Genomic DNA, 144,179 nt, shown 5'->3' with positions numbered 1-144,179 from the left:
TAATCCATCCAGCTCCTTCTTCCTCTCTCCCTCATCCTTTCTTCTTCCTTCTCTGTCTCTTGCCTTGGCAGCTGCCTGGACACAGAGAAGAGGGTCTGTAGAGAATTAAGTTGGTAGGTATCGTGGTGAAGGGCTGAGGGTTGGGCCTGGCCCCTCCCAAGGGTGGCAGTTCTGGAATGACACTAGTGCATCTGTTGTCATGTGTTCCACATGTGCAGGAGAGTAGCTGGTTGAGAGCAAGCCATCAAATCCTTAGTAAATCCAGAGGGAGCCTTTGGAACACATCCTCTCTACCCTAAAAATGACATGGAAAGCAACTTACAGACTCAAGGAGTAGGAGAGACATCTTGACAGATCCTAAGACAGCAACTACAACCAGCCAGCACAGGCATCCCTTCGTAGTGCAGAGGCTGTGTCTTCAGCACAAGCTGCTCACAGACATTCCCTCACCCCAATAGTGGAATCAACTCATTCATTTCTGACTCTCTTTCCTTCCAGGATGAGCAGGCAAAGTAAACACTTGGCAGCATAGTCTTAACTTCTGACACAGGAAAATGATAGCTGTGGAAAGCTTAATGGTTGGTTATGAACTCCTGACACATAAAGTCACCATAGAGGTGTTTGGAGATGCAGGAAAACTGCCCATGCTTGATATCCAGCTGGTAGGTGGCTTCTGACATGTCAAAGAGCTGCCTATGAGTCTCAGAAATACCTCATGTGACTTTAGGTGGCTCACAGGTGAAGCTACATTTCCCCCTTCTGCTTTGGGGTATGTTCTCCTAAGAGCATGACTTATCTTCTGGTGGCTCATGTCGAGCGGATCAATGTCAGGAAAAAACAGTTTGTTTCCTTTGTATTTTAATATTTCCTATTGTTGGCATCCTTCCGTGAGGGTGGCTTTATCTCAGGACAGAAGCCAGGAAGTCAATTGTGTTGGCTGGAACATCCTCCTAGACCACGTTTGGTGAGAGCTGCAGACAGTTCAGCTGTATCTCAGTTCTTTTTGATCTGTTTGCCCAAGACCAGCACAGGCTTTTCCCAAAAGCCCATATTTGGGGACCCCAGATGTTCACAAGTTTTCCATGATTGTTGTAAAATATAATATGTCTTCTTCAGATGAGAAGACTGACCTTTATCTTATCCCATATTCTTTAATCCATCTGTATTTCTGCAGCTCTATTAGCCAGAACTGGGTGAATTCTAGCGTTTGTGTCCCTCAAGCAAACAAGATCTTTTGTTTTGTTACTAACAATAAAACAAGCGACATTGTGATTGTCTGGGGGAATCTCTGTGGCATTTATAGCAGTGGGTGGATGGGTGACGGGTGTAACTAACATGGCCATTTGGCCATTTTACTTTATTCTCCAGCTTCAGTCACCAGCTTTTACTCTTACTAAAATAGCTCAAAAAGATTGCTTTCATTTCTTATTTGGCTTCTCTATAAAATGTGATTATTTCTCCTCAAAAAAAGCAGTTCCTTCGATGAAAAATTTTGCCCATTGGAATGTTATTTTACATATAGTTCAAACTTTTTTAAGTTATAAAAATAAAGACTACGCAACATGTTAGAACACATATTTTCGTCATCCAGAATTATTCACATGATTTTTAGTATATTCTAGCCTTTTTTCTTTAGTTTCCACTTTTTTAGTAAACCATCACACTTGTAGCTTAAATTTACTTCCGCCACCATCCCTGGTTCCACCATCATTTGTACTATGAGTCTGATGGGTTTTGGGTGTATAATTTAAGTGCATTATCATATTTCACATGTAATATATGTTCATAATGTTTAGAGTACATTTAATGTATGTTTTGTTTTTTACAGAATCGAAATGTGTGTGAAGTATATACATCACAAGTTACAGCTCAGTAAACTTCTATGCAGTAAGCATATCAATGTACCCATCACTCAGATTGAAAAAAAAACAGAGTATTACCAACAGCTCACCTTCATATTGTAATATTCTATCATTAATTTTGATTGGTTTTCAATTCTAGGTAGTGAAATATTTTGCATCTGTCTTCTTTTACTCAGTACAAGTAAAATTAATATTTGCCTTTGTATCTACATGTAGTTCATTCATTTCCATTGTTGTGTAGTATTCAAATCTGTGAATGTAGTGTAATTTGTTTATCCAGTGAGCACTTAAGTTGTTACTATGAGCAGTTCACTTAACAATATTTTTGTGCTCAGTTTTTGGTATGCACATAGACATTTCTACTAAGTGTATAATAAGGATTGGAACTGCTGTTTCATATAATATGATTATAAATATTAGTAAACATTTCCAAACTGTTTACAAAATACTAAAACCAGTCTACATTTCCATCAATATGTGAAACTTTTAAAATTTCCTGGGATATTATACAACAGTTAAAATATGAAACAGTATCATATATAGTTCTGCTTCTTATTTTCTTCCCATTTTTAGTGAATAATTCATACCGACATAATCTTCTGTAACTGTGAACTACTATGACTGTCCTATTGTATATAAATGTTACATTTTATTAAATAATTTACCTATTGCTGTATGTTAGTTTCCTTCCACCATTAAATTTTTTCTAAGAATGCTGCATTTAGCTTCATTCTACAAGTTTAAAGCCCATTCTTTAGGAGCTAAAAATTCAGCTCAGTAGAATGCTTGTTTGCCAAGTTGGAAGCAGTGGGTTTGGTCATCAGCACCAAAACAACAACAACAACAACAACAAACAAACAAAGCCCCCACAAAAGCCATTCTTTATATCAGCCTTTTCCAAATGTGCCTACTAATGAGAATCACCTTATTAAATATAAGGTCCTTATTAAATATCCAGATTCCCAACTTTTCCAGAATGATTTGGAATCAGCAGGTCAGGGATGGTTGCTTTAACAAAATATAGTAGCTGTTACTGGGTAGTTTATAAAGAAAACAAGTGTATGTAAGTTCACAGTTTCGGAGGTCTAAGAGGATGGAACTGGCCTTGGTTTCTGGTGAAGGCCTCATGGCAGTATCACATGGCAGAAGTATACATAGTAATCAGGTCACAAGCTACTCTCCCACTGGTCCTGTGAGATCTGACCCACCCCTGTGAGATAGGCATTGATTCCTTCCCAGGGTGATGCCCCCAATGACCTAACCATCTCCCGCTAGGCCCCACCACCTAAGAGTTCCACAACCCTTCCATCTGTTACACTGGGGAACAGGACTCCCTCAGCACATGAACCTTTGGGAGATAAACTAGATCCAAACTACAGCAGTCATACTGTAGGCATCTGTGTGCTTAACTACATTCTAGGGACCCTTGTGGTCAAGGGAGTTTGGAAAGTGCTGCCTGAGATTCTCTACTCAGAAATGGAATTGTTTATTCAACTGTACTAGATTTTCAGTTTTACTAGATACTTCCTTGCTTCTTTCTGAAAGGACTGTTTTACTGAATTTTCACATCAGTATTGTATAATAGATACTATTTTCTCCACACCCTTAAGCTTTGCTATCATCTGACTTCAATGTTTTTACCAATGTGATAGTTGAAAAGTGGCATTTTAATTTTAAGTTATATTTCTCTGATTACTACTGATAATTGTATTGGCTAGTACTTTCTGTGACACCCATGTAGTTCCCTTATATGATCTCATTTTATGCTCCTAATCTGAGTGGGTAAGGAGATATTTTACTTATTAATGACCCCCAAATTTCAGTGCACCAAATCACCTTGAAGGTATGTTACCTCTAGAGTGCCTGACTCAGTTCATCTAGGGTGGGGACCCATGATTTGCATTTCTCACAAGTCTCCAAGTGATGCTGTTACTTTTTTGATGAGAAAGGGTTACCAGGAATTGAACTCAGGACCTCATGCTTACCAGGCAGGCATCACACCACTGAGCTAAATCTGTTACTTTTCAGGGTGAGAAGCAGGTGGGTGGGACAGGCCATATTCGAGAATAGCTCATCTGTATTAATTGGTTAATTGGTGTTGGGTACTACTGTAGTAATTTAATTATGAGATATAATCTTGTTTCATTGGAAAGTTTGATTCAATTTTTAAACTGCTTTCTACATGAATTCTCCCTTGAGAAGGGTGAAAAGTCTCAATATGTTGTCTGTGCTGGCCTTGAACTCACAACAATCCTCTTGGCTCAGCCTTCCAAGTATTAGGGTTATGAGCATCTTCATTCCCTTATTCAGCAATGGCTTTTCACTTACTCTCATTAAAACAGGTAACATCTGAAGATAAGTGGAACAGTCATGGTCCTTTAAACACTGAGAAACTTCAGTTGAGAACCATGGACCTATTTTTAAAAGTTCTTAGCTCTTAAAACAGGAAGTTAAGCTTGGGACAAAAATAAGAAACTTTAAGTAGAAAATGTTTAATATCAATTCAAGAAAATGACTTTGATAAATGTTCCGCAGGCTTACACATTGGGCTGTCTTTCTGAATTCTGCTCCTTAGACTGTAAGGAGGGCAACTCATGAACTCAAGTCAGTCAGATGGAACCCTGGTTGAAAGCAAGAAAATATGTAAAGCCCTGTGTTTGAGCTTTAAATAAAATTGTTAACTCAAATATACTTTATGTAAAGAAAATTTGGATGTATTACTTGGCTTTTTTCCAATATCCATGTACATCAAAGCAATTTATTTAGTAATCTAAGGATACATTTTACAACCAGTTTATGCTGGGAGATTAAGTTAGAAACAGTATTGCTCAAAATTAGATTTCTATGAACTCTACATACGTAAGTGTGTGTGTGTGTGCTCACACCCATGTTTCTGTTCTATACACTATTAGTAGTTACTGTGTTTTATATAACAGCTATGTTTTCTGCTAGTGTTTTCCAAGTGTGTTCTGTAGACCACAGGAATTAACACCACCTCTTAATTTCTAAAAACATGTATTTCTACATCTTATCTTACACTTCCTAAACCAGAATCTCTGCAACTGGGCCTCAGAATCTGCCCTTTTTTAACAAACTACTCCAGGTAACTCTTGTATAGTTAAGTTCTAGAACCCATATTCTAGGTTAAAAACAAGACTTAGGGAAATCTTGGGCAGAGTCATAGATGTTGCAGACAGCTGTAGATATGATCTTAGCACAAGTAACAGTGTGGCCTCATTCACCTTAATTGCCTGATTTGACACCAGGAAATGTCTAGCTGGTCTCCAAAGTCAAAATGATCATCAATTTAGGAGCTGAAGCAGCTGTGACAGCGTGACTAAAGACACTGACGAAAGAGGACTTCCAGAGCTACTTCAGAAAGGCTCTTCAGCTTCCAATTATTTTTCTTAATTTCCTTAAGAACATGCCAAATATATTCTTTCTCTCCTACTTGGTCAACCTTCAGGGAACAGGGACTTGTTCTTAACTATGAACATGGAAAACCTATCTTCCTCTTTTCCTTTTTGCTTTACTGACAGGGGAGCTTAACCTCAAAGTCAGGGTCTACTGGGGGCAAATACTCTGGCATTTATGGAAAATTTTTGTGTTTCAACTTTCCTCTTGTCTTCATTTTTTTCCCCCAAAGTTGTTTGCTCTTTTCTTTTTTTAAAATTTTATTTTAAAGAGGATAAAACAGAATAAAACCAATCAAAACAAACCAGTATAAGTGATATAGGACTTCAAAACCTTACGAAATCAACAATAGTTAGCATAATGCTTCTTGATGTCTTCAAACTAGTTGCAGATAACTATAGACACAGAAAAAAATCAAACATAACAGAATAGAAACAAAACAAAACAATGAATGCAATAAATGACTTCAAAACAAGCCTATAGTAAGTCCAAAATTGTTATCATATTATATCTTGCTACCTTTGAAATAGCTGCTCCTGCCATCAAATTTAACATAACAAAACAAAGGAGAATAAAACCCAACCCAACAAAACAATGGAAACAATATACAACTTCAAAACAAGACCATAGGGAATCAACAATGGCTGCAACCTTCAGAAGGAGGGCCCCCTTAGATGCCACACTGTGTACCACTGTCCTCGGAACCTATGACCAGACCACTGGCCCTGGTCAGTGACACACCAAAGCACCTCAAGCATCCAATTGCATTTCACCTTGATAGCTATCATCACATCATCATAGCCTGTGTTTCTCCAGATAAGCAAGTTACTTCCTAGGGTGAGGTGGGGGGCAGGGAATTGGTACCTCTTATTTGTCAGCCTGTGCAGCAGAAGGGGTTGGGGTGTGGCTGTTCCCATCCTGGGGTTGCCTGCGCATGGCACTGATTCCCAGACTGGGCTTGCTTTCTGGTGTGACCTTCTTCTCTCTTCCCCCAGTCTGGTGCTGACTCATGGGGAGAGGCTTGGGTCTGTTTGCTCTTTTCTGTAAGCTACCTCACAAACTTTATTTTTGTGATGTTAAGGGATCGAACCCAGGGCCTTATGCTAGGCTGGTGCTCTACCAGTCAGCTATACTTTCAGCCATTTTTGTTTTATTTTGAGACAGAGTCTTGGTAAGTTGCCCAGAACAGCCTCATACTTGCCATCTTCCTGTCTTAGATTCCTGAGTACCTGGTATTACAGAGGTGCACAACCACTATTGACTTCCTCATCTCAAATACTTCCATTTGGAGAGAGGTAAAATAAACAATTAAAAATTAATATTTATATGGTTTTCACGCAGATACTACTTAACAAAATGAGCCTTACTTATTTCTGTCAAAAGAGTAAGAGCTGACATTAAAGCCAAGGAAGGAAATATCTGTGAGAGTAGGATCTGTATCCCTCTAACACATTCACTTTTATCATCTGGGGACTAAGATAAAAATATCAGCTGTATCAGGATTCCAAGCACTGAGGTTACTCTTAATCCAGGTGGAGTTTTTTGAGTATGTTTAATCCATAGTTATTAGATATGATCAAAATATATGGTAAATGTTCAAATTTTACAAATGTATTACATTAAAAGTCACATTGCTGGGAATCCCCCTTAGGGAACTCCCACTTTCTCCAAACATGCTTATCCCATTTGAACATCCCACATCCCACTTTGCTTCAAAGCAGTTCTGGAAGTCCTCTTTCATGAATGTCTCTAGGTGCACCGTTGTGGCTTCCTCAGTCTCCTGAGTTGATTAAAAATACTTACCTTTTTATGATCATTTTGATTTTGGGAAAGAGACAGAAATTAGAGTTTCAGATCTGGTGAATAAAGTGGATGAGGGAATCACAGGGATTATAGGGGTTTTCATTATGAGCTTTCCCATTGGATGGTCATTGGCCGCAGCATTCTCTAATTCTCTAATTTTCATCACAGTGTATAAAAACACTCCTGAAAGGGGACTTTCAGAACTGCTTCAGAAAGTGACAAGGGCAATGGGATAAGTGCGTTTGAAGTGAGGGGCAGTATTTTCAGGGAGATTAATGGTAAAGTGTCTTTTTAGGTAATACAGTTTATGAACACACTTAAGCGATCACTGTATTTTCCTATTGTGCCTCACATAGGTATGAATTGGATGCTTGTGTCCCTCTGAATTCTTATACCAAAGTGCTATCATCTATGTAACTATATTTTGCGATACAGATTTTACAAAAGTCCTTAAGATTAAATACATTTGTAAGGGTGGAAGCCTGCTTGGCTAGAGTCAGCATCCTTATAAGACATACTTGCTGTCTCTGTGCCTTGTATGGACAATCTGAGGTAGTTCACCTACAAGCCAGGAAGGAGGCCCTCACTTGAACATGACTCTGTGACACCTGGATTGTGAGTGTTCAGCCTCCAGAACTGCGATAAAATAAATCTGTAGTATTTAAGCCACCTAGCTTGTGATGTGTCACTATGGAAAATAAGCAGACTAATACACACTTTAAAAACTAGACAAAGAAGTATGAAAGAAAAATAATGTCAGGTCCTGATTACTGAATTTCACCATCTTTCTTCAAACAACTTATGCACTTACTGAAAGAAAATAAAACTGGGAGGAGAAAATGTGTTATTTTCAAAAATTCCTAGGAGTTTTGGATCAAAGTGCATGGAACCGCACTATTCCTTCCATATCCAGGAAATAGAAACACAAGAAACTTGGGGTTTCTGTTCAGCAATTTGCAGTCCTAACTTAGCCTCCTGCTTTAGTTCAAGAAGTCCTGCCTTTGGCTTTTCCAAATCTGCTTACATATCTGTTTACCCTTAGATGTCAAAAAGTCAAATGCATATAGAGAGAGGACTGTCTATAGTTGATTTTATCCCTGTTTGTTTGTTTCTGTATTGTTGGGAGTGGAACTCAGAGCCCTGCATGTGCTAGGCAAGTGCTCTGAGCTGCAGTCCCTTCCTGAATTTTCTGTTTTCTTTTTGTACTGAGAATGGAACCCAAGACCTTGTGCCCAAGGCAGGTGCTTATGCCACTGAACTATACTTGCAGCTCAAATTTTTCTATTTTTTATATAATATGGGGTCCAGAATGAGAAAGTGAATCTTGTATTGACTCATCAATGATGACAGAATGTCATCCTGGGAATGCTGGCTTCTCAGGTCATTGCCAATGCAGCTGTCCAGCTAGGGCAACCAGTCACTTGTGTGCGGCAGTCCCAGGTTTAAAGCACTTATCTGCATTCACAGTTGCACTGAGATCTGTGGGAAAGCCACTTCTTTGGCCCCTAGTATACCAAGACACTGAAATCCTTTTTAACAAAGACACAGGGTGCCATGTAAACTGACAGAGAAATTTCTTCCAGGAGCCACCTGCATTAGATGGCCTAGGATTCTTGTTTCTAATTCATGGTTAGCTGAATTTCTTTCTCTGTATGGCAATTGCCTTTAATTCCTCTACTCACCTCCCAGATCACTTGTTGTAGAGAGGTATAACACATGTCACCACCACCATCACCATGTGAGTTGGAGAAGTGGCTATGTGGCTGGAGAGCTCTGCCCTTGATCTTAGCCAGAAGGCCGAGAAGTGATGGCTGGAGAGCTCTGGCTTTGGAAGTCTGTGCCTCACATCCCATGCTTTGGAGGTCCTGTGACACTAGTAGAGGCTGAAGAATCCTGGGAAGGAAAGAACTGACAAATAAGGTCTACTGATGGTGTAGCAAAGGACACTGTATTCAATAGGGACCCAGCTTTCCACCTGTGTTAACACCATCTCTACAACAGGTTCCTATTGTGGCCTGGTTCCCTCACTGTAATATCATTAATAAATGTAGGGATCAGTTCTTAATTACTAACTTTGCTGCTTAGTCAGACCTTCTATTTGTGATCTATCTTACTTCATCTCAGTTTTAACATCTGCTTCAGCAGCTTGTCACTGGGATCTCTTTCAAACTTCCTGCTGCTTTCAGATGCCAAGACCTTAAGCTCCACTCCTTTGCACCACATCAATTAGCATGACAAGGGCAGACACTGTACCAAGCCTTTTACTTGTGTGGTTTCACATGCTCTTCACAATAAATACATGAAAACTACCATAATTTTTGAAGTTTTATGAACAAGGCAAGTTCATAAACTTAGAGTGTGATTTGAAGCCCTAGAATGAGGCAGACTTTGACTCTGCCATGGCCTCCACCATGACAGAAAGGCTGCTTTTTTCTGGGTTCTGGGCTGTCCATCTTAGCCTCTCATCTACTGCTCATCCTTCCTTGAGAAGTCGCGGATAGGAGATATTTCTCTTCCTGTCTAAATCAAACCTGTACCTTTTGCCTTGATTCCACGTTACCATTTTACAAGAATTCCTCCTGTTTCCTTTTTGGTGCTCTTAGTCTTTCATTCTCCACTCTTTTCTTTTAATTCAAAAGCTTTTGTCCACTTACCCTTTGTGCAAAATAATACAGTGATACATTCATTCATGAACTTAGTTCTTTACATGATTCTGGTTGAAAGATGAATTGAAGAACTGAATCAAATTTCCCCATAAGGCCAACAGTAAACCTAACCATTGAATTTGACTCATTTCTTGTCCAGTTTAGTTTGCAACCAGAATCATGGAAAGAATAAAGTCATGAACAGAGGTACCACTGTGCTGGAGTTGGCCAGGCAGTCCCTTCCAGTGACAGACAGGGAAGACAGTTGACTTCACAAAGCACAGATACTGAGGAGGGAGTTGAGATTGGAGTAGGTTTTGCAGGAATGTGGGAGATGTAACTGGTGCAAAAAGAGTTCAGGTAGAGAGCAGGGATCCCTCACTGGAGAGTCTGAGCCAGGAAGGTAAGTCTGGGAGAATTTCTGCTGGCAGGAATTGGAAAAGAGCACCAGGTTTGAGGAGCAAGATCAGAAAAAATGCAGAGAAAAGGAAGTCTAAAGTACTTGCCCATTTGAGTGGGCACATGGAACGTTTGGGAAGCGGTGGAAGATAAGACAATCTTGTGGAGAACTGTGAACCCCATATGAGGGTAATATCTTGAGAGTAAGGTACAGGAAAGTGACAGCGTGAGAATGTAAGTTAGAGATTGTTTTGGGACCCAGTTCAGGATGGATTTAGACTGTGATTACAGGAAGATAGGAAGGCCAAGTAAGAGGCTACTGCAATTGTCTGAGTCAGAACTGCTGGTCTCCTGTCCTGATCTTGAATGATATCAGTAGAGATGGAACAAGCCAAGTGTTTCAGAGACATTTGGGAAGTGAAGGTCACTAGGTGAAGAAGAGGGGAACATTAAGTGTATATTTGCACCAGAGCTCTGATAATAATAATAAAAAAATGGTGTGTTTAACAGAAATGGGAAACCATAAAGAAGAGTAAATTTAGATGATGTGATGGTTTTGATTAAAAAATAAGCAAACAAACAAACCAATCACCTAAATGGAACATGTGTTTAGTGAGGGGCTTTCAAAAGATGATTAGATTGTGGCCTTGCTTTCCTCATACATGGGTTAATTCATTGATGAATTCTTAGCTGGAGGTGGGACCTGGTTGGAGGAAGTAGAACACTGTGGATGTGACTAGGAATAGTATATTCTTGTACCTGGCTCCTTTGTTTTTCTCTGGCTCTTTCCCTCTCATTCTGCTTCCTGTTGGCCATGAGACAAGCAGCTCACCTCCACCATACCCTTCCGCCATGCTGTTTCTGCTTGATACACGACTAAAAGCAGTAGAATTAGCTAACTGTAGGCTGAAATCTCTGAAATTGTGAGCCAAAATAAGCCTATCCTCCTTTGGGTTATATGTAGCAGATATTTGTCCCAGCAATAAAAAGGCAGTTAACACCGAGGGGTAGTTCATGAGTTCAATTCCAGATACATTGAAGTTTAGGTGTCAGTGGGACTTTCATGAAGAGACTGGATTCAGAAGGCATGTTGGAATCTGGCTTGGTCAGCTGGAAATACACAATTGGGTGGATTTTGTGTTTAGGTGAAGCTCTTAAAAAGCATAGAGCTCAGAGAGTGAGGGCAATGAAATTGGTCATAAACAATGTTATAGAATTCCTTTAACCAAAATCTATTTTGGCTTGCGGTGGATGCTCAGGAATAGTAAGGCAGTGAATGAAGGATGGGATGTTCAGCGCTACAGTTTTGGTATGGTCCTTGTGCTATAGGCTTGTTTCCTAGGGTGGCCATGTTGAAGGGGTAGAACCAAAAAGATTTGGGCCCAGTGAGAGGTACATAGGTCTTGGGGTACTATCCTCATGAGTGCCTACTGTGGTCTTATGGGAGCAAGTAAGATATGGTAGGAGTGGATTCGTTCTCAGGAGTGGAGTAATGTTATAGTTTGTGTCTGGATGTCCTCCCAAAGCCTCATGTAGTCATGGGGTAAGGCTTTTCAGAGGCTACTAAATCTAGAGTTGTGATTGATTTGTGATCCAGTGCTAGGATCAAAGGTGTGAGCACTGCCCCGGCCCTAGAGTGGGTAGTCTGCATACAATATAGGGAACTGAAAGAGACCTGTTCTTCCTTCCTCTATTGGTGCTCCTGGTGTCTTGATCCACTCTGAATGGTTGCCCCTCTGCTAACCACCCTGCCTTAAAGCCAGCTGATTATGGACTAAAACCTCTACAAACCATGAACTAAATAAACCTTTTCCCTTTTAACTTTGGATGATAAGTATTTTGTCTTAACAAGGATAGAAAAGTAATTAAGAAAGGTGGTTAGAAGGTGAGCCTACCCCATATGCCATGCTTCTTTTGCTTGCGGCTGTTTCTCTTCCCTCTTCTTCATCATTTTATGATGCAGCCAGAGAGCTTTTTAAAAAAATTTTACTTTAAAGAGGGTAAAATTAAACCTAACAAAACAGATCATAAGAAAACAATGTAAGAGACAGATTTCAAAGCAAGACAACCAGAGATCTTCACTGTCTATCATATTGTCTCTTGTTTTCTTCCAAATAGTTGTCCATATCTTCACATACAGTGAATTCATACAAAACAAAATATTGTGAAACTGATCACAACAGGATGATGAAGGCATTTTAGGTCTTCAAAACCAGACAATAGGGCAGTCAACAAGGGCTGCCACAATGTCTCTCATTCTGTTCAGAATAGCTGTTCATACCTTCATGTAAGTTGAAATTAAACAATGCAAAACAGACTAAAATCACTCTGAACAATGAATATTAGTATTGCTGGATTTCACATTATGATGCTATGGGATCAGCACTAGGTATCTTAGTGTCTCTTTTTCTTCCAAGTAGCTATTCATTTCATCGTGCATTATATAATCTATTCTCATAAACTGTTTAGGAGAAGTTCTAAGCATGCATGAATCTCTACATGTACACCTATCCTTTCTGTATCAGAGGGAAAAGCAATACAAAACAAGCCAAAACAAAACAAATTCCTATAAAAACATGAAACGAAAAAGTCTTATAAACAACAATAGCAAAGAGCCCAGAACACTGACAATACAAGCCTTCAAAACAAGGTGGAATGAGCATAACTAGGGTTGTTATTTTACATAATGATCTCCAAGAGTTCCTCAGATCACCAGACACTAATATGCACAATTGTTCCAATTCTTTGAATGTTAACTGTTTTGTTCCAAGAACTTACAGAATTTGTAGCACAATCATCTTAGCTATCTTGTGTGTTATATAATTTTAGATATTTTTTCTTCCTTTTTTTTTCTTCATTTTCCCTGAGATGTTTTTCCCTCTTTAAGCAGATTCTTATCCTTTCACTGTGTTTATTGAGTTTTTTTGTATCTTATGTACCCTTACCATTTTTTTCACTAGGGAGACTGTACAGTATTTACACATGTGAGCTTGATTTTTTTTTTTTTTTTTTTTGGTGCCAGGGATCAAACTTACGATCTTGTGTTTGCCAAGCAGGCACTTATGCTGCTGAGCTCAATCCCAGCCAGCCAGAGAGCTTTTGAAAGAAGCCCTTGCTATGTTTTCTGGTCTCTCCTGATGTCAGAATCATAAGCCAAATCAACTGTTTTTCTCTATAAGTTACTTAGCTTCAGACATTTTGATATAGTCACTGAAAATGGGCTAAACTTCTCATTTATGTTGCTGACTTAATGAAAGAAGAAAATTTTTTAAAATGATGGAATTGGCGAATTTGTGAAACTCTGGGCAGGTGAGTGAAAAGAGAGTCAAGACGGGAGTACACCACTGGGAGCATAACATAGTTCTACAAAAGTTCATCAAGAATTTGAAGACATCTTTGATAGAAAAAGGGGCTGTACTCTGAGCAGGCCTACTTACTCAGAGAGAGTAGCCAGTATCCCTTCCACCGCCCCATGGGGATTTCTGGGACATTGCAGTCTTCTGGCTTATGAACCCCTGTTTCCTGGCTGCAGTTGGGTTCTGGGCCATCTTTTGTTTCATTCAGTTTCCAGCAAGAAGATCCTCTCGGATGCTGGCTCTCGGCTGGGAAATGGAAACTATTTGTGTTGCCATGAAGGAAGCTTTCTGTATCTGGCAGGGTCTCTGGGCTGGAACCAGCATAAAGAGAATATTAGGAAATAATCAAGCAGGCTGTGGTCTTGATGTGTTTCATTGTTAGTATTCCAGTTACTGGAAGGATGTCTAAACCTCTTCCTGGTTTATTGCCTTAGAAATTAAAGGGAAAAAAATTATACAACACTTCGTGTAGCTCAAATTTATCAGCGTGAGCACTCCTGCAAGAGGGTCTGTGTACGAATCAGAGAATAGTGCAAGATGGTGATAAACATGGTGTGCAAGGACATTTCCCATTTGCTCGCTTCTCTGCTGGCGCAGGCTTGCAGCAACAGACAAAGCCTGTTTTGTGCTTCCCAAAGCACCCTGGCTGCTATTTCAAGGGTTTTCTTTTCCCTAGAAGCCTGCTGTAGGAATTTTTAGCCTTTTTCCTTCAAGAAAATAAAGAAATGGTCATTCTTTTGCTGGTATTGCATATAGTGAAGGGCCATATCTATTTGATGACTTAAAATGTTTGCATCTCAGTGGAGGAATACAGATATCCATGTGGCCTGCTCTAGGGATAGAGAGTACTCCTTCAGCTCCAAAACTCAAGGGCTAGAGTCTCTGAAATCCTGCCTGGGTAAAATCTGAGGTTGTTACTTCATTCCTCCTCCTCCTCCTCTGCTCCTTCTCTGTTCCCTCCAGTGCACAGTGATCTGACATGCATTAAAAACCTCCACGACAAGATGTGACCTCCAGGCAGATTGCTGCATGTACAAACACCACCCATTATTTTAGAAAGTTCCAACTCATACTGAATTAAAATCCACTTCCCTGAACTACATTTAATACTTCTTCCACACCGTCCTTTAAATATTTGGAGAGAACTAGTGTGTCTCCATTTGCCAAACTAAATATCTTCAGATGTTTCTCATTGGTCATGATTACCAGCGCAGATTAAAGCGAGTATGATTCCTCCCTCTCTATCTTACTCCCACTCACTCCTTTTTTTCTCTTATAAATATTTCTGAATCTATGTTCCAGAAACTGTGCTAGACACCCTTTCCTTCTAGTATACAATTTGAGCACTTGTATATTAAAGAAAAATATAGAATGTACATACTGACTGTGAAAGGCCATGAAAGAGCATAGACTTGGGAGTTATTACATTCAATTTAGCTGGGATCTTCTCATTATCTTAATCATGATGAACATTGATTTCTTTGTTCATAATGTAGAGTCAATCCATCTCTTGCAGGAACAGAGATCATTTATGCAAATTCCCCAGAACATCACTTTGGCTGAGTAAAAAACTCAACCACTGAACAGTTTTACTTATGCCATGCTATAGGTTAGAAAAGCGCATAAGATAATCTTGATCATCAAAACATATCAGCTATAAACCCACCATCTGTGAGCTTGTTTGGCATGTCTTCTGTGTTTTCTTTCAAGTTAGTGATGAAAGTGTTGATCAGGATATGGCCTAGGAAAGAGCTCTTTGACCTTTTCTGAAGATGTCATGTTCTCATGCCCTCATTTTGTTAATTGCATTATTTTTGGTCAGGAATATCGAACAGGTTATACATAGAACTGTCCTCTTTCCTAGTCCATGTTTCTCCATCTCTTGCAGAAGGATATTTTGAAACTTTTGTCAGTTGCCATACTGAAATCCATACAGCCTGTGTCTATACTATTCCTCTGATCCAGTAATCAGAAGAGCCTCTGTTTATCTCCCATGCACTCTCTTCTGGAAGGTAAGCCCTCCCGGGAGGACAGATGTGTTGTACTGACACTAAAGTATCAGTGGGTCTAGCAGATCCCTTTCTGCTGGATTCAGGTGGGAGTGGGAAGGCTGTTTGATCATGGAAGAAGTGAAGGAAGGGCATGAGTAAATATGGGAAAAAGCGGGCAGCCGTAGCAGTGGAGAATGAAAACATGTTTTATAGACTTAGCAGATGAACCCAGAAGTAGACCAACACATGGAGGCATATTTTACACTGAGAAATAAAATGTGCACATTCACAGAGATGCTCTTATTTCCTCTTCTGTTCTGAGATGCACCAAACCCAATAAAATGCCCAATGCACCTTACATTCCTTTCTCCAGTCCCAGTAGGTAGTGGGACAGGTGGTAGGTCCTTACTAAGGCAGCCATTCAAGTTCATGCCAAACCTGACATTCCCATTAATGGTAAAATAGCAGCTGACATTCATAGAGCACCTATAATATGCTGGCTGCTATGCATTACCTCATAATCTAACAGCAACACTAAGAAGGCAGAACCATTATCATTCCTACTTTTCGGTAGGGAAACTGAGGCTCAGAGAGGTTAGGCAACTTGCTTAAATTCATATGGCAATGCAGGGAACAAAATGACTGTTTGAGTTCCATTTAACGCTACAGTTTTTAATCTTTAGGCAAATGATGCTTTCTAGTCTTGTTGTAAAGATTTGTTATTTGACAGTCATGACTATTCTCATAGGAATTATATGCTCTTGGGTCCCTTTAGCTTTGTTCTACCTGCTCTGTGGAGGTGGTAACCTTCATGGAATTGTGTGCTACTATATGTCCTCTTAGATGGCCTCTCCAAAGTGCCCATAACATGTTAATCTGTAGTGGACACTCCCAGTTCAACTTGAGGCTTATACTCAAGGAGACATCTGCTCTCTGGAATTCATACTGCTAGGAAAGCTGCCCTCAAAATTGTTTTGGAAATAGGCGGTGGTGTCTTGGAACAGCTTGAGTTGGGACTGAATCTCATTACTGACAGAATTGTGACCTTTCAGCAGAATATGGAAAATGTCGTTGATATAATATTCAAAAATGATGTCAGTGCTATGATATGGGAGGGAGAGATGGCCCATGTAGGATGTTTACTTTAATGATATCACCACCATTTGTTATGTGGTTTGAATTAAATAGAAGTCTTTCTAAACTCTACCAAGGGTCTCTCAAAAACATTCTCTTGTTTTGTCTGCTATTATTTAGCACTCAATCTGCTGCATTTCCTGGCTGAATAGAGCCCTTGATTTGATTTCTTTGTTCTGATGTCTAAACCTTAGAAATAAAGGGACCTCTACCCCATATTGACCTAAAATACAAGCATTCTACAGTGAGAGGAGGAGGAACTGTGGTGGTTTAAATTAAGGAGACAGGCAAGATGAAGCCCAAATTACACAACAACTTGTTTCGCTTAGAGTTGGAACACATACTCCCCTTCCCCTCTTTTTTCTCACCACCCCAATCCTTCTACCTTCCCCTTACTTGAGTGAGTTGAATGGTATTTAATTCTTCTCAGCCTTTCTTTGGTCTTGGGCACTTTTTTGACCACTACATTTTTAATGAAATTATGTCCTTTTTAAAGAAGTTTAAAATCATACCTGTGATCTCAGGCTTTCTGTTAGGTCCCATGTCACCTTTATGTGTTCCTTCTGTCCCTACCCTTCTCATTGGAGTACCATCAAGTGTCTATCTCTTGCTCTCCTCTTTTTCCTTATATTTTTTCCAAGACCCTCCTTTATTAGACAGTTCCATCTAAATCATCATCTTATTGTTAATTTACTATGTCCTATGACCAATTTGACTGAACCCTGTACAGTTGGAGTACCATCTTATGTGGCCAGCTGCCCATGAGATTTCTCTGATTGTTCATCATGATAGCACTATAGATTGCAAATGTCGATGCTTAGCATCTTCCTCCAAAAGCCTGTTGGTACCCTCTCCACCATTCTCACTCTTGTACACACCAAAATTGGAATGAAAATGTATAGTGTCAGATAATCAAAATACAGACATATTTACATGACTGTTTGACAGGTTTCCAAAGTGTGACTGCCACATTAAGGCAAGGAGCTCTTAAAATCTACGAAGTGACTGATTTAATAGATAATTTTTGTGGCTCCCAGCTGCCCTTCTACTCAAGCTATATCACTCCAGAAGGTTTGATAATAGTCTTCACCGTAAAATGAAAACAGTAGTCCAAAGCCCTACTTCTCATTTACTGTGCATTTGAATGCTCTTACACAGACTACCGCATTTGAACTTTTCAACAGTGGTTGGTATGGAGACCATTATTGTTCTCATGTAACTTATGATGACACAAACCCACAGGGAGGGCATCTTTCCTGCAGACACACATTAGTTAGTGAGAATGTGGGAAGAAGCTTGGATCTTGGTGAGGCTGATAGGCTGAAGCTGCTCCTGGTTTGCTGACCCCTCCCCAGCAGGATAAAGGTAAGATGATCACATTCTCCCCAGAATCAGGACTGGGCTCAGGTGCTCTGCACAGTGACATCATGGACAGTCTCACTTGCTGTTCCCACTCTAAAAGCCAGCAATGTGCTGCCGTGTGAGTTAGCAAACATTCTGGGCAGAGGTGAGTGCAAAACAATCAGGTGAGAAGAGGGTAGAGATGAAGCATTGTGTTATGTTGGCAGGGCTGCACTAACAAGGTACCACTGCCTGGGAGCTTATTTCCTCACAGTTCTGGGAGCTGGAATTCAAGATCAAGGCCTTGGCAGCACTGGTTTCCCTTGAGATCTCCTCCTTGGGCTGTAGATGGCTGTCTTCTCCTGTCTTCACAAAGTCTTCCTTCTATGTGTGTCTGTGTACAAATCTCTGTTTTAAAAGGTCTTGTGCATATTAGATTCAGGTCTACATTACTGACCTCATTTTCACTTATCTCTTTGGAGAACCTATCTCTAAATACGGTCCTACTCTGAGATACCGGGGGTTTAGGGCTTAAATATACACATTTTGAGAGAACACAATTCAGTACATAGCAAGTAAGATAGTGTAAAAGAGAAGCAGAAGGCAGATCATTCATTCCACAGTCATCAAGTGCCTGCTCCATGCCCAGCCACGTTCTCAGCCAATGTTCTGCCATACCACAGGACATCTCTGGGAACTCTGAAACATTTGCAAGCCCCAGCAGACTACCCCCAAGGCTAATTCCACTGAGCTGTGAGAAAACCTACTTCCTATTTTGTGTGTGTGTGTGTAAAAATCATTTGGAAATCTTGTGAAAGAGCTCATTCCAGAGAGTCTTGTTTTGGGTGTGCCCAAGAATGTGCATTTCCAGCCACCTCTCAGTTTCTCCACATCCCTGGATCTGAAATTGAGTAGCACTGGCATAAAACTCAGAATCTGCCATCCTTAAATCTGGATCCACTTCTCTTATTTAGCAGTCTCTGAATTCTAAATATAGAGCTGCTTTTTCTGGGTTAGGCCAAGAGTGCAAATCATGATGCCACTGTTCGTTTTAAACTTGCGTGTTGTGGTTGTATACCGAGTATATCTAGCCTATTCTCAATTCTCTAGAAATGTTTTGTACAGAAGACTAGAAGAAGAAAAGCAATTGTGTACAGGAACATGTGGCCCACCAGGTTTCACTGCTCACCATTTGCTTCCATGCTTACTCTTCTATACATGTGGGATAAGGAGGCAGTCAACAGCCTGATGAAGGAGAGCTCAGGATGCCAGCAGTACAGGCTTCCTGCATGCTTAGTCTTGAGTATTTGGAGCCAAAAGAAGGGTCTCTGTTCTGAAATTTCATTTAAAAGCAGGTCATTTTGTGTGCAGAGCACCTTTTCCAAAGAAACAGGCATTTCACAAAAGCCCGTTAGCTTGTAACGGTGACTGAAATATTTATATCATGCCTAACCACTGAGTCTCAGAGGCAAATGCATGCTGAGATCTAGAACACCCAAATCTGAGAATTCCTACAATGATTCAGATGGGGGAGGGAAAACAATGAACAAGTAGAGCTGAGATGACAGAGAGGCCACCATCTGTGAGAATGCAGGAGCAACTTGCAAAGTGGAAGTTGGGACTCTGACCATCAGAACTAAATATGCTTGACCTTGTTCACTTGATGGAGCTATATATTGTAGGTTGTTTATCCCCTAGCAGATACAAATGTCTTTACTTGGTAGTCTCTAATTCATGTGTCTTAATTTTGTCCCCTCAATTAGATGATAAATCATTCAGATTTTGTACTACGTATGCTATCTCTATTGTGTTTCAAAGTGGCATCTTGAAAACCTATACTTTACACTCTGTTATGTCTGCTAGGTCCCAGCAGGCTCAACAGCCCAGCTCTAAGGAGTTGTGAAGTCAAATTATAAGACTGATCAAAGTTCACCAGGTTGGGGCCAGTGATAGGGCTAAGAGATAGAGAATGTGAGGTGCTGGCAATGGCAGGACAGACCAAAGTATCATTGGTCATGTTCTCCTAGAAGGTTAGCTCCTTGAGAAAATGGGAAAGAAAAAAGTTCTTTCCTTTGATCTCACAGGATCTTGGACTAAAAGAGGTATCTAGAAGAATTTTATTCATCAGCAACTGCTCTTATGGTGCCAGGATAAATTGACATAGGATTGTGGAGAAAGCTCAGAAATTGCTAGAGATTCTCACATTGAATAGAAACAGCACCCATGCAGCGAGCTTCCTGGAGGGATGGTGTACCTGGATGTCTTGGTGGAATGAGCTGGCTCACCATAGAGGTATTCCTGGTTTTGGCCTGGTGATGGTAGCCTTGTTAATGGCACAGTCAGCAAGTTACTTGAAATGAGATACTTTGAATTTTAAGTATTGTTAACTTCAGGAAATAAAAACAAATCATTTCAGTTGTCTTCCTTCTTTGGAAAGATTTTATGATATGGGAAAGAGCACTGAGTTCAGTGTCAGACTGTGTCTTAATTCCTATATTTGCTCTCATTGTGTGACAGTAAGGAATTCAATTTCCTCTTGATGTCTCAACTACTAATCAAGGCATTATCCAGCTCTCCTATTGTGTAACTCTATTATTAGAACATAGTATTAACCAGGGAAATAGTATTATGGAAAGAAACAATTATGTTCATTGTTATCACTTCTACTTAACATTATATTGTAGCTTAAGGGAAAGTAAAGAAATGAAATGCTCAACTATTGAAAAAGAGGAAATAGATCCAACTATTTCCTTTGTGGGTATCTTACAAGAAGAATTTAAAAACATCATACTACAGTGATATATGTGCACCCATGTTTATAGCAGCACAGTTTGTAATAGATACATTTGGAAAACAACCTAACTGCCTGTCAACCAAGGAATGGATATAAAGATGTGTTTTTGATCCTTACAATAGAGTACTACTCAGCAATGAAAAGGACAAATATGAAACATTTCTAAGTAAGAGAATGCACCTTAAGACCATACTTTTAAGTGAAACAAATGGGATATGTGTAAATGTCCCATTGTCTCTCTTGTGTGAGAAACTGAAAGAGTAAATGAACACCAAAATGTACAATGGATATGGTGAAATAGGCAGAAATTATTCAAAAGGAAAGAGGAACTAGGGAGAAGAAAAGGGAAAGAAAGGAATGGAACAGAGAAAAATGATAAAAAAGGATAAAATGGAAATGAAGGGGTTTTTTTTGTCTTTTTCATTTTTATTGGTACCAGGGATCGAACTCATGACTGCCTGCTTACAAGGCAGGTGCTTATGCCACTGAGCTAAATCCCTAGCCCCTGGAAATGAAGTTTTATAAATAAGTGGGAAGAAGGGTTGAAGGGAGGGAAGGGGATTGGAAAAAAAGAGGAATCAAAATATATCATACAGAAGTACAAATTCCCTATAATAAATACGATGATTGTATATATCTAAACTATACCAAAAATTTAATAAAAAAGAAAAAGATAAAATAAAACTAATGACATACTTATTTATAGATATCTATAAAAACTTTATGCAACAAATATTAGAACTAATAAAGTGAATTTAGGATGAGGTGGACCTTGTAGTGAGAAACTATAAGCCAATTTTTTTCTATATAACAGCAATAAACAAAAAGTGCAATTTAAAAAACTATATTTATTTTTTTGTTTTATGAAAAGCTTTTATCCCAGTTCTTTTGGGTTGACCAATCTGACTAATCATTAGAAAGTTCAACATTTTCCATTTTTGGCTATTTCGTCACTCTTTAATTTTAGTAAATCTACTGGAAATTCCCCATATCACAGCATGCACAGCCTTGGGCAACCATCTCAGAAGACAGAGAAATGATCTAACAAGTTTAAAATTCTTTCTCTCCTCACAAAGAAACAAAATCCTTGTGTAAAATCCGGTGTCTTACACATTGGCCCTCTGTTGATCTGGAAGAGCAGGGCTCCATGACAGTGCTTCCATCATGCAGAGTGAATTGTGATGGGAAAATAAAGTAGACAGATGTCCTGTTGAAAGTATTTTTCTTGTTTGAGGTTCTTTTAAGATTCTGATTTTCTTTTAAATTTATAATTACCAATCACAGGATTGGGAACACTGCTTCCGAGGCTCATACTCTGATGAGAAAGTTCAGTTCCAACTAGGGCCATTTACCTGAGTTCCAGCCTTTTCTGTCTAACATTATACCAATTACCTAGAAAAATAAATCAGGCCTTAAGTACCCATCCTGGATCAAAGGAAAAGTTAGTTCATAAAAAATGAAGCTATGTAATGTAGAATGTCAGAACACAGATGGTGCTATGTAGGACATTTTTCTTAGAAGAAAGGTTTCATTATGTCCAAAGTTGTGGCACATAGTACAGTGGTGTTCATCACATCTTCAGAATGGAACCACTTATGCCTCTTTTCGTCCAGTCTTCAACAAAAGGGAAGCAAAGTCTTGTGTGCTGTAATAAGACTCCACACAAGGATGAAAAGTACAGTAGCTGCTCATCTCATAGTGAACAGGGTGAACAGGAAGTGAATGGGGTTCCATCGCTGGGCTCAGAGTTGTTTCCTTTACCACTCTTGCAACCAAGTGAAAACATGCATTTGTAGAGGTAGCTGCTGCTCATGCTGGTCCTTCCTTAGAAGAATGAAAAAAAATTTTTTTAAAAATATCAAATTTCTAAGCATTTCTGGAAAAGAAGTCAATGTCTTTCTTTGCCAGGAGAAAAAGAACCTCTTGTCCAAAAACATGGGTTTATATATGTAAAAATGTGTGCCTTCACAGAAATGGATGGTTTACTCATGTGCGAAATCAACTTTAATATTTTATCTTTATGCTTCTTTATAAGATCAAAGGTTTAATTGCAAAAAGCAGATTTATGTTGTCCAGCAAATATATGTCAGGATTTCAAGATATATGTGACATTTTAACATCTCTTTCATTTCAAACTAAAGTGACTATTTGGAAGGAATCCTGTAGTCTCAACTGTACTTACAACAGTAATCAAAACTGGAAGGCTTTTTAAGAACCCTGAAGTCATTCTTGCCGTTTATGGGCTCTGCTTGTTTGGATCAATAGCGAAGGAATTCACATATATCATGTCCTAATCACCTGTTTGAAACTAAATCTATGCCTTCAGCTTGCAAAAAAGATTTTTTTAATTGTTAATCAAACTGCAGCATGTCACCTGCTTTTTTTCTTTCTGGAGAAGTCAGGGGATAACTGCATCCTAAGAGTTTCCATGTGTTGAATCTGAGAGGTTAAACAACATAAAGCAATGTATTTCATTCAAATATGGAGGTAATGTGTAGAAAGATATCTACATTTCAAGAACAGAAAAAATAGGTAAAGAATAACTGCTCTAGAAGATAACACAAAAGTCTGTGAAATTCTGAGTTCAGAATTATTTTGAGGTGAATCTAAAATCACTTAAAGGTCAGGAAAATCTTCTTCCTGTGTGATAAGCATCCTTTATTAGTACAACAGACGCACTCAGCCTCCCAGGACCAGGCTGCCCAGCCCTAAAGCCACATGGCCACTGTGTCCCTCACTCTGCTATCTTCGTGCCTCCAATGTTATATTTAAAGTGCATCAAAAATATAAAAGGTTTAGGGATCGCTCTCACAAAATATACGAGACTTCTTTGAACATAAAGAGAGCAGTGAGATAAATTAAACCTAAATAAATGCAAGTATACTATGTTCATGGATTATCCAAATTGTAAAGTCATTAGTGTCCCCCCCCCCAGTTTTATATATATTCAATGCAATTCCAAAGTCAGCTTAAAAATCCCAAAAATTTTATGAAGAAGAAAACATGTGGAAAAATTTGCTTTTATCAGGACTTATTATAAAAGTGTGGTACTGGCACAAATATAGTCACACAGATCATGCAACAGAAATAGAGGCTCAGAACAGACACACACCTGTGTTTATGGGAACAGTGACACAACTCAGCAGTGGGTGAAAGATGGTCTTTCATTAAACCACGCTGTGTCAATGGAATCTTTATAGAGGAAAAATAAAATTTTCCCTTTTCTTTCACCATACTGAAGACAGAAGTTCTGGTAGCATTTAGATTTAAATGTGAAACATAAAACAATAACACTGACATTATTTAGAATTAGATCTTTGTGCAATCAAAGTAAAGAAAAGTTTCTTAGATCACTGAAAGCAACAAGTACAAAGAAAATACCGACAGAAAAAGAAGAGAAACCAAAGCAGAGCACCAAATGAACCCAAATTACAGGCAAAAGAAATGCATGGGTAATTTTAACTGGGAAAAAATGACTAGGAAGGGTCTGGAGGAAAATTAAAGAAGTGTGGAGTATGAGAGGCTGAGGGAAGAGGCTGCTGGGACGAAGCTGTGTCTGATGCTGCCAAGAATCCCAACATTAGAAGGACTGTGAAGTGTTGCTGGATTTCATGAGAAGGACTGGGTGCTGGGGAGGGCAACGGGACTGGGGCAGACTGCAGAGGTTCGGAGTGTCAGAAAGAGTGGGAGTAGCTGAGCAGACATGCTTTCAGGCATTTTGCTTTGGCAGACATGGTGAGAGACAATAATCATCAAAGCGGGGAGGAGGTAAGAGAGGTTAGCGGTGTTTATTATGAGACAGTGTGTTTCATGTGACTGAGTGAAGCTGCAGTGAAGATGTGACTTGATGAAACTGGAGGTATAAGAGGAAAAGAAGGCGAGTGACAAGAGAAGGATGTCCCTGGGAAGCAGGGGGTTGTGGGATGGGGCTGAAACACAGTGTGGGGATTTGGGCTTAGACAAACTAGGAGATGCTCTCTGTGGATAAGAGGAGGATGGAGGAATGGATATAAGCAAATGTGAGGTAGTTTGTAGCTTTCAGGAGTGAGATGATTAACATAGTTTGCTTTTCTAAAATATTGCCAGTAACAATCATTAACACTTGCTAAGTACTACATGATTCTAAGGATTTTATCTGTATTGGCTAATTTTACCCCCTGAACAGCCATATGAGGGGCCATTAGGTTATTTCAATCTTAAAGCTTAGGAAAAGCAAACATGGAGATATGTTAGCAAATTTGACCATGGTTATATGTAAATGAGATTCAATCCAGCTAAGCCTAGAGCCCACTCTTAACCACTACCTCACCCAAGCTTTGTCTTTACCGTCTTTAATGGAGATGGTTAGATAATGGAGGATATGTGAAAAATGCCCCCTAAGAAAAAGAGTGCTTTCTAGGTGGGGCTGGAGGCTCCAGGGAGGCTGGGGACCAGAACAACTGAAAACAGTCAAGTCAGGAACAATCAAACACTGGACTGTTCAAACCACAGAAGCTACTCAGTGCCATTTTGGTAATTATGTTGCTATGAGTTCGTTTTCTGCTTGTTTTGTTTTGTTTGTATTGCAGTAGTCTAGTGTGCATCCAGGGACACTCCACCACTGAGTTACCTGCCCAGCCTTTTTGTTTTGAGACAAGATCTTGCTGACGCTAAACTTTGAGTCCTCACTCAGCTTCCCAACTCTCTGATATAAAGGTATATGCCACTATGCCTGGCTTCTATTTGTTTGTTTGTTTTAGAAAATGTGTCCTTTGGAAGAATTATCCTTGGGGAAAAGTTTAGGGGGGAAGTTGCAGGTCCCAAATTGCTTTTGAAATGGGTAAGTAGTGGACAAACAGGGTCTAACAGGCCTATGAACAGAAGAGGTGAGGCTAAGCCACAAGGGAGAGGAGGGATGAGATTGTGCACCTACTGACTGAATTATGCGACGTTAATTTTATAGGAACACCTTGTCTGGGGAACTGCAGAGCTGTCAATGTTATTTATATCCCTCTTCAGACACTCAGGGGCCCTGTGTGAGTCAAAAACCGTGACTCACACTTCCAGCCTCCACGAACAGGGCAGAGGTACATGTCGTCCTGATCTCCACAGCCCCTTGCCCCTAATGTTTATGCTCAGCAAACTCAAGTTGTTTGACTGGTTGACCAAAGGACTGAAATCTTTCCCACGCCCAGTCTAGCTTTTAAAAGACAACACAAGTTTGGAACAACCTCAGAAATTATCATAAAAGAGAAGAGGGTCTCTGAATTTTCAGTGTTCAGGTCACGCTTATGAGGTCAAATATGGATCAGATGTCAATGAACCAGAGTGTTCACCAGGAACACAGAGTGATAATTTACATTTGGTTAAGTATAAATGTATTTATGCATAAGAAGTGGACTAAACTCTCATAAATTACCAAGGCTAAAATAATTGTCATTATCTAAGAAACGGTTTAGGATTCATTTATATATAACGTTCAACGCTTTGATTAGCTAAAATGGGAAAAGTCAGCCAGATTATAAACATTACTAGGAAGAATGTCAAAAAAACAAGACTTTACCCTTATACTTCATTTCTTACACACTTAAAGTTCTATACTAAATAAGCACTACTCATTACTTCTAGAAAATAAGTATATAAGTATGATGTGTGGACTACTTTTTCAGAAAGAGCAATAATATACCTGAGAGAGTAAAGTCTAAAGTCAATAGCTTAAACTTGCCTTTTCTCGGCTGCTAGGATGGAAAATCACAATCTGTTGAAAGGATACAAGATAAAGGGTAGAGAGATTTTGCAGAGGAAATGGAAACAGAAAATTCAGTCAAGTTAGAGGATGAAAGACGTTAGGATGATGTGGGAGGAGAAGATTGCTCTGAATGAAAGTAATGGACTCCAGCTCTCTTGTATGATACAGATGTGGTGGCTGAAAGGACATTACTAAGCCTCTTTTTTTAAATGATAATTTCTCAGGTTGTTCCAAACTTTTTTTGTCTTTTAAAAGCTAGACTGGCATTTGGTCAGGTAGTGTTTGTAGAGAAGGTTAGGGCCATCTTGGATTATTAAGGAAGATAGGTATTTTCAGGTTATAATGTCAGTGTTTGAAAATGGTGAACTGTTTTTCTATAATGTGTAATTTGTAGCCTTTTCAGACACCAAGCCCCAGATTAAACAAGGCTTTATGCATGTTTGGAAACTATCAGGGGAACCCAAAACATGAATTCCTGAAACCTAAGATGCACCCTTACTAAGACATAGACAGAAAAAAAAGCTCAGAAATTGCAAATGATTCAGGGCTGCAATTGTTTAGTTTTGTCACACTAAGGCCTCTTTCACAGGAGAGAAAAAGAGAAAGACTGAAAATCACTTTTTCTTCAGATGATCACATGCTTTTGCCATCTCACATGAAGAGAGAAGTTTTTTTCTACTTTAGTGGAGAGTTGTGCAATTTTTCCATCTGTTCATCGTATGAATTCCATGAAAATGGTCAGCTGATCCCTACAGTCCCTTCCCCATTCCCCAGACATCCTCAGCTAGAGAGGCTGCTGGGTTGTGATTGCAGTATCAGGATTTCTTATTTTTGTGTATGTCTGCTAACCACGATAATCATAAAAAGATGTGACAGTTCATTTACAATCATGTGTCATATGGAATAACTCCCACATTTTATGGTCTTAAATGTTTGGCAAAGGGTTCTGCCCTTATGATTAGTTTTTATACACATTTCTCTTTGTAAACATTTGCCATTATATGGGAGCAATCCTGTACTTTTAAAGGTTTTCCTGTTTTGTTTTTGTCTCTCAATTGTATCTGGAAGCCCGGGAACTCTACTGCCTCTTTGTTTTGGAATAGCAGCTATATAAAAATTATATTTTACGTGTTGCTCAATAGAGTAGGGGGGAATATTTGATGATTTTCTTTGTCAGTCTTGAGAATTAAACCTAGGTGAGCTATACCCCCGCTATTTTTTATTTTGAGGTAGGGTCTCACTTAAGGGGCTAAATTGTCCAGGCCAGGCATGAACTTCTTATTCTCCTTCCTCAGCCTCCCAGAGTGTTGGTTTCTTATTTTTATGGAAAGAAGCATCTTTCTTTTTGAGAACACTATTAGTGTTCTCAAGATGAACATGACTTACCTTGGAATGCATATCTGTTCTTCAAATCTGAGGGCTATCAGGCCTTACAGCATGCATAGCTGCTTTTAAAAATTATTTTTCATTTTGAGCACTACAATGAGTGGAAATCAGAATAGAGGGGAAAGAAAATGATTAGATATGCTTTGCAGTGCGAGACCACCAGTGTAGAACTGGGAATCAGAATAACTTTCTGAACTTAGTAAAGAGAGGTTTTCGTTTTTTGCTCTTTGAAATATATATATATATGGAAAAAAAGGCCGAGCATCTCCTTTTGCGTGGAATAGGAACTTGAGAGCTGTTCTGAGCCCAAATGTCCTGTGATCCTTGAGAGAGGGAAGGCAAATGCCCTGTGAGCTTCTATTTACAGTGTGACTTCTTTTTTAATTTTATTGTTTTTTATTGGTACATATTTGCAACACATAATGATTATTTTCCTTGTGGGATATTGGTATCTATACACAAAACTTGTATTTTTGTCTCCTTCCTCCTCCTCTCTCCTCTCTGTCCCTTCCCTCCAACTTGTGGTCCACAAGGAATTCTTGAGGAATAAATACATGCACACTCTTTGGGGCCAGGATGGTAGGGAAGGAGAGGACACAGGCACTGATTTCACACAGGCAGTGGTGCTTTTTGTGTTAGATTAGTATGTTTGGGTTCCAGCACCACTTAGGGAGCCCCTGCATTGGGTCACAGACATCTCGCCTTCATGTTTATGTTGCTGTTAGCTACCAAGGTGAAATCTCTTTGGAGAATGGAAGCTGCTTAACTGAATGTCCCTTTCCTTCCTGTGGCAAAGAAAATGCATGGGGCCTGAGGTTCACTTTCTGGGAGTAGAGAAGAGAAATATCAGTACTCTCTGAGAAAAGTGAAGAATTAGGGAGTGAAGCACATGTGTGTACCAGAATGTTAGAGGCCAGCACAGCAAACATTGGCCCAGGGAAGTGGAGGCAAGATTTACAACTAAAGCCTGAACTGAAATTGTGACTAGAGAAATAAATAAAAAGAGAGCACTGTGGTTCCAGGGGCTAAATTTTAGGAGGGCAGGTTTTTGGGAGACACAAACTAGTTTCTTTGATCCTACTATGAGAGACATAGAGCCACACTGGGATCTTTGTTTTAAATTTTTTTTATTTTAAAGAGATTAAAAGAGGACATAATAAAGCATATAAGAACAGAATAATTTAAGCAACACAGTATTTCACCACAAGACAACCCGATATATCAGTAGCTACCATAATGTCTCTTTCTTTAAAATGGTTGAGTATATCTTCATACACAATAGAATCAAATATAACAAAATACTATAAAACAATTAAGAGTGAAAGTATTACAAGTTATTCAGAACCAAATAACAGAAAATGAAAAATGGTTACTATATTATTTCACTGTCCATAAAAGATTTGTTTGTACTATCACACATAATAAAAGCCAATAATATACAACATGATAGAACCAAAGGAAACACAAGAACAAAAGCATGGTAGGACTTCAAAACAAGATGATATTAAATCAGCACTGGCTATTATAATGTCTTGTTTTCTTCAGAATATCTGCTCATACCATCACAGATATTAAAATCAAACAACCCGGGATAAAACCATTCCAACTAATGAATGGAAACATTATAAGGCTTCAAAGCAATGTAATGGGGAATCATGATTACCATAAAATCTTATGTACTCTTACCATTTCTTACACTAGGGACACTACAATATTTGTACATGTGAGTTTGATTTATTTTGCTTATGAGTATGGTCTCAGGTTGTGCCCATTTATTTATAAATATCTCAATGTGATCATTCTTTATAGCTGAGTAGTACTCCATTGTATAAAAATACTAAAAGTTTTTTTTATCCATTCCTCAGTTGATGGAAACTTAGGTTGTTTCCAAGACCTGGCTATTACAAATTGTGCTGCTATAAACACAGGTGCACATGTATCACTGTGGTATGATGCTTTCAATTCTTCTGGGAATATGCCTAGAAGTGAAATAGCTGGGTCAAATGGAATCTCCAATCCCAGCGTTTTGAGAAATCTCCAGACTGACCTCCAACGATGGCTGCACCAGTCTACACTCCCACCAAAAGTGCAGGAGAGATCCTTTTTCCCCCACAGCCTCTCCAGCATTTGTTGTTGGTAGTTTTCTTGATCCTGGCCATTCTTTCTGGAGTGAGATGGAACCTCAGTAGGGTTTTAATTTGCATTTCTCTAATGACTAATGATGATGAACATTTTTTCATGTATTTCGTTGCCATTTGTATTTCTTCATTTGAGAACTGTGTATTCATCTCAGATGCCCATTTTTGGATTAGGTCTTTGAATTTTGGGGGTCTGATTTTTAAAAATTCTTTATGTTTTAGACAGAAGTCCTTTGTCTGAGGGGCAGTTCACTAAGATTTTTTTTCCCAGTTTGTGGGTTTTCTTTTTACTATGCTGGAGATTTCTTTTGACGTGCAGAACGTTTTTAATAAGACATGATCCCAGTTATTGATTCTGGGAAGTATTTCCCATGCAATTTGATTCCTGTTCATGTATTCTCTACCTACCCCTATGTCTTCAAGATTTTTACCCAATTTGTCTTCCAACAGATTTAGTATTTCTGTTTTAATATTTGTATCTTGGATCCATTTAGATTTTGTTTTAGTACATGGTGATAGGCATGGGTCTAGTTTTAGTTTTTGGCATATGGAGAGCCAGTTTTTCTATTTATTTCCATTTATTAAAGAGACTGTCATTCTTCCATGAACGTGTTTGGCCCCTTTATCAAAGATAAAGTGGTTGAGTGTGTTTGTAGTTGTGGCTATATCTTCTAATCTATTCCATTGATCTTCAGATCTGTTTTTATTCCAATACCATGTTGATGCTCTTACATTTGCTTTGTAGTATAACTTCCAGTCAGGGATTGTGATGCCTCCTGCCTGGCCTTTGCTGATTAGAATTGTCTTTGCTATTCTATGTCTCTTCTGGTTCCAGATGAATTGTAGGAGTAATTTCTGTAGATCTATGAGATATGATGATGGTATTTTCATTTGGATTGCATTGAATCTATATAACAATTTTGGGAGAATGTCCATTTTCACAATATTTATTCTTCCTATCCATGAACAAGGGATGTCTTTCCATTTTCAGAGATCCTCTTCAATTTCTTTTTTCAGGGCACTATAATTTTCCCTATATAGATCTTTTACGTCTTTCATGAGATTAATTTCTAATTTCATTTTTTTGGATGCTAATGTGAAAGATGTAGCTCTTATTTCTCTCTCAGTGATTTTGATGTTCGTGTATAGGAATGCTATGGATTTTTGAGTATTGACTTTGTATCCAGCTACATTGCTGAATTTATTTATTATATCAATGGACACTTTCAATGGAGTTTTGGGGATCTTTTATGTAGAGTATCATGTCATCTGCAAGTAATGATAATTTAACTTCCTCATTTCCTATCTTTACTCCATTTATTTCTCTCTCTTGTCTAATTGCTCTGGCTAGTATTTCCAGTACTATGTTGAATAGGAGTGGTAATAAGGGACATCCTTGTCTTGTGCCTGATTTTAAGGTAAAGACATCAAGTTTTGGCTATTTAATATGATGCTGGCTGTTGGTTTGTCATAGATAGCCTTTATCATATTGAGGTAAAGATCATCTATTCCAGTTCTATAAGGTTCTTATCATGAATGAATGTTGGATCTTATCAAAAGCTTTTTCTACATCTATAGAAATGATCATATGATTCTTACTTTTGGCTTTATTGATATGGTGGATTACATTTATTGATTTATGTATGTTGAACCATCCCTGCATGCCTGGGATGAATCCCACTTGGTCATGGTATATAATCTCTTGATGATTTGCTGCATCCTATTTGCTAATATTTTATTGAGGATTTTTGCATCTGTGTTCATTAGGGCGATTGGCCTGCAGTTCTCTTTTTTAGTTAGGTCTTTCTCAGGTTTTGGTACTAGAGTAATATTTGCTTCCAGGAATGACTTAGGAAGAATTACTTCCCTTTCGATTTCATTAAAGAGTTTGAAGAGTGTTGACATTGAGTCTTCTTTGTATTTCTTGTAGAATTTTGCAGTGAATCCGTCTGGGCTTGAGCTCTTCTTTGTAGGTAAGGACTTAATTAGGTTTTCAATTTCATTAATAGAAAATGGGTTATTCAGCAGTTTTACATCTTCTTGACCCAGCTTTGGTACTTCATATGTTTCTAGGAATCTGTCCATTTCTTCTGTGCTATTGAACCTATGAGAGTAGAGGTTTTTGAAATAGGTGTTGATGATCTTCTGTATTTCCACAGAGTCTGTAGTGATTTTGCCTTTTTCATTTCTTATTGCATGAATTTGAGCTTTTTCTTTCCTTTTTTAAATAAGGTTGGCTAGGGGCTTATCGATTTTATTTATTCTTTCAAAGAACCAACTCTTTGATTCATTGATTCTTTGGATTTTCTTAGTCTCCATTACATTAATTGGTGCTCTGAATTTATAATTTTTCCCTTCTTTTGGCTTTGGGCTTGACTTGCTCTTCTTTTTCTAGATGTTTGAGGTGTAGCATCAGGTTGTTTACTTGTATTTGTTCTGTTTTCCTGATGTGGGAACTCAGTGCAGTATATTTTCCTCTGAGGACTGCTTTCATTGCATCCCACAGATTCCAGTAATTTGTATCTGTATTTTTGTTTGCTTGTAGGTATTGTTTAATTTCTTCTTTAATTTCCCCTGTGACCCATTGATTCTTCATGAGTATATTATTCAATTTCCATGTGTTTCTGGGGTTTTTGCAGTTTCTTTTATCATTAATTTCTAGTTTTATGGCGCTATGATCTGATAACATGCATGGGATAATTTCAATTCTTTTGCATTTATTTAAATATATTCTGTGTGCTAGTATATGGTCTATTTTAGAGAATGTCCCATGTACTGCTGAGAAGAATGTATATTCTGATATTGTTGGATGAAACACTTCGTATATGTCTGTCAAGCCCATTTGCTCACAGGTGTGATTCAGTTTTGTTATTTTTTGTTGAATTTTTGCCCGTCTCTTGGTGTCATGGTGTGTTAAGGTCTCCTTTTATAATCGTGTTATTGCTTATTTGATTTTTAATTTCTATGAATACTTGCTTTGTATAACTGAGTGCTCTGGAATTTGGTGCCTATATATTTAAGACTGTAATCTCTTCCTCTTGAAGTTTTCCTCTAATTAGTATGTAGTGACCTTTTTTGTCTCTTAGGATCATTCTTGGTTTTAAGTTCACATTATCTGCAAACAGAATAGCTACCCTTGCTTTTTTTGGGGTTCCTGTTGCATGAAGTATTGTTTTCCATCCTTTGACTTTCATTCTGTGAGTTTTCTTTTGGGTTAGATAGGTTTCTTGTAGACAGCATATGGTCTGATATTGTTTCATGATCCATTTTGCCAATTGTTTCTTTTAATTGTTGAATTGAGACTATTTACATTAATGGTTATAACTGTTATGTATTAGTTTATTGTTGACATGTTATCTTTTTGCTGTTGCATCTTTATCTTTCCATTCTGTTTAATTGTCTTCATTGTTTAGTGGTTTTTTCCTAAGTGTATGTAAACTGTCTTTCAGTATACTTTGCAGGGTTGGCTTGGTGATCATGAAGTTCTTCAGCTGTTCTTTGTCATGGAACTATCTTATTTCTCCATCTAGTTTGAAGGACAGTTTGCAGGGTACATCAGTCTCAGCTGGAAATCATTTTCTTTAGGATCTGAAATATTTCACTCCATGCTCTTCTTGACTTCATTGTTTGTGCTGAGAAGTCTGCTGTAATTCTGATAGGTTTTCCTTTATAGGTGATCTGTCTTTTCTCTCTGGCAGCTTTTAATATTCTATTCTTATGTTGGATTTCTGGGATGGTGATTATTATCTTTCTTGGTGTAGTTTTAATTTGTTATGGCTGTTTGGAGTTCTACATGCTTCACTAATCCTAATGTCAGTTTCCATTCTCATATTTGGGAAATTTTCAACTATTACTTTTGTAAATAGCCTCTTGATATCATTTTGTTTTGACCCCTTCTTTTTCATTTATCCCTATCAATCTTATGTTGTTTTTCTTTGAATCATCTTGCAGCTATTGAATTGTCATTTCCTGATTTCTTGTTATTTTTAAAAGATCTTTCCTTCCTGTTCACTGGCTGCAATCTTGTCTTTGTGGTCTGAAATTCTATTCACTTTCATTGAGGTGGTTTTGACAACTTTCAATGGAATTTTTTGTTTCCTGTGTATCTCTTTGAAACTGCTTCATGTATTCTGTTTGTTTTTTATGTTGTTAATACAGGGATTCTTTATTTTTGTCTTGTTCCTCTAGTTTTTAAAATTGTGTCTTCTTTAGATGTGTTCAGCATCTCTTTTATTACTTTTATCATTTCTTCTTTTACCTGGGAGATTATTTCTAGTTTGAATTCCTTTAAATCGTCCCAGAGTTGCTTCTTTATTTCAGCTGCTATTACTTCAGGTGTATGGCATGTATTTTCTTCTATGTACATGGCTCCTAGGCTTTCTTGGGATGGGCTAGACGTTTGAGATTGCATTTTGGTCTTTCATTTTGTCATTTTCTATATTTCCATGTTTCAAGAGATGTCACAAGACTTCCCCTGGGCATGTTGGAAATTTTCTCCCATGTCCTGGGCTCCTGGGACTGAATAGAGGTTGCTGAGCATGGTCCAGTCAGGCCCATAGGACCTCCTGTGCCACCTCCAGTGTTCCAGGAAGCTGGGTGGGCATCTAACCTCTGTGGATGAAGGTCCAAAGCTCTCCCTGGGCTAGGACCAATGCGCTGGAACTCACTTCATGTGCCCTCAACTCCCCTGATTGAAGAAGGTGGCTGGGTATAATCTAGTTGGGCTGTAAACCCTCCCAATCCTAGTGTAGTGTGGCTGGAAGCTGGGTGGGTCCTTAACCACTGGGAGCGATGATCTTAAACTTTCCTGGGACTTGGGATGGTGTGCAGGAACTCTCCCCCTCTGGGAGCCCAGGTTCCTGGATTGAAAGAAGGTCTGTGGGTGTGGCCCAGGCAGGCTGGAAACCTTCAGAGCCCAGTCTAGTGTGGCTGCAGGCTGGGCGGGTCCTTCACCATCGGAAGCCATGAGCTTAAACTCTCCCGGGGCTGGGGATGGTGTGCAGGAACTCACCTCTTCACATGGGCAGCAGTGCAGTTCTCTCCTCTGGGGCAGTGCAGTTCCCCGAATTCCACAGTGGGATCTTAGAACACAGACCTGAGGGTATGTTTGATGACTCCATTTTCTGGCTAAGACTTGCCAGGTTGTCTTTCTGAAGCCCATCTCCCTGAGATATTCAGGTTGTTTAGCCACTCAAGGTGGTTCAGAAGGCCAAAAAACTCCTGGCCAAACAGATGAGCCTCTTTCTAGGCACAAGTCTAGATGATTTTCCCATGAGTGAGATATGATATTTTGAAATCAAAACAAAACTTTGTTAAAACAACAAATATAAAGTTGGAAAAGGTTTAGAATTATTTATTTAGCTAGATAATTCATGGGCAGAAAAATTTTTAAGAATCATCCATCATGGAATGTGGAGTAGCGAAAGGTGAAGCCAACCCCTTCCTGTGAGCTGACCCGTGCACAGGCTGGGAGACAAGAAGAGGTCTCCCACTCACCACATACTGTAAATAACTGGCTGATCCAGAGGAACACAGGCTGGGATGATTAGCTACTGAGGTAGGGAAAAAAACCTTAATGCTTGTAGTGTTTAGTATTTGATTGACTTTGCAGGCCTAAGGCTGGTGGTCTAAACATCTATTTGGAGGATAACAAATACAATATAGCAAGTATGGGGGATTTCCTTCTAAAGGTGGTAGCTATTGTTAATTATCTATTAACTTGTTTAGAAGTTCTGGATCATTTTCATTGCTTGGTTTGGTTTTATTTTGTTTGATTTTATTATAATGGATGGTTTGGGCATCTATTTCAAAGATAACAAGATTTATTATGGTAGCCATTGTTGATTTCCTGTTATGTTGTTTTGAAGTCCCGTTTTTCTTGTTTCATTTTGATTGATTTTATTCTGTTCTATTTTGTTGGATTGTACTATGCCTAGATGTGGGCAGCTAATTTTGAAGATCATAAGAGGCATTATGGTAGCCATGGCTGATTTCCTATTATCCTGTATCACTTTCACTGTTTTGTTTTGATTGCCTTTATTCTACTTTATTTTGTTTAGTTTTATTCTTTTTAAAATGAAATGAAAGAATCACCTGTCAAAGAGAAGTTACAATTTAACTTTCTAATTTTCTGCTGTTCCCAATTACTGTCCAACATAACTACTCATGTTTACCGAGCCCCAGAATGCTCTGTGATTTGTTCCTAGCTCTTGAATTTATGGGGCCTCTGTAAGTTTTTTTCCTTAAAGCATTCACAAAAGCTCTCTGTACATGGATTAGGAAAGACCATGTAAATGAACTTGACAAGGAAGGACTTCATCTACTCTCACTGCTTTTTCTTCCATCTTCTTTAATCTAACAAAAAGAGAAGGGAGAATTCCAGCCTCAAGAGAAACTTCTTTTGTTTTGTTGTCATTTTTGCTTAAAATATTTATCTCTTCATTCCTCATGGCCTCCTCCAGCCAAACATTGTGCATGTCCTTAACACTACCTCACAACATAGAGAATCGGTCAGAGGAACCTGATTGATAGTGAGGTTTTACAGTGTTTATTTTTAAAATGATGACTCTTGACAAATACACTCGTATTGAGGTATGGGTCATTTCCTCTATCCCAGGATGTCCTATTAGCTCCCTTTTGATCATGTCACAGTGCCCAGAAAAGTAGTGCTTTCCATTTCTGTAATTAGTTTTGCTTTATCTCGAATTTCCATATCTATAAAATCATGGGATATTTACTGTGTTGTGTTCAATATACTGTGTTTCTGATTTAACTGTGTCATATTTATAGTTTGTTCCTTTTATGGTCTTTGATGTATATAAGGGGAAAAGAGTTGGTTTAAGTAGTTGTGCAACTTATTATGAAGATTTTAATAATCATCTGACTTATCTTTGAGTGCACTCTGGCATATTCTCTTAAATCAGACTAAAATCCTATGGCATCTATGGCTGAAGCAAGTTGAGATTTCTAAATGACTTAAATTACATTGAAAAGTGAAATAAAGCACTGGCTTAGAATAAAATGCATGTGCTGGACTGTAAGGCACTGACTGATTTTAGAACTTACTGTTGTCGTCAGTTAAAGTTATGTATGACTTGACTCACATTAAATTACTCAACCAGAACTAACTACTGAATGCTATAATTTGTGGATTAGATCTCATGATCTGTATCATCGATTCCTTAGGCTTCATGTTTATAGTGTCTAGCCATAAGATTTATGCCAATGATTCTAAAAATCCTTGTGATTTCTGATCAGTTATAAGAATTCCTAAAGAAATTTTAATTTTAATTATGAGGAAAAGGATTAGGAAAAAATGTTATTGGTCCTTTGTTTGAAATAGACAAGCTTGCCATGACTCCTCTCCCCGTCAATTGGTTAATCCAGAAGGAATAAGAGACATGTCCAGAAAGCACTAGAATGGGGAGTAATAGCAACTTCTTGGGGGCTCCCCAGGGAGAAGAGTAGGGCTTTTAATGGATGAAAAATCGAGGTTATTCTAGGAAGGACAGAGCTGAGCATATGTCAAAACTATTCTACCCACACTGCACATCAACTCTCAGTCCTCACAGAAACTCTAGTTGTTCATTTCTTTGTTTTTATAGACAAGAACACTGTATAATTTTACCCAAGTCTAACAACATTGAAGCAGTGGACTTGGCATTTGAGTCCATGTTTGTTAAACACCCAATCCTTAACTAGATGGCTATTCTGCTGAACTCGCCCATCCCTCATGGCTTACATGTCTCCTTGGTGGCTTCCATGAACATCCTTCCATGAATATCCTGGTTGCTCCTCATCTTCCCAGAGGACTTTGGCTTCCATGGTGGCTTCCATGAATGTCCTTCCATGAATATCCTGGTTGCTCCTCATCTTCCCAGAGGACTTTGGCACAATGGCTACAGCTTGCTTCTCTGTCTTATATCCTGCTCCAAATTCTTGGGTCTCTACAATGTGAACAACAAACCGTTTAAGTCCTTACATACTTATTTCTGGTGTTTTCGTCTTTCCATTTCTGGTACCCAATTGCACCTCAACATCTCAGATCTTGTCATCAGAATCATAAGCTTTCACAGAACTGTCTAGACTCTTCCTCATAAACCAGGCCTGCCCCCACTGCTAGTAGATCCTTGAGAGGAGTGTAGTGGAAAGAGATGGAAAATTATAGTTAGACCTGTGGTTAGACTCCAGCTGGCACTTGATAGGACTCCATTAATGTACTGTGTTTACTATTTAGATAAAATTAGTAACTACGCATAGGAGTCAAGAAGACAGAATCCAAAGTACGAGATTTACTACTGAAAAACAAATTTGAAAGACACCACTAGGTATATGTGTGTTTGTGTGTACATCACAATGGTCTTTCTTATTCCAATCTCCAAAACTAGAGGCATTTGTGCACACAATTGTAGGTTTCACTGCACCCTGGAATTCCCCACACCAACCAGGGCCAAGACTTCCTCAACAATTATGGCACGTAGGGGAATGGGTGGTATGTTCCCTGCAGGATAGCAGATCACAAATAGAGAGAAACTGAGCAAAATAGGTCCAATTCTAGGAGATGGAGAGAAACCAGGGTATTATCCTAAGCCATCTACTGGGAAAGAAATCTCAGAGAGTTTTGCTATCTGATCACCTTGTTGAAACTCAATACTCATCTCTAAAAATGGAGTTACCTGTATTTACTTCTCGGGACAGTTATGAGGAAGAAATGAGAAACCCCTATTTTCTCTAGGCATAGAGAAAGCTCTAGATAGCTGATCGCACTGCAGCCTGGAGACCATCCCATCATGCCCATTCACCCTGGCATGAATTCAACATGTAACCACAGTAGTTTCTTGTGCCATATCCCTCATCCCATGCCACTATTTATACAGATATCTTTCTCCCTCATCATTTCTTACTCATCACTGCTTGACATGGGCATTTATGATGAACAGGAAATGACTGTGGGAGGAGGTAATGAAGACTTGGAACCAAGTCATATATTCAGTAAAATTGATTGAACACTGACAATGTGCCCAGAGCCTTCTGGGCCTTGGGGCTGAGAGACAATGCTCTGCCTGCTGGCCTCAAAATGCCTTTCGAGGCCTATTGCCTCCAATATCCTGAGTCTCATTTCCTTCTCTGGTGCCCCAGCTCCTGAACTGCCACACAATAACATGTGTCAGGAGATTCTCAGTCATGGTCTTGTCCAGTAGGCTAAGAGCAGAGGGAACCAGAAGGTAGAAACCCCACCCACAAGATACTAAAAATGAGCACATGGTAAGAAGTACTAAAATAAATTGGCAGTGGGAAGAGAAGAGGGGAGGGATTTCAAGAGACACACAAGAAGGGACAGAGAGAAAGAGGGACAGCTGAGGAGAGGTCAAAAGCAACAACAGACTTACCTGTGATTGGAAAGCCTGGGTAGGACCTGCTTTGAGCAGTGGTCAAGGATGGGGATAGAGGATTTGGTTTTGGATGACTGAATTTTCACAGACAGCTGAAGAATTTCAAGCATTCTGAAAACTAGCTCTCAAAAAAAGGGTGGGGGGTGTGTGTGTGACTGGGCCTATGTGAAGTCAGAATTAATCGATAATCTATTACTATATGAACTGAAGTCTCAGTCTGCTTAGGGGACCATGGCAGGATATCACATGCTGAGTGGCTTCAACAATGGGAATTTGCTTCTCACAGTTCTGGAGACTAGAAGCCTAAGACTGAGGTGCTGCAGGTTTGGTTTCTCCTGTAGCCTCTCTCCATGGCTTGTCTATGCCCTTTCCTCTGTGCCACACATCCCTATCATTTCTTTCTTTTCCTTAAAGGACACATGTCCAATTGGATTGCAGTCTGCCCATCAGGCCTCATTTTAACTTAATCATTTTTTCAAAGGCAATGCCATCAAATGCACTCAAAAAGCCAGGCATAGTGGTACATACCCGTGATTCTAGCACTCAGGAGGCTGAGGCAAGAGGATCACTGCAAGTGTGAGGCCATCCTGTGCTACAAAGTGAGTTCAACGCCAATTTGAACTAATAATCAGACCCTGTCTCAAAAACACACACACACACACATGGATTAGGAACCAAACATGTGACCTTGTCTTTAACCTTACATCTTTAAAGGATTTCTCTCCAAATATAGTTATATTGAAGGTTAGGGCTTCAAAATGTGAATTTGGTTTTTTGGGGGTGGGACATAATTTAGTGCATAACAAATTGTGTTTAATGAATATCTTCAGTGTAAATGTAAATTGAGTATCCCTGAATATTCTTCAGCCTTTGGAAATCTTTTCTTTAATTTCCAGTAAAATGCCACTCAAACTCCTCAGCAGGAAGTTCATGTGTCCTAGTATTTCCCTCCCTAAATTTCCAGAGACCCCTCTAGCAATGCCTATGCATTCCCATCAACTACCAGTCACCATGGTAGTTTCTTGTTCTGATCCCCCCTGTAGACTCCTCTGTCTTCAGATCTTGTGATTCTTTCTCACTTCTTACCCTTCACTTACTTACCCAAATGGTGGACATAGTTACTACCTCAGTTCCCCCAAACTCAGCTCTAAATAAACTTGATTGTTCATCAAAATATTAACAAAGGCTAGATTTTAACAAAATGTAAGAAAGACACACTGTATCTGTGTGGCCTTAAGCAAGTCCCTTAAACTTTTTGTGCCTCAGTTTTTTCATCTATAAAATGAGTGTGATAAGAGTACTTTCCCCATATGGTGGGTTAAATATGTTGATTTATCCTGTAATTGTTTTAAACAGTGCTTCAATGTGTTAGCTCTTAGTATTACTATTGTTTAAAGTGATTACTAGTTTTTTAATATATCTGATGACACAGGACAACTTAAGTCCAAACCAGGTGTCACTGCCATAATTCACAAGTTGGGCTTCAAATGTCTCCCACTGGATGTCCTTCTGTACTTGTTCCCACAGTGAGTGTCCTAAAATTGTCAAGATTTCTGGGTTCCCCAGTATAAGTTACTGCCCTGCCCTGCCCTGCCTGAGTCTCTGACCCTGCCAGAGTCCAGTCAGAAGAGGAAAGACACTCTCTGCATTCTCAGAGGCTGTAGACATCTGGTTCCACCCACCTGCCAATATTCACTGTCTGAAGCACCAGCCTCTGGATGGCTTCCCTGCTCCAGACCCTTCCTTACATCTCTCTGACACTGATCCAACTCCCTCACCCCAAGATCAAGGAAACATAGATTTCCTTCCACTTCAAAAGGAGGGGAGATGGTAGACCTCCAACTCAAAATGCAGAATCACTTATAATCTCCTAAATAGTGATTTTTTCCAACTTGAACAATTTTAAGATACTTAGCAAACAAAATGGAGCTTTGCCATGTGCAATGAGCTTTTCCACAACTGGTGTTTTTCCCTGCACTCAGGTCCCAGAGGGCAAGGCAGAGCCTCTCACCCAACCCAACACAGAGTCATACACGTTTACCCCCAGTGTTCACATGTGGTCTGGAGTTTCCACAGCCAAAAACTAATTGGACACTCTTTCAGGAATATTCATCTCCCTCTTGTATAACAGAGTTCTCCAGTCATCTGTTTGCCCCATCCCATGCCTCAGAGCTGAGTAGCACAGTTGTCCTCAGACATTAATGTCATACAGATGTGCTGCTGCTATATTCCAGTGAAGACTGTGAGCTAAGATGACTTTAATACACTTCTCAATGCTAATAGCATTCTGCATGCACCGAGGGTTTGTTGTGGGTTAAAGCAGATGCTACGCTGTGAACATGTCTAATCTCTGACAGTAAAAGGCATTTTTATCCTTAATTTATGGATGAAGAGCTGCAGAGAAGTTGAGATTGCCTAAAGCCACAGGACTGGTAAAGAATGAACCAAGAAGTCACACTGATGGTTCTTTGATAGGACACCTTCCCCTTTCCTGCTATGTAACATCATTTTGATCTGCAGAAAAAAATCATCAGGAAGAATAAATTCCTAAATTATCCGTCATAAATCACAGTGAAACCAGCTCCAAACGCAACTGAACAAACCGCAACTCTCAAGGTGTAGAAGTTAGAGGCAAAGGCTTAGAAGGCACATTCCTTTATAGATTTTTTTCTTACAAATGTAATTGGTTTTTAACCCATCTCAGCATTTGCTTTCCTTGTCTCCTTCAGGCTGGGAGACTCTATATCCTCACTTCTTTCTGTATGTAATTACTCTACTCATTGCTAGACAAAATCCCTGACACCCAAGGTTAAAGAGGGAAGGATTTATTTAGCTCAGTTTGTAGAGGTTTCAGTCCATCCTTGGCTCCAAGGCAGGGTGGCACATGGTAGAGCTGCAACAGTTCATGGTGGCAGAAGATGGAAAAAACAACAAAAGTGGAGGCAAGAGAAAGCCTCTTCCAGTACCTTGTATTGGAGGCTACTTGTCCTCGGTTGAGTTGAGTGCTAACTCAAACCCCCAATCCCAGGACTGGACAATAAGCCAGTCACAAATTCTAGATTAAGCTGTCTCTGAAAAACTCACCCCCCGCCCCATGACCACATGAGGCTTTGGGAGGACATCCAGACAAACCATAATACTTACTGGAAGTTGGAAGAAAGCTTTTCCTCCTCTTGCATGGTTTGCATGGGATAAACTCATCAATCCAGTTCACACCAAGCATGCCAGAAGGAAACACAGGTTGAGAGTTGCAGGTTTCAGTTCCATCACTAGACTGAGGAGACACAAATGTTTCTCTTTACTTAAGGTTTCTCTTCTAAACTCTAGAATCATAACCAATGGTGATTCAATATTTACAGTTAGATATTTCACACTATCTCAGTGCAACTTCAATATTTCTCCTCCTTCTGTAAACATAAACCTCTCATTTTTCCTCATTTGAGCAAGTGACATCTCCATATACCAAGGAGACAAGGAAGAATTTTTATTAGAGAATGAGACAGCCAGACATCTATCTCCAGGCAGACCATCCCAGTAACAATCTCAGGTTATAGTTTCTGTATCTGAGAGAAAAGAATTGATTTGCTGGCTACTAAGATTAATTGAAAAAGCTTCCTGCCTGATTAGATCCCTTTTTTATACTAACAAAATAAAATCATAAAATAATAGAATCTATTTATAGAAATTTCTACTAGGTTTATCTCTTCAAAATGGGAATTTGTAGGTCAAGGACTGCAAGAGTGGGAATTTTATGATTCATTTAATGTTATGGCCTAATAGACATTATTATCAAGAGCATAAAAATACTTACTTTGATAAAACAGAAAAACAAAATCATATTCTACTCACATAAGTTCAAATTGCAGAAAATTTTCTTGTAGGTAATTGCATCTAAAGTCTTAAAATAGCAAAAAAATTTCAATATTTTCTTCAGACAGTAAGAAAATTCCAATATAAAAGGTGGTGGTATTTATAAGTGGAAAAAAATAGAATTTACACAAATCTAAAAGAAACTCCAAATAAACTAAGAGTAATCTATTTCATGAGATAGCACACAGCTATAAACACGATGACATAGAATTAAATTTAATGTCATGAAAAGACACAACATATTAGGAAGCAAAAGGGCAAGATATATAACAATATGATTATAGGACTCTGTATCTAATTATTACGATATGCAGAAAAAATTATCAGGAAAAAAATAAAATCTTAACTAAGGTTTATATCTGGGGGGGTGGGATTTCAGAAGCTCTCTACCTATATATGTGTATATACAGTAGTATCGTGATGTATGAACTTAATTCATTCCTTGATTCTGGAAAAGATGGCCATGTTCATGTTTATGTGGGAAAGATGGTCACAGTTGTGTTCATCATTAATGCAGAGTACAATAAAAAAAAATTTGCTAAATGCTTCTATTTGTGAACCAAACTGTTTGCAAACAAAACCATTCCTGAACCAAGGTACCACTGTATGTAGACATATATGTATGTGTATATAGAGAGATATGCATCTGTATACACATATGTATTTTATCTGTCTATATATTTTAAAAATTTTTTTATTTTAAAGAGAATAAAACCAAAAAAATAAAAGAGTAAAACCAATCAGAACAAAAAATAAAAGTAATTCAGGGCTTCAAAACAAGGTAATAAGAAATCAACAATGGCTACTACCACATCTTGTTATCTTCAAAATAACTACCTATGCCATCAGGAACAATAGAATCAAACAAAATAAAACAAAAACAAACAAAACAAAATAATGAACATGATGCAGGACTTCAAAACAAGTTAATAGGAAATTAGCAGTGCTCACCATCTTCCCTTTTTGGATGTTTCCTTCCCTTTCACATTCACAGTATCTGTTGTGAATCGCACTAACTCCTTCAGTTTTTTATACTAAGGAGACAACATGATATTCACGCATGTGAGTCTGAACCGTTTCACCCATGAGCGTGATCTCAAGTTGCATCTACTTACCTACAAGAGCTTTGAGGTTGTCCTTCTTTATAGCTAAGCAACTTTTCATTGTATAAAAATATCATACCTTTCTTATCCATTCTGCAGTCAATGGGCAAGCTACCTCTGCTTTTTTCTGGGTCTCCACTGCATGAGCATTGTCTTGTCTATTAGGACTTTCAGTCCATGAATTTCTTTCAAGTCAAATGTATTTCTTATACACAGCATATTGATTGATCTTGTCTCCTGATTCACTCTGCCATGTTTCTTTTTATTGGTGAATTGAGGCCATCTACATTAATGGTTACGATCAACACACACTGGCTCATCTCTGCCATGGTATCTTTCTGCCATTCGTCTCCTGCTTTTTCCCTTTATTCAACTGCCTGTTCTGCTTGACAGTCCCCCTCTGCTACTATTCCTGGAACCATCCATAATTATCTTTCTCTCTCTCTAGAATGTCCTTTGGCACTCTTTGTAGGGTTAGTTTGGTGGTTATGAATTCCCTCGGTTGTTCCCTATCATGGAAGTATCTTATTTCTCCATTAATTTTGAAAGATAGTTTTTCAGGGTATATCAATCTGGGTTGGAAGTTGGTTTTTTTATTTTTTTATTTTTGGTACTGGGGATTGAACTCAGGACCTCATGCATGCCAGGCTGGCGCTTATGCTGCTGAGCTAAATCCCCAGCCCTCCGAACTCTTCTTGACTGGATAGTTTGTATTGAGAAGTCTGTCATGCTTCTGATTGGTTTCCCTTTGTAGTTGGTCTGTTTCTTTTCTCTAACAGCCTTTAATATTCTGTTCTTGTGTGGAATTTCTAGAATCTTGATTACTGTATGTCTGCGTGTAGATTTATTTTGAGTATGGCTAGTTAGAGTTATGTATGCCTCACTATCTCTGTGTCAGGTCTTTTCCCCATGCTTGGGAAGTTTTCTGCTATTACTTCTGTATATTGTCTTTTTATGTCATTCATGTTGATGCCTGCCGTTGTGCTGACACCTATTATTATTAATTTTTTTTCTTTATGTCATCTTGCCACTGTTGAATTGTTATTTTCTGGTTCCTTTTTATTATTAAGAGATCTTTCCTTTAACATTCACTAGCTGGACTCCTGTCTTCAAGGTCTGAAAGTTTATCTTCAGTTTCTTTCAAGCAGTTTTGCCAGCTTTCAGTGGTGTTTTTAATTTCCTGGATATCTCTTTGAATGTATTTCATGCATTGTATTTCTTTCTTATATTGTTCATTCAAGGTTTTCATTATTTTCCTATGCCCCTATTTTTTAAACTATGTCTTCTTTAGATATGCTCAGCACTTCTTTCATTATGTTTATCATTTTTTTACCTGAGATATTTTTTATGATCTGATTACATTTTAGTCTCATGAAGGTATTTATTTACTTCCATTGCTATCTTCTCAGAAATTTTCGGTGTGTCACTTCCAATTTATTCAATGTCTATATTTCTTAGACTTGTTCTGTGTGGGCTGGAGGTCTGAGATTGCCTTTTACTCCTTCATCTTGACATTTTCTGAACAAGCCAGTTGTGGGGTCCCAGGCTTCCCATGTTGGCTGCCCATCCACAGTGAGGGGAATAGGTAAGGAACCTGGGTTTTTCCTAAACAAGGTTCCTGGGGAGGTGGTAGGTACAGGGCGGGCTTCTCCAGACATGTGTGGCTACACTGAGGCTCCCTCGATGGCAGCAGGCACATGGGAGCTTGGCTGGCTGGTTCTCCCAGCCAGAGCTGGCTTCCAGTTCCTGATGGCAGCTGGAGGGCTGGTGGGGAATCTATGTTGGGTTTCTTCTGATGTTTACAGTTCTGTGATAATGTCTGTGTTATAACCTAGTGATGTGTTGGGCATGGAGCTGATCTTGGCCTTTGGATGTGGGTGCTGGGACTGGTTTTCTGTCAGTGGAGTTCTCCAGTGTCCAGCTGCTGCCGCCTTGCTGCTGCTTCAAAACTTCCACGTTACTGGCCTTGCTGATTACTTCACCCTCCAGAGGTGTGTGTGCGTCTGTGTGCTTGATGTTGTCCTGAGTCTTGGAGTTACTGTAGGTCTTACACTCTTTCAGCTGGATTGCATTCCCTTAGGGATGCAACAGAGGAGGTCTAGATTGCAGAGGTCTTCCAGTCCTCCCTCGCTTCAGGATGTAATGGAGGGGCATAGAGAGCAGATTCACTCTTCCAGCCAGGCTACCCTCCTGGATGTAATCCTGTTTATATACTTTTAAGTATTTTTTTTAACAATTTGAGTAAGTTTTTATTATTTTTATAATCAAAGTCACATTCTGTAGGAGATAATTTGAGCGACTCTACTTGAATATAGAATAATTGCTACAATATTAGTCTTATTTTCATATACTGATATGTACAAAGGGGGCTATAGTATTCCCTTCTTCATTCAATTGGCTCTAAGCAATACAAATAAGGCCGTGAAGTACTGAAGCGTAATCTTTGAGGCCATTCTGACAGTCTCCTCTTTCCTCACATGGTGCTCTCTGTGAAAGATCCAAGCACAGTCAGCTCTAGGAATGTCAACTGGTTATTAGCCTCGAAATAAAGAGGCTATGAGTCCCAGGGCACGAAAGTTTGCATAAGAGAAACTGAAGCAACAGACTCCTAAAACAATTCAAATGCTACTTTAATTGAATTATGCAAATTGATCCTTCTGCATGTCATTCTCCCTGCATTTTGCAAAGATGCTTTTCTCCCCACTTGGCTAGCCAGCTCACGTTACTCACCATCCTCACTGTCAGTAATCCTTGCACCACCCTCTTCTTCACATAAACTCTGGGAAAGGCCTTGGATCAAAGCCTTTGTCCACATATCCTCACTTGGATTGGGTTCAGGACCCCTTGGTTGCCTTTAACTTTGAATATGTCTTGATGTCTTACTCTCACTGTGGATTGCATTGCAAGTGGTAGATTGGAATTAGCTTGTTAAGATTCCAATAATGTCTCAATGAGATTACAAATATAACCTTTTAGATTGTGAGGAATAGTAGAAAAGGGATTACAATACTTGGATTACAATATTCATTATTTGGGATTACAATAACATTCAATAAAAATTAATTCACTAAAAAGCTTCAAAAATATTTAAATACTAATAGTAGTGACTATTTCTTAAAGAAAATCCTAGTGATTAGATGAAACTCCCTACTCCTTGACATCAGTGATGAAACCTTCTGACATTGCTCATGATCCAACACTTCAACACTAAAAGCAGAAGAGCGGTTCCCCAGAAGACATTCCCTATGTGGACAATGGGATGTGCATAAGTTTGCAGAGACACACAAAATCTGATGGTCTCCAAGATACCATTCACTATTTTGATTTTTCCATAGATACTCATTGCTCTGTGGGTTGAGTGATAAACTGTCAAGGCTAATACCATGGCCCATGCACCCTAAATTTTGAAGAAAATGCAGCTCTGTCATCAAATGTTTCAGTTTTATAACCTCCTCATTTCCTGATTCCTATTCTTGAAGTATGTGACCCCTTATGCTATCATGCGGGATAAGGAGATCTGGAGCATGGATGTCAGATTTTTGTTTCAAATATTCTTATACTTTTATATGACCAACATTTTCTTGCCTGATGTCCACTGTCCTTTCTGTTGGCGAGTTGGTATACAAGGGGTGATTGACAAATATGGCAAATGTTTAAATAAAATTTTATTAGAGTAAATAACTCAGTGCCATTAATTGCCATCCAAATACTTCCCCTTGCTTTGGACACACTTATCCCGTTGTTCTGGTCACTTCTGATGCTATTCTGGAAGTGCTCTTTCACATGTGTCTTTATGATGATAATCAAAAATAGAGTGAATGCTGCTCCCTAGTTCCATCCAGTGGAAAGGCAGGCTCAAAAAAACATGTATTTTCATCTACCTTATTCATAGGATCTGGCGCTGTGCAAATTCTAGCTTTTCCCAAAAGTCAAAAATGATCATTAAGGTAAAAATTTTGAATCAGTTTGGGACATTGAGGAAGCCTTGACAGCTCAACTAATGACATTCACAAAAGAGGACTTCCACAGCTGTTTCAGAAAGTGTAAAGAATCATGAGATAAGAATGTACAAAGGCAGGAGAAGTATTTTGAGGGAAATTAATGGCAATTTATCTTTTCCTGTAAAATTTACACATTATATTTTTTGATCATACCTTGGGTGTGTTAATGTGGGGTTTAGTTTCCAAGTTCATGTTGTACAATGGAAACTTAAGAGCCTCATATGGAATACATGTTTTCCAAGGAGCAATGTCTAAAAATTAAAAAGAAATGTATGAAATTAATTTTAATAATTTTTTTATACAATATATCCTAATGTTAACATTTCAATGTGTAATCAAGATTTAAAAAAACTAACCTATGTTCTTTGTTTTTTGTTTTATCTTGATATTATTTTTGTAAAGATATGAAAGTATTTACAATCATTGGTTTTCTTCCTTTTCTTAGGTAAATGGTTACATAGTAATGGATTATTTTGCACCTGGCCTTTTAACTTTATATATGTGGAGATCAGTTCATTGCAACATAAAGATATTTTATTCATATGTATAGATTCATAGTACTTTACTGTATAGATATTCCATTTTAACCAGCTTATTGTTCATAGGGCATGTGTAGTTTTTAATCCTTTATTGTTAGGTGGTTTTCCAGTGAATAGCCTTATGTAAATGTCATTTAAATTTTGTCAGGATGCTATAAAAATGAATTTACAAATTTCAAGATTCTAGGTCTACTATATACAGGATTCTAGGCTTACTGTATGAGGAATAGAAAACAAATTCAAGATGTAACCTTGAGTCTCGAGCACTTCATTGACACACGGAGTGAAGCGGTGGACGTTAATGCTTGTATGTTGTAAGAGCTCTTTTCTTTGTCACCTTTCAGAAGCGGTCCTAACAGGCTGACGTCTTTTCTGATCAAACTGTGGGAGGACCAGTTCTGGACAGCCCTTTACCTTGTCCCTCGCTATTATCCAAGCCCACCACCTGCCAGGTGAGACTAAGGATCCTGAGGACCCTGTGGCTCTTGGTCTGCTCGGCTGCTGACTTCTCCTTTCAGACTGGGAATGAATTCTAATCATTCATTTTTAACCAAACCTCAAATCTTATACTGCGGGGCCACTTCCGCCATCCTGACACATTACTGGTCCTGGGATCTTAATAATAATCATAATTGAACTATGAGTGGTGTCCTTAGATTATAAGTTTCCTTTAAGCAGAAATGACATTCTTTATTGCATATTATTCCAAATTCAAGAACCTTTGAGTATTTCCCAAATTTTACAACCACCAGCACTTGCAGGGGAAGATCCTTTGAGCCAAATGCTCCTCTCTGGTTGCCATATTCTGTAGCAGACACTGATCTCCTCCCAGGCTGTATTGCTTACTACAAAGGGAATTAGTGTGCTTTCAGGCAGTGAAGACAGGGTTTGCCTTTAGATTTATTTTCACTGTAAGCCTTTGAAGGGTAAAGAAGAATTGCTATGATCCTGGTAAAATGCCAGTTAGGTGACTACATCTTTAAAAGTGTATGTATGTATGTATTTTGGTACTGGAAATTTAACACAGGGTCTTAACAATTAAGCTACATCTGCATCCCTTTAAATTTTTTTTTTATTTTGAGACAGGGTCTTGCTAAGTCACTAAACTGTCCAGGCTGGACTTGAACTTGCAATCATCCTCTTGTCTCAGCTTCTCAGATTGCTGGGATTACAGGTATGAGCCAACATGCCTGGTTTAGACTATTTTGGAATAAGGAAGTCAAGGGGAGAAATAGGTGCCCCAATAATGCTAATCAGAGTTAGTTGCTGAAACATGTAGGCTGTAACAGCAGTGGGAGCTGGAAGATGGCCCACAAGCAAGTAAATTTTGTTTCTGTTTTAATTTTTTATTAGTACATGTATGTTTCTAATATATAATGATTACATTTCTTATGGGGAGCTGGTTCATGTGCATGACACATCTTAAAAGTTATTCACTGACACTGCATAGGAAGGGCTATTTCTTTTTTCAGTACTTCTCCAGAAAGACTTGAACTCAGATACAGAAATAAAGCATCAGAGGCCCTGCAGCTATTCCCAGCTGTCTGATTGCCAAGCTAATATGGCCTTGAACAATGCTGGTTCTGAAGCTGGCTGGGAAATTCCCTCCTTTCAGCTGTGGGATGATTAGAACTCAGATGTTTCCTGAGGACTGGAACCAAAAGCACAAGTCGCAGCTTGTGAACCAAGGTCAGTAGTCACATCCCCAGATCTGAAAAGTCCAGAAAGTACTGGTGTCCTTGATGTCTTCAGCCCAACTTATAGGTCAATTCTCTTCTCACATGAGCTATGGGCAAAGAAAAGCTTTTGCCAGAGAAAACATTGCAGAATTGAAAACTCATCTCTGACAAGGTTTCTACCAGAACACACTTGTTCAATAAGTGAAACTGAAGCGAAGCCAGGATATTAACTCTTTGGCTTTGTCTAATGAGTTATCGAAATTTGGCAGGAAATGAGAGAAACTAGCCCATCACTAAATTTCCTGAATTTCTTGGAGGAGTTCTTGGGGAGGTAGATATTGTGAAGGCCCTTTTTGAATGTTCCCAGTCTGATGAAGGACAAATAGGATAGAGGATAAAACACACACTAATTCAACCCTGTGGTACCCACAGAATGTAGACAATTTTAGCAAAGCAAAAAGGAAAAATAACTACATGATGACAGTGTACCCTTGGAAATGGATCAGATCTCTGTGGGAAGTTAGAGGCTGAGGGGAATTTTGAAGCCCTCATTTATGAGAAATTTCCTGAAAGAATAGGTTTTGGCATTTTAGTAGTAACCAAGCAGCTGAGTTCCTGGGACCAACTGAAGGTGAAGATACTTTAGCAGATTTTCTGAGAAGGTGTGAACGGAATGATGAGAGATCTTTGCCCAGTTGGATGCTCATGCAACACTTGTTCATCTTTTGATGACATTTCTCAACTCCTGAAACATAGCAATTTCTCAACTTCCTTCACCCTATATGGGCAGGTGGAGATAACCCTGTTAACAGTGCCATGGCTTCCATAAACTCTGCCTTCTGCCCTTCCCAGATTTCACTCCTAAAGCACTCAGAATACCCAGGAACATGGATTTGGCAAAGAAACGATAAACTAATCCATGCTTTGGGGTAATTAAAAACACAGGGCAATGGCTAGTCTGTCATATTTCACAGTAGAAAGAGCCTTTTTAGAAGGTAATCAGATACATTGTAACTGATGTGTAAAAATAGGGTGCTTTGATTTTGGGAGAGTTCATTTTACTGTGGTAAGACATAATCTCATGCTTTCAGAAGCTTCAAGAATGCTGACATGTTTTAGATGTTAGATTGTTATAATTTTTATGTCAAATAACGGTTGTAAGGTTTAATTTTTTTTTAAAATTTTTGGCAGTACCGGGGATCGAACTCACAACCTCGTGCTTGCCAGGCAGGTGCTTATGCTGCTGAGCTAAAAAATCCCCAGCCCGGTTGTAAGGTTTATATGTATTACCATTATTCTAATTGTAGCCTCAACCAATGCCATGTTTGATTGGTACTACACCTGAAGTGGCTTTAAAATATTGTCTCATACCTAGAAGTTGATACAAGTTCCTACATGATCATATTAACAAAAAACTTTGATATGCACTAGCAGAGAAACAGAAGGATATGGTTTAAAATTTAATCATTACATACAATGTGTTTCAAGTGGGACAATTTGGAAATAATATAACTAGGTGGTTACTCTTTAACAAAATGTAAATACACATGATTTAAGACTCAAAATCCAAGCAAACACATATATTGCAATGCACTAGGAATTCTATATACGAGTGATGTTTATATTCCTTAGAGCCAAAGTGGCCACCTTCCTTTCTCCCATCCGTCCCTCCTTCCCTCTCTCCCTCCTCCCCTCCCTTTCCTCCTTTCCTTCTTCTTTGCACATTAAGTGACCTCATCTCACAACAATCTTTTCTTCTTTCCGATTTTCTTGCCAGTGTATTTTTTCTATCCCTGCGGAATTAGAATTTTGCTGCCATGGCACTTCTCTGGGCATACTTCAGTCGAATAGATCTGTTTACTCCTAAAAGTGTAAGTGCCTTCTAAGTTATAAAGCATGGGAATTAAATAAATTAACTCATATAATTTTTTAAAGTTCAGCTACCAAATAAGCCTGTTTTTGTTCTCCACTAGAAGCAGTGGGGGGTGGGGGTGGTAATAAGTCTGCCTTTTGCAGATTAATACACAGTCCTAACATGTCCTTTAATGCTTTCACAGGCCTACAGCTGGGAAGTGTATTTCAGAGTTTGACAGATGATAATGCTCTCTCATCAAACATACAAGTGAAACTGAAGGTATTTCCTGTGTTCGTTTCCTTCAACATTAACCAGCTTGAATTATGCTAACATTTCAGACCCGGCCTCCTCTAGTCTATAAAAATTCTACTTAATTTTCTTCTTTTTTTTTCCGTAGGCTAAGATAATATCCATATTGTAAGGGGATAAATAAACTAGGTAGGAGAAGAAATAAACACAAGTTGCCCTTATAGAATTGTGTAAGGTCCAGGGAGTGCCAAAGAAGAGATTGTTCATCCTCCTGGTAAAGAAGAGCAGTGTCACTTGAGGGTCTGTCATGTGTCTCAGAAAATGGATGGTTACAAAGGTTATTTCTGTTACAGAAGGATTAATGTGGGTAAAATTCCAGAGATTGAAACAAGGTGGTTGTCTTAGTTCATTAACTATAGACTGAGTACTGCCGAATGAATGCTTTATAAAGAATAAAGGTTCATTCCAGTCATAGTTGTGGAGGCTGAGAGCTCTCAGATCAAGAGACCACATTTGATGAGCACCTTCTTGCAAGTTAGGACTCTCTTTATGGTCCCAAGGATACACAGCTGTCGCTTGGCAAGAGGGGAGCCTAAGAGGTGGCCAAACTAGCTTTTATAATGGCTCCAATGTTGTGATGACCCATTAAGGAATGAGTCCATTAATATATGAAAGGATTAATCCAGCCATGAGGGGAGAACCTCCAGAGCCCAATCATCTTTCAAGGGTCCAGCCTCAGATAGCATTGACATAATTAAGGACTTTGGGGACTAAGTTTCCAACACAAGAATTGTGGGAGATATTTAAACAATAATGTCCTCTACCGAAATGTCATCTTAATGCAATATTGTGTTTTTTTCCACAACACTCTATCCTCAAGAGTTCATAGAGATCTATATCATTCTTTCTAGATGCTCATAATGAGCATCTAGAAAGGATATGCCATAAATTGGCTATCTGGTTCCCTATTGCTTGTTTTCAATAGTTATAAATAACTATCCAATCATTGATATTCCCAGAAGAGAAATTGCTGGGGCAGAGTACTCATATACCAAATATATTTTGATATATATTGCTGATTGGATTCTAGAAAGGTTTATATACTCATATCTCCTCCAATAGTATATGAAGTACATTTCTTTGCATGCCTATAGTTTGGAAGACTGCAAATCAGTTTTGGTTTTTCAGTCACTTTAATGACTATCATTATTTTATTTTTCTTTATATTTGCTCTTCACTTTGTTTATTGGATGTTTGTATTCTTCTGTTACAGAATTTACCATTTTGGACCTATGCCTATTTTTAAAATTAGAATATTGCCTTTTTTATTGTTTAATGGGAACATTTTGTCTGCCAGATACACTGCTCATATTTTCTCAGTATGATATTTATCTTTTAACTTTGTTTATAGAATCTTTTATAGTTCCTAAGTTTTAAATTTTTATGAAATTGATCTTGAAAACATAAAAATAAAAAATGACTTCCTATGGTAGAAGATTTCAAAAATGATCAGGTGTTTTGTTTCTCTCCTTGGATGTGTGTTCTTTGTAATTCGGTTTTGCTGTTTCCCACATGGGATTTATATTTTTTTGCTTGAGACTTGCATATTGATCCATAGAATGGAGTACAAGTGATAATGTGCATCATTTGCTCTTTTTTTTTGAAACATTACTTCTATTCTTTGAAAACTCCAGCTGGATTATTGGGAGATAAAGAGACACAGGTTTGTCATCCTCCCCCCACACCATTACCTAGCATGGGTTGATCAAGAAAAAGTGGTGGAAAAGTCATCCTAAATAAATGACTTGCAGGCCATCCACCAACTGACCATAGACTTGTGAGCAAGTCCTTCAAAACTAACCACACCTGACCCAGGTCAGAAAACTTCCCAGAGGACTCTTAGGCTTGGGAGCTATAATAAATGCAATCATAGCTTTAAAGTCGTCAGTTTGGGGGCAATTTGGGATGAGACAGTAAATAATTAAGCCATATTTTCTTCCAACACTGGGTTTTAGTTTGGAAATTTAAAATTCTTAAATTTTTAACCCATGTAAAATTTATTTTTGTGCATGACATGAAATGGGGAATCTTTGTATTTTGCTAAGAAGGCATCTTTGTTTTTGGTTAAATGTTTAATCAATTTTCTCAACACTGTTTATTGAAATTTGTTTTACCACTAATTTGAGGAGTCATGGTTTTCATTAGCTAAATTCCCATATATACAAAGGTTAATTTTTGGATTGTCTAATATGTTCCACTGATTTATTTCCTTATTTCTGTGCCAATAACACAATGTTTAATTAATTTTAAAGTATGACCTGAAATCTGGAGGAGTCCTAGGAAATAATGTAGGAAGCCAATTATGAGAATTGAAGGGGAGAATTGTAAATACTTGTGTGTCCTCACACAATCCAGCTAACTTGTGGACAGTGTTGCCAAATGTTTTTTGAAAGAGGAAGCATTTGGCTTTCTAGTGTAATCAAGCTATAGCTTTCACTGTGATGGGAATATATTTGGGAGCCTTATGCTTTTCTAGACATTTTATAGGCACTATCTCTTGCTATCCTGTCAATAACTAAGCTACAGGGCAAGCAATCTGAGAAAGGCTATGTTATATGATGGACGTAGAAGAAGAAAAGAGGAGGAGGAAAAAGCTAACATTTGCTATTTATTCCATGTTAATTTGCCTTATTTAATTCTCATAACAAATCTGTAAATTTAGAACTACTTTTGTATCCATTTTTCAGAAGAGAAGGTGAAATTGAAGAGATCCTAAGTAAGTACATCAAAGTCAGTGAGTCAAAATGCTAATTTACAAACACACACACACACACACACACACACACACGCACACACACACAAGCAACTTTGAAAGAAAATACTACTAAAGGTTAAGGGTGGTTTTCATAGCACTCTCCTTTTTCTCCCTGATGTTTTTTGCTTTTGTCCTGACTTTCTGCGTACTGATTTTCTTTCTTATACTTAGCCAGGCATGGTCAGTGTTACCAAGTCATAGAGAGTCAGATCTCATGTGAGAAATCTCCATAAGGCCACAGTGATTTCCCAGCCCGTGTTGGGAAATCATTTTTCTGTGGACATTTTTCATTGAAATGTTCTGTTCCTGCCAGAAACCTACTTTGAGACAACACTGTATTCGTTATCTTTAACACATAGAATCAGATCATTGAAATAATTTTATCCAAAAAAATATTAGATAATAAGCAGCTGTCCAAGAAGTTTGGAATGCACACAAAGGATTCATTCATTTTTATCTGTCCTTCCCTTTTCTGCTCCCAAGGCCTCTGTGTATTACAGAGTATGGACAAGTGTCAAGCTTTAGTGTGTCTGGATACAGCTGTTCTATTGTGATGCTGAAAAATAAGAGTTGGTTTACGAGTATGAGGATAGAAAAGGTAACCTCTAAAAAAGACAAAAGAATAGAACTTTCAAAAATAAAGGTGAAGCCGAACCAACTTGCTGAAGCAAGAAAAGTAAAAAGAAAAAAAGAGACTAAAAATGTGAAATAAACAAAAGTCATAAATCAAAGGAAGCTAATTGTTTTGGTAGCTCCATTACATGTGAGTAGGCTGAATTCTTTATTAAAAGACAGACCAAGCCAGCATTGTTTTTGTTTGTTTATAAAGAAAACAGGCGAAGTTTAACAGAAGGCAGAACATGGAGGAGAGAAAGATAAACATACAGTTTACCAAAATTGCCATGTCTGCTCAGTACTACTGAAGATTCAGGAGGGAACATAAATTGTGACAGCTCTTTTGGAAAGCAATCTAGATAGAAGTACAAAATACTGAAAATAGTTGACCCAGAAAAAACCTCTTTCTGTGAATCTACCCTACAGAATACAAATGTAAGAACCCATGAAATATGTGTAAATATGCTGAAACATCGCTTTCCAATATGGCTACTGTAGCACATACCTCATAGGGCTGCTTGTAGGATTAATTACAATTATAAATTAAATTTACTTGTCATCATTCCAGTACATATTAAATACACTGTGAATGATAGCAATTATGACCAAATAAGTATAATTTTTAACACAGTCTTACTATATATGCAAATTTCTTAGTAAATGTTATTATTTGTTATGTGGTTGTCAGTTTTTTCATTGCTGTGCAAATACTCTAGACAAACCAACTTGGAAGAAAAGTTTAATTTTTGCTCCTGGATAATGAAGTTTCTGTTCATAGTTGGTTGGTTCCATTATTTTGTGGCCTGTGTTGATATAGAACATCATGGCAAGGAGCACATGGTGATCAAAGTGCTCACATCACAGGAGCTGGGGGACAAAGACACAGACAGAGACAGAGAGAGAGAGACAGAGAAGAGAAAAGAGAGGGAGAGAGAAAAGAAAAAAAGGGGGTGAAAAAGAAGAGAGAATGAAAGAGAGAGAGAGAGAGGAGAGGGACTGAGATTCCTTAAAGGCAATCCTCTCCCATAGTTAGATGACTTTCTTCCACGAGGCCTCACATCTTAAAGCTTTCACCGCCTCCCAGTAATGCCATAGGGTGGTGACCAAACTTTTAGCATATGGGCTTTGGGGTACATTGAAAATCCAAACCATTTCAGTTTACAAATTCTTTTCTCCTTTATCTAAAATCTGGAGGCTGAGTCCTGGAAATACATAAGAATGGAAGGGTAGAACATACCACCAACGGAAACACTAAAATGGTTATAAAAATCCCTCTGATGTGGTAATGGAATCAATGAGAAGAGAATAAAAATTCCCTTTTATGCAACTTCTACATATCATAATTTTTTTGAAAGTGAGAGTTGGTCTACTCAATACTGAAAAAGTTTCTTAGCAACAGAAATCAATAGTCTGATGTCATTGTTGATGTTCATAAAGCTCCTTCCCTGTCATCTGCAGTCTCTGACATGCTCACATCTGTCAATCTGTTTATGACTCACCTGCTTAGCTGTTTGGCAGTTTTCCTTATGGATGACACCCAAAGACCTGTTTATCCCCACTCAAACCTTCTCTATCATATGCCACAACCTCATCACACCCTTTCAAGTTCCTTACTTATCCCAAAATGTTCCTAATAAGAATCATCTGCATCTCAAAAAGCTAAACTTAGAATGCTGAATAGTCCAGCCACCCCACACCTGGGTATGCATCCAAAGGAAGTGAGATCAGTATATCAAAGAGATGCCTGCACTCCCATGTTTATTCCACCATTACACACAGAGCCAAGGTATGATATCAGTCAGGGAGCCCATGGACAGATGAAAGGATAAAGATATATATACAGTGGATGTCTTGGTTCTTTTTCTCTTGTAGCTGAGACAAAACACCTGACATCCAAAATGATGGGAGAAAAGGTTTACTTAGCTTATAGTTTTTTTTTTTGTTTTTTTTTTTTTTTTTTTTTTTTTTTTTTTGTCTTTTTCCTTTTTATCAGTACCAGGGATTGAACTCATGACTGCCTGCTTGCAAGGCAGGCACTTATGCCACTGAGCTAAATCCCCGGCCCCCGACTTACAGTTCATTTGAGGTTTCAGTCCATACTGAGCTCTTTTCAAAGCAGGGTGGTGTGACTGAGGGTCAACCATTCATGGCAGTTGTGGCAGATACTAGAAGAGACCAGAGAAAAAAGGCAAAAGGGAGGAACATGTCCCTTTCACTCTCATATTGTAAGCCAGCTACCTGTACCAGGGTGGGTGCAGCACTCACACTACCAATCCCAGCATTAGACAGTGAGCCAATCACAAACTCTAGATTCAGCCATCTCCATGAGGCTTTGGGGGGACATCCAGATACAAACCATAACAGTGGGATATTATTCAGCTGTAAAAGAATTATTTTTGTGGCAACACACATGAAAAAGGAGGACATAATAAGTGAAATAAGCCAGGAATAGAAAGGCAAAAACTATATATTTTCACTTACATATGAAAGCTATGAAAGTTTATTTCACAGAGGATAGAATAATGGTCACTAGAGGATAGGAAGTATAGGTATAAAAGAGGTAATCAACACAAAAACATAGGAAGAACCAAGTTCTAGTGTTCTAAACACAGTAGGGAGACTTAATTCACAATTTATTATATATTTTATAAATAACTAAAAGGAGTTTGAAGTGTGCCAGCAGAAAAAGATGCTAAATGTTTAGGAATAATAGTAATTACCTTAATTTGGTCATTATACATTGTGTATACATATTGAATTGTCATGTTGTACACTAGAAGTATGTATATTTGTCATCTGTCAGTTACAAAAACCAGAATCATCCAATACTTTCCATACATATTCCTGGATTTCTGCTGTAGTTATTGGATTTGGTGAGTCAGTGGTGAAGTACAGGGCTGCTTTGTTTTGTTTTGTTTTTGCAGTACTTGAGATGGAAATCAGGCCCTTGAATGTGCTGGACAAGGGCTCTACTGCTGAACCACATTCACAGCCCAGGACTCTGCTTTTTCAACAGAACAAATCCCCAGGGAATTTTTGTACAAGTGATCCAGTGGCCACATTTGGAAAAAAAAAACCACTGCTTTTAAAAATGGTATAAATCCTTGTCTTACAGACCAGCAGCATCTGCGGTCTATGGAGCTTATCCGAAATGCAGTATCACAAGCTCTTCCACCAACCTGCTGAGTTAAAAGCTACATTTTAAACAAAATTCTCAGATGACCCATGGGTATGCTGTGTAAACCACATATTTTAGTAAAGGTCTTAACACTATGAGGCCTTACATTTTATAGACTAAGAAATATTACATATCAAAATTCCCCAGTTTGATTTCCTCTCTAAAACATGAAGATTTATTACTGAGATCTTATATTTTCCTTTTGCAAAATCCTCTAGGGAGGTTGTACAGTCACCAGGAAAAGGATGTAGTATTCCCAGTCCAATAAAATTTTCTTAACTGTATATTTTACACACTGGGTCTATGTGCTCACTGGATTTGCACATCTTGTTTGCTTAAGGTAAGACATGGAGGTCGGGTCCCAACCGAACATCTAATCTTCACTGATGAAATCAGGAAGGTGCTTCTGGAGTCAAAGTGATGGAGCATCTCATGCACAGGGAGGGACTCAAATCCTCAGCCATGAAGAGCAAGAACATCTGCTCTGCTCATGATCCTTCCTGCTGGCTGGGCTGAGATGGCGGGGGCGGTCAGTACTATGAAGACAGTGCTGAGTCTTCATAGAAAGATCCTGTTATGGTCATCAAAAGAAGCTGGCAGTAGAATGCAGGATACTTCCACAGGGAATAAACACAGAGTTATGAAAAATGATTACTAATAAAATGAGCTAGAAGGGCCTACAGACTGGGACAGACCCTGGACTTTTTTTTCCCTTAGTTTATTTTTACTCATTGGAAAAAGATTAAGAATATTCTAAAAAGAACATTTCATTATGTGAAATAATCTGGAAGAATAAAGACAGAGATCAGTTCCAAAGGCATTGTGAATGCTTCACATGTTTTTTAATCAGCTGGTAACAATTTTTAAAAACAGAACTTGAGTCTGGGTGTGGTGGTGCATGCCTGTAATCCTAGCACTTGGGAGACACCAGCCAGGGTGAACTGTAGAGAGAGACCCTGTCTCTGAATACATACATACATACATACATACATACATACATACATACCTAATTTTTAGCATTTTGCTCTACTTCTCCATTTAAAATCTTCCTTGCTTTTCCCTAGTGGGATACAGGGACAACCCTCAAGGCCACAGGTTTAGAGCTCATACTATAAGCGCCTGAGCCACTTGCCTATGTGAGTTACTTAAAGAGACCTCACACACATGCACTCTGGAACCTGACCTTCAATGAAGCATTCCATAGCACCACACATTGCTGCTGCAGCCATGGGACCTCATAAATCAGCAGGCTTACTAACGCCCAGCTTACTCAAGGCCAGGGACTCCCTTTAACTGCAGTGCTGGTATATGAGTCTGGTCATAATCACGCATTTCACTTGCCCCTGTGCCTGTTCTGAGCCCAAAGCCAGATGTTCAGATGTGACCCTAGAAGTGGATTGGCACATGTTTTGCATTTCACAGGAGAAGAAACTCAGTCTCAGTGGTTTACAGGGCTCATCCTGCACAGCTACCAGTGGTTCTGGAGCTCCTGCCCTGCCTGAAATTTCTTGGGAAGAGGACAGGGCACTACAGCCTGGCAGAAGAGGCTGGAGAGGCAGAAAGAGTGGAACCTTGAGGAAATGGAGCCATGGAGAAGAAAGGCACGTGTGAAGGTGGGACCAGGAAGTCTTTGGTCTCGAAATGAAAAAACCATTAAAGAATTTTAAACAAGCAATGAGGTTATTCGCTGTGAGATGTGAAGAAATGTTTTCAGAATCATCTGGAGGAGACGATATCTTTTCCCCTACTGAAGAACCTAGAAATTCTCAAGCGAGATAATTGTCATAGAATGTCGTAACTGCACACTGGATTACAGCAGTGAATCCTTGTGTTGGCAAACCAAATCCATTCATGATCAGTGATGCAGCTATCCATTTCTTTGTCTACCTACAAAAAATGTTTCATAAATGAATTCTAAGATCTTTGCGAATACCAACACATTCTGATCCTGAGGTCAGTTTGAAAAATAATTTATTTTTAATTAGTATACTGTTTTAAACATTTGCTCTTCATGATGGAATCAGGCCAGGCAGCTGCACAGGAAAAAATGGTGTTTAAAAATACATTTTGAGAATAAGGTGTTTTTTTTTTTTTCCTTTTCCTGGTTCCTGTGGGTAGTGTATGTGTGTGTGTGTGTGTGTGTGTGTGTGTGTGTGTGTGTGTCCTTTGTTGTGAAAACTGAGCTGGATGCACCTTCATTTTGGGGGCTTTCTAAACACTGTGGATGCACCAGTATCTGGCTGAGATGAGGTTGCAAGCTTTCACAAGCCAGGTTGAAAAATCTAGCCAAGATGTCTGTTCTTGATGTGACCGTTAGTGACATGACCTCAGCTAGATATGTGAAGTGTACTGTTATAAAAGATTATGTGTGTTCCCCTGACTAAATATGATTAGGGGGTCTTTAGAAGTTCAGGAAAAGTCCAGTTAGAGTTCAAACAGTCATGTTTGCTCAGGTCTAACACATGGTCCCTATTGTTTCTATTAGGAAGATAGTTTAGGCTCACTTGGCAAAGCCGGTTAATGACTAACTGGGTTAAGTGATTCAGATAAAATCCCCACATCTTGACTTGTGGTCAGCCTCCCAGTGCCTTGCCTTTCTGAGTATATGTTTGATCTTACAATGGTACCTTTAGACCTTTGACTACTTTTATCTCAGAGTTTGAGTCATCTTTTGTTTCCTGTTGAGGTCTTTATAAAATAAGAAGCAAATATAGAAGTATTTTACACATTTGGGGTATAGTAAAAGAGTCAGTAGAACCCACTATTAATGGTGTAAATTATAAATGGCATAAAATAGTGATTCACTATTGAGCTGAATTCATCAGGGATTGAGCCCAAATCCCCTCACTCTCAGTCAACTCACACTGGCCCAGTTGTTCTTCCCTCTGGGTGGAGCTTTGTGGTCACCACCTTGGGATGGATGGGAGGAGAAGGAAAGAGGGGAAGGAGGAAGTGGTGCGGAGCTGCAGGGTAGCCTCCATGGCCCTCCGCTGGACCTTCCACATTGTCCCAAGGGTGGTGCAGTGGTGTGATCCTTAATCTTTCACAGCAGTGAGCCACTGGTTGCTGCCTCCCCAGGAAGGAGGAGAGGCTTCTGGTAGCTGAGAGCTGGAGCTCTGCAGGCTGCCCTGAAGCAGCAGGGGAACAAGTCCTTCACCTGGTGTCAGAGCATCTCAAGTGTTTCCTGGGGACCTGGAGAAAAAGGGCATCATCCTACCAAGCTGGGGAGGTACACCTTACTCTCGGCTCTCTGGAAGATATGCAGGTGCACACTCCTCCTAGGTGGAGTGCACTTGCAGTATCTTTAAAGACCTTGCTGAGTACCCCTGAGGCTACTTAATGGCAGAGCCACCCAGCCCACCTGCCTGTGGTTCCCATGCAGGCTTGGGATTTAGAAATTTGCTCCTCTGTAGGACCCTTTCTCCCTCCTGAAAATCGGTGCACAAACAATTCCCATGGTGTGTTGTTTCTCTACTCATGTACTCTTTTCAACAAACCATCATGAATCCTGATAAAACCACAGAATTACACTGCATGAAATAATAAATCATTGCCAAGGCAAATCCTAAACAAACTTTCTAGCTTCACTGGATTTTAGTAGACAAAAAATCACTAATTTTGGAGATCATATGGCTCAGTGATACATAATTAGTTTCCCACTGGTTTTGCTGAAGACAATGCCTGTCATGTGGGTGGGCTATCATGACAGTTGCGTAGATTACATCCTAGAGACCCGAAGGCCCCTTTTGCTAAAACACTGACTTTTCAGTTGAGTCTACAGAAATCGAATGGGTGATTAAAATGGGATAAAAGGCTTGGCGTCTGTCTTCACATTGTGTCTGTCCCTTTGCGCTCTTAAGTCAGGTTCTGTCCAACTCTACACACAGACACCTTGATCATTTAAATCTTTTCCCCATTACTGTGACAGAGAACCTGACCTCCGGCCTGGGAGATGGCATGTGGTTTTATTTCTCTTCCCTCTTTTCTGCTCCTATCCTTGTGCGTCTTCAGAAGCCACAGCAGCCCAAGCACCTCAAGCACTTTTGCCTTATTCCAGGGCCCAGATCCAAAGTGCGGATGTTTCAAACAGGACGTTTGTGCTATTTACATGAACATTCAACAGCCTTTAGGACAAGCCAACTATGACCACCTGAGTTTAGAACTGTATCCCCTGGCCAGTGGAAATTACTAGAGTCTAGCATTAGCTCGAACCAGCAAATTGTAGCTGGGCATGATAGCACATGCCTGTGATCCCAGAACTCAGGAGTCTGAGGCAGGAGAATTTTCCCAAGTTTGAGGCCACCCTGGACTACATTGTGAGTTTAAGGCCAGCCAGAACCACATAGCCTCTCAAAAAACAAAATAACAACAAAAATCAAACCAGAAAATCAATAAATACCTGATGTTCTGAGAGCGGTTTGGTCCTTTGTCAACCACTGCTGACTTCCTTCAGCTAAAGTCCTAAAGCCCTTTCCTTCCCCACAATAAATCTTTGCCCCTGCAGAAATATTTACAATGTGCAGCCTTGTCTTGTTTCTTCCATCTTCGGGTCTAAAGATCCTGTTGACCAGTATCACTTTGCCTCACCCCGGAGACCAGCTATCCCAAATGTTCTGCACTGCCTTGGATTTAGCAGAAAAGTCTCACATCCTCGGAGACCTTTCAGTCCCCCTGGAACATATGAACCCAAGCAGCCACAGCTCTCTGCTTCAGCCACAGCATGATACTTTTAGGTATGACCCAAATACCAATCTTCACATCCATCACACTTTGGGAACTTGTGCCAAGCCTCACAAGTGTCCTGGGAAGCTCTAAGCTTGAGTGGTGGTAGAGTGCATTGTGCTGTCACCCCTGAAATGGGAAGAACAGAATGTGACAGCTGATGTTCCAAGAAAGCTTATCTTGAACCAGAATCTTCAATGTTCCCTGACGTCTTACTTAGTCTGGAAGTGGATAATGGGCTACAGCTTGTGAAACCTGTTTCAAAATGTGATCATCTATCCTTATGTGGAGTAAGGGGAGCCCTCTAGGCATGCGCCTAGTGGGAGACTACCCTTCAAGGGCTGCCAGCAATTGTCAGGAAGGGAGTTGGACAGAAATCTGCTGCTTGCAATTAACTTTCACTGCACCATTTTCCCTTCTATTCCTTTGACTTTTAGCCAGAAACTCTAACCTATGTGCATAAAAATAACCCAAGAATCATGTTAAAAATGTAATTTTTCTGCCTTCATTTCTAAAAAGAGAAGCACAAAAACTTAAAATTCTACTGCTGGCTTGTCAAGTTGGGAAGCATCTAGCACTCTCTGTTGACTACACAGGGAAAAACACATTCTCATGCATGGTTAGCATTGTTCCTGTGGGGAGCCACTAGCAGGACCAATGGATTGCAGATGAATCCACACTTTGATCTAGAAGCCCACTTCTGATAAGCTACCCAACAGATTCATCTGTACAGATAGCAGTAAATGCCATATGCACAGTAATATGATATCATATCTGTTTCATTTTTAAATAGCAAGTAGGTTGGAAATAATCCAAGATATTTCAGCCAAAAGTGCCAATATATGTATTGTACAAACTAAGGAAATACTGATTATTAATCCCCAGTCAATCCACACAATGGAATATTATATAGTATAAAAGACTGTATCTACTCTAATATGAAGATACCTTTGGATCCAGTATAAGTGGAAAAAAATAAGATACATATGAATACATGTGCAAATATATACATATTTTTGCAAGAAAGGAGGAAATATCAAGTGAAGTGTGTTCTTCCAAAAGATATATTCAAATCCTATTCCTTGGTACCTGTGAAGCTGGCCTTGTTTTGAACACAGTCTTTAAAGATGCAATTCAGTTAAAATGAGATCTTCCTGGATTAGGGTAGCCACCAGTTCAATAAAGGAAAATCTGTGTACAGAGATGCACATGTGCTTGCACATACACCCAAAACACACACACACACACACACACACACACACACACACACACACACATGAAAGTTCATGTGATTACAGGGTATAAAGCATGCCATACAAGCCAAGCTACTCCAGGGAGGTAGGAAGTATGCTTTCTTAGAGTACCCAGGAACACAGCCCTGCTGACACCCTTGATTTTGGATTTCTGAATTCCAAAAAAGTTTGGGAATAAATTTCTGTTGTTTAAAGTGACCGAGTTTATGGTAATTTGTGGTAGTCCTGGACTATTGATTCAGATGGTGGGAGGAAAAAAAAGTAAAGGCAAAACTAACTTCAGTCCTGAAAAGCTGATATTAGCAAAGCTAGCACTAAAGGTGGGGAAAGCTGTTTGCAGATTTAGAAAGGAGAAAAAGCTCGATTTTAACTCACCAAATTTTAGGCACAAATAGCACAGCAGGCAGAGAGTTAGAACTGCTAGAATTTATGAGTAAACACTCATGATGTCATAAGAGGAATCAGGGTATATTTTATCGATTGCCGTGCACTGATTGAAGCCATTTAATTCCACAGCCCTGAGCCTCTCTAGGTGATAAGGATTCAGAAGAATAATCTCTGCCTTAAGAAGTTTGTGTAGCATGATTGAGACATGGGACTTGTACATATGAAACATAATCTTGAAAAGAATGAACACATGGAACCAGACATAAGTTTAAACTATGGAGAAGGTGTCATGCTGGTAAATGTTTAATAACCTAGCCTTCCAAAGTATTTGATTTGCATTGTTTGACAATGTCTGTGATATAAATATTCCTGCAACAGCCAATTCCAAGCACTAGCTTTGTGTCTCAGGCCTTGGAGTAAGAGGAGACACTAAAGGCAGCTCCTGAGGTCAGTATGAGCTGGTGCTACCTGGCTCCCTCTGAAGGAAGAATGGGGACTCTGAGTAGGGTGCGAAGACTGGGCAGATCAAAGGGAAGAAAAGTGCTTTCTCCACGAAGAAGCCTTCGTGAGAAGCAGGTGAGGAAAGAGAGAGGCCAGCCAAGAAGGCAGAAGGAGCTGGGTCCAGCCCTCAGCTTTTATTGGCTGTGTGATTTGAGCCTCAGTTTATGCAATTACAAGAGAGTACTACGACATCATTAATATTCACCCACAGATCCCATCAGTTCCTATCCCTCTGCCTTTTGTACCATTTGTACCTAAACTTTGGTGAATTAAAATAGAGCTCCTTATCCTTTATGGATCTCAGAAAGCCTTCTTCACCTTTAGTGCTGTCCACACCATCAGCTTTTCAGGCCTTGAATTAGTTTGGTCTCATTAATTTTTTTTCTCCCACCATCTCGATCAATTTTCCATGACTGTCACAAACTACCATAAACTAGGTGACTTTAAACAACACAAATTTATTCCCTAACAGTTCTGGAAACCAGAATCCCAAAATCAAAGTGACAGCAGGGCTGTGCTCCTTCTGAAGGCTCTTTCTGTGGTCTTGTTTCTTGGTGCATAGTAGAGACTTAAAAATGTTAAGCTTCCCTAAGCAGGGAGCTTAGTTTCACTGAAGTTGCTTTGTAAGGTTATACTAATAGATAAAGCTCCAAGATACCTACATACATGTATTTAACATGTGTACATATACACATGTGTGCCTGGACATGTGTACATATACACAGACACAGTTCTCCACTGATTAGACAAAGCTACTTAGGCATACAGTGATATTAATTCTCCTTGAATGTAGGCTAGGAGCCCTCAAAATCATTACTGTTTAGTTGTTCAAGGACATCTGAGAGATAAGAGCCGGAGAGACTTAGGAGAGAAACATCCTGCCGAGGCCTTTGAGGCTGCAAACAACTACAGCACAACTAGAAAAAGCACTCCCTTGAAGATGGGTTCCTTTCAGACTTGTTGACAAAAGAAAGTTTAGGTCAGCGTGTGTCTTTCAGCAAACAACAGGGAAGCAAAAGTGTCTCCATAGACTGATAAGCGATGTGCAATCATTTTAGAAAGTGGAGCAAATTTCTGACACTAAACAAAAGAGAGGATCTTTGAGGATACAGCCAAATCAGACAGGGGCATCTTGAATGTGTCCTTTCCTTCTGGCTGAGTCCCTGCATAGAGAAAATGAATAACTCCATGGTTTGGTTGTTTCTCATGTGTCAACTCAATTCAAAATTAAATTCTTTGGCTACAAATTCAGGTGCAGATCTTGGCTCCTTAAGTAGCCAGGCTGACAAGCAGACTACCCTGAACCACTCGTCACTGCTAGAAATTACTACCATGAAAATGATCATAACTTTATGTTTCAAAAATACTTATATATATAATCCTTCATTCAAGGGATAATTCCTTATTCAAGGAAATTGAAGGCACTTCTTAGATTTGCGTGGTTATTATGTCAAAGTTTGCAAAGATCGGGTGGGTGTTTGTGACACGAAACCAACATTGTTACAAGCCAAGAATGATCTGTGATGAAGACAAACAGAAAAATACTCAGGGCCCAGCGGTCAAGGCCATTCCCAGCAAGAGGAGCCGTAATGGTGCAAGCAGGTGAGCGGGTTTGGAAAGATGTTTGGCATCTGGGGAAGGCTAGACCAAGAAAGTGGAATAACCGAATATAGTTATTGAGCAAAAGCTGCAAACATACAAGCCTGGGGGGAAAAGCAGTTATTGGTCAGACAGGAAGCAGACCAGGCTGCATCCAGTCTGCGGGCTTGACACAAAAGTCACAGAAAATAGGTGTTGGGACCATATGGGGACTTCACACCATTGGCTTTCCACCTAGGATGTATAGGCAGAGGAAGCTAGACAGAGCTTGTAGAATGGGGTGGAGGCAGGGCTGCGTTAGCAATAGAGAACAGGAGGACTGGGGAGAAGCTGGCAAATCCAACAGGTTGAAACTCTAGTGCATGTTTTGAAACTGTGTTGAAACTGTCACTGGAAATTCTATTTAACCAAGCTCTTGCCCTTTCTAGGTGTCTCCCTGGAAGAGTTAAAGTTGTCATAGTACAGTGATACATGCGTTTGCATGTGTATAGCAGTACAGTTCATAACTGCTAAATCTTGGAAGGAGCCCATATGTCCAGCCATCAACAGATGGACAGATTTACAGACCAGGGAGTAATACTGCCCTAAAGAAAGACAAACTCAAGTCATTTGTAGGAATATGGATGCACCTTGAGACGAACACGGGAAGTGTGAAAAATTAGACATACAAGCTTAAACGGCTCACGGTTTCTCTTATATGAGAAACCCAAATCACAAATAGCAAAATGAAAGATGGATGATAGGAAGTAGGCGGACAGATTTAGAAGTATTAGAATAGGTGAGGAGGAGCTGTTGCTGAGGTCTGCAGCTAGAATTTCTCTTTCTCCAGAGAAACATTTTTATTTAGCATTTTCAACTGACTGGACAAGGCCCACCATGTTGTCAAGGGCAACCTCCTCTCCTTAAATTCAATGTTAACTGTGTTTAAAAATGCACCCTCATGACACCTAGATTAGTAATTTAACTTGTGTCAATAGCCTAGGTGAATTAGCACATAAAATTAACATCACTCCTCCAAAATGTATGCAATTCTTTTATACATAAAGATAAGGAATGGGCAGTCAATGGAAATAGAGCTTTTTTCGGTGGTGAAGGACTCCCTTCAGGGTGAGGAATGATGTGGGGCTTCTTGCTGCACCATGTGAAAGATTTCTTTGGTTGTGGCTCTGCTCTGCTTTATGCCCACTGGTTTCCTCTAGACCTTGGTTCCTCATCGTGGGTTTTTATAAGAGAAGGATTGGAGACCTCATGTTATTTGATTCCGACTGTTTTTCAGGAATTTCACTTTCATAAACAAATCCACAGCTCTGTCTGCTTCCTATCATTGACCCAAATGGGATCCTCACCTTCAGGGCTGGAGAAGCTCTCGCTGCTTCCACCCTGTGCCTCTGCATAAACACTAATGACCATGATCTCAGAAGTCCTGCTTCTACGGGGCCTCCTGCTCCCAGCCTTGGGAGTTCTGTGGAAATGGAACTGGGTCAGTGATTTAATATACTGGACCAGTGGCCCTGGGAACTCAGATGATGCCAATAGCCTCTCTTGTTTCATAACCCTGTATAATCTGCTTACTTATAAACTTTCAAAATATTTCCTAATGATGGTCGTTTTCACGAAACATCTGTGACCAATACTTAGGGAGTGATTTTCCCTAATAAAGTACCCAGAAATATATTTACCAGGCAGACAAGAGTCTATAATTTTTAATATCCCCCCCCCAACTTACATTCTTTCTTTTTATCCTTGTGTTGTTTTTCCTGTTAGCTTTGGCTCTTTGATGACTATACTCTACAGATTTTGTAAGTATGAATATAAGCTTTTAATTTAGACTGTTTACTAAAATATTTTCCTGTGGTCACTACCTTTAATGCTACTGTATACAATGATCTGTTGTTATATTTTAGTAATGGATTGTTTGCTTCTTGGAATCAATCACAGCAACAACAGATGGATTGAGCTAAAAAGTGACATGGTGAGACCACAAGTTATTATTTACTTGATTGGTCTCCTCTTGCTATTAGGTGTGAAGTGAGACCTAGGATTTAGCACAGAACCAAAGAATTTTAGTCCCGGCTCCAGGAACAATCAGTCTAACCAAACTTCTTTTATTTATATGCCTGGTTGGGTTCTCATTGTTCTGAATCTTAGGAAGAAGGATAATGCAGAAAATTCAGAGAAAAGATGAAAGATTGTAAAATTGGAGTGATGAAGTAAATCTCAAGGATCATATTGAGGTTATAATATGGAAACTGTAATCGAAGCCTTAGTTTGCTTTGCCTAAAGTAGGAAATTTCATGTGAAAAATGCCTTCAAGCTCTGGATCAGTTGAGTGGAAAAAATAAGAGTCTGAAAATTTCTTTAATCCTTAATGGTTTCTTAGTAGAATGGGAAACCTAAACTTGTTTTAAGATTACAGATAATAACATTAATGCAGTATTTATTCTTTATTCAGCATCAGATCTCATGTTAAATGTGCTATATACATTACATTGCCTCATTAAATCTTCATAAAGATTTAATGACTTAGGTTTAGCTAAGGAAAGTACCACATGATGAGGTTAAGTAAATTGTTCATAATCACACACTAATAAGTAATGGAGCTATAATATAAAAACCTCTCGAGCACCACAACTCTGCCTAGCTTTTGCATAAACCCCCTAAAATACAGCACTTTTCTTACACATATATTCACTATGCTTTCTCCATTAAATAGAAAGTTCTTTGTACCTTGTCAGATATTATGGAAGGTGTTAACTGTATCTTTAGTTGTCCTCTATTTCTGTTGTAAATTAGAAGCTTCCTTCTGGTAGGCCGGATGTGATGATGTATTTATATATTTATGTTCACTGGTAGAATAACAATTTACCACATTTTGCTGAAATGCTAACTACTGTGGAAGAATCTATCTATCACACTTCTAATGCAGTTTGGGCAATGATACTGGTTCTCTTGGGCAATGGCGTGACGATCACCACATGACGTATCTCTGTAAGAGCCTTTGGCAGGTAACATTGCCCATTTCCCTGAATTTGAACCCATTTGCCTAGTTTCCTCTTCTGCCTGCCACTCCTCTCCCACACCAATTCTCACCGCTCTCCTTGGCCTCCCTAACCTCCCACAGTACTTCGTTGCCTTCCTGTGCATTTGCTCATTGATCATAGAGCTTTTTTTTTTTTTTTGTCTTTTTCTTTTTTATCGGTACCAGGGATCGAACTGACGACCACACACTTGCAAGGCAGGCGCTTATGCTGCTGAGTTAAATCCCCAGCCCCTGATCATAAAGCTTTTATTGTCCCTTCACTCAGTGCCTCTCAAACTTTGGTGAGCATAAGTATTTTCTATTTCCTAAAAAAAGAAAAAAATTACCCTGTGTTCCTGAGATTCCACCTCTGGGTATATATCCACAGAATTGAAAGCAGGATCTCAAACAGATATTTGTGACTGTTATGGCCATATACTATAGTAAGACCTAAACTGGACATATTATTTGTTCTAGCAAGTTATATAAAATGCTAAAAATTATGTATATAGAGTACTTTAAGATGAGATATATACCTAAAATTGTTTTGTATATTTAAATGCTTAGCTTTTTTTTGTAAAGTGCAACATACTCTCACATTTCTGTATAGTCTTTGTGATCAGATGTTTAAAATTATTTCAAATACTTCATTAAAATTATTATTTTATTATAAGAAAAAATGAGACATTTGTAAACCCTTGTTCATAGCTGCACTGTCACAGTTGACCCAAAGGGAGCAATCCGAGTGTCCACCAAAGAATGATTGGATAGGCAAAATGTGTCAGTGTGCTACAATGGAATATTATTCAGCCTTAAAAAGGAAGGAAATTCTGATGCATGCTGCAACATAGATTAATGTTGAGGACTTTATGCCACATGAAGGGCACCTAATGGAGTCAAGTACATGAAGACAAAGTAGAGGGAAGTTGCCAGAGGAAGGGGAGAGTTGTGGGTACATACTGTGTATTTTGCAAGATAGGAAGTATTCCGGAAACTGGCAATGTACCATTGTGAGTATACTTCACACTATTAATGATGATATCTTTTATGTTACCTATATTTTGCCATAATTTTTAAAAAAGAATGAACAAATCAGCAAATATAAAACAAAGGTTCCTAGGTCCACCTATAAAATTCCCATTTGGGAATTTGGGGGTGGGAGAAGGAGAGAAAGTCTCAGCCTAACGATCACTCCCAGATACTTTAGAGGCAGTAGATTTCAGATGGGATTGAGTGTGTTCGGGATGGTATGGGCATAGATGGTGGCAGATTTCAGGGAAAATTTGAAGGAGTCTCTAGAGTTGTTGCCATATGTTAAGTATTTTCTTTAAAGCCTTAAAGTGCAGTCTATGTGCTTGTAAGTGAAAGGGAAGAAATTATATTTCATAAATAGCCAAATGCTCAACTTGACCCAAGTTGATATTACGTGTGTTTTATACAGAAAGTAGCTGAAACTAAAAAATTGCATACATTGCCCATGATTTATCACAAAGATAAAAGGTAGAACTGAAGTTAAACTATGAATGAGATGTTACTGTTATTTACCACACCATTTCCTATTTTGGGGGGATCCAGGGAGATCAGACATCCAACTTCAGTCGATCTTGAGATTTGATTTCTGCCATCCCAGCCCTCCCCCGCTCAGCCCACAACCCTCCCTCACCCTTCCATGGCAAATCTGAAAGACCTGAGTTTCCAGTGGCAGTTCTAAGACAGAAAGGAGCCTCCAGGCCTGCCTCAAATGGAGGCGAGTAAGAAACGAATGTGGACGAGTTAACCACTGCAATCTCACAATGTATACTTTTTATTGCAGCATGACCCGTTTCATCGTAACTAAATTCATACCCTTGGCTACTCTCTGTGACAGTGGCTACCTCTGAATACCAGTTCATAAATTCCTTTTGTATCTCTTGCAGCACCAACAATAATGCTAAATTTATAGCAGCCGTTGCCCTCAAAAATATTTTCGCACTGATGTGGTTTATAGGAGTGATGAAAATCCCAGGCTGAAAGAGAAAGAGATGGAAAACCCCACTACACTGGGAGATTGAAGCAACTCCAAGAAAATCACGTAAGTCATTTTGACTTCAATTTCCTACTCCTACCTTCTGTCCCTAATATTTTTTCTCAACTTGCTGCCATTATTTTCCTAAACCTCCAGAACATTTAGTTTCAATTTTAGCAAACAAAATGTAAAACAAAACATGTAAAGAACAGGCTAATGATTATTTATAAATAAATTGTTGCTGTCAAATGAGACCAATGCTCAGAGTTGAGCTCATGGAGGAAAAATTAGATACATTCCTAAATAAGCAAAGTTAGCTCAAGGCCACTGCCAAACTAGCAGCTCTGAGGAACACATGGCCTGAGACACGAAAACGGGAAATTGAAGTGGGAGGCTTGTATTAGGGAAGTGGAAGCCATGACGACAAAGACAGCCTCCCAAATCTGAAATGCTCCAAGATAGCTTCCCAAATTCTGAAATGCTCCAACTTATTGTTTTGCAAACTATCATCTTAGTGTTGTATTTTCTTTTTGATACTTGTGCATGAGGCAGAGATATCAGTGATTCTTGGTGTATATTTTCTCCCTTTTCTTCAGTGATGTGACCATCAGTACTTAGCTGAGCATATGGCTGCACTAAATATAGAGTGTGTTTCTAAGTCTTATATGCAGCTGTTAGTAACCAAGTAATTATGTTCAGGTTCATGGGACACAAGAGAAGGGATAGCGATCCAAGATAGGTCCTTAGGTTTGGGGATCGGTAGAGGCAAAGCAGTCCTTTTCCTTTTATTTAGATACGGTAGATTTGATGGTTTCTATGCCACCTTAGACCATGAGGATGAGGACTGGCTGGATGAGGACCAGAGACAGGAACTGCAAGCACTTGTACCCAGTAATCTTAGAGCCCTGAAGAAAACTATCAGACACTTTAAACTCACACATTTTGTGAGAGTCATGTATACTCTGTACCTTTTGATTACATTAAAACTGCCATAACTTGAGACTGTTAAAGTCAGTGGCAATTTGGTTCTAATACAGAGCACAGGTTTAATGGTTTGGTTAAATGCCTTTTTATGATGTAAAGTGCACACACTTGGTTCATAATGCTGGCCCAGGCAACTGATGTAAAATATGTCAAGTGAATTTTTTTTAAAAAAATGGTCAAGTGTTGGAAATTTTGTGTTGAGAATCTTTCCTCTGAATATTTGCAACTGGGAAGGTATAAATACATGTTGGACTCATAATCTTTTATAGAAGTGTACACTTTAAGACCCTATCAAAATAAAAAAAAAAAGAAATAGCACAAAAGCCTTCAAGACCACTGTAATGTGACAGGAAGCACATGCTTTATCAAAGAATAAATGTGTGCATCTCAGCCTAGTTTTCCCCTTCAAGCCAGACTCAGATGAGTTAAATAAATAATTTAATTCAATAATCATTTCTTAGATGGCTACTTGTGTTGGCTCTGTGCAAACCTCTGTGGACACGAAAGTCAATGAGACCTGACCTGGGCAGCAAGAAACACAGTCCAAGGACAGCCACAGGACTTGACAAAAATCAGATGGTGCACAGGAATTATTTTTGTCCCAAGGTCACATTATGACCCAGATCCTGTGGAGGCACAGAAGGAAACAGCTAATCACATTTGGGATGAGAGGAGACATCTAAGTCTTACGGGATGAACGGAATTTCTTGAGGCATAGGGCAGTGCTGGTAAACCTATGGAATGCATGTTATTTGTTTTTCTGTTGAACCAAAAGACGTTAATGTATGAGGTGTATTTTCTAAATTAAAACCTGTATACTCAGGTTTAATTGCAGTGTTGGCACTGTGTGATAAATAAATGGGTTTGGGGCTGGGGATTTAGCTCAGCAGCATAAGCACCTGCCTTGCAAGCAGGCGGTTGTGAGTTCAATGCCCGGTACCGGTAAAAAAAAAAAAAAAAAAAAAAAAATGGGTTTGGGGATGCAGTTTTGGCATCATTCTGAAAGGTTCACCATCACTACCATACAGGGTGGAAGAGACGTTCCAGAGCGAGAGTAGCAAGTGCAAAGCACAAGTGGGTTAAATGTGCTTCTCTTCTGTAAACGATCATGGCTGAGACATGAATGTGAGATCTCAGCCAATATTTGTGGCAGCCATGTTTTGGTCCTTGAACATAGGATGTCGGCAGCACATGATAGCACACACCACCCACACTGACACGGAGACAGTTTATTTGTGAGCTCTTGAAATGTTAGAAAACACAGTTTTCTGTTTGCAGCTAGTGATTGGGTAGAACATATTGCTTATGAATCTCTAAAAGCTCTTTACTGTGATCCAGATAAAGTCCAACACACAGTAAGCCCTTCAAGCGCATCCTCAACTTGACACTAATATGCATTTCCAGGCTCATCTTTCATCATACTCTTCATGCTCCAATTGAAGCTGTAGTGCCAGATGTAGTAGCTTCCAAAACAGACTCACATGGCTTCAGGTCCAAGATATGCGGATATTACGTTGGTGACTGCTTTCTTTCCCACCCTTGTTAGACTGAAAGCTCAGAAGTAATCTTGTCCATATAGGGCAGATGAGAATATATATATTTACAATGTTGCCCCTGAACTGTATAAACTCTCCTGATATCTGCCATAACATATCTAAAGAGGTATATTATGAACCACCTAGACATATCACACTAACCCCCACACTAATTCCAGTGACATTATCAAATGATGACTCTATGTTATCATTGTGTTAACTATGAAGTAAGAAATGGCTAATACATTGCAAGCCTTTGTATATGTCATAAAAGTAAGAAGAAAAAAATCTGAAGATTCAGGAGAATACTACATCAGTGAAATGCAGCTAGTGAGTGGTGCATGAACATTCCACCAAATTAAAAGCCAAATCATTGTGATAGTCACTTCTCAATACCAAGAAGGTAACACCATTACCACTCTGATCCACCACCTTTCAGAGTACAGGATGCTGTCTCACTCATTTACTAAGTGCTCTGGAAAGTGTAAGATTTGAACCAGGCCTAGAGCAAGGAAGGGCTCTGCATAAATCCAAACAGAAGGGTAAATGTCTCTGCTATGTAGGCCATTTGACCCAGCAGACAGTGCGGCACTTAGACGAATGTGACCTGGGAAAAGTCATGTGGAATTTAAGCAAAACCCAATAGGGGAATCTCCATGTAGACCTTAGAGTTCTAGACTGAGATCTCACTTTCTGTAGGAAAGAATTCTACAACATTTGAGAACCACCTTTTGGTATACTACTTGTCTCTAGTACCTACATGTGTGTGGGAAAGGGTCTTTATGACCAGGCAATGGAGGAAAAAATCCCAGAGTTTTATTCAGCTATGGATTGGCTCAGCATGTGGATATGAGTAAAATATGGACAGCTGGTGTGCCTTCTCAGGTGTGGCAAAGAGAAGTCTTCCCAATTGTTAGTCTTTGAAAAGGGTACCTGGTCTCCAATTTTGTGTGGACAGAGAAGTGGCCTGATATAAAACAAATGGACTTGTAGGTGGTGGTGAATGCTTTTGCTGGTTGGTCTGAGGTCTGGAAAAAGAAACATTAGAAAACTAAGGACAAGAGTATCTCAGAAGTGTGTAAATTACCTGTGGGAATGACTCACCCATGGGAAAGGCACTAGCCAACTAAACCAAGCCTGATGTTTGTGTGTCCACTTTGGTGTTAGCATGTGGACCCATGAACATAGTAGTCATGACAGTAAGATGGAAAATTGACATGTTAATAGGGATTCATACTCATCAAGGCTACAATCCAGCTATTGAGCTACTCAAGTGTCTACCAGCAAAAAATCTTCACAAAGTCTCTGATACAGATTATTCTCCAACTTGAAGACATATTTGTACTGGAATGGACAATAATTCATCTTGATTTGAATTAATATATATTCCATGTGTGAGTTTACCTATCTGCCCACAATATTTCTGGCAGTACCTCTACCAGTGTTTATATATCACAAGATGTCATATTACCTCTTGGGATGAAAGGACAGTGGATATAAGATCTAGGGCTCACTGGTCCTGTTACATAACACATCATTTAGAAGCTGCTGGTCTGATATAACAATGGAATCAAATCTTGAAGTCATAAGTAGTTCCAATTTGGAGATGACAGTGGAAAAATGAGGCCCTATTCTCTAGGATATACCCTAAACTAAAATGTTGAATAAAAGATCTAGAAACCAACAGGTAGAAATAGTAGTGGGCTTATCATTATTCTCTGGAACACTTGCGAATCTCTCTGCCATCATAAGTATCTTATGAGCTATGTATGGGTCTAGGGCTTTTAGATATAGAAAGAAAACATCTCCATCAGAGGACCAGTAAGAGTAACTTTAAATTTTATACTATGACAGTCAACCTGCTGTTTCAGTTTTCTTGCTCCAAGAGATCAGACTACAAGAAAAGGAGTCAACACAGTAGAAGAGGTAATGGAGGTAACTGATAATAATCGCCCAGAGGTAGAAGCACTGTTGTTACCACGGGGCAGGAAAGAAGCATGTAGCCATCAAATAAGTGATTCTCTGCCATATCTCTTTTCTGCTTCTTTTCTCGGCTTTGAAGGTAAATGGAGAAAACCAGCCACTAAATTATAAGAACATGATGATCATGCATATAGTCAACTGCTTTTCAACAGAGGTGCCAATAGAGGACATGGCAATTTTTTTTTCAAAAACTGCTGAAACAACAGGAGGTCTATATGGATAAAATGCAAAAGTAATAACCCCACACTGCTGGGGTATTGTTAAAGGAGCACAGGAGCTTACTGAAAGAGTTTTCAGTGACCAATGTTGGAACAATTTTGAGCAACACAATTAAATCATATTGGATTATAATCTAAAGTATAAAATAAATGTTTATGAGTTTGTGCTGATATAAACAAATGGTTGGATAAATAAATAAGAAGGGAAGGAGTAATTCTCCTAGGGAGAATTCCAAATAAATCATGAAGATATTCCATCTAAAGGGAGGAAGTATAGCTCTAACTCCTTAATTATGGGTAACATAGTACCTTTCATGTAAAGAATGTAGTACAGAAAAACAGAGAAAAAGGGTAACTTTACATTGGAGAAATCTAATAAACTATTCTAGTCAAACGATAAAGATAATAGGTGGGTGGGGTCCTGGAATAGAAAAAGACAGCAGTAAAATCAAGGTTAACTGAATAAGCTATCAACTTTAGGTAATAATAATTTGTCAATAGTGGTTCACTAAGTGTAACAATGCACAAGACTTACAAGGAAGCTGATCATCTTCTGTATTCTGTATGATCATCTTCTGTATTCTCCACTCAAACTTTTCTATACATCTAAAAGTGCTCTAAAACATGAAGTCTGTTAACAAAAAATCAGAGGTCTTCTCTTACTTTACATTATATACAAAAATTAATTCAAAATGAAACATAGAATTAATTATAAAACTAAAATTTAAAACTCTTAGAAAAAAATAGTAGAAAATCTTCATGACCGAGATTTAGGCAAAGATTTCTTTAGGGTGCAAAAAAAGCACAGATCATAAAAAAAAATCAGAATCATCCCTTTATCCAAATTAAAAACTTATTTTCAAAAGGTATTAAGAAAATGAAGAGTGACAAACCAATGCTCTGAGAAAATGCTCTCAATATATATAATTAACGAAGTCTTTGCATCTGAAATATATTAGGAACTTTTACAACTCAATGAAAAGGAAAAAGCCCACTGTAATTCAGAGGGAGAAAACTCATCTTTTTAATGAATGGAAAGTAATTTATTGATTTCTTATAAACATGCCTTTATTATATGACCCAGCAAATTCCACTTTTTGGGTTATCACATAAAAAAATGAAAATGTACATCTGTACAACCACTTCTAAACACCTCTTCATAACAGCCTTGTCCATAGTAGCCAATAATACAAATGCCCATCCCCTCGAGGTCTGGAGTTCATGTATTGTAATCCCAGGAAAAGTAATTGAAATCCTTGAGAGTAAATTCCAACCTACCACTTCCGATGTAACCCACAGCAGGAAAAAAGAGACAGATATATCTGCAGTTGTGGGGAGTCCAAGAGTCCTAACTCCAATCAGAGCAAAGGCCACAACCCAGGGCCAAACCTGGGTTTTAATAATCCATGAAGAGGGGAGTGGCTCAAGATTGAGTGACTGTGAGAAGGGCGGGAACTACATTAATTCTGTGAGCTGGGCTAGGTAGGAGGCGCAATTACACCTCTGAAATATGCAGAGGGAGGTATGCAGAAAAAGTACTGGATTCAGTAAATGTGGCCTCCAAGTCTGAAGAAATCTGCATAATCGTAGTTTAAAAAACTAGTGTTTTGGGTTGGCTGCCTCATCTCCCCTGAGTATCATTGCTTCTTTTTCCTGCACCTCTGCTAGACCTATTTGGTTTGCTGGTAGCCAGCCCAAGGGATTGAGCACTTCCCTTGTACCAGCTCTGTACAATCAGTAAATGGGATAGGGAAAGGTGAATTAAAATGAAGGCAAAGTTTCTCCTTTCGGGGGAGCTGTCTTGGTGGCCCTCCACAGTCAAAGATGCACAACCTAAATGTCCATCTGCAGGTGGGTGGATAAACAGATTGTGGTTTATCTATATGAAAGACTACTGCTTACCAATTAAAAGGAAAAAGTGGATCCATGCAGCAACATGAAGATATCTTAAAAACATGGCAATAGTTACTGAATGAAAGAAATCAGAAATGAAACACATACATGATTCCTTGCATATGCAAATCTAGAAAATACAGTTGAATTTGTGGTGACAGAAATGGACTGTTGACTTCCTGGGATGAGAGATTGGGACAATTAACTGAAATGGGCCACAGGGAACACATTTAGGTAACTTATGGATGTCACTAGCCAAAATCTAATAAACACCTAAATTGTACTTCAATAAAAACTTTAAAAGAAAATTGGTCAATGCAGTTCATAATCCTATTGCAACATCTAATTGTCCATTTCCTTAATGACCCTGTATTGCCAAGTATTATTGCAATTTTTTTTTTTTGCCATTCTGGTGGGTGAAAAGCATCATTTCTGACTTTTGAGATAATCTAGGCTGATTGTGCAATAGGTAACTATAAAGGAAGACCTAACTGCAGAGTTGCATACTGAAAGGCATTGCCTGTGAGCCTATGGCTAATGAGAAAGATATTTATCCTTCATGTTGCCTTTCTAAACGCAGATCCTAATATCCCTATTTTCTTTAATAATTTCAGTATTACAGGTTCATCCTCATTTTGTGAACAGTGTTGTCTTTTACTGTTTGTCCTATGCTCATATACTTTAAAGCTGAACTCAGGCGCACTATAGCCCAAGCACATTCCAGCCTCATCTCCTCCTCGCCCCTATTTTTGGATGTGAACAATTGCTGTTTCCCCAGTCTTAGGAAGTTTTATAACAATTCAGTTTTGGGACAGCCCCATGTCTCTCTCAACCAGACGGTCACCCTGATACCCCTACATGACTTGTTAAGGCCATGACTGATCTTAGGAATCATGTAATCCAATCTCCATGTACCATAGGGAAGAAAACTCTTCACATTCACACAGCTAGTAGTGGTGGAGTTAGGACTCCCACCTCTTGCCCTAGACTCTTTCTACTACATTCCACTGTCTCATGCTACTATCTAGCAAAATGACTGCCAGTTGAAGTACCCAGTTGCAGTTTTTCATGTGGCAAAGCTATTGAGAAATACCAAAAATGCATCATATGCTGAGCTTATCCACAACTTTGCCTGAAGAACAAAGAATGTGCTTGTAATTTAAAGATTTAATGCACAATGAGACAATGTACTGGAAGGCTCCTCTGTGACAGCTGTAAGGAGGGCAAAAACATGTGTTTGTGTAGAAGCATAGCATGTTTACTTAGAGCAGACCTAGATTCTGACTTTATCCTGGCATCATTTTTAAACAGTGCTTTTGTTTATTCTGAAAAATATCCTCATTTTAAAGATAATTGTATTATCACAGTCATTACAAAGAATTTCTAGCTAATAAGCAGCGTTGTTCCAAATGCTTATTTTGTATTACCAGAAATAAATGAGGAGTGTTTGAAGGAACAGACTGTAATCAACTTCTAACTCATACTAGGTTACGAAAAAATAGTACAGTTTCTCTTTTACTGTGTTGGGGGTAAAACCTTACCTCAGTTGACTTACTTGTTCAGTTTGCTCAAACGTTACTTCAAAAACATTGCTTTAAAACATTTCCAAGATTTTAAATATCGGTTCATCTGCTTTCCATAAGTAAATTATAGCCTCATCTTGGAAGGAAATGTTTTGACAGAATGTGATATTAAAGCTCATCAACCGAACTTAACTTGTGTACACAGTGAAGAATTTGGAATCCTTCTACACATTCACACCCGAGTTTGACAGTACACATGCGTAGCGCATGCGAATTTTTGAAATCTCCTTGTGTTATAATGTTTGGCCAAGTATGGGCTAAAAATAAGGACAGCTTTCCAGATGTCATATGATGCCAGTTCTGTGGAGTAGTAGATTTCTCGGTGTGTGCCTTCAGAGCTCCTAAGACAAGAAAGTGGGGTGTTCTTTTTTCTGAACTCTCTTTTTCCAACCATAGTTCTTTTAGCCAGAAGTTGCTACAGAGATATCTTCCCAACAAAGGACACTTTCATTCAGCATGGACGAGAGTGGGAAAAGGCAGCCTGAGAGTTTCCAGTGGCTGCTGTAACCAATACCACAGTCTGGGTGAGTTAAACAACAGAACTTTATTTCCTGGCAGTTAGCTCTGCAAGGGAATCCAAGATGGAGGTAGTGGAGGAGCTGGTTTCATTCTGAACCCTCTCCATTGTTTGCAGATGGGCATATCCTTCTGTGTCTTCATCTGGGTTCCCCTGCATGTGTCTGTGTTCAAATTTCCTGATCTTGTAAGGACACCAGTCACAGTATTAGGGAATCTCTGATGACCTCATTTTAACTAAGGCCCAGTGTCTAAACACAGTCCTATTCTGAAATACTTAGGGAGGGGCATCAGGCATAAGCAGGATTTTTTTTTTCATTTATCAGTATTAAAAAGTGTTGTACAAAAAAGTGTTGTATATTTCTACCTTCTATACTTTTCACTTGCCACACTGAGGGAGGAGGGCTGTGGTCAGACAAAAGAGAAATTAATGTATCAACTGGCCCATGGGACAGATGACAACCAGAAAACACAGTCAATTGAACTTGTCCCTGAGAGGACCCCAGTATACACTGATGCTCAGTCTTGGAGGAAAAAATGCTCCTATATTTGTTAACTCAGTTCTGCTCATTCTCCAAAGGAAACACAAGTACACCTCCTCTTGTAGACACCTAGTCTCATTCCTGGTCTCGGCAGTGTCCTGCCAGAGCCACAGAAGAAAGGCTGTCCCAGCATGCTTCATTCCAGGCTTGTCTTCTTTATAGTTCTTCTCATTCTGTGTAACTCTGGTTGTCTTCCCACCTAACCAAGTCTTCTCTTCTATAGCCTGAGCGTGGGTGTAGTTCTGACACACAGTAGACAGCAAACGAATGAGTGCATAGCTAATTTTCCCTTCTAGTGTTGTTTCTCCACTAAGACTACTGGCCACCCAACCACCTAGGGGAAATACAGGAACGGACAAGTGTTCAGTCACTGCAGTCTACATCCAACACATGCTCATGTGCGGAGTTAGTATAACTGGAAAATGTCAATATTCTGTTGTGCAACATTACTTGAGAGTGTCACAGGCACCATCACTCAGATGGAGATGACAAATCAATTCATCATGTGGTTTGCTTTTCATGACCATTAGGTATGGCATAAAAATGTATTCTGAACACTGCAGCTCAGACTCTGGTCAGATTGCCTGAATGTGAGCCCCGAATCTGTTATTATCTGGTGGCTTCCAGAAAGTTACCTGGCCTGTCTGTGTTTAGGTTTCTTCATTGCTATAACAGAGATAATAGCAACAACAACAATAGCACACACAAGCTTCAAAGGCCAGTTAGGAGGAGGGAAAAAGTCAGCATAAAAAACTCAGGTTAGTACCTGGAATATAGTAAATGCGACATATGGGTATGCTACTATTGCATTATCATCTTCCTGTTATTATTAATGAAAAGGGAAGCCTTTAGCTTGGTCACACCCTGTCATTATAATCCCAGTCTGCCAGGGCTTCTCATCACTCCCTGTCTGCTTTCCGTCTGTGGACCAAGACACTCCCTGCCTGGCTCAGCCCCACTGTAACCCAGCACTGGAACTGTAAACAGTAGACTAGCTCTCCAGGTCACATACTCCGTGGGCAACAGTGCATCTTTCCTTCTTGGCTCTTATGTGTCCTGGAGGGTTTGAGGTAAAAATAATACAGTCACAGCCACCAGCTGCAGGAACCACCAGGAGAAGGAAGAGGGAGAGGCCTGGCAGTTTGCCACCCTGAGGCAGAAGCGGGGAGTGGGGGAGGGGAGGGAAGGCAGCAGATCCCACAGGAGCTGAGGGACAGGCTGGCCTGGTTGAGAGCTTTCCAGTGAGTCCCCCACATGAAAACAAGCCAGTCACCCCACCTCCCCAACGCCAGCTGCTTCCGCTTCCTTAGCACATCTCCGCTCACCTGGACTGTCTACCAATTCACATCCAGCACTTTTCAAATAGAGGAAAACCTGAGTTTGTCCACATCACCCAGAGAGCAGAGATAAGGGGGAATCCAGCTACAAACAGTACGAAACTGTCCCGAGAATGCAAGCTCCACCAGAACAACACATTTCCCTTCACTTTTATGGCTTCCTGAGTGGCTGGGGGAGCCCAGCTCTTGTGTGCAGTCGTCACATCAGCCTAAGGAAGTGCTGGATGTAAACTGACTTTTAGACTGAACTGCTCAACCAAGACACAAGAAGAAGTGAATTTGTAAACAGCAGCCCATGTGACACCAGGAAAAATATCACAAGGGAAAGCCTGACTCACAGTAAGAGGAGAGATTTTCAGGTTTGAATGCAGCTCTGCCACCTGAGAGCTATTGACCTGGGTAAATTATTTGTCCCTCTCTGTGCCATAGTTTTGTCATCTGTCAAGTGGAGAGAATAGTGTGTACCTGTTAGGCTTGTGATGAGATTGGATGAATTAATATAAGGCACTTAGTGTAGTTCTGTTATTTACTAGGTACCACATAAGTGTTTGCTAGTTTCATTTTATGTGCACGTAAGGCTTTAAAAAGTGGACTTTACTATTCCCCTTTAAAATCTGTGACATAGGGTGTGACAGAGGGTGTACCATGGCCTACCATTTAATATGTTTACCCCTACCATCCTTGGTGTACTTCCAGCCAGCATGCATGACTATACAGTTGCTTCACCCTCAAACCTTCCAAATAATTGACGGCATACTAAATATTAGAAAAGTCCACATGCCAAAAGATGTGGAATTTTTACAGATAACATCTTCAATACAGGTGGATTGAGAAGCCCATCCTTTTAAAAAAAATTTAATCGATATTTTAATCTTTGAAATTCTTCTATTTAAAACTTTTATTATAGGCTGATAAATTAGAGTTGTATAAAACTGTAGACTGCAAAGTGATGTCATATTCTTAATACAATGCGAAATAATTAAATCAAGTTAACATATTTTGAGATGAGAACATTCAAAATTACTCTCAGCAATATTGAAATATACAAAACTTCATTAATAGTAATTAATAGTAATGGTAATGGACAAATTGATTAATACATTCTTGACATTTCTATCCTGGAGCTGTGGCCAAGAAAAAGAATGGATTGGGGAAGCAAATAAAAATAATACGTGTATGCAGTAATTTTAAAATCAGACAATACTATAAAAATAACAGTGTAACCAGACTATTAGGCTAGAATTAATATTTGAATGATAAAAATAAAATATAGCGATTATTACTGTAGAAAACAAGACACAGTTGGGTATAAGATCAATATACCCTATTTTCCCTGGGGTACCACTATATAGTCCACAGCCAGATGTGGCTAATAAACTGCCACCAAAGCCCCCCTTCAGAAGAAAAGGAAGCCCCTGATCTGACACCTTCATTAACTGCTAAGGCAGCAGTGTCTTAGGCTAATGTTTAGAGTTTTGGCTATTTAAATAAGGAAATGTAGCTAGAAATGTATTTTCTGTTTATTTCAGGAAAATAAATATTCTTTAGGGAGTTAGTCCAACTTACATAATGGACAGTATCTCAACATTTAACTTCTGTTTGATCTTTATATTCCTATATTTTCCCCCACAGGCATTTTGGAAGAATAGATACCCTGCTAGGAGCTTTAAGTATGAACTACATCATATTTCTGACAATTTTTGTGAATTTGATGCTTCTTTGAGAGCAGACGAAGAATGGCTCAGCTCTGGTTTTGCCTTAGACTTCGCTTATCAGGAATCAGCCTCTCAGACAAGTGTTCCTGGCAAATCGTATGCTTCCTAGTCCCAGATGAAAAGAGTCCAGTGGCAGTTAGCCTTAGTGAGGGAAAGGTTGCAGATGCAGCTCAGCCACCCTTGGGTCTGTTATAATCTCCATCATCCATTCGCCGTCACCAATGGTCAAGGCAGCTGTGCATGTGCCAGTGTGGTTCTTGGCACTGGGTCTGCGAAAGAACAGAGTGCGGCAAGGTCCTGTCCTCAGGGAGCCTGCATCCTAATCAGGGCAGCAGAAACTAGACACACACAAATATGAGATCTATCTTGGGAAGTGAGCAGAACTAAGAAGATGAGCTGGAGGAGATTTGGGAAAAGTTTTGGGGGGCATTCTAGATCTAAACCATGACAGTCAGAGTGAGTGTGTATGGATGAGCAGGCACTCTCTGGGTGTTTCTATGATCTTGTTGAATGAAAAGCCAGGCATCTAGCTAGAAGGAGAGGGGTGCTGCAGGATTCCAGGAGTGGGAAGGATGAGTGACAGGGATGTCAGAGAGCCAGGGAAATGAGAAGACTGTGAGGCAGGGTGGACCAGTGTGGTGGGTTTGTCTCCAGCTGCAAAAATAGTGCTGGCACTGGCTTAGAGAAGTGAGGAGCTGGCTTAACCAGGCGCAGGTTACAGATGACTTCAGCTTGGAGAGAGCTAGTGGGTATTTGAGACACAAAGAAGGGAATTACACTGCTCTAATGACAAGGTATGGGATCGCTGCAGGTACATAAGGAAGTGAGGAGGACATGGCAGGGGTAGGGAAGTGGCCTAGAAAAAGGGACAATGACAAAAAAGTGTCGCTCCTGATAAAAGTTCAAGACCTTTTGAGCTGGTGATCTGAGTTGGGGATGCCAAGGAGCGGTGATGAGATTGTGGGGAGCTTAGCACCATAGAGTGATGTCAGCTGCTGGAATTCAAGCTTAATAAATCAATCATGAAACAGGTTATAGATTTCCTCCCCTTCTCTTTGATCTCTTACTTTTTGTTTTGTTTGCTTGTGTTTTTTTCCCTCGCAAGAAAGAGGAAGGAAAGAATAAAGCAAAATATAAAAGTTTTCCTCAGCCTACCCTGCTTCTCATTGAGCAGGGAAACTGTGTGCCCCAGTGGTAGCCAGCAGCCCTCTCCTATATATGCAGCTTTCAGTTCATCCCCAAATCCCTCAGGTTTTATGTTCAGTCATATGATCCATTAGTTTCTAATTTCATTGATTTCACCCACGTTGCTTTTAGGGGAAGGTATTGCAGGCCTGTGCTTGTTCTCAACACAAACAGACTTGAATCAATTACTCGACAGACCTCCTCAGAACATGATGGCAAGTTCTGCACTCTCCTTGCTGCCACAATAGTCCAGGCTTCTGGAAGGAAATGCCTTTCCTCCTACAAGCAGGCTGGCTCTTCCGGGATGAATTCAGGTTAACTGCTGTTACTCAGTTCCCCAGCACTCAACTAGCTCCTTCCTGGAGTGTCGTACCAATGACAGACTAGAGCCCTCTCTCCTCAGCATCTTTCCTGGAAATTTGCTCCCCAGATTCCACACATGCAGCTATATGCATAGGTGCACATACACGCACATCTCCATAGGCAAGCTTCTACAGAGACACACACATACATGTGTATACAGACTCCCACGATCAGGGAATCAGTTTCTCATATAGAAGCATCAAGCAGGACATCTAAAACTTAGAGCACACATTTAGAAGTTGGGAGAAATGGACAAAATTCCCCCTTACTCCTGGTTTTCCTGCATGAGATATAATTATACCAGTAATCTTCGATTGCTATGAGGGAAGAAGAGTTTTAAATTTTTCTTTGAACCCTTATGCACACCAGCAAGATGGAAAGAAGGAAAAAGTGGCAGGAAGTTGTTTCCTGGATAAAAGCATCTGTAGGTCTGAAGGCTGAATGTTCCTTTTTTCACTGAGCAACTGGGAAACCACCAGCTGACTGTACCCCCTGCCTCAAGGGCCTCTGCAAGAGTGCTGGGCTTCTGAGCAAATGTTGAGGTTGCTCTGGTCCTTCTTTCCCTCCCAGCAAGCATGCAGTGGGAGTTACTGGCTACAGACTAGAAAGCTTATTCTTCTTTTGCATGCATACAACTTTGTAAACCTGGCTTTGACTGAAGATTTGCAACCAAGTAGCTGAAAAGAAACTAGTGATCATGGACCCATCTCCACATGACAAAGTGTCTGCTTTACTAATGGAAGGTTTTAAGATGATCAGGAAGTTTCTTCAGCAGCATTAAAGCAGAGTGATTGACACCATCACAAGTTAAGTTTTCTTCCCATGATATCACTGTAGCTCATAACAGACATTGGAAAAAAATTCACTTTTTTCTTAAACTAAAATCTCCCACTCTATCTTATGTGAAAATGCAGCATGAATGCTTCTTGATTGACTACACAGCCTAGGCTCATCTCTTCCTTCACATCAGTTGTAAATATTGCACCAAATGAATGTATTTTCCAATGTGTAGCCAGGTACCTGCAGAGTCCACTCTCAGTTACCCATGGTTCTTGTTAACCATGCTCTGCCAGGTGCCTGTCCACCCCCTCAACCTGCCCAAATTTTCCTTCCCATCTTCACAGTTTTTGGACATCTAATTGCACATCAGGTACCTCCACCTCCCAGGATTAACCATCTCTAGAATAAAGGTCATATGAAGGGATGGAGTTTGGAAGGACAGAGTGGGTTCAGGCGAGTTACTTACCACATTGGATAACTCCCATTATTTCTCTCCTTCCTTGCTGCAGATAATTGGAATGTGAACACATACTCTGAACATGTTGCCTCCAGTCTTGCTGAAATGGCCTAGAATATATCATGTCCAAATTATTTTCATGCTAAAACCTGACACGAAACATAAGCTGAGAGACGTGCAATACATGTCATGTTTTATGATAATGATCAAATAAAGCCATGCAAACTTGTCTGATGATTGCGGCATGGTCCACCCCAAGTGGTATGAATTCAAGGTAAGTTGACTCATTTATACAAAACAATTCCTCATTTCCCTTTGAGCAATTGTCAAGTGCTTGACAGAGAGCAAGTGACCTTCACATAGGAGGGGAATTTGGCCTGGGCTGTCACTATGGATTTGGCAGCATGAATTACTCCAAAGAATCCTGATTTCTTCTGCATGAACTGTTGACCCTGGCACCGGGGCCTGGAGAGTGGAGGGAAGGAAGGTGAACTCCCGCTGATTCGGGGCCCTCTGGCTGCCTTTCCACCTTGTCAGCAATCTCCACATCACTTTCCTCTCCTCCCTCTTCCGCCCCTCTGAAAGTCCAGTCCCTGGAAGCACTTTTCAGTTGCCAGGAATCATGAGTGTTAGGAAACAATCCAAAAAACTGAGTGGCTACTTTGCTTTTCCCAGCTCACATGGCATCGTGAGTTTAGCTCTGGGTCATAGGTGTGGAAACAGCCTGAAGCCAGGAAGGATTCCTGGGCCAAGAAGAGAAAATTTGGTGACTCCAGCACCAAGCAAGGTGTGGCCAGGAAGTTGGCCTTTCTTCTGGGCCTTTCTTAGTAAAGGCAGAGATGTTCTCCTAGGTTTCCAGAGCTTTCCTGTAGCCCCAGGTCTTGAAGCTCTGCTTTTTCACTTACTGGATCAAAGACACACAGGTCCCCAAACCAGGTCTTTTCAAGGGAATCATAATGAAACTAGGAGGAAAGAACCCAGAAATCAATATGCCTGTGCTTTCTGGATCACAGGAAGCATCTTTAGTACTCTGAGCTGGAGAAATGTCTTTATTCTTGATTTCAAAACATCATTAATGTTTCATGATGCAAGAAGTATTTCTGACTCTTCCATCAGAAAACCAGGCTACCAGGCCTCCCAAGATGCCCATTGTTCTTGTCAATGCTGAGCAAGAGTGGCTTTGTAGTTCATTAACTCTCTGATAGCGGAATCAGGTATCTATGTCAAGCAGTGAGGGACTCTGTGAGGTGAGCAAACATTCCTCATTTATATTTGGCAGAGCTTTCTGAAAGCAACAAGGTGCTGAAGCTTTCCTGATGGCTCTGCAGTGGGACATTTTCTCTTTAGCTGCCTCTGAGCCTCTCACCCTCCCAGAGCGCCTCCCGGTGCGATAGCTGCTTGGTGACTTCCTCTGCCAGCATCCTGACCTTGGTTATTCAAGGACACTCCCTGGATGGCCCACAAAGCGCCTTCTGTGCTTCCACATGCACTGTCACTGATAAGGTCAGTGTGTGGTGACAGTCCTCTCCACAGTTCATATCTTTGAGGCTTGCCCAGTGATTTGTGGGGGTGGCACCTGTCTGCACCGCCTGCCTTCTCTGTCTCTTCTCGGACACCTGGGCAGGTGGTAGTCTTGTTTTTCAGCGCCCACATTCCTGAGTGCTGTGTGTCAGGTGGGTGTGTTAACTATGTTTACTGTGATTAACCAAGAAGATGACCTATTTAAAAGTTGTCTACCTTTGTTTTAGTAGAAAGAAGTTGTGCAGATCTTAAGGAAACAAACATATCATGGCTTTTGAAAAACAAATCAGCAATAAAATATTTCATGGAATGTGTTGGGTCCAATACCCACTTAGCCAGTTTCTTATATTTTTACAGTAACATATATCCAGCAACCCTACCTGATGTTTAGAAAGAATAACTACATAGGAATTCATCAAACATCAGAAAAAAAAAACCCTGCAGGTTGCATATTTTACTCTAAAGCATGAAACTGAGTTAAGTTTTTAGAAATTAATATCAATGAACAGAGTAACTGAGAGGAATACATTGGCCTTCCCAGGAGAAAACTCATTTGCTGATGATGCCAGTGGTCAAGGTTCCATTTTACAAGCCTCAGAATCACAACCTCCTTTCCATAGCACTGAGTTACCAGCCTGCAGGATCAGTGGTGTTCGCAGCAACCCAAAGGTGTGTGTCTCCTTATTTTCCTTTTGTCTATAAGAACACAGTGCATTACCTGTGATTTCAAACTGAGGAATGCATGGCTCCAGAGACCATGTTCTTACTTTTAAGCAAAGCGTGTAAAACAAAATTTCTACTAATTCTATTTTTTTAACTTTAAAATTTTTCTTTTAATCAACAGGTAATAATTGTACATATTTATAAAGTACAATATCATATTTCAATACATGCATACAGTATGTACTGGTCAAATCAGGATCATCATCCACTACCTTATCATTTCTTTATGCTGGAAAACTTTTCTTCTAGTTCTTCATAAAATTACTATGATTTAGTTTTTGTGAACCATAGTAAACCTACAATGTGACAGAACACTAGAACTTTTCCTCCTGTCTAACTGTGCTTGGTTTTGTGTTATCTAAACTCCTTCTCTCCACCCCTGCCTATCCTTCTTGTCCTGTAGTAACTGCTCTTCTCAACTTTCAAATCACCTTTTAAAGTTTTACATATTTATGTGAACATGTGGTATTTGTCTTTCTGTATCTAGCTTATTTCATTTACTATCATGTCCCCTAAGTCTTCATTTTGCTGCAAATGGCAAGATTTCATTCCTTTTTATGGTTGAATAATATTCCATTGTGTACATACACCACATTTTTTAAACCACATTCTTTATCCCTCTACTAACAAACTCTTGGATGATTCCGTATCTTGACTATGGATCCCACTGCAATAAGCATAGCAATGCATATATCTTTTTAATAAGATAATTTAATTTTCTTTGAGACTTGCCGGTTTTCAAAAGTTGATTTAGTTCAGCTGTTATCTCCCATATCTTGGTTATGGCGGTAAGTACGGAAATATTAAAGTAAGAGGAGTCTGGGGGTAACACATCTGTAATCCCAGCACTACTGAAGGCTGAAGGAGAATCACTTGTTCAAGCCCTACCTTAGGAAATTCATGAGGCCATGTCTCAAAATAAAAACTAAAATAATAGATGGGGATGTAATGAAAGCCCTGAGTCCATGCAAAAGCCCTGGATTCAGTGTCCAATACCAAGAAGAAGAAGAAGAAGGAAAAAAAGACTACACAGCTGTCTCCTTCACTTGAGTAAGAAATACCTCCTTTACAGGGTCTATTGGAACAAATATTTTCAGAAATGTTTCGTAATTGAGCTTGAGATGTTCACTAGATGATTTTCATTTATTTTTTTCAGCCAACCAATTAACTATCAAAATAACACTCAAAGATTGTGCGTTCAGTGTCCATTCATGCATTTACCACTTGCTAGGATTTTTTTCTGAAGGAAAGGATGGAAGTGTATTGTCTCACACTCTGAAAAAATGGCATTTAGTCTCATGGAGTTATGTGAGCTTTAGATTGCAGGCAAGTATTGCCATATATTGGACTATGAAAAGAAGCAAACCAAACCTTATGCCAAGATATACTACATAAAGGTATGAAGTGTGATTTCTAAAAATCCAAATGTTTCATGCACTGTGGCAGTTGCTGGACAAGAATGCTGTAACTAGAGCTGGCTAGGCGAACAAACTTGCTTTACATTATAAGCTACCAGATAGATACCCACTGTACCCCCGAAGAAGTTCCCAGAAGAAATGAGTGAGCTGAAGTTGTATATTTATGGGCATCTTGGTGTTTTTACTCTTTCTGGAGCACCTGGTAATAGTTTCTGTGAAGACCACACAGGGCATGAAAAGATTATTGTATTTAAGCACTCATTAGGATGTTTCTAAAATGTACTTCTGTAGGTGAATAAAGGTGGCTATTGTTGATCTATCTTCACTGAAAAATATTAAAACTGATTTAGTAGGCTGGTTTGGAAAAGAGCCTAGTAAAATATGTTACAGATGAGGATTTGCTTTGAAAAGTTTCTCTGTCCAGAGAGGCACATGATGGGATACTTTCTTTCCTCATGTGGTATTTGTCAAGGCACTTGAAATCTGTTGTCAGACAAAATTTAGAATTAAAAAAATTCACATAAAATTAAATTGAATAACCTAGAATCCAATAATGTCCATGTTATCCAGTATCCAAAGTATTTGGTCTATTACAAATCTATCAGTAGTAATTATTTCTTGCAACAATTTTAAATGTATTACAGGTTTATGTGAAGAAATACTTATTTTCATAATAAAACTTTAGGTGTATTGATGGATGCGTAATCAGATGAAGAATCATTTTAGCAAAGTGTGAGTAGATTAGCCACAGAAAAATTGGACCTTGGTTACTGTAACTCCTCATCCTGGGCCCAGTTTAATAACAGCATAAAGTTAGGAGGGACTTGAGATGTTTTAGTTAACATAAGGTTGAAGAGAAGACTGTACTTATTTTGCAAATACTACAGTCAGTTCTCCACATCTGTGGGTTCAGCATCTATGGGTTCAACCAAATTTGCACCAAAAGTTGAATCTGTACTGAACATGTACGTCTTTTCTTGTCATTATTTTCTAAACAATACAGTATAACAGATGTTTACATAGTATTTATATTAGTATTATAAGAAATCCAGAGATGAGCTAAAATATTTGAGCAGATGTGTCAATGTTCTATGCAAATATCATTCCATCTTATGTAATGGCTTTGAGCATCCATGGATTTTGGTATCCCCAGAGATCCCAGAACCTATCCCCTCTAGATACTGAGGAAAACCATACTTAGATTACAAGCCCATAGTACTGAAGTGCTTGGTAGTTTTTAATGTATTTGGGCTCATAACTGATTAGCTCTTTTAGAGATAGAAAACTGAGGCAGAGAAAAGACATGTCACTTAAGGTCACACACAACTGGTGCTGGAGCCAAGATTCAAATCCAGACATCTGGGATCCAGAATTTCTGCCCTTGTGTAATGCAGCCCCCAGCTGTGCACACCAGTTGTGTGTTTGGAAACACTTGAAACACTAGCTCAGTTTCTAGGAGGCTGATTCAGTGTATCCATCCAGTCTAAGACCCCTCACCTCCAGCCCAGCTCTTCTGTCTGTAGGTGAAGCCTACTACTAGAAGAACGCCACGGCAGTGAAAATGAGTGATGAACTTGGAGTACTGGCCATTAGTGCTCAGGATGCTCTGCAAGGAATTGTTTTCTTCTAAATTACAGTCAAGAGCTTAGGAAACGAAACATAAGATAACTTTGGTGAAAGTGAAGATCAAAAACAAATGAATAAATGTCAGGTTTACTAACAGGAGGGGGTCTCGTTAGGGACTCCTAAAGGCCCGAAAAGAACTCAGATGAAAAGGGGTTGATTCTACTGGAAATTCATGAATGGAATGGAAACATCTAAATAGCCATAATGAGGGTGGTATGAAATACCTTTCATTCACTCAATGAGGTAATCTATAGGCATTAAAAGACATGTTAGATGGGCTTTGACTCCATTTTGCAAATATGTACATGAATCAAGGCTGTACATGTATCAAAAGAATGAATATGCTGAAACAAATCAGTGTTTGTCATTTGAAGGATGGGATTATTGAGAATATACTCTTTTATACTTATAAACTTTATACTTACAAACTTTAGAATTTTTGTCATGAATGTACACCACTTTTGTACAAATGAGGCATAATTAAAATGATTGTTTCATCAGAGAAGGTAAGCATATGTTTCACAGGGATGAAAGGGGAGGTTTGTAATATCTTTAAAGACGGAATCTTAGATATTTAGAAATTGCTTTTCCCTCTTTACCACACTTCCTTAGTCTCACCAAAACTGCTTTTATTAGATAGCACTTTGATGCTTTCCTGCTAGGCTCAAGTAAAATAAGAAGCAGGTGAACAAAATATATCCCTAGACCTACTGAAAAAGAGATCGTTGAAGATGTTTCCCACCAAGTATTTCCCCCACATGGGAATTCACAGGAGACATCTTTCCTCGCCCTATTATTATGCCTTTCCTGAACATCTTGGGCACCTTTTCCTTAAGGAACCAGCTTGGGCATGCCATTCTGACAGCTAATTTTGCTCGGATTCCTTCCTTTCCTTTATTCCTTTGTATCGTATGTCTTTGCAAACCACTTCACATGAACACATTTCACAAGGAAAGCGTTATTGAAAACTCGTTCAGAAACAGACGTGCAACCTCTCTGTAACTTTAGCTAAGGACATTGGTTTGTATGAGTGGAGCCCTGTATTGCATGGATGTGCTAGAAAAGGCACCTCCACTTCTGGTTTACAGGTTGACATTCAAAGGGAAACTTCTTTCAGTGAAAGGATTTGCTTTCTTAGAAGTGGGCTGAAAACCTTCTAAAACATTTCAAAGCATTTTAATACATGTACTCGAATTATTTTCCATAACATATCTCAGCTTTTCATGTTACACACAATATGTTCCATATCTTGTTTATATGACTTGTTGATTATTCTGAACTTGACCACATGTAGTCCTTCAGCTGGCCTTTTCTCTTTTCTGTCAGTCTCAGCCAAACTTCGCAAGGGCTGTCTGCACCTGCTGTCCCCACTTGCTCTCACCTCCTGCTCACCAATCAGCCCATCCCACCTGGCTGTCCTATTCACCCTGCTGCAGAGGCCTCCATGTTAGCATTTCCAAGGCACATCTTTGGTTCTTTTTTCAACTTTAAAGAGAATAAGCAGTAAAAACAATGGCACAAAATTTCAAAACAAGGTAATAAGAGAGTAACGATGGTTAATATGTTATATATCATCTTCAAAGGAGTTGCTCAGCTTACAAGATACAGGCATGAAAAGATGATCAAACAATGTACAGAACTGATCAAATAAAAACAGTTCTTCTCAATGAATTAATAGGAATTAGTAATAAAACTATCTTATCTACCTTGTGTGTGTATATACATATTTTCTTCTTTTCCTTTCCTTCTTTTCTCCTTTCCCCATCCCAGCTGCTCTTCCCTTTTGAACAGCTTCTCCCATTTCACAATATCTATTGTACACTTTGGGTCTTATTTACTCATACAGCTTCTCACACTAGGGAGACAGTGCGTTGTTTACACATATGGGTCCAATTTATTTCACTTATGAGTATGGTCTTGAGTTGTATTCATTTACCTATAAAACCCCCAACTGTATCTTTCTTTATAGCTGACTAGTACTCCATTATATAAAAATACCACAACTCTTTAATCCATTCTTTGACTGATGGGCATTTGGGTTGTTAGCAAGATCTGCTATTACAAATTGTGCTGCTATAAACATGGGTGCACATATGTCGCTGTGAAATGTCTTCAGTTCTTCTGGGGAAATACCCAGAAGCTGGGTCGAATGAAAGCTCTACTCCTAGTTTTCTAAGGAATCTCCACAGTCTATACCAGCCTACACTCGCACTGGCTGTGGAGAAGGATTCCTTTTTCCCCACAGCCCCTCCAGCATTTGTTATTCATTGATCGCAGGCACATTTTGCAGGTGCTTGGGCTACTTCCCTGCAGCGCAGCCCACCCTGGGCGGCAGCACCTTCTGTTCTTCCCACCCTCTGGGACTCTTCCTAGCACATTCACTTCCTCTCATTGCCATTAGCACTGAGATGCCCTCAAGGCACCACTGGGCCCTCTTTCATCTCACCTTGCAGAGCCTCGCTGATGATTTCACATACACCTGTATTTTCATTACAAGTTCATCATCATGGCCTCCCAAAATCATGTCTACTATCTGCGGACCTATGGGTCCCACTGCTTATTCAACATAGCTGCTGAAATAACTTCAAACCGAACAGAATGGAAGCACATCGAGGAGGACCTCATGATATCCTGCGTAGGCCTGACATAGGAGAGTAGGGCAGGGCAAAACTGGCTGGGGATGTGGGCATGACCTGTTTTACAAGATCCCTGACAGATATGCAGAAAGCTTCCCAAAGCCCGACTGGTGGACTTCTCCTGAGAACTCCAGTGGGTTTTCAACAGGATGGCCTAAACCTCAGTGCCTGAGACACGGGATCTCAGCACTGCCTCCCAGGACCCCTATATAAAGTTCTTCGGTTTCTTCCAGATTTGGACAGTGTAAAGCACATACCTGCACCATGAAGAGCTTGCTATCCTAACTTCCACCGAAGTTCCAGCTGTGTTTCCCAGACACAGTGTGTACCTTTATTTTTGCTTCTGTCCCCTTTCTCTCTTCACTCAGCTCCAGCTCCCTTTGCAGAGCCAGTTTCTCCCCAACTCTTTGTTTTTATTTTCTCAAATAAGCTTTGTCATTGCTCTTTGCTCATTTTGTTTGATTCTTTGCTCAAGATGAGAAGACCCTGGAATCTAAATCCAGAGGGAAAGGCGAGCAACCCAGAACCTGGTAACGTTTAGTTGGTGAGCCACTTTTGGAAGCAGGCTACCTGATAACAGGCCTAGGTCCTCTTCTCCACACAGTCTGAATAATACTCTCACCCATATATGTTGGTAGTCTAGAGTCCCCTCTCCCTTAGCCCCCAGGCCCCATCCACATACCTGTGCCATATCTCACAAGTCTTGACTCCACCATGACCATTTCTATGCCAGCCATCATCTCTCACAGCCGCTATTGCAGTGGCCTCTTAACTGGTCCCTTAATCTACTGCTACTCTTTCTTAGTAACATTCTTCATACCACAGCCAAATTGCAAAATGCAATCATAAAACATCTACTAAAACATGACTTAAAATGTAGCTTTATACTGTTTTCAAAAGTGTCCACATGATTTAAAATCCTGAATAGCTCCATCACTCTCTTCCCCTCTCCTATATGTCCTTGGCCCCAGGCTCCCAAGCACTCTTTCCTTATTAACAGTCCCCAGGACCTGTGCAGATGCAGTTACTTCTGCCTGGAATGTTCAGCTGCCCCACTACTCCTTTCCTGTTAATGTTTATTCCTGCCTGAATCTCAGCTCAAACACTGTTTCCTCAGAAAAAACAGTCTTTACTCCCACATCTCTCATGTTATGGTCTGTCACCTTTGTAATTATACATTTACTTGTGAGATTATTGGCTAGTGCTTCTATGCACACGAGATCACTAGTTCAATGATTGTAGGGAAAACATATGTAATGTTATTGTTCATTACTAAATCCTCAGGGAAAAACCCCTCAGTGATCAGGCTCATGCAGGTGCTTGGAAAATATCTGGTGAATGGACAAGTTAATGAAATATTCTGTTACTTACCTATTATGCATTAACCTATGTCTCACTGTACAGTAAATGAGGAGTTTTTATTAGGTGCTAGATCCAGTATTATTTTGGCAGGAAATAGGCCATTAGTAGTTCTGAAAAGGAGATAAAAGTTATTACTAAACTTTAAAATTTTTATAAAATACTAGTGATAATCTTTGAGGGAGGTAACATAATCTTAATTTATACATATAAAACAATTGAAGCCACAATTCAAGGAGCACAGAATTAGAAAACAAATTAGCAACTGTCTATACATTATTAAGGACTGGGCCTGGAATATAGCTCAGTGGCACTGCACCTCCCTGGCAAGCATGAGGTTGTGAGTTCAATTCTTGGTACCAGAAAGAAAGAAAGGTTATTAAGGATTTTTAATTATTTAACGATTACTTTAAAATTATCCATATCTGTCTTCTCCAGGCTTGCTTGTGCCTCTTTCTTTTGGGCATATCATACCCCAAATCCCTTAATGCTAGTTTAAATCCAAAATTTAGCTATGTTAAGGTAAAGAGCACCTGGCCACTCATTTATTTAGTTAGTATTTATTTTTGTCTTTTTGGGACAAGATTTCACTCTGCAGTTCAGGCTGGCCTTGAACTCACTCTGTACCCCAGGTTGGCCTCAAACTCAGTGATCCTCTTGCCTCAACATCCCAAGTGCTGGGATCACCAGCATGTGCACCATGGCCAGCCAGAAACCTGACTTTAAAACAGATAAACAGATTCAAAGATTTCAAAGAATATTTTTAGGCAAAACATCTGAGATCTCTCAAGATAAAAAATAAGCAGACTGGGCCCTATCTCTTCCCTGTAAAATAGGCCCTTCTTTGACCTCTAAAAGGAGCCATTCTCTCAGCTGTTATCTCAGATTGCTCAGGCCTGCAACCTCCCAAAGGTTTACATAAAGCAAAGGTTTACATAAAAGAAACAAGTGGTATGATTTTAGGGCTCCAGGAGGATCAAAACCCTCTAGTGGAATTCAAGATTCTCTAGGGACTGAGACAAAGAACTTCTCTGGGCAGCCTGTATTTATTTAGTTTTCAAACAAAGGAAGGGGATACTGAGGGAAGTGTGAGAACTGAGCAGAACCTTGGGTGTCAGGACAAAGTCTTCCCCAAGTAGTAAATTATGTTACTTAGGAGAACTATCTTATCTCCAGGTTGACATTTATGGGAGTGAGATGCCTGGAGCTACAGTTTCTATCTAGTTAATTGGGGTTGGAACCAGGTGTCCTTTGAGGCTTTATAACATCATAGGCCACTATAGACCTCAGCCAGGATCAGTGATTCAGAGAGCTTCACTTACTATGAATTCACTGACTATCCCCAGACAAGGGTCCTAGGTCTGGGACGACTCAGAAATAAACATGGGAAGCCAATTGGTTAATTTTAATTCCTGCTCTGAGTCACTTTGTAGTGCTCTCCATCAGGCTATTGCTTTTTCCTGTAAACCAAACCCAGACTTTCTGTAGATTCACTAATTCCACAGATTTACACTGCCAAAAGCACATAAATATTCTCAGCTCCAGCCTATTACACACTTCTCTCTTGAGGGCCTGCACTCTAGTTTTCTGAATGTGTACTTTAAATTCTGCCTAATAAATCTTTTTATGCCTCTTAAATAACAACCAAAGGTTGCTTTATGATTTGATAGAAAATGATACAATTTATAGATGATAATAAAATCACTGAACAAGCAAAGTCTTTTATTATTAGATTTTAATAAAATTATGTTTGCACTTAAAAATTAGAAGGCCAAAAATTGAGTATATATTCAGAGAAGTAATTTATTAATGATTTTTCCTCTGTATCAATTTTCATGCTTTAAAAAAAACCCAGGTCATCTTTACTGTATAAGAAGGTTGTGGACAGAATAAAAGTCTTCAAAACTCCTTGTTACAGGGTGATTTTCTCCATTCTTGACTACCCAGCACTACTCTGTGTAACTCTCATTACTTTAACCTGCTAAGTTGTGCTTGCCAGCTCATTTATATTCCTGTGCATTATCAGCGTTAAAATGAGTGAAGCATAAAAGTGGTAGAAGGAAGGTGACCGATTATTCACAAAAGATCTGTCAGCTCTGCTACTTCTCATCCTGCTCCTCCCAGGTCTTTGTCCAGACTGAGAGAGATAGACCTTACATTCCTCCGTGTGATTCATGAGACGACTATCTTCTATTTATCTGAGAAAGTGGCACAGAGGAAAGGGAGGATGGAGACTCTAGGAAAGCCTGAGCAGTGTCAGCTACTGTGACATAAAACAGATTCATCAGGGACTCAGTCTAATCCAAGAGGCACATCCCACAAATTGACACATTGGATTTCATCAAAATTAAAAAATTCTAATCTTTAGAAAGACATTGTTTAAAAAATGAAAAGACAAGGCATAGGTTGGGGGAAATGTTTACAAAATCACTGATCTTATTATTTAGAATATATTTTAAAAACTCTTCATACTCAATAGGCAGCCAACACCCTACTTAAATTTTTAGTACTTGTTATGGTTTATGCTTGGATGGCCCCTCAAGCCTCATGTAGTCGTGGAGGTGGCTGAATCTACTGTTTATGATTGGTTCATTGTCTAGTGCTGAGATTGGCTGTGTGAGTGCTGCATCTGCCCATGGGCAGATTGCCAGCATACAATATAAGGAAGGGAAGGAGGCGTGCTTAGCCCCTTTTTGCCCTTTTTGCTCTTGTCACCGTGGCCACCATGAACAGTTAAACCTCAGTCATGCCACACTGTCTTGGAGCCAACTGAATATGGACTGAAACCTAAAACAAACAAACAAACAAAAAAAACCCTGTAAGCTAAATAAACATTTTCTCTCCTAATTTTGGGCATCAGGTATTTTGTCTCAACAACAAGAAAAAAGTAACCAAGACACACTCAATTGAAACTTGAGTAAACAATTGCTTAAAGAAGAAACCTAGATGGCAAGTATGACAAGACAGTCAACATAATTAGTAATTTAGGGAAATGCAAATTTAATACACACTTAAGAGAAAAGCAACTAAATTAAATTGACATGTGGCAGTGTTGGTGAGTGTGTGGGATAACTGCAACTCTACTGTATTGTTAGTGCAAAGTGCCACTTTGCAACACAGTTCAGCCGTTTTTGATGAAATTAATATACTTGCCACATAATCCTGTGACCTAAATCCTAGATATTTACCTAAGTGAAATGAAAATTTATGTTTACCTAGTAAATGTCTATGGAAGCTTGATTTGTAATATTAATTTTAAAAACTAACCCAAATGTCCATGAACAAGTGAACATATAATCAACTAGCAGTATGTTCACATGGTAGAGTACTACTTGACAATAAAAAAGACTGTATAGTTACATACAGCTATGTGGCTGAATCTCTTCCATGCTCCTCTCTCAGGAGGATGGCAGATCAGAAGCTCAAGTTCACCTTGGTGCATCTCCTCCTATCTTCTCAATGCTTCCACATTTTTTAAGAGATTTTTCCAAAATGTATCTAGGATTTTTAGTTGTCAGCAAAATGATTGGTCCAAGCAACATAGTCTGCTATGTCCCTGGAAGCACATGTTGAGCAGTCGTGCTTATGAAACACTCACAGAAAAGAATTGGTATGGGAAGAGTTTCAGGCATCTGCACAAGAGGCAGGAGAGTTTTCTCAGGGTTATTTATATCATATTGTGATGCTGGACTGTGGCAAGAATAAGTGCAGAGTTGGCAGAAGTCCTTCAGGATAGAGCATCAGGGCAATCTTCCTTATGTAATGTGCCTAATTGTAGAATTTCCTTTAATTCCTCACCACCCCTCTACTCCACATCGTCAGACCCATACAGCAGTGAGACTGTGGGATCCTTTTCATTGGTGACCTCAGCTGGACCCCGCCAGCACTGCTGCCTGCACTCTCTGAACTCTTTGCAATGTTCCCTTCCCCGCCTCTGGCTTCTCTTCATTTTTTACACCTAATGCACCTTTTCTCAGTAAGACTTTGGCCCCTGCCCCAGGTGTGAGTACCTCAAGCTTCTGGTCTGGGGCCTACCTGGGTGCGACCAGTCAGAGAACAGCTTGTGCTGCCTTCACCAGAGCCGAGAGCGGCACCCATGCCTCCGTGTGGCTTCCAGGCCCTTGGCATAAAAGCTTTCTATCAAAATTCACCAGTGACAGTTCAGTAAATCCCCAAACCCAACCTCACTGTTAGGTGATGCCTTGCTAGGGTTAATAGCATTTTAAGTGCTACTGGATGGTGTGAGTTTCAATTTCTTACATTTTAGCAACTCATAAAAATAATTCACTTTTAAATTTTATTTAAAGATAATAAAACCAACAAAACAAAGCAGTGAAAGTGGTACAGAACTTTGAAGCAGGATAATAGGAAATCAATGATGGTTGCTATAGTATATCTTGTTATCTTCACAGTAGTTGTCCATTCCATTAGGTATAGTAACATCAGATAAAACAAAACCAATCAAAACAGAACACTGAATAAAGCAAAACAATAAATCAGAACAAAACAAAGCAGTAAGAACAATATTGGATTTCAAAAATCAGACAGAAGGAAATCCCCCATATTTACTATATCACATATAGTCATCCTCCCAGTAGCTGCTCAGACTACCGGCCCCAGGCCTGTACAGTTCATCAAAGGATACAAGCATTCAGTTGTTTTGCTATTCAGTCTGCCCTCTGAACCAGCAGGTTGCCTATGGGGGTGGGGAGTGTTGGGTCACCGGAGGGGTGATCTGGCTTCTCTCTTCTGGGACCCCACATGAAAATCCTGTAGGAATGAGTCATATAACACTCTGACTTTAACACCTTTTACACGCAGTGTCTACATCACCTCAAAAAGAAGAATAAGCTCCATAGGCAGGAAACATACTATTATGACTAACTGCTTTTTCCCTTTCAATCATCACCTACTGCGAAAACTGCAAAGATGGGCTCTGGGGGCACAGAAGGATAAATAGTTAGAATCGTATTGTGCTGGAGCTTGAGTAATCCTGACTCCCCAGATCTCACATCTGCTTAAGGACATGTATGCGATGAGCTCATAAAACATACAACCTAGAAGCAGGTGGTCCTACATTGGTTTAGTGTTTTGGGCAGTAACAAAAGGTGATCCCAGTTGGTTCAGTGTTTCAGCAGTAACCTTGAGGCCCTATACTCTTTCTATTCCTCTCTCCTTGAGAAGCTCTCACCAGAAATAGAATGACTGCTAGAACTCTAAGACGCAAGGCTTTACGCATACTCCCTACAGCTGCAAGAGGAAAAGGTGGCTCTCTTCATACAATCCTCTCTGTTTCTAAGGGAGCAAATTTCCTCACTGAGCACATGGACTGGAACTTGTTGTGATAATTCTGAGATAAAATTCATGAGTGACTCAAAATACTGTAACCTTGGATTTTCTCCTGATGCATAAAAGAAAGCTAGACATGGCCACTCCCTTTTTGTGCCAGGACCAGGATGAGCTAATACGCCAGAGAGGAGGAGGAGACGTGTTGACCAGGATGCAGTGTCCTGTGGCCGGAACATCCTGCAGTGGGAATGACTAAAATAGAATCACACAATACAGTTCCACAAGCTGTTCTAAAGGAGTGAAATCTTCATAACTCAGCTAGCTGTCCCTTCCAGATTGGTCCATATGAACCCCATCAGTGCCATCTGCTAATTTCCCTCCTCAGTTGCTCTGCTTTTGAGTGGGTCTCAAATGGATTCTCTGAGAAATCAAACAAGATAGAAACAGAAGAGACATATCCTGTGCATTTATCTTTACAATCAAGTACAAGTACTTAAATAATGCAAGTATTTAACAGTTGATTGAGTTGTCTCCTTCTAGGCAGTGCTGCTTGAAGCAAATGATAATTGGATCCTAGACCATCATCAAAGCCCTATGCAATCTATTATGTTTCTGAAGACTAAAACTCTATGCATGTGTGTACATGTATGCATACACATAATGCATATAAGCATAAAAGTTTATATATATATATCCATATATGTATCTGTACTCTGCATATGAGTATAAAATATGGAAGAAACCACATGGCACTTATGATAATTTCTCTATGGAGAAATGAGTCTTAGTATGGAAGATCCAGACCTGTCTTTCTTTCCTCTCCCACCTTGTTCCCACATCACACCCATTCACCTGGAACCTTGACCATGACTCCACAGTTGGATTCTGTACCTCATCTCACCTGCTGATCAGGTGGTGGAGGGATGGCTGCCTTCCCACCAAACCCCCATGTGGCCCACGGCTATAACAGCAACCCCAATAGAGTGGCCTAGTGACGTAGGTTGTGTGGACCTGGCTGTGTTAAGACCCCCACGTCAGAGATGGAGTTGGGAAAGCAAGAGAACAAGGTGCTCACCCTCTTCTCCTCTCTTCCTTTCTCCTCTTCTCAGAGCAGAAGCTTGCAGCTGTCATGAAAGGAAATGGGGGTGGGATGCAGTGTGGGAAGGGCACCAAGGAGGAGGACTTCCTTCCCTCCTTCCTTCCTCCCTCTCTGAGAAACCTTGAAGGGACAATAAGGATGGTGGCTGCTGCTCCACAAATGGCAGGAAAGGAAAACTTTAGGGAGGGCAGAAGGGCAGAATCATAGTCCTAAAAAGGAAGGAAAAAGGAGGGAAAGAGGCCTAGAGAACCGGGAGGAGCCAGGGCTGGTTTCCATGGGGATGGCAGAGGTTGCCTCATACAACCTCTTTCTATCATCCCTGGTCCCTGTTTCCTCTTCACCGTATCCGGACCTCCTCTCACTTGCCGTTAATCACAGGTCAGCCAAGTGGACAGAGCAGCTGCCTTCCTCTCCCACAGATTGAGTCCAGAGCGTGACTCGGGGGCCAGCCTTCTCTTGTACCTTAGAAAAGGACCTATACTGTGTAACGAGAGCTTTTCTTAGAGGTAAATAAGTGATGTCACACCTTAATGATTTCACACCTCTTTCTCTGTTATTATTCTTCCTGATCCCATTTCCTCATCACTGTATTTTTAATATTAAGATCTGTTTTAGTTATTTAAAAAGATTGCCCACAAAATAAAAGAGGATGATATTATGGATCCCAAGAATTAAAGAATCTAAAAGCCAAAGGAGGATATTTGTCAATATTGAACATTGATATGGTTCATTTGATTTCATAAACTTATCTATAGATGACTTGAATTAAGCTTTTGGCATATGATCTCTTCTCTTTCAAGTTAAAAAGGTATGATTCCTGCTGTTACGAACACTCATCAGAGGCAACATTCACATCTTTGTGTGTGTGTGTTTTTAACTATTTGAAAAACAGTGGAACCACCCATCAGTTTTAAGTGTTTTGAATTGGTACAAAGGAGACTGGTAGCTTTGGTACCTCGCTCACAGTACAGAAATTTGTTCATTTAAGTTAGTGTTTCAATATCCGAGTCTTAGACTCCATTGATTGATGCTAGTGTAAGGCCAGGAGTTCAGGCAAGGAAGTGTTCACAGGCGGCAAGGAAGTGTTCACAGGCACCAAGGAAGAGATTTAGTGCACCAGAGACAGAAGTTCTTAAACCCCTGAAAGATCCACATGGTAATAAATGTCAGCCCCGGTAAATGAGACCCTGAAGACCCTGGTGGCTATTTAAGTTTCCTCATTCATTCACACATACTCAATATATAGTCCTTGCATTTTACTTACCTACTTAAGTTTTTGGGATTTTTTGAGACAAGACCTTTCTATGTAGTTCAGGCTGGCCTTGAACTCACTGTGTATCCCAGGCTGGCCTTGAGCTTGTGATCTTCCACCTCAGCTATCCAAGTGCTGGGATTACAGGTGTGTACCATCACGCCTGGCTGCATCTACATTTTAGAATTTCTTAAAAGTAGGTATGATTCCTTCTCTAGGCCAGCAATGTTTTGATTTTTCTACTAGCAATGAAAGAGAAATGTTAGAACACTTAGGAAGAATAAGGTTTTCATATCTCTTTTAATCCTTGTCAAGGGCAATGTCAGTACTACTGCATAGTGTGGAAAACATAGGTACGAGGAGGAATTCAGGGTTCTGTTGGGCTAGGTCCAATTTAAGATGTCCATTAGACATCAACTTGGCAGGGCTGGGAATTTAGCTCAGCAGCATAAGCATCTGCTTTACAAGCGCACAGTCATGGGTTCGATCCCCCATACCAAAAAAAAAAAAAAAGATATCAACTTGGCGGTAATCCAGGACCAAGGGAGAGATATGCATTTGAAAATCATCTACATATAAACAACACTTACTCCCATACAGTGGCAGAACTTGCCTTGGGAAAGCTAAACATTGAATCTGAGGACACAGCAAAAGAGACTTGGAAGGAGGGACCAGTAAGGGAAAAAGAAGATAATGGAAATGTGACCTGGGCATCAGTTATTTTATGATGGACAAATGATCAATGCTGCTGGTGGGTTAAGTGAGATGTGGATGGAGAATAACCTTCAAAACTTGATTAAATACCATGTTCAGGACTGCTAAGTCTTGAATGTGTCTCCCAACACTCAATAAACTTAATCTTCAAATTCATATGCTAGTGGTACTTGGGCATAGGATCTTTGGGAGATAACTAGAGTTAGATGATGTCATGGGGCTGAGGCCCCCAGGATAGTGGCTTTGTGAGAACAGAAAGGGAGACCCAGTTAGTATATTGTTTCTGTCTGTGATGTCCTCTACCATGTTAGACAGCAAGATCACCAGATGCTGGCTCCACCTGCTCTTGGAGGTTCCAGTCTCCAGATCCAGGAGCTAAATAAACCTCTACTCTTTATAAATTACTCAGTTTCAAGTATTTTGTGTAGCAACACAATAAGACAAGGATATTGTTGGGTGGTATCTGTGAAGACCTGTGGATGAAAATATGACAGGAATCAGCTCAGAAGAGAATGAGAATGAACTGAAAATATCGAATCCAGAAAATGGAGTAGATGTTGCCCCCAGGAGATGGCTTCTCTCATCATGGAGTGAGCCTTTATTTTCTCCGTGAATTTGAGAGGCTGCTTTCTCTCGCCAGCTTCCACCTGGTCTGCCTATACTGCAGCACAGAGTAAGGTCCTCCAAAACCTGTCTCTTTGTGGACAGCTTCTGCATTTTGTTTAAACATAATGATAAACCCCTCCATTGGACAGAAATCCAGACACTGTGACACTGCCTGAATAAAGCCCTTTGTTCCTCGCTCTGCCTGGACACACGGTCTAAATTCTGCTGTGCATCATGCTATTGTCATGGGGCCTAAGGTAAAATAGGATTGGAATTTTAAAAATTATTGGTGTAAACAATCAGATTTTACTTTATGTACATGTAATACTTTCAAAATCCAATGGAAGATAGAAATTTGAGCCTAATATGATCCATAAAATTAGCCTATAGATTTTATCCTTAGGAAGAGAGAGAGAGAGAGAGAGAGAGAGAGAGAGAGAGAGAGAGAGAGAGAGAGAGAATTCTAGTTTTACCTTATTACTTTGGGGCAGGAAAACAGAATCCAAAGATCCTGTGAGATCCCAGTTTGGGATTTTTGAAAGGCTGCCTCTCCTGTGGATAAGGCAACCATATCAACTGAGACTGCTGGGTTTGGTGCAAAAATATACCTGGCAGGTGGCAGGAAGCACCACAGAAGACAGGCCAGGCTGGGGCTGTCTCTGTTGTCGCAACCCACTGCTATGGTTTGAATGTACCAAAGGCCCATTTGTTGAAGCCTCAGTTCTCAGGGTAGCACTGTTGGGAGGTGATGGGAATTTTTACAGGTGGGTCTGATGGGAGCTTCTTGTTTCCTGGAAGTGTGGACTCTCCCACCACTTTCCCTTCTTCCACTATTTATTCTCTTTTTTGATTTCTGTCTCATGATGAGGAAAATGATTGTGCTCTACCCCACACTCCCACTTTGATGTGTTTCCTCCCAAAACAGACTAGTTGATCATAGACTGGAATCTCCAGAAGTGAGCCCACAGAAACCAGTTCTCCTTACAAGTCCATCATTCAAAGCAATTATCATAATCATTAATTAATCATTACATAACAGAATGCTAAGAAGCACACCCAGTGGCCACTTACCTTCTTTATGAGTGCAAGTAAAGAAATATAAATGAGATTCCCTTGAGACTCTGAGTGCTCCATCCTGTTACAGTGAGGCCAAATATTATTAAAAAATAAAATGAAAACTCAGCCAGGAAAGAAAAAAGTGCTAGTAACAAGGCCAGGTGTACACGATCATGGAAGAGTAGAGCTGGGGAAAGGGTATTGTCAGAAATCATCCAGTCCTGAGCCCTGCTCAACCTGCTCCAGACTCTACCCATTCTGCACCAGGCTCCACCCACCCCAAAACGCAACATCTACTTAGGAGGAAAGAAAACTGCTCCCAGAGGTTTTCTGTAAAAATTTTTAAAAAGTTTTTAAAAATCATCTTTTCTGCTTTAAATTTGTTTTCAAATGGTGAAAGGCATCATATATTCTGAAGAACTTGCATAACGGTCCCTTCCTGTTCCTTTTAGTATATTTTACTGCAAAAAGAAGTCCAGGATGCAAAGCAGGTGCCTTTGCCCTTGGGTTCTGGGAAGGAGAGCAGATGAAGATGTTGTGTTGATGTCATACATACATTAACACTAAGGCTGTTTGTCTGCCACCCCAGACTGGCTTATCTCCATTCCCAGAGCTGGGGCTGGGGTGGGGATCCAGGTGAGGGGGGCCTGCCTAAGCCCATGGCCCCCTTGCAGCTGGTTCTGCTATCCAGGTGGGAAGGGTTGGAGCAGCTGGGATTTTCTTGTCATTGTTGTTTTGGCAGCCTCTTCCTGCAAGAAGTTTCACAGGGTCACATTCTGCAGGAATGTCTGCTGAGTGCACAGCTTAAATGTTAAAATATGTCATGTACATGTAAATTACTCAACTCATTGGAAACAGTTTCAGAAACTAACTCCTGATGCTAGTGCACAAAGTGGAAGCTCTGTTCTCTCAATAATAAATTGAATTTTGAACAATTCCAGTAGGCAAGTTAACAACCCCAAGGACACTGCAAGCATTGCTTTTTCCTGGATTCTTAACCAGCTCTGCGATCCTTAGTGGAATAGAGGTGCAATGAGTCAAATAGGTTGACACTCATTCCACATCTTCTTGGTCCCAGCTTTGAAAGGATGCCCTTAAAGGATTTCTTGGCTAGGGTTCTTGGGTCCCAGAAGGCTTCTAGGTTCCGTCTCTCAAACTTAGTATGTCCTTTTCCTTCTTTGTTACCAGACATCCCCCTTAGAGTCCACCTGCCACCTGGCCTCCATGCATCCACATCTGTCCCAGAGACACATCTCTACTCCTGGTTCCACCAGTAAAGCCTCCTCTAGACCCTGACTTCCCTGGGAGCCAAGCAATTCCCACCTCACTCTTGCTAGAACCTGGGATTGCACCTGACGCACTCCCTCTGCCTCCCATGCTTAATGATAGCCCCAACCTTGGCCTTGCTGCTTCTTAGATTCCCCACAGCAGATGCCAAGGATGAGACCATGGTGTTGCCCTTGTTCAGGGGTCTAACAGCTGAAGGAAGGAGGGGAGGACAGACTATCAGAGCCACTCAGCAGCTTCTGCAGCTTCCAGCAATGAGATGGATACCATGGCCTGGGACTTCCTGTACCACTACCCCATTCTGAGAAAAGGCAGGCATTGTCCTCCTGACTGCACTGTTGCCAGTCTGGATTATTCTCACTGCTTCACTCCTTTGTCATATAAGCTGTGGTGACTGGAAGGCTTAGAGTGTACCCTTCCATGCCTGACCTGGAGCATGGAATGCTAGCAGATACAGCACGAGTGGAGGTCATGTGTGATGGCGAATCTTGGTTGCCAACTTCACTGGATTGAGAGACGGCTAGAAGATTGGTAAAGCGCAATTCTGGGAGTGTCTTGAGGATGTTTCCAAAGACAATTGGCAAGGGGGTCAGTAAACTGAGGGCACAGTCCTTACCTGCTTCTGGGCAGACTGGACAGGGCCCTGGATAGAACAGAGAAGAACAAGGAAAGAGTTCTCTTCCCTTGCTCACTTGACCATTCTCGAGTAGGTGCATTTTTTGCTGATCCTCTCTCTTGCTAACACTGATCTGAAAATTCTTCAGCCTGTGAACACAGAGTTGCACCAAGGATTCTCCCAGACTCTTCTAGCTATTCAGCCTCAGACTGGCACTCCCTCACTGGTTGCTCTTGTTCTGTGATTTCCAGTTTCTAGGATTCAGTGGCCCTTCCGGTTGAGGATGCTCACAGCCATCGTGAGACTCTTAAGCCTCTAATCACTTAAACCAATCTAATAATTAGACTGATGTATAGTCTATTGGTTCTGTTCCTGTGCAGAACCTGACTAGTACAGCACACTTAAATGTGCTTACGGATGTGACTGTCCTCTTGTACATCTCCAGTGCTGCCCTTTCTCTGTGTCCCAATTGGCCACTCCATGATTAGTTGTAACTCAGTGGAGATCCTCTGGGAATTCAAAAGGCTTATCTAGGCTGGCTGCCCATGGAATACCTCAGCTCTCTCTCTAATTGATGACCCGACTCTCCTGCCCCAGTTTCTCCCACCACAAGAGGGTCTTGTTGTATTTTCTGTGTTGTGAGTCTATTCCACTGCAGGTTCCTTCACCCCTTTCAGGTCTGCTGCCTCCTTTCCTGATCTGATCCCTCATCCATATTGATTTTCAGAACTTGAAAGGTTTGCTTTGTTCTGTAGTTAAAACCACATTATCTTCTCCTCCACTTGCCTGGCCAAATAGTTTCAATGAGAAGCTTTTCCAAAACAGGACTGAAATACACCAAACTTGAGTGTAAAAAGAGATGGATTGAAACAACAAAGGTAATGGTATTTCTAAATACATAAGAGCGCTTTCAAAACCCATGCATCAGTTTGTCTATCCAAAGACAATACAATTCCAAACTGTTAAATCTTCAAATACTGGGATTCTTGTAAGCAAATTTCAACAATTCTTCCAGAGCAGCTCATGGATAAGAATTAGTTTGAATCAAGTAGATATATATGTTCCAGGAAAATTCACTCTTTTGCAAGCTATTGAAAAGTAATTTTGGGACAGTATAATCTTGCTTTCCTCATACAAGACAATTTTGTATTTGTTTTTATTTTGGAGACAGATCTTGCTATGCTGCCCAGGCTGGGACCTCAAACTTGCAATCCTCTTCCTTCAGCCTCTGGAGTGCTAAGATTATGCGTGTTCATCACCATGCCTGGCACAAAACAAATTCATAGCAGATGAATTAATGTTAGCAAATTAGGCACATGTTTAAAGTTGTTTTTAAATTTTCTTGAGTATGCAACCTGAACAAGGCTCTAAATTCAAAAGGATTTAATGCTTTCAGTGTATAGTTGTAGGATTCTTAATAATATTTTTGAATAGGAAGTCCTGTTTGTACTGGATGTCTCAAATGTAGCACAAATGATGCTTTTATGTCATTATTAAGTAAGGAAAGGTCTTAAATGATACTTTAATGCCCCCTTTGTTCTCTGATCATTTATTAATTCACATGCATGCTTGGAATCTAGTTTGGTGATTGAAACCCTTTTCCACAGTAGACTGAGCTTTCAGAAGTCATCTTTCACCTCTTTTAATTGTGGTGGAAAGAATCATGGGAGTTGGTTTGATCTTGGTGGCTTTCATGCCCAGTGGAAACACAATAATCCCTCTTCCCTCCCCTGGCTGATTCAGGAGCACCCGCCCCTAGGTGTCTGTTTATCTTAAACACAGCTTTGCTGCTTTTGTCCTTCCAGAAATAAAACAAATGGCAAGAATTTGCTCCTTTGGAGAAAATGACAGGTTCAATCAATTTAAGCCTGCATTTGTAACAATAATTTGAAAAGAAAATCCAAAAGATGAGGAAATATGTAGATGGCAGGCAGTGTTCAAGGAAGAAGAGTGGTTAATCTGAGACATGACTGGGGAGGCTGTCCCTTAAAGTGGGCTGGGGGCAGCCCTGCCCCCAACTCTAGGCTAGATGGAAGCTCCGTCCTGTGTGGGAGGAAGACATCCCACCTCCTCATGGGGGATTGCCTGGAAAGGATGTGGGTTGGTGCTTATGAATATTTAACTTGTACCTTTTAATGGCTTGGTTTTTATCATCTTTCTTATTTAAAAATAATTCTGACTTCATTTCTCCCAAAAACATAAATGAAGGCAATACAGCACTGAGCAAGTATTTTTCGTATGGCTTCCTAACCATTTTGCTTGTTCTGATGCCCAGTCACACAGCTCCCTGGATACACCTGAGGCTAAGGGCACTCTCTGAAGTGTCCCATCTCTCCTCACCCGCTCACTGTTCCTGTCCCTCTCAGGGTCCGTGTCTTTTACTGGAAAAATGAATGATTAACTACCAAATAACAGCAGGGTTAGTCATGGGTCCTCAGACTTCCCCACATAAAATTTTGGGTATAATTATCAAGAGCATAATAGTTATGCAACTTCACCCTGGACAGGAGATAGTTAAACTGTTTGCTACATTAGTGACTCATGGGCACAATTTCACACCAAAAGTCACACAAGGAGAGCCACAGATGAAATAATAATCGCTCTGGAATAAGATGCAAACAGTAATCAAGATTTTTTTTTTTTTTTTTTTTTTTTTTTGTCTTTTTCCTTTTTATTGGTACCGGGGATTGAACTCACGACTGCCTGCTTGCAAGGCAGGCACTTATGCCGCTGAGCTAAATCCCCAGCCCCAGTAATCAAGATTTTAAAAAGACAACTTTTGCCATCTAAACAGTCCCATGGTGACCTTGCCCTAATGTGCCTCAATAGAACAAACCCAGATGAAGTTTGTATGGTTCTTTACTGACTATGCATTACCTTCTACATATGTTATCATATTTTTAGGTTCCTGATCTGAGAAAATGCGAAAATGACATCTTCCTATGAGAGATGTTCCTTGTAAACTCGGTGGATTAATTAATAGTCAATTTAAGTGGGAACACCCAAGCTGAACTGAGTCAGTGTGGTTCTGGGCATGGAAGACCCACTTGAGTATTGTTGCTGGAATGATATAAAAGAGGAACTGGAGGGGAAGATTGCTTGCCATTGATTTTCCTGAAAAAGCTTGGTAGTGGCTGTTCTCATCATTAGAGGAGTGCAGGTCCTCGCTGTTGTTAGAGATGGTGACTGTTCTCTTTGGGGAAGGTCTGGTGCTCACTTCCAGGCTCCAGGGCAGATCCCTCAGGCTTCCGGCACAGGTCCTGCACCTACTGCTGGTGCAGACTTTCTAGCTTCTCCCCCTGGCCCTTAGCCTTCGCAGTGCAGATCCTTGATATGGACTTTCATGAGACATTGCCGTGGGATCCAGATCCTTGGTTGGCATCTTCAAGTCTCCATTTTGCAGGCAGAGCTCTTGCATTCATCTACACTTGACTCTAGTAAGCATGGACCAATATAGTAATGAAGAGAAGATCTTTCATCATATAAGATAAGCTCTGCAAGAGCAGTGATGGTGTGGCAGAGATATCTGGGGGTGCTTAGCTGCTGCAGAGCTACCTGATGAGTGGAGGTCCCTTCAACTTTCCTGGCTCCCTTTCAGCACTTTGTGCACTTCCATCTTGGGCCTTCATTCCCTCAAACAGATAAGTGGTCAACTTGCTACATCTTCCAACTCTGACCTTAGCATCTGGCTCTTTTTGCTGAGTCTTCCCGCTTTCTGGTGCACCCCTATCTGATCAGGCCCTTAGCCAACCAACAATACGGATCCATGCATTTTAATGGAAAAATGTCTGAATGATCAATTGCCAAATGGCAGCAGGGTTAGTCGTGGGTCCTCAATCCTCCCCACATAAGGTTTCTTTCACTGGTAGGATGGAATTTTTAGCTTCACATAAGATGGAAATCAGATATTGGTTGGTTCTTGAGCCAGCTGAAAGCTGTCATCAGTTTCCCTGTTTCTTTAAGACCATTTAAAGGGAAAGGTCCCTGTACTATTGACATTCAAGACATTGCTGATTAGCCAAGTTTCTTTTGTTCAATTTTTATAGAAGTCATGAATTGGTAAAATGTAGTTTATTTAGTGTTAACAGTTCTGGGCTTTGCATATGAATGGCCATTAGCTGTTTTAGTGTTAATGGCCCTTTTTGCTGCTTGGAACTGGCAGTTACCAACCACCAGAGATTGTAGTGCCAGCAATTTCTCATTGATCTTTATCGTTCTCTGCTGCTAGCCTCTTTAGTTTTGCCAGCTCTAGGTACTGGCCACTTTCAGGGTCAGCAGAACTTCGTCATTACCAGCTGTTGCTGTACCTGCCTAGTATGCTCTACTATGGGTAGAAATCATGAATAGGCAAAACAATAAATTTTATCTAAATTTTATGGTGCACCACAAAAGGGAACAGTGCATGCTGGAGCCAAGGATAGGAAGAGGCTGCTTATAAAGGGGAAAAGGCAGGCGAATGTGTGCACAGTGCCAGGCTTTCTGTTTGGTCATGGGCAGGGGAGGAGCCCTCAAGGGCCTTGGTGAGGAGGATGACAGACGGGTTTCAGGGTAGAGTCCTCTGTGAGTGGTCTGAGTCTGAAACTTGCCACTGCCAAAGGAAATATCTCCCAGAGCAGTCGTGGGGTACCTGATATGGCCAGCTACTAGGCATTTGGGAAAGTTGTGAAAGAAAAATAAAAGTATTTTTCAGGAAGCACTGGGATCTTCTGTCTTGTTATATTGGCCTCTTCCTGGCCTCTTGCTCAGAGCAGGTGATTTTCTATTCACCTTTTCTGGCATTCACCCTCTGCCCAGAGGACCCTTTCTACTTGGAACAAAGGTCACACACTTCTGCTCCCAAAAGCCAAAGAGTAATTTTTGAATCTCTGTGGGCCACACCGTCTCTGTTGCAACAAATCAACTTACAAAAGCAGCCATAGACACCATATAAACAAGCAATTGTTGCTATGTTCCAATAAAACTGGGCTTTTAAAGAAATTAAGAGTGGAATTTTATATCATTACCACGCTCTGTGAGCTATCCTTTGATTTTTTTCAATCACTTAAAATGTAAATACTATCTTTTGCCATATAAAACAGATGACCATTCTTATGGATGTGGTTTATATCCCCTAACCTAGCTTCTTACTGGTCTTTAACAGCTATATCTAGTGTTGCTTTCTTAGAAAGTTTCCTCGACTGCTGGGCACATGGGGCAAAAGGCCCTTTGCTGTGCTCCTAGGAAACCCAGTGCATACTTATCTGTGAAGGTCTTTCCATCTGGCACTGAGATAATCTGCCTGTGTATATGACTGCCTGCCATCAACTAAGTTCCCAGGAGTAGGTGGTGCCTCCCTCATCCCTCTGAGCCCGGGCTGCTGCTTCTGGCTGAGTCAAGGCTGAGGTCCAGCATGGCTGCTTAGCAGAATTGGGCATTCTGTGATGGAGTTTGAGTCATTGTCTTAATTTGCCTTGGGTCTTGGAAGACAATAGATTACTATAAGTTAAAGATGCATGTGGGCCACTCTGTGGGCAAGCCTCAGGAACAGGGCCAGGGGAGAAAAAGACCATAGTGTGGGTGCTTTCCCATCCTCACCATCACCCATTCCTAATGGATATGTTGAAACCTAACCCTCAGTGTAATGGCAATGAGAAATGGGTCTTTGGAGAATGTTAAGCCATGAGGGCAGAATCTTCATAAGTGGAATGAATGCCTTCCACAAGACACCCTGAAGAGCTGAATTTCCCCTTCCGCCATGTGAGAATACAGAAAGAAGGCATTCATCTATGACATAGGAGATAGGATCTCTCCAGACAGCATATCTGCTGGCACCTTGATCTTGAGTTCCTCAACATCTAAGTCTGTAAGAAACAGATTTTTGTTGTTTATAAGCCATCTGGACTAAGAGATTTCCTATAGCAGCTCAAACAGACTAAGACAGCATGACACAATACACGATACATAAAGCCGTCGAGCACCGTGACCGTGAGTATGGTCCTCCAAAGGAGTTGGGAAGGGGAAATGTGTTTTCTTGCTGTCAGCTTCTCTCACAGCCAAGGGTAGGCCTCCTGCCTCAGAGTAGCCAGCCTTTCCCTAAACCCACAAGTGGAGAATTTCCCATGGGGAGCGGGGATCTGCATTTTAAACAGGCATCTTCCTTTACCTGCAGTGATTCTTCTACACACATTGGCTTGAGAACTATACTGTCCTGCTTGAATGCAGACTACTTGGCTCTCTCCAAAGACTGATTTTAGCTGTGTGAAAGTTGGGGAGGATGGGGGGAAAAAGCCCCCCAATCCCCATGTATATTTATCAGGGATCAAAGCTACCCCAAGGACTCTGAAAAGTCATAGACAACACATATAATTGATCAGCAGCAGCATAGTAGATCACAGGGTATCTATATAGGTGAGCTGAACATCAGCTGGGTGGTGGTTGGAGCAGAAGAATGTAAAGCATGGAGGAGGAGTAGGAAAGTAGCTAGGACAACAGGAGACATAGGACAAGTCTAAATTCCCCACTCAACAGCCTGGAAAGGCACACAGCGCAAGGTTAGATACACCAACTCACTCTCAGCCTCTCTGATCCCAGATTCACCTCTAACTCTTGCTGGTGACCTTGGCAGGTTGTTTCATCTCTCTTCACTTTGGTGTCTATCAGAAATAATAGTAACAGTTCTTGTTCATCAGTAATCATAGTAACGGTTCCTGTCACTGGATTGGTGTGAGGATGGAGTGAGTTCTTGCACTGGAATGAATTATGATAGTATCTGACATGGTTAACACCAGGCTATCATTATCATTGTTGCTATGACTATCAAGAATCTACAAGCTGGTAGAACCTAAGGGACCATTTACATTACCAAGTTGACACTTAGGAAACAGCTGTTGAATTGCACTGAACTGTCTTTAAATTGCAACCTGAGTCCTTTGCCCCTCGGCATGTACCATTCTCCAAAGTAAACTCTGACCCCTCATGAGGTCTGGACCCTTCGGAGAAATATTAATTGACCAAGGTGGAGTTAAGAGCCTGCCAGCATGGATGAAATATTTCCATTTTCTAGAATAGAAGTCCCCCAGTTTTAAATATGAAGTGACACTTAGAATATGGTCAAGCTGTTTAAACCCTCCAAGACTTCATTCTCTTATTTAAATATTGCAGTGACCACCAGCATAAGGTTCATGTGGAGATTAACATTCTTTGTAAGTAAATGAACTCTTATTCTCAAAAAGTAAAGCATTTAGCTAGGTTTATTTATATCCTAATTAACTTGGTTAAGGTGATCCTATTTTTGTGACCATTTAACAAACAGAAACTGGATCTCTTTAAATTAAGCACATCTCTGATGAAATGGGAGGACAGAGGCCTCTCTTCTGCCTTTTGTTTATTGCCAATACACTTTCCTACACCTTAAAACAAGAGCACAGGTGATATCCCTAGTATACTGATTGTTCTGATAGAATATTATTCCCATAGAATTATTTTTTCCCATAGAATTATTTCTAACTCAAGTAGTTTAAGCCAACAAGCACCATTGAGTCACACCATTGCTGTGGATCAGGAACTTGGGAGCCGCCTGGCTGAGTGGTTCTGGCTCAGAATGCCTCAGGAGGTGGTCATCTAAAAGTCGTCGAGGGCTGCATTCATTGGACCAACACCGGAGGACTTGATTCCAAGATGGTGCACTCACATGGCTGGCAAGGTGGTGCTGGCTATTGTGAGGAGACTCACTTCCTGATCATCTAGATCTCTCTGTAGGACTCTAGAATACCCTTAACATATGGTAACTGACTTCCCCAAGAGTGAGTGCACTGAGAGCAAGGAAATTGAAAAGACTTTTTGTTAGGTCTGAGAGAAGGGAGAGGAGGAGAGAGAGGGAGAGAGGTAGAAGTCCGTGGGAGGAATGGAGTGGACGGCCGTGAAAGTAGTGGGCAGCGGTGGCTTTATTCCGGGAATGCGGGGAGGGGGCATCTCTGCTGCACCCGGGGCCGGTGGTCTCTCCAGGAACACGGGGAGAGGAGACTGGCGCGCTGGCCGCTGGAATCCGGCGAGCTCTCTCTCTCTGGCGATCTCTCTCTCTGGCGAACTCTCTCGGACACGTGGCATGGGGGCATCTAAATAGCCTAAGCTTAGGGCAGTGCCCTAAGGCCATTAGAGATGCACAGGTATCTCATTGGCGCACAGGTTCTTAAGGATGGGGATATAGGGTTACACTCAAGTCCATAGGGGGCGGGGGGGGGGAGTTTAGCTGAAGCCTTTCCTGGTTACAGTGTTCGGTCTGAGCCAGCAACTCTTTCATATCCCATCTTATGGTTATTAGGAAAAGGGGTGAAGATCTCTCTCTGTAACTATTTCCTGCTGGCTGAGGGCGCTGTATTGGGGGTCTAGGGGAGTTTGACGGGATGAAGGTTGATGCCCAGGTAGACACTGATGCCAGGTGTTATCTCATCATTTTCACAATATCGTGTTGCTTATACAAGTTAGCTGTATTCATGACAGGAGGAGTCAACCCAGGGTGTGAATATCAGGATGCAGGACTTCCAGACATCTTGTAAGCAGCTACTCATTAGCAAAGGACTAGATTAAATCCACCTTTAAAAATACTGTTTTATAGAAAAAGCCCTTTAGTTGAAACCTTACCAAAAAAGTAGTCTTAATCTGTAACATGATGGAAATATTAAAGTCTTTCCTGTTTTGGTTATTCCTGACTGTGTGTGGTATAAGTGGTAGGTTATGTTGAAAGAATACATTGAAGGAAAGGATATGACATTTTTTACTGTAAGATAAGTGGTCTTAAATTTTATATTCCTGCTCTATAAACATTTAGTAGAGGCTAAAATACTTTAGATCAATACCCACGTACTCTTCTCCCTGGGATAGGTGTTTGGGCCTAGTTCTCACCAATGGAATTAAGCAGAAATTATGTATAGCACCACTGGTATACAGAGAGATAGTGGTCAAGTGTGATTTACCTATTCTCCCCTTTCTTGTTTTTCACCTGTTGACAGGATATAAAGCAGTGGTGGAGGAAACCAAGGCACTAGAAAGTGACAGAGCGATCAGTTGGAAAAGGCCTGGCTCCTTGGGTGAGGATTCCTTCCTGTCTCATTGAACTCTGATGAAGGTAGGAAATAAACTTTGTTCTGTTAAGCACTGAAAGGTTTGGTGTTTTGTAAGTGCAGCCAGCTTTATTTTCTATGATTAATGTCAAGTCTAAATCTTATTTAAATTATCACCATCCTGTTATTTAATTTAATTATTACCAAACTGCACCCATGTTTGCTTTCATTAGTATTTATCACTTCTCATAGGACATACTCATTTTTAAATAACAAGAAATATCAAAGCCCTAGGACATAGTTTTAAGGTGCAAATGTATGTTATCATCACTTATTACATGACATTCAGATTAAAAAAATAGACAAGAAAGTGAGGTTTAAAAATAAAAAGTAAATAGGTGTTATAAAAATGTGATACTATGTAAAATTGATTCAGTGTGTTCAAAACTTAAAGGCACTTTGCCTCCTAATAAACATCAAAGTACCACAAAGTTCTTTTTATATCCAGAGACTGAGACTGTTTTAAAAAAATCTTTAACTATATAGTTCTAGAATTAGAGGTCATCCCTGGAGACCTCAATAACGTACTTAAAAATAACTCCTCACATCCTGTCTGCACAATGAAGTGCTATAAAAAATAGATCACACTCTGGTTTCACAGTTTAGACTATATTCATCTTTGTCCTTTTTGCAAAAGACCACAATTGAGACCTGAGAATCACAAAGAAATTGGGGGAAACTTCACCAATGGATCCACTTTCACATATTCATCTTCCTCCCTCTTGGATGTGGGGTCCTTAACTTTCCAGCCCTTCACTCCAGGGCCACCTCCACCACCACCTCTGTGAAGCCTCTTCATGCTCCATGAGATCTCAAACTTAGTCAAGCATTCTTAGGGCAGCAGCAAGGAATTCCCAGCTTCCACTGGAGACTCAGAGACTGAGGGTTGTCCTGACTGGTTGCATTTCTAGCGTGGTGACCTCAGTCTGAACCACTTTATACTTGCTCCTGTGTCTCTTCCATGATTTTCCTTTGTTGGCTTTGAACTTGTCCTGAATGGAGCTGCAATGGATCTTGGTGGAAGCCAAGGATGGGCTGGCGGATGGCTTATCTTCAGTGATTATGGACACAGCCTGCCCAATCTTGCTGGGGTAATTCCTAACTGCAAATGAAACTTTTACTTATTTATATTTTTTAAAAAAAGACAAATGATGGGGCTGGGGATTTAGCTCAGCGGCATGAGTACCTGCCTTGCAAGCAGGCAGTCATGGGTTCGATCCCTAGTACTTATAAAAAGGAAAAAGACAAAAAAAGAAAATGTATAAAAAAGACAAATGACAAAGCTGGATAAAGAAAAACCTCATTTACTTTGCATCTGAGGAAGTTACTTGTTTCTAACATTTCCTCCTAAAACTTGGCTTCCCTAAAGCAGCGTGAAAGAAAATGAGTGACATATTTAAGAGGGTTAAGAAATTTATGTGCTGATTCTAAGCAGCAAAGGCAAGGCAAGAGGCATCACAATCCCTGACTTGACGTTATACTACAAATTTACTGTAATAAAATCAGCATGGTACTGGAATAAAAACAGACCTGAAGATCAACGGAATAGATTAGAAGATACAACTACATCTACAAACACACTGAGCCACCTTATCTTTCATAAAGGGGCTAAACATTCACTGGAAGAAAGATAGTTTCTTTAAAAATGGTGCTGGAAAAATTGGCTTTCCATATGCCAAAAACTAAAATTAGAACCATGCCTATCACCATGTACTAAACTAAATTCTATATGGATCAAAGATCTAAATATTAAAACAGAAACAGTAAATGTGTTGGAAGATAAAGTACATAGAAATCTTAAAGACATAGGGGTAGGTAGAGTATTCATGAACAAGAATCAAACTCCATGGGAAATATTTCCCAGAATCAATAACTGGGATCATGTCTTATTAAAGAGTTTCTGCATGTCAAAAGAAATCTCCAGCGTAGTGAAAAGAAAACCCACAAATTGAGAAAAAATCTTAGCCAACTGTCCCTCAGACAAAGGACTTCTGTCTAAAACATACAAAGAATTAAAAAAAAAAACTCAGACTCCCGAAATTCAAAGATCCAATCCAAAAATGGGCATCTGAGATGAATACGCAATTCTCAGATGAAGAAATACAAATGGCAAATAAATACATGAAAAAATGTTCAGCATCATTGGTCATTAGAGAAGTGCAAATTAAAACCACACTGAGATTCCATCTCACTCCAGAAAGAATGGCCAGGATCAAGAAAACTACAACAAATTCTGGAGAGGCTTCAGGGAAAAAGGAACTCTCCTGCACTGTTGGTGGGAATGTAGACTGGTGCAACCATTGTGGAGGTCAGTCTAGAGATTCCTCAAAAATCTGGGATTGGAAGTGCCATTTGACCCAGCTATTCCACTTCTAGGCATATTCCCAGAAGAACTGAAAGCATCATAATCACAGTGATATATGTGCACCTATGTTTATAGCAGCACAATTTGTAATAGCCAGATCTTGGAAACAACCTAAATGCCCAACAACTAAGGAATGCATAAAAAAGATGTGGTATTTTTATACAATGGAGTACTACTCAACTATAAAGAATAATCACATCGAGATACTTATAAATAAATGGATGCAACGTGAGACCATATTCATAAGTGAAATAAATCAAACTCACAAAATCGTACTGTACAGTCTCCCTAGTGTAAGAAATGGTAAGAGTACATAATATTTTATGGTAATCATGGTTTCCTACTATATTGCTTTGAAATCTTATAATATTTTCACTCATTGGTTGGAATGGTTTTATTCTGTTTTGTTTGATTTTAGTATGTGTGACGGTATGAACAGCCACTTTGAAGAAAACAAGACATTATGGCAGCCATTGCTGATTTACTATCATTTTGCTTTGAGATCCTGCCATGCTTCTGTTCTTCTGTTTCCACCCTGTTGTGTCTTATTGGATTTTAATATATGTGATAGTATAAACAAATTTTTAAAGAAAATGAGATATTATAGTAGCCGTTGTTCATTTTCTATTATTTGGTTTTGAATGTCCTGTAATACTTTCATTTTCTTGAATGGTTTTATGCTATTTTGTTATGTTTGATGTTATTGTATGTGAAGGTATGCGCAACTATTTCAAAGAAAAGAGACATTATGGTAGCTACTGTTGATATCAGGCTGTCTTGTGAAGTGCTGTGTTGCTTGCATTGTTCTGTTCTGATTTGCTTTGTTCTCTTTTGTTTTATTCTCTTTAAAATAAAATAAAATAAAATAAAAAGAAATTTATGTGCTGTGAAAGGATTTCCAGTATGATAAAGATGAGCAATTCTCCTCTCTGTCAGTATATGTACAAAATAAAAGAGGCCCAAGGTACTGATGTAACTGTATGAAAAACAAAGGAACTTGTGGCAAAGGAATAGTTAAAATACTTGAATTGAAAACAAAGAGAAAAGTGATCATTTTTACAGCTTGGTTCTAGTTACTGAATATTTGACTCAGAAGACTAGCACATCTGTATTTACATGATCTGGAAGACATAAGTTACCAACACAGGAAAATTCTGGAAACATAAAACTTCTTAAGTATCCAATGAAGTTATCTAGCAAGTCATTTTCCTCCTCATTGCTGAAGTCTCTACCACATCTGGCATGACTATGCCATCTAGTGGCTTCACAGCGACTGCCTGCAGTTAGATTCAGTTGGGTAAGATGTTTTGAGTATCTGTTAACTATAGTATAGGAGAACGAGAGGAGTCGATGACATCCCCATGCAGTTATTTCCACAGGAGGCGAGTCACAGGGTGAGCATCACAAAAATGCCTACTTTCAGACCACCAGTTCCCTCATCTACAGCATCCATGTGGCTGCATCACAAGCTCTGTTGTCTCAGCTGCTGCCCTCCAGAAGTTTATATGCCAGGAGAGGCAATGCAGACCTCTGTTTATAAGGTAATAGGAGATAAAGCACCAGAAATAGAGAATAAGAATACAGAAGTAGAACCCCAGAACCAACGGCCATCCTTCCAAAAAGCGTTGACGTCCTTCACATGGCAATAATCCCAACCTCCTCCAATTTGTTGCTCTGAAATTTTGGTGACCTTCAATAATTTGAGCACTAATGTTAAACCCCAGGCCTGCTACCTCCTGCCTTTCCCTGATTTTACTGGCATCACCTCACATCTCCCTTGTACTCTCATTAATACTCTTATAAGTTTGTCCACAGCTCTCCTGTGTCCCCAGTTCTGTGCAGTCCTCTGCTCAGATACCTGCATCCTCAACTGTGAAAGGAAATGAACTCAATGCCAACCATGTTCAAAGAGTCAGAGGAAATTTGGGGAAGAAAAAGATGGAAAAAGTCTCCAGGAAAGAAAGAATTATCATTCAATGCACAAGTTACTCTGAAATAAATACTTCTTTCTTGTAACTCTATACCAGTAGTAGCGAACTGATGGTATGAATGTTGTTTTTTTCTTTTAAAACAGAAGTTGTTAATGTGTGAGATGTTTCTAAATCAAAACCTTGATATTCAATTGTAGTGTCAGCACTCTGAGATAAATGAGTGGGTTTTGAGCACTTGTCTCTAAAGGTTTGCCATCAATGAACTATACAAAACTACAATTGTAGGAATGGTTAAATAGCTGGGTTAAAAAGGAAGCATGGTAAGCCAAAATCCTTTCGGAAAAGTTTAAGAAACTGAAATATATTATAACTTTTTATAATGCTCTCTATCTTTGAAACTAGAGTATTCATGACACACAATTCACATAATATAAAATTCACCATTTTGAAGTGCATAGTTCAGAGATTTTTTAGTATACTCAAAAAAGTGTGCAACTTTTGTCTCAAACTAATTTTAGAGCATTTTTAATTACTCCCCAAATAAATCTTGTAGCTGTAGCAGTCACCCCTTATTCACCCTTTCCTGTTCCCGATTTCTCAGCAACCCCAAATCCATTTTCCATGTCTAGAGACCTACCTATTCTGGACACTTCATGTAGGTGGAATCGTGCAATCACTGAATGACTTTTGGTGTCTGACTTCTCTCATTTAATGTAACATTTTCAAATTCATCCATCTCTTGTTACGGTTCTTTATTCCTTCCTATGGTTGAATGGGGTTCTATTTTAGGTTATGCCACACCTCATGTGTATATACACATCAGTGGACAGACATTTGCATTGTTTCTCCATGTTATTTTTTTTTACTATTTGGAATAACCCTCCTATGAACCTTCACATACAAGTTTTATATAAACATGGTTTCAATAAAACATATGCTGAAGAATAAATGGATGATCTTTGGGGATAAAAAAGATCTCCAAGCTCAGAGAAAATAACTGCACAACTGTTCACACATCTATTCGACTACAAAGGTGTCTATAGAATCCCAGTCTTGGAGTCTCAGAGATTCCTCCCACTGGGGCAGGAGCATTCTCTCAATTTACTCAACAGTTGATCATTTACTTTAGTTTATTTATAGACAGGGAACACTTATTTACAAACCTCAGCCATTTTGTTTGTAATTTCTAGGAAGTTATAAAATTTTTATACATTTTATAACTTTCTGAAAAATTTGAGACCACCTGGAAAATCTTAAAATTATGCTATGCTTCCTTCTCTTCAGGTACTTCCCCTTAAGCTATTTCAAATGTTTCCCTTTTCTACAAATTCATAGTTCACCATCTCTGATGGGTTTCTCTAAATACTAAAATATGTCATTATATTCTAAATGGATACTCCTGAATTCCAGAAAAATGTGCTCTGGCCAGTGGGGAATACAATGAGAACAGTATCTATCTGTGCTTCAGAATACTGTGCTTCTTTTAATAAAACAGCCTAAGACTGCATGACATTAGCAACTATGCAATTTATTAGTGCAAACTGTGCTTGCATTAATCAGCTAAAATCACCAAGAGCTTTTCAAATGACCTGCGGTTACTCTCTGTTTCAGGCAGTTTGTTTTTGGACCTTGTGGGACTTCTTATTCTTCTCTATTAAGTACCATTTTTAAAATGCTGATCTATAATTCCATTCGGTTAAACTCTGGGCTCAACCCACCATCTGTCTCAAGCATATGTCAAGCACAAAATAGCAAGGTCTTTTAAACCGATCATTGCACAATTCTTTATTAGGAACTATATGAAAATCCTCCTGTCTGTGACAGCATTTCTTCTCACACTCTGTGATGACAGCTAATCTGCTCACTACCACACTATTACATGAAATCTCACTGCCCTTGGTAAATACTAGTTGCTCACTGAATGTTCGACTCAACAGTCTCTCAAATGCCAGCAAAGAGCTTTGCTGCTAAGACCCCTTTTGTAACGTAGGAGATATGTCCTGATAGTTTCTTGGTGATAATCCCACTGTTCAGCTATGTTAAATACATCATGGATACTTTCTGCACAGTTAAGGATTCAGTTCCTAATACAACCTTCTTTCATCTTCCAAGTTCTTGTGAAACTGAGGCAGGAAGATCACAAGTTTGAGCCCAGCTTGGGCAACTTAATGAATTAAGAAGACTATTTCACAATAAAAAAATTAAAAAGGGGATGTAGCTCAGGCCAGAAGCCTTGGGTTTAATCTCCAGTATCAAAAAACAAAACAAAACAACATCACTAAAGAAATTTTGTATTTTCAGACTTTTCTGTGTGTCAGGGTGTGTGCTAAGAATTTTGCATAAATTATCCAATCTTGAAAGCAAATTTACTAAGTACAGTTTGTATTCTCATTACAGAGATGAGGAAACAGGTACAGGAATTTAAGTAAATCATCCAGGTTCACACAGCTAATAATTGCCAGAGTCAAAATCCAAACCCACGTCAATTCTGATCTAGAGCAGGAAACCCTTTTTATGAGATCATGACTGTCACCTGCAAAAAGATAGGAAATACTATTTGCAAAAATATCCTATTGAGAGGGAACATTTTCTTAGCTACATCCAAAGATTTCTGCTAGTGATTGATACCTTTCATTCAGATAGTGCCTGACAGAGGAGCAGTTGCCTCAGGGAAGGAGGAAATTAATTAAGACTGAGAAGCAACTAATGCAGTTTGGCACATTTGAAAAGCTTCCTCTTCCTTTTCCTTTTTCTCCTCTTCTTCCTCCTCTTCTCTTTTTCTGTGTGTATGAAGCAAAAAAGGGAAGAGGAAAAATTACAAAATGTGAATGTTAATTAATTCCAAGAGCTGAATTCACTGTTTGTGGTGTCCCCTACACTTACCTGCATTTTTCCAGTTACCGGAGCTGTATTTCCAAAGCCCAGTCTGCAGAGGTGTGGGCACGCTGACATGTGAGAACTGCTGAGGCAGGGGCCATTCTTGCTGATGCCTCTGATTAGCTCCCAACATTAGGTTTTATTTAGAGTCAGGCCAGGCCATTAGGAAATGAACTAATGATAGTATGTTAGTTATGCAAATTGCTCACAGGTTGTGGCAACTCATAAGAAATCAAACACAGGGTTGGCAACTGTTGTTTCTAAGTTATGAGATCAGGAGAGATTTCTTTGTATGTATTTCATGCCTCTTCCAAATCCCTCACCTGCCCCCAATTTTTTTTCCTATATTCTCTTTTTATCTTCCACTGTTTTATAAATCAACTAGAAGTGTGTGTGTGCTAACCCAGTAACAATCTTAAATACAAGTAACTGTACTCTGGAAAATGGCCTCTCCTTGACCCCTGTTAGTGTATCCCAGTTTTGCCTCTGTCTGGTTGGTGTCCACCTAGTAAACTGCCACATCCACATTTTTATTCATATCATCCCTTACATTTGCTTTTGCTTTCTGCCTCTTAACTTTCCTGTTTCAATTCACTACATGGTGGGAAATTAAATAAGTCTGCTTTTTAGAATTGTCTGTAAACTAGAGTAGACAGCTTTAGGATGGGTTTTGTGATACTTCTTTAAGGCTCACAGGTTAAAAGAAATTCACCTTGGATTGGAGGGCATGAGGGAGAAAACTTCACAAATCCAAGCATCCACTAATCAGGTAATTTTTGTGTTTGATAGAAACTCTGTGCCCATCTTGTTTTCATCTCGACAGTGCCACGAATAAATTGCTGCTGCTGTCTTGAGGGAAATCAAAGCCATTGTGAGGATGTTCATGTTTTTCTATTTCCATGTTTTATTAGATGATTAAATTCAGTTTTCTAATAGATTTTTTTATTTGTAGTGCTAGAAATGGAACCTTGGGCCTAGTAATCTTACTGCTAAGTAAGCTACCGATAGCTTCTGACTTTTTTAAATTCAGCAATTTTTATTTAGAGCAATTCACTTAACAATTTGTGTCCAGTGGTTGTCATTTATAGTGGACTACACAGACCAATTTTGAAAACCACTCTGTTTTATGGATTATTAGTTAATGTATTATAATTGTACTTGTTGAGTATTTAAAATGTATTTTATATGGTTGCTTACATTTCTCCCAAATCCTTTGATCAGATCTATTGTGATCTGAGGCTACAGCCCACTGGAAAATGCTGTGTTTGGTTTTCAGACATGATTGAATTACTTCGATTCCATTTTAGAGTGGCTGTTTATTCTACCTGTCCTTTGTGATATTCAGTGATGATGCTAATTCAGTTTTATAGGAACATACTTGGGAATTTTTTTCTTGGAGTTAGACTATTTTGTATTCAGTCTCCAGTATTTCTGTTCAGACTGTGATAATCACATATAATATATAAAAGGTGCTTTATTTGATTCTTTAATAAACAGGCTTGGATGATGCTATCAAAGAGGAAGAATTCCAAAGGTTTTCTTCTGATTTCTGGAAGTAGGGCTTTGGACTATCAGAATGATTGCCAGCATCCATCGTGAGATATCTAACTTTTCTATAATCAAAAGACCCTTGCCCATGTTGACCTAATTGTTTTTACCTCTATTTGCTTCCTAATTGTCAGCTATGATTAAGAACCTTTACCACAAGTCTTCATTTTATAATTAATAATTCCAAATGAGCATCAGTAAATATTACCTGTAAGTTACTGTAAAAAAATCAATGAGGGAATAAACTGGTATTGATAAAAATAGATTGTTTTTAAGTGACTGTCACATATTCCAGTTTACTTGATATGATCAATCATAGAAATGTGGTATACAGAAGGAAAGGTGGCATTTCAATCATACTTGTCGTATGTAAGACTTGGAGTCATTTAATAACTCAGTATAGCCATTGTTGATTCCCTAAGGTCTTATTTTGGGAGTCCTATATTGTTTCCATTGTTTTGTTGCATTGGGTTTTGTTCTCTTTTGTTTTGTTTGATTACATTAAATCCCAGGACAGGGGCGGCTATTTCAAAGATAGCAAGATATATTATGGCAGCAACTTTGAATTTACTGTAGGCTTGTTTTGAGGTCCTTTATTACATTCATTGTTTTGTTTTTATTGTTTCTATTCCAATTCTATTGTTTGTATTCTGTTTGATTTTTACTATATCTGAAGTTATCTGAAGCTATTTTGAAGACATCAAAAGGCATTATAGTAACTATTGTGGATATCTCATAATAACTTTAAGTCCTTTATCTTTTATACTGATTTTTTTATTGTTTTTATTTTATATTCTCTTTAAAATAAAAAAGTAATATTTTTAAAAATTCAATACTTTGAGGTGAGCCATTTTTCTCACTGGCTGTGATCTATAGCTTTTGCTGTGACTGAAAATGCCTCTTATCATGTTAAAATTGTCTTGTATCATGGATTAATCAGGCCCCAACCTCTTTAAGGAGTGTATGGCAAATGGCTTAATTAAAGAGACAAGTAGTGTGATTTTGGGGGCTCCAGGAAGATCAGAACTCTCTCAGCAGTAAAGACAAAGAACTCCACTGGACAGCCTGTATTTACCTGGTTTTCAAACAAAGGAAGGAGATCCTGAGGCAAGGTGGGAATGGAGCAGGACCTTAGGAGGTTTGTTGAAAGACTTCTTCAAACATTAAATGTTGCCACTTACAGAACTATCAGATTTCTGTGGTTAGCAGCTTTATTGCTCTGGAATAGGGAGAGTCAGCAGCCTTGGTCCTTGGCTGTTTTAACTGTGGTGTCATCTTGACTTCCGAGCATTGTAAATATGAGCTTTTCCAACATAGTTAGAGGTCTCTTTGTGGTCAGCAACTTAACCCTTATATGACCTAGTCTCCAACAGTCTGAGGCTGCAGTTTTACGTTATAAAGAGCAAACACTGAAGTACTCCTTTTAAAAGCCTTTCCACTCTCAGCCCATTTTCAAGAGATCTTCTGTTTAGACAATTTGAGGTAATGTTATCATCTTGAATTAAGTTCTGTGTATTTGCACTCAGTGGCTAAAAGAAGGGGAAATACACCATATATGCCATCCTCCTAATTGCTTAACTCTCCTATCTTTTACGATTTTGTTATTCAAAAATGTTCAATCCTGTCAAACCTGAAATCTTTATTAAGATTAGACATATTAAAAATAAATGAGAAGGATTTGCGCATGTAATACATACTCAAATTGCATCAAGTATGGACTTAGCCATTAAAATAAATTATTCACGTAAATCTTTGGACATGAAGAAGTCTTAAGGAATTAAAGCTACTGTCTATGAACTTTTCCTGCTCTGCATTGGTTTTCATTAGTGGCCATGCTGCCTTTTGAAGCTCTGTTTTCTCTTCAGCTTTCACCCAACAATTTTCCCTTTACAGGTCACTGCCAGAGTTCATGCTGGGTCTGGTTGAGTTTCTGCCTCTAAGCTAGGAAACTGTGAGATCTGCTTTCAACCTGGAAAAAAAATCACGCATAAATGAGAATTGGCACAAGTTAACTCACTTGTTCCTTTAGTCCTTAATTAAGAGAATTGAGGAAGTGTTAATTTAATTACATTTAAACACCAAATTTAAAGTCAGAAGTCCACTAGCTTCAGGTACACGAAAGAATTGTGAGAAGAGTTTCAAAGACACCATTTCTATTTTATAAGCTGAATTCTTTAATCTCCTAGGGAGGATGATCTTGTGTATTTGATATAGTCCTGTTTTTTGAGTTCTTAGTGACTGAATCTAAGGACAAGCACCCTGTGGAATCACTAACCCACTTTTTACTCATTCAGAAATTAATACTACACTGATTTATAGTACTAATATGGAACACATATTATACTTATATTCATATAGAATATATAAAATGTGTATGCAATATAAAATATATAATGTAACTTTGAAAGCACAATAGGAAGACCATTGAAGAACTAGCGGACGGCTCACTGAGAAACCATTTTACAAGGGCACATGGTTTGGAGAAACTGGCCCCACCTGCCAACCTAATGGGCACCAGCATCCACCCCCAGGCAGGTGCTGTCTGGACTCACCTGTGCTCTGATCTGGGGCTGGGAAGCCACACTGTGAGTTGATGGCGGGATCCTAACCTTATAATTGCAACATGGGAACCCTGTTTTGTGCCAGGACAGCATCTAAAGTTGGCAGGTGTTGAAATGTCATTTTGAAACAAAAGAGCACCTATTTTATCTTTCCTATTTCCTGCTTCTAGTCTAATTGAGCTCTAGGCCAATGACATTTGGCAGGATGCCATGATGACACTTGACTCCCACTGGTGGAAATAGCGTGTTTGGTTAAAGGCTGAGAATGGATGATATTTGATCTCTAAATCCAAATATTGCCACAGGGGCAGGATTGCTGGAGCAGTTTTCCATCAGGCTTTGTCTAAAAACAGGTGAGTAACTCAGCACCTTGTCAGCATCTTCTCAGGCCTGGATCTTACATTGTTTGCATGGCTGTTCTCAGGCACTCAAATGTATTAACCTTACCCTAATCCTACATGGTGGGACCCACTAATGTCTTTTTCTCTTTTCCACAGTGGAAAAACTTGAAGGAGTTGTTGAAATACTCCTCCAGGATCGCATGAGTAGGATGGAGCCAGGTTGTCCAGCTCCAGGGTCTGTGCCTGCCACCTGGACAATTTGGAGCTGGGGAAGGAAAGGTGATAGCCAGGCACGGTGGTACATGCCTGTAATCCCAGCCTTGAGAGGCCGAAGCAGGAGCATCAACACAAGTCTAAGGCCAGCCTGGGCTACGTAATGAGAACCTGTCTTAAAAAAAAAAAAAAAAAAAAAAAAAAGATAGTTTCTACCTGTCACAGCAAATCAAGGACTTTGTATTTACTTTTGTGTGTGCTTTTTTTTCAGTATTGCTAATAAGTTTAAACTTTTTCTTAAAAAAATTTTTTTGTCTTAAAAATTAGGAAAGCAGGGGAAAGGAAGAACGGGAAAGTTGGTTCAGCTAATGGAAAGCATTTGTGAGAGGAGAGAAGAGTTCTTCTTTTTCTCCCACTGTCCCTGGTGGCCTCCCTGGCCTTGGCTGCACTGGCCTGGCACCTGTCCCTATGTAGGCCATCTAAGGTTTCAGCTTCTTCCAAGTGGTCCCAACTGCCACTCCTTGTCCCTGTAGCACTGTGGGGGAGAAAAGGAAGAGCCAATCACCCACAGCCTCGCTGTCCCGTTCAGCTTTCCAGCATTCCCATCACCTGTGTAGCCAATTTCCTGTTTTAAATTCCTCTTCTGCAAATACTTAGAATGATGTGTATCTACGGGGCAGGGTCCTGGTCTGATTATGTCCTGTAATCCTTCTCTTAGACTAACAACATGGGCATTTCCATCTCTTCCAAGAGTAGATTACGAGTTTAGAGATAGCCTTTCACTTCCTTTTTCCGTCCAACAACTTACAGAAATATAATGTTTAGTCAGCCAATGCTCCAAGTTTGTGACCAGAAGTTAAATTATAAATCCAGAGTGCCAAAGAGTGGAGAGGTTGCACTTAGTTCAACTCCTTCCCATCACCCTTCTCCACATATATATTCCCGGCTTCCCATAATTATGTGGGTTGCATTGCAGCTGGTTTATTTAGCTACTAAATCAGACACTTATGCACCTCTTTCCAAGAGTTGCATATCAAAAGTGCAGAAAAGCTTTCTGTGACATCTTCGAGGCATCCAGTGATACTGTTCAAACTGCAGGGACTCTGAAATGTTCATCCTGCCAGCCCATTCTAACTGAGGACCTTCGATGTGCCAGGTCCTATTTGTTGAGAGCACAACTGAGTGGTCTTGGCCCCTGTGCTCTAAGATCTGAAATTCAAGCAGAAGTGTTAGCCCAGCGTGGAGATGGCTAATGCACCAAGAAGTGTTACCAGGATGCCCAAGGGAGAAGGTTAAGTTCAGATTTGGTCTTTTGCCAGTGAAGTCTGATAGAGACTTTCTCAACAATGAGGCATAAAGTTGGACCTTAAATGATGGGACCACAAAGATGGGAACTGGACATGAGAGAGTGCTCTGGGGCTGTACAGGGAAGCAAGCAGGGGATCCAAGCATAACAAATGGTGAAATTTAATTAAGCAGACTCCTGGGGTTTGATGGTCAAACTCCCTGATGTTGGTTTCCTGGGCTTGCTCCCTTTCATACTCTGTGTGCATGTGTTCTGTCTCTGTCTCTGTCCCTATCCATGTGTCCCACCTTGCCAAGAGGGTCCTCAGGGAACGAGGCGGCGTTATCACAGGCCGTGTGAGCTCATGTCCCCAGTTTCTCTCTGCCCTGCTCCACTCATTCTTTCCCACTCCCCTTGCTACAATTACCCCTCCTTGGCCCCACTTTGGGGGTTTTATTTTTCATCTTTGGTGGCCTTGCTGTTTGTCTTCTAAGTGACTTATACATTCCAGGCTGGATCCAAGATAATGTGGGATGAAAAGCAAATGCAAACAACTAGACAAAGAGGCCATGATAAACACACACACACACACACACACACACACACACACACACACACACATACACACCCCTCAGACAGACAATGTCCAAGCCTGGGCATACATCTCAGCTGTCCTTCTAGGGCTTATTGTTCTGGCTCAAAGCAGTCTGTAGGCTGCTATCACAAGGATGTGTGAGGAGCTGCGAGGAGGCCTCTTTGTGCTTCCTTCTTTGCCTTTTAAACTAAAGATCCATGTGATCTCAGGCTTTAATCAGGGGAAATCTTACTGGGGTGGAGGTGTGGCCCATGTCTTCCGCTGTTCTTCCGTGACAGGATCCTCCTGTCATTGTTGTCCCATAGCCTCAACAGCTCTGGGTTCAAGTCCCCACATGCTGAGGAATCTTCCAAAACTGCAGTCCCACTCATCACTGGAGCAAGTGTCTGGCACACACCAGGTCAGACACACTATGGGGAGGTGTGAACTTGTGTTTGACTTTCTTCCTGGGGACAGGACCTTTGGAACCATTACTCAGTGGATTGTTTTGACAATAACTGCTTCCTCTTAAGCAAGTTTTATGGAGTCAGCAGCCTGGAATCTAATCTTACTGGGTCTCTGAGATCATTGTGTGGCCCACATTATGACACTATTCAATTTTCATTTGTTCAGCTGCTCAACAAATATTCATGTAGGTGCTACTGTTTTAGGTGGCAGGGACACGGCAAAAAGCATGATTGATGTCTTAGAATTTGTATTAGTCCATTTTTCATTGCTATTATGAAATAAGTACATGTGGCAGACTACTTGAAGAAAAGAAGACTACTATGAAGAAAAGAAATTTAGCTCACTGTTCTGAAGATTCAAAATTTGAGATCAGTTGGCCCCAATGATTTGGTCTCTGGTGGGGGTAGTGAATAGTGTCCCTAGTGGCTGGATATAGAAGCCAGCTGTCACACACTGAACCAGAAAGTGGAGAGACACTGAGGAACTAAGTTTGCTCCCTTAACAGCAACCCTCTCTAGAGAACTTCCAGGGGTGAGGGTGCCTGCGAGCTACTTTAATTGCTTTTGAGGGTATGACCTTCACTATCTAAGGACACTAGACTGCACCTCCAAAAGGTTCCTCTATTTCCCAAACCCACCGCTTGGGGTCCAGGCTCCCAACGCACAGACTTTTGGGGGACGCTCAAACAGTATCTGAGCTGTAGTAGACTTTACTATCTGGCTGTGAGAGATGCTCAAGAAATGAATCTTTAAAAATCAGAGAGGAAAAACCTGTTTGCAGAACAGTCAGGCAATATCTGAAAAAGTCGAAATATGAATGCCCTTTCACCCAGCAACACTACCCCTTGTTATGCACCCTAGAGAAATGTGGAAACATTTACACAAGAGAAAGAATGAATGGGAAAGAGTTTAAGTGCCGGAAGAGCATGAAAAATGTGCAGCCTGTTCCTACAATGGTGGAGAGCAGCGGGAAGGGATGGAGTTGCCAGTATTTATGAGAACTGCCTCACAATCGGGGAGCATTTGCAGAAAAATACTCAAAGATATGATGCTATGTAAAATTAAAATACACCAACTAATATTAGATATTATTTAGTGACAAAGTGTTTTTTAATGCATGGGATGAGTAACCTCAAAATTACTTAACATGTTTCTCTAGTGGGGGCGGAAAGAGAATGAAACTGAGAAACAGTAAAAGGGGACATCAACTGCATTGATCATATTTTGATCTCTCCTTTAAGTTGTGGTTACCCAGTTACCCATCATCACATGCTATAGATTGTATGCATGTGTTTTAAATATTGCCTTATAAAATTTTTAAAGTTACTAAATAAATGCTCTGAAGGGAATAAAAGTTTGAAGTGATAGAGTGATTGGGGTTTTGGTGGGGAAGGTGCAATAGTTTAGATCTGGTTTTCCCCAAAGTCCCATGTGTTGTTGAAGGCTCGGTCCCCAATCCTGGCAGTATGGGAGGTGCAGGCAGTGTAAGGTTCCCATGGCTTTCCCCATGCTCCCTTCCCATGGGCAATGCTTAGAGATAGTCAGTAACCTTGCTTATGGGACTGGATCTGGGGCATGAGAGAATTATAGAAATTTAAGATGATTTCTAGACTTGGGCTGCATCTAAGGACTATGAGCTGAAGGCCTACGCAGGAGATGAGGACTCAAAAGCACTACTTTGAGCGTGGAAATTGGAGATGCCTGAAACATATCCACTAGGAGAGACATAGAAAGCAGGGTTAGGTTAAGGGTTAGGGTTGGGGCTGGTGGTACAGATCTCTATATAACTTCCTAGCAGATAGAAGTATTAACAGTTGTGAAATGGACATGCCTGAGAAAGAATGGTTATTTTATTAACCATACTCACCTGATCAGTATGAGTACAGTATGAAGCTGTTGTTTCTGGTAAACTAGGCACATTTTATATCTTCCCAGTGGATACACTGGGAAAACAATTGGTGTTTCTAGTACATTACGCACATTATACAACCATTTTTATTGTGAAAGGGTTGTTAAGGGGTGCTTTGGGAGGTTCAGAATGCAATAGGGGTATTTCCATTCTTTCTCATGAGAAAAATAATCTTGACTCACAAACAGTTTGAGTTACAACCAGTCCTCAGAATGAACGAGTTTGTAAGTCAAGGGTCCACTGCTTGTGGAAACAGGATCCTTTCCATTTATCCTGATAATAAAAGACTGTGGTGATCAGTTTTTTAAGGCAGTAGAGGTAGAAGCTTATTTTTTCAGCATTAAAAAAAATGCTTGGAAAGTTCCAAGTACAAACCTGTGTCTGTTATCTGCTGACTAAAATATGGCAGCTCTATTTCCACAGGCTTACCAAGGGGGTGACATTCGGAGCCCTCCCTTTGTTCCACCCAAGCCCCAAGGCACGTGTTTCTAGATTACCTGAGTTTTCTCTCAGCAGAACTGATAGGATTATTTCCAAACGATGAGAAGTATAAAACAAAAGAGGCCTTTATTCTGAGAACACGGAGAGAGAGAACCAGCATCCCCGACTGCTGCAGTCTGGCTTTCTGTCTGGCGGACACGGGGGTATGTAAGTAGCCTCGGTTTGGGGTGGAACCTAAGGGGCCATCAGGGATGCACGGGTAGCCCAATGGTCGTAGGTTTGGTACCACAGGAAAGTTCCCAGGGGCGGGGAAGAGGACATCACAGGTAAATTCTGAGGGGTGGTAGAGATGGAAGCTTCCTGGTTCTCCTTCAGGCTTTTCTAGCTACAGAGTCCTGTCTGGGCCAAAACCCATTCATATACCATCTTATGATTATTATTATGAAAAGGAGGGAAGATTTTTTAACTATTTCCTGCTGGCAGGGGGCGCTGTACTGGAGTCTTGGGGAGTTGATGGGGTGATGGTAGATGACCAGGTAGATTCTGGTGCCAGGTGTTTTAGCCAGGACAACATCACTGGTGAATGCACGTATGTTAGACTGGAAAAACAAAGAGACATGATGTTATGAGGAGACATGGCGCTGTCATATTTAAGGAGCCAGGTGAGGTAGAGGGAAACGTGCCTTTGATTTTAGACATGTCATTATATCAGCATGACGTTGAGGTAGGATCATTGTCACAGTGAGGTAGAATTCTGAAAATTAAGTGTGAGGTTAGGAAAAATGATGTTATGAGAGGTGATTACTCCCCCATCTGAAAGCATAAACGTAAGAGGGTAGGTGTGTGGAGAACTTGTTTCCGGTCCACGAATGAACTGGAAAAAATAGGGGGAGTAGGGAAGGTGTTGGCTGTACCAGTATAGGGAAGGTAAGAGTTTAGGCTTTCAAGGATGTCACGCTTAACCAGACAGCTGAGGGTAGACAGAACTACCACAGTCATTGCATGGAGCATCATGAAGATTATCTTATGCATGATGTGGGAGTCTTTGGGAAAGACTGTCAAGAGTCCTGCTGTAGAAATGATCATGAATAGAACATAAGAAATTAGGAACCAAAGTGGATAACAAAACATGACTTAGCCTGTTAACTGTGGCTGCGAGGCCTTCATGGAACAGAGACGGGTGGGCGACAGAAGATGAGATAACCACTCAGAATGATCAGATTTAGGGCTGGGAGGGCACCTCTTAGCCTGAGTGATGTGAAACCAGGATGGGATTCCAGCAACTTTGACCACTGTAGGGGTAGCCAAGTAGACCAGATATGGGCCACTCCACCTTGGTGGTAGTCCTGTGGATTTAGAACATTTGACATAAATTAGATCTCCTGGGGATATGGGAGGAAATGGTTTGGCTTCTCCAGAGGGTTGTGGAAGGCAGAGATCAGCATGTTGTTGCAACAGGTGTCAGAGGAAGGAGAGGACTGGGACATAGTCAGCCAGGGGAGGGAGATTTTGGGGAGTAGGAAGATTGTGGAGTAAGAATGGCCTGCCGTACCTAAGTTCAAAAGGACTTAGGAAAGTAGGAGCCCGGGGAAGTGCCCTGAGCTTGGCTAAGGCTAAGGGCAAAAGTTGAGGCCAAGGTTGGTGTAGTTCTAAATGAGTTTTGTAAGGTGTGTCTAATGAGGCCACTTGCCTGTTCTACTTTTCCTGAGGATTGTGGATGGTATGGGATGTGTAGGTGCCAGGTGATGTGTAAGCTCGAGGATACCTGTGGAGTGATCTAAGAAATAAAGACGGGACCATTATCTGAGTGAATACTCTGAGGTAGACCAAACCTTGGAATGATTTCTTGTAATATGACTTTGGTAACTACATCAGCAATTTCCCTGGTTGTGGGAAAGGCTTCTATCCATCCTGAAAAGGTACAAACAAAGGTGAGAAGATAATTGAGAGTCTTGTGGCGGGGCATGTGTGTAAAACCTATCTGCCAGTCCTGACCAGGAGTCTGTCCTCGAAACTGATGGATAGGAAAGGAAGGGGGTGCCATACATCCCTGTGGAGAGGTCCTGGCACAGAGGTCACAGGTGTGAGTAATCTTAAGAATGATAGCTTTTCGAGAAGGGTGTGTGACTATTAGGGCTAAGAGTTTGTGTAGGGCCTGTGATCCTATATGTATGCTAGCAGCTAGACAATGGCAATGCTCTTTTTTTTTCTTTCTTTCTTTTTTTCTTTCTTTCTTTTTTTCTTTCTTTCTTGGTACTGGGAATTGAGCTCAGAACCTTGGGCTTGTCAGACAGATAACTGTGCCACTGAGTTATATCCCTAGGCGTAGACAATGTTCTAGAAGCTGACTGTATAACAGTAAGGGACAACTAAATCCCTGTTCTCATTGAACTTACAGCCAAATAAGCATGGAAGAATCAAAATTCCTGACAAGGGAAAGATTGTCTGGTGCTAAGTGTAAGGAAGAAAAGGTGGATGAAGGTGCAGTTGGGGGACGCTACTGTGGACACATTGGACAGGGACTGTGTCTCTCCTAGGTGCATTTGAGGAGGGACCTGCAGCGAGTGATGCAGTGAGTGCGGGAGCAGGTCTTGTGGCCCAAAGCAGTGGTCTTGGAAGACAGAGTTGGGAGTGGATCTGTGGGCCAGGCAGGGGCCCGTCAGCCTGGAGCAGCAGGTGCCAGGGAGGAGTGGCAGGTGGGGGAACCCAAGAGTTGTTTAAGCCAAGATCAAGTAGATGGGAAGCTGCTGGAATTTTTGAGCAGAGGAGTGTGTGGTGTAATGCAGGTTTTAAAAAAATTACTCTGGCTGCTGAAGGTTGAACAGTTTACAGCTGGGTGCCAGCAACAGCAGGAAACAGGAGCCTGCTGCAGGAGGCCGGGTAGGCGAGACGGTGGCTGAATTAGGCAATGCTGGGGCATTACTCAGGTAGTGCATAGGTGAGCCAACAGAATTTCTTGATGAATTGCGGTGTGTGAGAAAGAAAAGAGAACTAGAGATGATTTCAACCTCTTTTCTGAGCAAGGAGGAGAATAGGCTCTTATTTTCTTAGAAGAAAGGGAGCAGATTTTGGAGGGACAAGAGAAATGGTGTAAGGCCTGTGCTGAGCAGTGTGAGTTCACATCACGGAGCTGATTGCTGGCTGAATGTGCTTGTGTGGCAGGATGTGTGTGATGCGATGTTCTCCCCGACTCGGTGTGGATGTGCAGAGCTGTGGAAGGCACACCACGCAAGTACCTACCTGCAGGAAAGGGATTTGCATTCAGCCTATGCTGTGAGCATATGCCTTGCGTGGCTGGCGTTGCCCAGACTGCATCTCAGAGTGAACAAGCTACTGGTTCTGCTGGGGATTGGAGAGGCTCTGGGCTTATTCGGCACAGGGCGGGCACGCATGTAAACATTTTGGTTTTATTAATCATTTTAGGAAACCTATAGCTTTGGTTAAAAGTTTGCACTAGACGTTTTAAGAAAAATAAATTCACAGTCAGACACCAGTATCCCTTTAGAAAATCAAGGGGTTTATATCCTGTGATGGAGCTGAGCCAGAGCCCTACTTCAAAGTCTAAAACTTCCCCATTCTGTTTCATTCAACAAACATTTCCTGAACATCTCAGCCCACAGGCAAGACCTGGGCTTTGCTGTAGGGACTCGGTTCCCTTCCCTCTGAGCCACCTTAACCTGGGTGCTGCAGTTAAAGCTCAGTTCTGTGTTATTTGTATTGTTCCTTAATTGTTGCAAGGACAGTCATTCCCCTCCTGGGTGGGTGTGTGACCCTCAGGACAGGGGCTATGCAGCAGTGTTTGAGAACAAATGGAAACATGGACATGAAACTGAATGGATTGGATTTGTTCCTTTCATAATAAAATCTAGAATCCCAACCTGCCATTTCTGGGAAGGAGGAGCTTTGTGTATTAATGGAACTGGTGTGGTCCCACACCTCGTTCCTCTTAATGAAAAACAGAGCTCTTTCCTTTAGGACGACAGTTGAAAGGTAGCAGGAGGTTTTCAGGAATGACTCCAGAGCAGCTTCTTCCTTGGGCAGGACAAATCGCGGGGGGGGGGGAGGGGGGGGGCGCTATTGACATTTTAGACCAGGCCACTCTTTGGCCTTGGGGGCTGCCTTGTTCCCTAAGGAAGTTTAGTAGCATCCTAGGCTCTGTCACCCTAAATCCAGTAGGCGGCACTTCCTCCCAGTTGTGACAATTAAAAATGTCCCCAAACATTGCTAACCCTAACCCTAACCCTAAGTGAGCCCTGAGAGCAAAATCAGCCCCAGTTGAAAACCCGCATCCTCTAGGAATTTTGGTTCTGGTAATTTTCTTATTTGGCACATTGTGGGCAACAGGGGAAGTACTGTTGGTGCTGATTTACGAGGCACTATCTCTGCAGGATTTTATTTCATCTTCCAGGTAAAGAGGCTGATGTCCCAACTTCAAGGCCCTGCTGAAGGTCACGCAGCCAGGTTAGCAGTTCAAGCAAGTTTGCCTTTGCTGAAGAAGCAGCAGGCCTGAAATTGTCCTGTGGTTTCATCAATCAGGTCGGAAAATATTTTTAAACTTTTTTTGGGTGGGGAGGTATGATTCCTCCTGTATGCATTAAATTCACAATATAAATATATACAGTGTGCCCTCAAAATAGACACCCTGGTCCCTGTACTGCACTTGAGGCTCTGGTCTTATCTAGAAAAAACACAGAGTAACACAATGGAAAGGCTTCAATTCTGCTTGTTACAAATTATACAAAAGCCAGGGCCTGATGGTACCAAAAGCAGCCAGTATTGTTTACATGAGGGTTGAATGCTAACAGTTAACTTTCTCCCATTGAATTCCAGAATCAGTAAATAAAGCCTTGCCTTACAACTGCAAACCAGGGAGATGTCATAAAGTGGGGAGAACACTGAGAAGCAAAGGGAAAGGTTGGTTTTCCTCCCTCCCGCTGCTCTTTCCTGTGCTGCTACCAGGGCCTCTAGTCCCTGTGGCCTGCTCCAAGCTCTGGTCCCCCATGCCTGCCTGCTTGCCTGCAGTTTTCTGGCTTCTCTCCAGCCCTGGGGCAAGCTCTGCCTCTCTTGGAGAAGCCTGTTCCTGGGCCAGGCCTGGAAAAACAACAGAGAGAAACTTTGCAGGGTTTGCAGCAGCTCAGTGGGAAAAAAAAAAAAAAAAAAGAAAGAAAGAAAGAAAGAAAGAAAGCAATGCACACCCTCAAGTTTAGTTCTGGTTGCAGCTGCCTCTTCTGATTTGGGGGCAAAGAGGGGGGGTCACCACTGGGTCACGTTCAAGTGCGCATGTGCACGGAGGGGCCTGGGCAGTTATTGAGCACTAACTGTCTACCCAGGGTTTGCCTCTCCAGGGCGCAGAGGTGGGATACAGGGTCAGGATGGGCGAGCGCCTGGGGAGGTGCAGGGAGGGCAGAGGTGGGGGAAAGGGACAGAGAGATGGAGGAGCAGAGGGGGCGTGTTCCGGGTCCGGGCTTGCTGGCAAGCTGCTCCTTTCTGGGGACAGCAATCCAGGGCTGTTGTGGCTGTAGCCCTGTACTTGAGCGCTGTCTTCCGTGGAGGGAGGGAGGGAGGCCAGGTGGGCACGAACTGAGCCGGTGGAGTGCGCCCGGCCTGAGCCAGCGGGCCCTGTCGGGGGCGGAGGGTGCGGGACAGGAAGGATGGTGCCAGCTGCAGCCAGAGCCCAGCTCTGGGAAGTGAGCTGCTCTGGGCCGCAGCCTGCAGCTGGCTGCTGGGGGTGGCGGGTTGCCAAGCACTTCCAGTGCCCTGTGTGCACACGGGTTCCGATGGCCGGGACCTGGGGCGGGGCGCGGGGGGGCACTGCGGCAGTGGCCACGCTGGCCAGGTGGCCAAGAGGTGGGGACCCTGGTGGCCGCCTATCCTGTCAAGTGCTGCCTTATCTCCTGGGCGCCTGAGCTCCTGAACCAGGACCCTCCCAACTTTGAGTGGGGGTTGGCAGTCACCTCTCTGGAGGACCCTGCACAGCGAGCCGGCCCTTCCATGCCCCTTCCCCAACCCTTTCCGGCCGGATGTCCACCTCGCGCCTGTCCACTCCGCGACACACCCTCCTCCTGGCAGGTTGGCCCCACACCCTCTCTCAAGCAGGCTTTGGCCACTACTCTCTCTGGCCCTGTGCCTTCGGCTTGGCTCCCCTAACCCCATGTGCTAGGCCAGTCGGCCTTGCCAGGCAGTGGCAAGTTGGGCATCGGGGGCTTCCGGGTGGGGGCCTGGACTGGGAATTTGGCATCTGCAAACAATTTCAGAGGCAGCGTTTCCTTTCCTGCGTCCGAGTTTAGATCTGTGCCTTCCATTGCGGCAAGAGGAGACCGATCTAAAGGAGCCCACCTGCCAGGTGGGGGGCACCCACACGCCTCCTGTTTGTTGGCAGCCCTGCCGGCCAGTTGTGGGGCTCTGGAGACTCCCCAGGCTCTGGCACTCCTGCGGTGCAGCTGGGCAGGCGCTGGGTATCTGCAGGCCCTCACTGCTTTCTTCAAACCCACTGTGCAGGAAAGTGTGACTGGGACAGTTTGCTTCAACAGGTATTGGAGGTCCCTTTCCCGGGGTGTTGTGTAAACACAGCCTGAGGAGCCTTGAGACAGAGTAGATATGTTGGACTCCACAGGTCCTTCTGGGAGCTGCTGTGTTCTCAGCAGGACCCCCGGCTTCCTGGGAGATGTCAAGAGGTACCCAAGAATTCTAAGGCCCCAGGAAGCCTATTCTGCTAGGTGGAAATGACTTTAAGAGCTCAACTTCAGATGCATGAGCCATGGCTTCCCGAGTTGGTGAAGGCCAGGAGCCACAGCAGAGAGAGGAAAAGTCTGAGTTGGGGAAGGCGCACTACTTTTGGAGGAAGGTGTGCCTATGGCAGGACTCAGAGTCCACAGGAGTAGCAGGTAAAAAGGGCCAAGAAAAGAGGATCAAGGAGCAGTTATGGAGGAGGGAGGATACAGAAGATAATGAAGCTGGCATGTAGCACAGCAATGGTGCCATACTTGCCTGGCATGTGCAAAGCCTGAGTTTGATCCTTGGCCTTGGGACTTGTCATCTTGTGCGAAGCATGGGAAGACAGGTAGGTGGGAAGTAAGACCTCCAGATAGGACACATGAACGGTGTGGTGGGCAGGTGCAGACACAGGTGCTGTTGCAGGTCAGAGGAGGGCGCTCTCGGAGACCCTTGAGATGGCGACAGAGTGACCATGAGCATGGCCTTCGCCAACTTGCCTGTTTCCTGAAGATGGAGAGAACAGTGGTTGAGATTGTGCAAGTCCTAGAAAATCAGACTGGGGAATTGCTGTTCTGTCTGTGTGTCCTGGCAGACATTAAAAGTTTTAGGGTCAGGGAGGACTGCAAGGAAGGGGTGTTTGGAAAGGATTTTGAAAGTAACCTTAGGAGACAGGTCAGCTAGTAAGCTGCTGCACTCCAGGAGTGCCCAGGGTTTGCACTGGATTTAACTGGAAATGAAAAAAGGGTGAGACATTACCTTGACAGGGCCAGGGTGAAGGGAAGAGATGAATGGAAGTTAATTCTTTGTGGAAATTGATTATATGCCAGGGTCTTAGAGCCACTGTAGCTGGCAACTCGAGAAATCAGAAATGTGTGTTTTGCAGAGAAGTAATTGACACTCAGGCTGTGTGGGAGTTTCTGTGTTTGCCAGGATATCCAAGTGTAAGTGGGCTGCCAGCAAGTGCTGCTCCGGGCTTGTTGGGAACCCCAGGGATAGAGTGTTCGAGAGAGCAGGCATTGGGTGGTCAGAGAGGTAGCTGAGGATGTCTGGCCCGGGAGGTCTGTTTGTGGGGGTTGGGATCCTGCAGTTCAGGCTGGCCTGGAACTCACTGTGTAGCCCAGGCTGGCCTTGAACTCATGGCAATCCTCCTGCCTCTGCCTTCCAAGTGCTGGGATTACAGGCATGTACCACCTGTCATTTTCACCTCTTTGTGCTGCTGCCATTTACATGACACTGCCTGGTCTTGACCTTGAAGTTGGAGAAACAAGTCTGAAGACTCGGGGCTTCTGGGAAACTGGGGCCATTTATTCTTCTAGGCATGAGGGTGCATGCAGTTGGAGGTTGGAGAGAAGCAGCATAGGATTTGCTAAAGGTATATATTGTTGGACTTTGAAGTGTGTTGAACTTTGGACTCCACCAGGATCTTCAGCCTAGTCCCATGTTTCATTCCTGCAGGAGAGAGTGGGTGGGTGGAGATTTGTCACTGGGGGTATTGACTTCTCTAGGGCTTGGCTCTTCCTAGCCCGTGCAGTCGTGCATTCCCAGAAGTCTGGGGACCTGCACACGGAAGGGATCGGTGCTTTTTTGCTGAGTACTGAATTCTGCTGTCTTGTTGCAGGGCTGACTTAGGGTGATTTGCTGAACAAATTCCCCAAGCCTCAACTTGCAACATCTGAATTTGGAGGATGGTTGCAGAAGGCTGCAGAATGAGCCGAGAATGTAACTAGTGACTTAGCCTCCTTGTTTCTCTGAGCTGCAGGATCGGTGCACTGGTAGGGGAACAGAACTTAGGGGAGGAGACCTGCAGGGGTGTGGATCAGAATTTTTTTTTTATGGCAAATATCTGACTGCGTGAAAAATAATTGCATGTGAGCAGTGGTTGAGCTCACTCATTCTAGAGCAAGGTTTTCTGTACTGTTCTGGCTGTGACCTACATTAAGAAATAAAATTTACACTATGACCCTGAACATACAGCATGTATGTTACAGTCTAATTTCAGTTCATGCAGGACTACCTCCCTTTGCATGGTCCCATCTTCTTTAACATTTTTTGGGGGGGCTTTCTTATTGTTTTTCATAGCAATTGTTAGCTGGGCATGGTCATACATGCTTGGGAGGGAGGTTGAGACAGGAGGATTGAAAGTTCAAGGCCATCCTGAGCAACTTAGGGAGACCCTGTCTAAAAATCAAAACAGCTGTTGTTCCTAAGTTCATGGAGTTATTCTCTGATGAAATAGTGGGTCACAATGCATGAACCATTTGAAAAGTGAGGAATGTTCACATTCAGTAAACATTGATTAAGTTGTGCATGTGTGAACATACACTTCACAGTACTGAAGGTAGAAAGATACAAATGAGAGATAGAAACTGTTCAGTCTTTTTGGAGGTTTAAGGCGTGGCTTGGATTAAGGAGCAGGGCGAGATGATTAAATGCCAAAAATGAAAAACAAATGCCTGCAGTGTATGAAAACGGGGTGGTAGTCAGGGATTTAGTTCAGTAGCATAAGTGCCTGCCTGGCAAGTGCGAGGTTGTGAGTTCAATCCCTGGTACCAAAAAAAAAAAAAAAAAAAAAAGAGGAAAAAGGGATCATGATATGTGCAGTGTAGATAGACAAAACTCTTGGGATGAAGGAAGTCTGGGGTGAACAGTTTGGCTGTCTCAGATGTCGCATGGGAGAAACTCCTGTGCAAGTTAGAGGAGTTTGGAGCGACATAGCATGTGCGTGTGGGTGTGAAGTACATGGGACTCTTGTGATAGAGCAGGGGAAAATTAGATTGGAGAGGTAGGAA

General features: G+C 40.4%; 2 long non-coding RNA genes across 2 annotated transcripts; both read right to left on the bottom strand.

Annotated features, from left to right (window-relative positions):
- Positions 1 to 28,963: 28,963 nt before the first annotated feature.
- LOC134472071 (uncharacterized) lies at positions 28,964 to 88,202 on the bottom strand. Its single transcript, XR_010041892.1, has 4 exons — positions 87,874 to 88,202; positions 48,511 to 48,608; positions 42,528 to 42,657; positions 28,964 to 37,937 (listed from the first exon to the last, which is right to left on the bottom strand). It is a non-coding gene; the product is annotated as an uncharacterized LOC134472071 (long non-coding RNA).
- A 36,061-nt stretch (positions 88,203 to 124,263) lies between these two features.
- Positions 124,264 to 125,607, bottom strand: LOC134472196 (uncharacterized). Its single transcript, XR_010042067.1, has 3 exons — positions 125,344 to 125,607; positions 125,089 to 125,240; positions 124,264 to 124,993 (listed from the first exon to the last, which is right to left on the bottom strand). It is a non-coding gene; the product is annotated as an uncharacterized LOC134472196 (long non-coding RNA).
- Positions 125,608 to 144,179: the final 18,572 nt, after the last annotated feature.

This window comes from Cavia porcellus, unplaced genomic scaffold (genome assembly GCF_034190915.1).
Source record: "Cavia porcellus strain 051 isolate PalLab524CR breed Dunkin Hartley unplaced genomic scaffold, mCavPor4.1 scaffold_22, whole genome shotgun sequence".
NCBI classification, from domain to species: domain Eukaryota; kingdom Metazoa; phylum Chordata; class Mammalia; order Rodentia; family Caviidae; genus Cavia; species Cavia porcellus.
This window is presented reverse-complemented; position numbering and strand designations above follow the sequence as displayed.